Source organism: Platalea leucorodia (assembly GCF_965183815.1).
Source record: "Platalea leucorodia genome assembly, chromosome: 5".
In the NCBI taxonomy this organism is placed as follows: Eukaryota; Metazoa; Chordata; class Aves; order Pelecaniformes; family Threskiornithidae; genus Platalea; species Platalea leucorodia.
Genome location: NC_138827.1, coordinates 19142217 through 19265811, shown reverse-complemented (window position 1 = coordinate 19265811; position 123595 = coordinate 19142217). Strand labels below are relative to the sequence as shown.

Below are 123595 nucleotides of genomic sequence, written 5' to 3'. Positions count from 1 at the left end.
TCCAGACTCTTGACCTCTCTCATAGGCAGTGTTTTCTTCCCCAGATCTTTCCAACTGATTTACATCTTCCTGAAGGTATCATGCCTAGACTTGGATATACTATTCAACTGTGGACTCATTTGTTAGAAGTAGAATGAAATAAGTACTTGCTACCGTTCTCAAATTACATATCGCTTATTATGTGCTGTAATAGTATTTGGCTGGCTGGAGTAACATCTCACTGTTAATTCATTATTTATATTACGGTACACTGCAGCCCTCACATCCTATTTCAATACATTCCTAGTAAGCTATTATTCCCCAGTTTATATTCATGCATTTGCTTTCTCTTTCAAAGTGCAATCCTTTGCGCTTTATGGAATTTCATATTATTTAGACTGTATTTAAAATTTGTCAAAATATTTTTTCTCCTCGTTTTTGTTTCCCAAAATGACCAAAATCCTTCCCAGAACAACGTCACACATCTTGTGTGCGCACTTTCTATTTTGTCATCAAAATTAATCAAAATATTGCATCAGACCAAGATTGAGCCAGGATAGACTCCTGGAATACCACTTGAAATACCATTTCAGTTTAATGGGGAACTATTAATGATTAGAGTCAATGCATTTTCAAAAAGTGTAATCATTCATTCATAAGTCTAGGTGGTATCATTTCGGCCAACTAGCTTCCTTAGTATTCCTTTAAAATTGAACTGTGTCAAAACTCTTACCAAAGTCAAATTATATAGTACCTACTTCTTCCCCATCATCAGCAAGTAAACTCTCTTATCAAAGAAGGAAGTTCATTAATCCATTTATAATGTTTCTCACTTTTTAATCCTCTAGATATTTAAAAAAATACTTTTTAGTAATTTATTCCAGAATCCTTTTGAAGAATGAAGTTAGACTAGTTGGTTTATCATTATTTTGGGCCCTATTTTTCCTACGTTTAAAGATGAGACTGTTTGTCTTTCAAAAGTCGTCTAGGATTCTTCTGCATGGCTTCTCAGAAATAACTTTCAATGTTGCGGAGACTGTTTGGGGTAGTTATTTATGGTTCATTTGGTGGGTTTTTTTGTTGTTTTTGCAAAAAATACTTTAGGGTGAATTCCATCTGGCCCTGTGGAATTTAACGCACCTGTTAAGCGGTTTAACTCTAATTTTGTGTGTGCTACTATCATCTTGTTAAAATGAATCATATTAATTATCTTCATTGTTAAACTATATTGTTCTACTGAAACAAAAAGAGGGTGCTTTATCCTTCAATCCATTACACATCATCTATTATTCGCTCTCTTTCCTGCTCAGTAATGGGCCTCTACTCTCCCTTTTTCCTCAGACTGCTGACAAACGTGTAGATTTTGTTGTTGCCCCCTTTTCTATTTAATTTTAGTTTCTCAGTTTGTTTTCAACTGAGCAAGAGATAAAAATCTCCCCTGTACAAGTTTTCCAGCAGGTCTGGTACCCTAAACTCTGCAAGATGAAGCCATTGGACTCTGCAGCATTGTCTTTATCTCAAAGGATGACACAGCAAAACTTCTCTTCACAACATCAATGAATGCTTTCCATGCTGAAAGGCTTTAATTGATATGATATACTGGTATTTCTTGAAACAGCTTTAGATGCTATTGTGTGCTTTACTACCTTTGTTCGGAAGGCACCACTCTTTGTTTTTCTGTAAAGGAAAATGCTACAGTTTACTTTGTCTGATATTAAGCAGCAGAGCCTAGCAAATTGTCTGTAGTGATGCTGTTGCCTGATTTGTTTGCCTCAGCTCATACGTGGTGAGATACATGTATAGTCTGTATGGCTGATCCACAGCCCAGATAAACAGGGATACAAATGAATCAGAATACGATGTCTGCCTAAGGTAGCCCTACTGGAATAGGAAGTGAGTCTGAACAGAGCCGCCTTGACGCATACAGCTTAATTGAGTAGTCATGTAATGTTATTATGAGTCTGCCCTTCTTCACTCCTTCCTTTTCTTTGTGTTCTCAACTCTCGGCTGTGTAACATTTGAAATAGCTGTAAACTTTACTCTGTGTGATCCATAAATTTTACTAGTTCTGTGATGAGCCTGATATACTTTTTGAGCCTTATAAAAATATGCACGGGCATAAACAAACATAAATCTGACTGTTCAGTCAGCTGTGTGGACCATGATGATACTGTCTAGTTATAGAGCCAAAACTGTGAACAGATGAGAGAAAAATTTTGCCAGATCAAATGGAAAAGAATCTGCCTTTTGGCCAGAAGGATCTGTTTAAATTCACATATGTGAAAACCAGCAGAGCGACAAAGCGTTGAGTAGCCACAAGCACTGTTACAGGATTAATGCCCTATCTAAGCCACACAAAAGCTTTTTGCTACTTGGCAGAGCTTCTCCTGCTTTCCTTACCATAATTCAGCATTGATGTTTTCCCAGAAGTCTTTACTTTCCATGATCCCGGTTTATTTACAAAATTCTAAAAATAATACAACGAATCTTCTGCCTACTCTTTCTTGATAAGAGGATCTTATGCTTTTGCCTACTAAAGTTACAAGTATCTTCCTACTCTGCAAGGTTGTATGGCCTCAACAGCATCACTCAGAATATGTCTTTGTAATTTTCCAAGAACCAAATTCAAGTGCAAATACATTCCTCTGCAGTCCTGGGTGCTAACCTTCTCCTGTCACATCACCTCTAAACTGAGACAGCTTGGGAAAAGCCCACTCTAGTTTTAGGTATGCCCAAACCATTAGTCCTGTCAAAAAAGTAAACCGGTGTTTTACCACTGCAGTTAATTCGTGCTGTAGCATTTTTGCTACACGTGGTGCATGTGTTTGCATTTCACAGTGCAAGCAGTAGCAGCTTGGAAGCCGCGTTAACAGATAATCTCTCTACTACTTTTTGAATGTAAAAACATTAACTTTGGAAGACAAAAAGTGTGCAGCAATCCATATAAAGAGAATTGAAATAGGAGCGTAGTTCTACACAAAATGCAGGGAAAAAATGAAATCAACAGAAGTAAAAGCAGTAGTGTAAACATAATTCACAAAGCAGGTGTAACTGATGTAGCCTTTCACCAATAACAGTAACAGAAGAGAGAACTCTTTGGCGCTTGTAAAATCTAGACAATTAAATTAGGTGTCTAAAATATCTTTCGCTTTCTGTCTCTGACTGTAGAGATCCTATTTTAAGCATAATTTAAATCCCATTTCCACGGTCCCCAAATGTGAATGTGGAGGTAGAATTCCCTTCATACACTGATACACATTTTGAAGCTGCTCAGATGCTTTGCTCCAGCTACTTTTCATCCAAAATGTTTTGAGAACCTCATTTCTGTGTTTGATCAGGAGCATTCATCTACATTAAGTCTAATTTTAATCAATTTATGGAAGATGCGTTCTGTGAATCTTTCTGAACTACATATTTAGTATATGGTGGCTGGTGATTAAGTTGAAGTTTACACAATGACCATAAACCTGTCATTCTGTTTAAAAGTAGCTCTCGCCCTTCGCTTTTCTTCCCAGTGTGTAAAAGCAGTCACGCCTCTTCTCTTTCAGTACCTGTTGCAGCCTTAGTTAATTTCCTGAACACGGTTGCCCAGATTTTTTGAATACACATTATTGCAGAAAAATACAGATGTAAGGAAGAACTCCTTTCCTAGAGCAAATAATGTGTTATCTTGGCTAAGACGGTTTACTGCATTGTTTAGAGAGGTGAACTGCATCTCCCCTACCCTGCCGAGTGAATTGGAATGGCGATTTTTTAAGAATTGCGTGTATCTATCTTTGCTATCCACCTGGTGACAGACATTTAATTACCAAGCAGAGGGAAAACGTAGAAGTAATTTAGTAGATTAGAGTGGATCAACAGAAACATTTTAGAAACGCCGGTGGGATCTTAATGTTCTGCTTCACCGGCAGGCAGCCCGTGGAGGCGGGGCTCTCCCAGCAGGTGGCAATGGCGCGCCGCGGGACGGGGCCGCCGCGGGACGGGGCCGCCGCGGGACGGGGCCGCCGCGGGACGGGGCCGCCGCGGGACGGGGCCGCCGCGGGACGGGGCCGCCGCGGGACGGGGCCGCCGCGGGACGGGGCCGCCGCGGGACGGGGCCGCCGCGGGAGGCAGAGCCTCCGCAGCCAGCGGGCAGTTCCGCAGGGTCTGGAGAAAGCGAGCAGAGCCCGGTGCTGGTAACAAGGTTCGCTGGCGCTCCAGAGGAGGTGAGGTGATGAACCAGGTCCAGGGTCCAGCCAGGGAGCCCAGGAGCAGTGGGGATGCAGGTGGGCCTGGAGACAAAGCTCTACCGCAGGTCCAAGGTCCTTCTAGGAGGTAGGGCTGGAAACAAGGCTACAGCATAGGTCCAGGGTCCATCTAGGAGTCAGGGACAGAGAGAGGACTGGAGACAAGCTACAACATCCGCCCAAGGGGTCCGTCCAAAATACAACCTGCCTAAAGCCAGGTTCCAGAGGCCGTCAGGAAGTGACGCAGAGACAGAACTGAAGACAAATGATGGCACTCAGGCCCAAATGGAGGTTAAATGGAGCTCCCAGGCCCTGGGCAGAGGATGTGGGTGGGAGTCCCAGGTGAGACTGGTCAGGCCAGTTAAGGCCTATTGGTGCACTTTAGGCCATGACACTAAGACAGACTACACACAGCAATTCTCTTTACAGAGACACATATTCCAGCTGTGTTCTCACTTAAGTCTCTGAATCATATGGCTACGGAAAGCCTTTCTGTAACTGACTGTACAGATGCAAAATCACATGTAGCTCTCTGGGTATTAGACCCAGAGAGACAAATTAATTTTTAATACACAGTTTGCAAATGCAAGCAACTGTATTGCAGCAATGGGAAAACTTTGATTATAACAAACGTCAGAAGATCTGAGATAGGCATATTATGAACAAACCCTAGGCTTTTCCTCAGTTCATGTACACAAGTTCCATTCAGATTGGCAGGTGACTTCCATGTCACTGGACTATTTAGCCCCAGAAATATTGCTGAGCTGCCCGCATTTATTTGCTCAGAGCTGGTCCAAGATTTCCCAGACAGGGAAGAATGCATCCTGTCTTCTCCCTCCTACAGAATGCTGATTAAATAACTAACTTCATCCTTATGTCCAGCAGACAAAAAACCCTCAGTCTGGTGGTAGCAGCAGTGCAGATTTTAGGGCATGAAGGTAAGGGAAGGTGACAGAAGGGATCAGTAGTCTTTAAATGGCATACATGAACTTTAACTGTATAAAGAAGAAACTGGTATTAGGAGTCAAAAGGTTGTATTACCTATGTGTTTGGCACTGGTGCACCTCCTACTGCAATATATTGAGCTGTGGGAACCACTGTGCAAGCTATTGAAAACCGTAATCTCATTAAAAAGATGGGGTGACCAGTTCTGCACACTGAAATCAGGTGAGGCATGCTGTTGACTTATGTGAAAGCATTCTTAATTTTTTTCTCTAGTACTGTGAATCTCATTCTGAATACATCTATTGTCTGGTTTTGAATGTAAAAGTATGTTACGGAAAAGTCTCCACATTGATGCCCTGATTCCTTTCTTAAACTAATGCTTTATTTAGACTTGCCTGTGGCTTACAACTTTTTCAGCATTTGGCAGACCATGTTAGAAAAAGATAATACAAAAGACAACTCACTACTTGTGTTTGGACTGTAATGACTGTTGCTTCTGTGCTCTGGCACTGCCTATATTAGGCTTCGCATGAATCAGCTTGGCTCAAAAAGCCATATAGTGTTGGGCCTGCAGTACCACACAAATATAAATATACTACTTCTAGCCAGAGGCAAATACCCCATAATACTGGGCCGTTGTACGTGCACATGATATCTAGAGCTGACGCTGTCACAGCAGTTTCTGTGCTGCACTCCAATATGCACTGAACATAGGAAGCGCATTGATCAAATCAATCTATTCATCAGCCCTAAAATGATAAGATTTGACACTGGGATTTTGGATTTTGTCAGTTAACTTGGCTCCATGAACATCAAGGAAAAAGCAATCCAAGTGCTGTAGTTTTGTGTTGCAACTTAATACTTGGTTTGAACGTTGTTAAAAACAAACAAACGACCCCCCTGTGTGTTCGTTCCCTTTCCTATCACAAAAAGAACATCCCCTCCTCTTTTCTAATTATGATCACCAGCACATAAATATGTATGTCATAAAATATCACGGTTCTTGCGTTAGAACTTATAGATTAGATCTCTGTACTTGATTAGCGCCTCTGTCTTCAGAATTGCTGTGCCTCTAGCAGGAACAGATCTGCAGATTAGATTAAATTACTGAAGATTAAACAGACTATTTTTAATTTTTGGTGTTTTTACTGACTACATGAGTGAACATGTGGATGGCTCTGAAACAGCATACAGTCTGCTGAGGGATGCTGGGAGACTCAAGGGGCTGTGCTTGTCTGGAAGGGCCTATGGTGACAGAGAAAGACTTCTGCAGCGCAGGATTCATGACTCACAGGAGCCCAGCAATACAGGAACGATGGAGTGACAGGCTGTGGAGCTGGAACTGACAGAGTTCACATTGGGCAGTTTGTAAGATGGTGGTGCTCTGAGTATAACCAATATTCTCTGTCCTTTGTTTACACAATGACCAAATTTAACAAAAATAAACTAAACAGAGCAAGCTTGTTTCTCTTGTCTCTGGAATTACTCTCCTCCTGTCTGCTTACTTAACCAGGAAAAGATTTATGCCTTTATTTGGCCACTGACTAATAGCAGTCTCTGGAAAAGAAGATTGCTTTCACAGGCTAGGCTTCTGCACCTTTGAGCAGGAGTTTGCAGATTAATGATCTTAAGCCCTGAAGCTCAGGGCTGCAGGGACTGTTTCAGCATGCCAAACACCACTATTTGACACTTGTGCTTTGCTTTGATGCTTTCGAAGCCACACTGTGAAGACAAGTCATCCTAACTGAGAGGTCATAACAGGCTGAGGGCTGTCTCTTAATGTTTGTGACTTGTTTGCTGCTTTTTCAAAATGAGTTTGTGTCAGTGCTGTGATACCTATACTGTTGAGAAACATGCAGTCTGATCTTCTTACCCCTCTTGAAATGAGCATGCAGGTGACTAAACAGCAGAACATTTGACAGAGATAACAGCTTCTATCACTCATTACTGGGAACACCAATACTTCACCAGAGGTATAGCTATTGGGTGGGCACTAGCAGAACTATACTGGTGCTCACATGCTAGACACCATGGGATGGCTCACCATGTTGGTCCCCCTTGGCTTTATGAGCTGTAAAATATATCTTCACTCAGGAGCCTTCTTAGCCCCTTTTCTGTTGATGGTGGTAGGGGCAGCACTGGCTTAGTGCTTTGGTCTGCAAACTGGGGAGAGCATTTAGTTCTTCCCTCTCCTACTTCCATGAAGTTTTCAAACCAGCTTTCACTAATGATTTGTATAGTCTATGTTTTCTAAGCTGAAGTTCTTTCCAAAGCTCTCAGACACTAACTTCTGAAAAATCAAAGTTTGCATTAATTCCTCTGCTTTATTTACTTCTGAATAATCATACAGTGTTAGTTGTTTTACTTTATTAACTTTAAGAAACAAAACCAGAAAACAAACACACAACTAGAACAAAATCTTTGTCACAGAATATTTTCAACTCCTTAGTGGCTTACAAGCTTTACTTAAATATCTTCTAAAATTGTTTCCTCTGGCAAAACTCAACAGGAAAAAAAAAAAAGGGGAAAATACCGGCCACTTTATTCTGGTTGCAGATGATACACATAGCATGCACTCAGTAGGCCCAGGAACTGAAAGCCTTCAAAAGCTTAACCAGAGCCCACATTATGGCTCCTTACTAGATGGTAGTTCTCTGTCTTCCACTGGAAGGATATATATCACACTTCGAGGCAAAACTCAGTCTTAGAATAGTTCAGAGATTCTGGGAGAAGCTGTGAAAAACCATAGCTTGAACCTAATAGCAGTCCCAAACATGACACAAAAAAACTGAACAACAAAACCCCAAACCAAAACAAAAACACAAAACAAAAGGACAGAAAAATGGGCTTTTCTAGAAAAATTGCTTTTCTAGAAAAATTGTAGGTTTTCATTGGCTGAATAAAAATGAGGCTTTGATTGTTCCAAAGACGTAATTGTAAAGTGGAGGCATTTTATTCTTTTTTTTTCTAGCTGCAACAACTAGCATTTTCTATGGGACCTTTCCTCTTTGCACTTTTCCCATTTTGTAAGTAGCTGCACAGAAGCAGAAGCAGCTCAAAGTTGTTAGAGTTTCACCTGGAGAACTGCTGATGCTGCGATATCATTTCAGCCCTTTAACCATCAGCCTGTCATCATCTCCAGACTCAGTTCTTATAGTCTTCCTCTCCTGGCCTGATGGACACAGGTGGCATCATCTTTGACTTTTCATTTCTCTCAAGTAATTTCCTACTACGCTCACTCTCTCTATTTCCTTTTGCTTCTCTATCTATCTCATTAAGTTTTGTGCTTTTTCCTTCCATAGCCTAACCTGCTGCTCCTTACTCATATCTGAATATAATTGTTCCCATTCTCCTTTTGCTAATATTAGCAGCGCAGAATGCCTTGTTAACTGAACAAGATTTTATGAAACTGCTTCAGTTTCTGTGCAGACATGTTCATAAGCAAGGGCTGTCAAGATCTGAGAGATTTAAGATACAAGTGATCTGATAATTTCAGGAAGCATCTCTCTCATTCTGAAGATTTGAAATTTGGGACACCACATCAAGCCACACTAGGGGGCCTAAAAGTTTGGGATCACCAAAATCCTTCAGGCATGTGATCTTCTTTTACACATTTTCTTCTCCAGAGGAAATTATAGCAACTGTTAATGACAGTAACATCACATTGTTCTCCTGCCATTAGATTGTGCTATCGTATAAAAAGCACCCTTGAATATGGTTTTTACAAGATAAAAAGCACAAAGGACCAGAAAGGGGATATTTTTTCAGATATCAGAAAAGCCCTGTGCTTACAGCACTGAAAGCTGACACGTCCTGTGGCTGTCACACAAGTTGGATGTGAACTCCTCCTTCTATTGCTGCTTTTCTCCCAGATGAAGACTTCCCGCAATAGTTCTCTGGCTTAGCACATGTTTTTGGGAAGGGTGTCTCAGTCTACTTTGTTACTTATAACTGAAATCTTTCTTTGCATTGTCGAAACTAATCAGTGCTAACAGTCATCAGAGAGACAAGGGAAGCAGTCCCAAAGAGGAGGGGATGAATGTCTGTGACTGTATGTATGCATGTGCCGGCTAGTGTAGATGCATGTGTACACATCTCAGTATGCTTGCTAAAACTGTCAAGCCCTTTAAATCTAGGAGGCATAACTAAGTCTCCAGGAATCTGCTTGGTGGGTAATCATTCATATATAGGATTTTCTGTGTCTAGGGCAGAAAGTAAACCTCCACAGATTTGGCTCAGAAAGGCTGCACCTGTTGAGCAGATAGGCAAAGGACTCGTCAATTCTGGAGAAATAATAAAAGCCCTGGAGAGGCAGTGGGCCTGGCCTGTTTTGTGATTTGTGCTATTCTTGCTTTTCACCTTTCTCCATTAGATCCGCCCAGCCACTTAACCTTGGAATAAATTTTTGTTAAAATCAAAGCAGTACATGGGGCTTAGTTACTGCAAAATAAAAAGTTACAGCCATTCAGGATAACAAAGAATAAAGCCCACTGCCTGATTATCTTTAAAGAGTGCAATTATAAATTCTGATGGAATCAGGAACCATTTGAAGTCATCAATTTCATATTAAGAAGCAAAATTTCCCTCTTTAACAAAAATTGTTTATCATGGTTTTATGAGGTCATGTGTCTCCTGAGACAGCAGATGTTGCCTTGCCATGCCTGTAGGGGTAGTATTTGCTAGCCAGAGGAGTTGGTCACAATCTTCTTCTGAAGTACAGAAAATGAGGATCTACCTAAAAATTATATATGTTTGTAATAGTCTGCACAGTCACCATTTAAGCCACTTGGGAAGACAATGTTGGGAGATGAGAGGACAGCACAAAGATCTTTGCAGTCAGTATTCCTCAGGGAAGGTCACTTTGATCATCCTGATGTTTGACAAGACTATTACCGTTGGACAGCTTCAGTGGTTCAGCAGGAATCAAACCTCCTGCGGTATCATTGTCACACAAGGTACAATAGTCACTACTGCTGAAGGACACATTTGCTATCTCCAAAGATTCCTGAAGCATAAGGAAGTCACCCTTTCCATGCTGTGAGTGAGAGGGATAATTCCTTCCCATGCTAGGGCTCTCAAGGTTGGCTTTAATTATTTCAGAGATTTTCAGGCCAACAGTACCATCAGCATGGTTTTGTGCAAACAATAGTCCCAGCCTCGCTTCTGTCTCTTCTGCTCTTACATACCTGCTGGGGACATACTGCTGGCTTGGACCTGAGGCAAATACAAAGTTTTCTTCTGCAGCAACCAGATTTGTGCTCTCCATAGGTTTCAAGGAGATCTGGGAAATCAGTTCTTGGGTGTTTAGATCAGAACTTCCACCTGCAGTCACTTTGCTTGAGTTGCTGGCCTCTTCTCTTCTGAGTTGGCTAAAAACTTCATTAGGTCCAACCCAGTCCTAGTGAAAGGATCAATAAATTCAGGACATTTTGCTTAGAGTTGGAATTTGCAAAATAACTGTTCTTTCAATACGGCTTTGGCACAATAATCCAGAGGTTTAGCGCAAATCTACCGGACAAAGTTAGAGTAATAGGATAGAGAATCTAGCTGCTAATTTCACAAGATTTCACAAGAAATTTTCAAGATTCCACTTCCAGAATATACTGCAAGCTGCTTGTATTGCTTTGGCTTTGCAAAGACAGGGTGCACCTTTTATGTTCAGCATGGATAGGGAGTGAGTGAATGGAGGGGTTTTATTTCTAAGGAGAGAGAAGCTGGACAGAAGCTCTGGTGGTGTAGCTAGTATGTGGAGGGAGGAAACTGAGAAACTATAAACTCCCTGGAAGACCAGAACCATGTGTCGGTAACTCTGCTCAGGAGCTAGAATGATTAATCCCAGGAAAAAAAAATCCTCCCCTCATGAACTGAGGGTCATAAGAAAGAAATGAAACTTATTTCTTACCTTAAAATTCCCATTGTGCATATTATAGAGTGGCTGAAAGAAAGCAGCTGGCGTGGGAATGTTAAAACAGGAGAGGCTTTTTGCCCTGAAGTGAGAAAACAACACTTAAAATAAAAAAACAGACAATTTTTCTGTATTCTGTCTTGATGATATAGCACACTGATTAGATGAAAGCCCCACACTTATGTTAGAAAGATTGCACGAGAAGCCCATTTCACATGGTTTCTGACATCTCATGCAATTGTTTGTCTGCCTCCTGTGCATGAATTTAATGTTTCTAGCCTGAAGCGCAGTCTTAAAAGTTTCTGAGGAATGCTGCAAACTCAATACTAGTCTATTACTCATTATATGCACTGAGCTATTTATGCATTTGTTTAGCAACTGATTTGATCTAAACCACTGTTTCTGGAAGTGTTTGAGAGAGTTCTAGTTTCATTACATTTAGACAAAGAAATTCTGCCAGACATCCTAGTCCCTTTATGAGAGTCTATCCTGTAAAATATTTTATCATATACACATCATGTATTCCGTTTTTCTAAGAGTGACGTATATGAAGCGTAATAATGTATGTCGAGGCAGAAAAGGAAGAGGTAGGAGATTTACCTTTGCTCTGCCAGTGTAAAAATTGCAGAGGGTGGTTGAACCAAGGTTCCAGAGACACTTTTTTCTCTGTACAACTTGGTCCTAGAACCTAAGAAATACTGAATCTGAGCCAGTGTAGTTTGCCTATATTGGTATTTTACATACCGACTACTGCCAGGTATGTCACAAGTAGCTTAACATTGACATCAGTTTAACCACCTTTATGGATTGCTGTGTACTTGCACTTTTAATTTATCTACAGGAAACTTAACAAAAAATTTCCATGGGTTTAAATTTCTCTAAGTCCAAGAGACCCTCAACCTTGAACTTTAGCTGAGTTTGGGGGCACTTTGGTCTCCCTAAGGATTGTGTAATGGGTCATTAACTATCATGAGCCAAGGAACCTGTCATGTCCCAAGACTGTCAAAAGAGCTTTTGAAAATGATTGAGTCTGTGCACCAGAAACAGGAAGCAAAAGGGTTGTAAAGACACTTGATTTACCATCTTCAGGCTATAAAGATCAAGGGGAACTTAATGCAAAACTATAACATACCTTGAAGAAAGCTTGCAGTTCCAAAATAAATAGACTAGGGTGCCAAAACTCAGAGGAATGAACAAGAACTGCATAGTTCTGGTATTTAGGATCTTTTCAGACAGTTTTGGTACACCTAGGAAAAGAATCAGCACAAAAATAATTGATAAAAAGTCTGGAAGTCAAGATAGAACCCCAAATATCCAAGCAATGAAAATGAAACAGGCTGCTAAAGACCTTAAGGAAAGCGATTTGCTATAAAAACTTGAAGGAAGCTAGTTCTGATTTGAAAAGCTTCATTTTACCAGGTATCTTCCTTTTTTTTGCAACATGGATGTGAAAAGACATGAATTAAGGTAAAAACAACATTCTTTGTACCTGCTTTTTGAAACACTGTTGTCTGGCTCCACTCACTCCACTGACTATGGTACGAATCCTCATTTTCAGAAACTTTGCAGCGAACTCGTGCAATGTAAGTAATGCCACTGCGAAGCTCTGTGGCTTCAATTTCTATCTGTGGCAGTGAACTGGGTGGTGTCTTGTTCAATGCGGTCTGCAAAGTAGTACAAAGAATTTCTGTTAACAAGCCTGAGCGAAAGCATGGTCTTTTAAATACTTTTTTTTTTTTTTTCCCTTTTCCAAATCCTCTTTTCTTGGATGCAAGAAGAGGGCCTGCATAATGATGGATGACTTCTGAATGCAGGGTTCAGGAGAAGAAGATTTCTTGATCTTCAGTATTGCTGTTTTATATAAAATCTTTCAGCCTTGATATGGGAAACCAGAAAGGTCAGGTTAAAACAGTCAGCTGCCAGAAGGCCCTGAGCTGAGTGGCAAGGCCATTGCGCCCAAAGAGCAAGGCAGTATCAGTGTGTGCTTCATCCAGTTACCTCCCAGGGCATGCTGTACTCCTTATACTGCAACTCATACTGAAGAATTTCGACGAGGTACCAAGGCACACTCCACCATATCTGACACTTGCTGGCAGTGACGTTGCTCTGGATGTTCAAAGGTGGATCAAGTTTTACTGCAAATAGAGAGGTAGATTTTTTCCACAATATTTGGGACATGAACACCACAGAAGGAGATACATGATACTAGGCTGACTAAAGCCTCGGAAGATAAATCTGGGTCTAAAGAGCGATACTAAGAACAGCAATAGACCAAATTAGCTTACAGGGTAGGTCAGAACAGCTACAGAACTGACATAAATTAACGATAACTCAGATAGCCCCTGGGGATAATCCTGCAAGCAAAGAACCGCTACAGATGTCACATTGTGCTCTTCCAACATACCACTAATATAGACAGACTCTGACATGTCGAATACTGGAACATTTGTTTGAAGTACCAGGCCATGGGACATTGAATTAGATCCATTACTTTGATTCCTCATTACTTCATTTCTTAGGGGAAAAAAAAAAACAACTATAGAGGCAATCCAATTGTACATTATCCATGGCACAAGAAAACATGATGCAGATAAGAAGTACACTTGAAAGGTGCTCCAGAGCCAGCCCTCTCTGACGTCCTGGAAAAGTCAGAATGGAGAGACACTGGGACTGCATCCTTACTGATGAAGTCCAGGTAGTGCACTGTCCAGGAATGGGCACTCTGGCTTGTTTCCATTATTTTCACTTGCTGTCTTTGAGACACCCTTTGTTAGAGAGCATATCAGCATACCCCAAAGCTGCTAGGCAGAGCCTCAGCCCACAGCTGCCCTGGTTCATACTTACTGTGCTTGCAGGGATTGTACTCTGGAAAGGTAATGTACGTGTGATTACGTCCAAAGAAGTTGCCTTGGAGAGAGACTCTATAACCATCTGTTTCCAAGATCTGGCTGGCTAAATGGATTGTGCAGTGGTACTGATTCTGCGTGCTCTCTCTGGCAGTCAGCGTGCAGCTGGCGTTGTGGCCCTTTGACCAGAGGCTAGAAGAATAAAAGGGCTGAAAGTTTCTTTGAAGTCATATGATGAAGTGCTTTTCAGTTTATGGAAAATGGGTGGCAACTTAGCACAGCACCACATTCCGGAAGAACATGGACCTCCTTAGTGCAGACAGCAGAGAAAGCAATGCTAAAGCTAGCTGGACAGCAGGGCTGAAGAGGAAGGAAGCGGACACCTTCATAACCTCACTGCTGAGAGCACCAAACCTCCCAGGAGCTGCCCACAGAGCCCAGTACCTGCCCCCTGCTCCCTCTGAAAGTGAGAGGGCTGCTATCTGTTGCTGCCGGGAAAGCAGCTGGCGTAGGGGGGTAGGAGTGGGTGGACGGTTAGTTGCAAGTGCACAGCACAGAGCTAACAAGTTGTATAATAAAGCCTCTTTTGCTACGAACAAACCAGTACTGACAGCAAAACATGTCAGAGATTGGTTGGTTGGTTGGGTTTTTTTTAAGCATAACAGGATGAATGACAGAAAACCTCATCTTGGGGAAATAGCTCCAAAGAACAGTCTTCTATTATTACATTCTCTAACATAGCCATTTATTAGCAAATTTTTCACGTTGCATGTGACCCCACAATAAACTGGGATACCACAGTTTATCAGCTTGGCATTTTTTCATAGATTTAAAATCCGGTGTCATTAACAGTTAGGCTATTTTTGACTTAACCTTACCAGAATATGAGGCACCTAATGTCAGTGTGGCTTACCCTCATGTAATAGTTCACTAGTTATTGATAGTCAAGACAACGTTACTGCATAATCTAAACACATTCATCTCAAATTAGCATATCACAATGCTTATTATCCTATCACCTAGCGAACTATTCACCTGATTTCTTCTGTTAGAAGAAAAATTATTCACATAATATTCTAAATCTGTTATTAAATCTGTTATTAAATCTAAATCTGCCTGAGGGGTGGGATGCCATCCAGAGGGACCTGGACAAGCTTGAGAAGTGGGCCTGTGTGAACCTCCTGAGGTTCAACAAGGCCAAGTGCAAGGTCCTGCATCTGGGTCGGGGCAACCTCTGGTATCAATACAGGCTGGGGGGGTGAATGGATTGAGTGCAGCCCTGCAGAGAACAACTTGGGGGTACTGGTAGGTGAAAGGCTGGACACGAGCCAGCAATGTGCTCTCACAGCCCAAGAAAGCCAACTGTATCCTGGGCTGCATCACAAGCAGCACGGCCAGCAGGGCGAGGGAGGTGATTCTGCCCCTCTACTCTGCTCTGGTGAGACCCCACCTGGAGCACTGCGTCCAGCTCTGGGGTCCTCAGCACAGAAGGGACACGGACCTGTTGGAGCGGGTCCAGAGGAGGCCACAAAAATGATCAGAGGTACGGAACACCTCTGCTATGAAGAAAAGCTGAGAGCGTTGGGGTTGTTCAGCCTGGAGAAGAGAAGGCTGTGAGGAGACCTTACTGCAGCCTTCCAGTACTTAAAGGGGGCCTACAAGAAAGATTGGGACAGTCTTTTTAGCAAGGCCTGCTATGACAGGACAACGGGTAATGGTTTCAAACTAAAGGAGAGCAGATTTAAACTAAACACAAGGAAAAAAATTTTCCACAATGAGGGTGGTGAAACACTGGAACGGGTTGCCCAGAGAGGTGGTAGATGCCCCATTCTTGGAAACATTCAAGGCCAGGCTGGATGGGACTCTGAGCAACCTGATCTAGTTGGAGATGTCCCTGCCAATTGCAGGGGGATTGGACTAGATGACCTTTAAAAGTCCCTTCCATCCCAAAGCATTCTGTGATTCTATGATTAAAGCTTATAACTCACTGGACTTTCAAAATCCTTTTGCGTGTATATATATATATATATAAATTAATTTAGATTAAACTACTAGGGGCTTAATTTCTAGGCAACAAGACAAGAAGTGATTAGAAATTGATTAGACAGCTTCATGTAGGATGGGCTCTGGAAGTCCCCAGATCATGGGGAGCAGAGGCTGGGATGGGAAGGCTCTCTGCACTGAGAGGCCCCTGCCAGAAGGGGACACCGGACGGACCAGCGGACTGCCCCGAGCCAGCATGAGATCATGCAGCCCTGTGTGCTGGAGCTCTGCTGCACCCCCACCCCCACCCCGAGGCCGTGGGCCCACAAAATGGTGAAAAGGGAGCCGCTTCCAAGGCAGCCCAGGTACGGGGTGATGAGGTGGCAGAGCTAGCTGTGCCACAGGTCTCCTGCTGTGGGGGGAGCAAAGCCTACAGCTGGGCCCCATCTCTGCTCCTCTGCACTGTCCTGCCCATGCCAGGGCTGAGGCTGCCACAGACAGCTCTTGGTGTGCAGCTCTTACTTGGTGAAATGCAGGTGGAAAGGTCCATCACCCACAGGCTCTTCCATTGCCCATATGCAGCTCACCGTAGTCACGTAGTTATTCAGGCAGCTCAGGCTGCCAGGGAACTCTGCAGAGGAAGGAGACCAGAGCTGCATTCACGTAGCACCTGATGAGTCCTTGCACGGTACATCAAATGCATTACTTGCTAGTGCTTCCTTTACTGACACCTCATCTATCCTTCCTCATGATGTTCTTTCTTTCTTGTACCGCACTTCACTGCATGAGATGAGTGCAAGATCTTAGGGCAGGGACCTTGAGCAGTGGCTACATTTTTTCTGCTGCCCAGTTTGTCCTGTATTTGCTCAGTTCCCTAGGCCTGGCATTGCCAGCGAGCTGTACCAGTTCCTGGGACCTGGGAAAGGGCAGTCACAAGATGTTGTGTTACACACTTTAGGGTCTGTGAATGAAAAATGAGCACATGCATGTTCCCATAGTACACCTATTCCAGATCCCCTCTTACCTCTCCCTCTTCCGCCACCAAAGAGCAGCACAGCAGTAATGCACAGCTGGAGGCCCAGCTGCCACACATCTCCTCCCATTCCAGACAGTAGCTAAAATAGAATGATTGTTAGAAGCAGTTTTGTCAGTATTTGTACCAGCAGGTTGAAGCTTTAGCTACATGCTTCTGCCAACCCTGACACAAGCTGACCTTGACTCTGTCAGACAGGGCACCAACTCAGCTATATAATTTCTTCTATAGGAACTGTTCTTCTCATGGCAGTAAGTAGTACTTTGCACAGGAATCTAAAGCACCAGATGCCTGAACTGAAATCTTTAATACCTGCCATTTGAGCAGGGGTGGAGGGGTGTTCCATCTTTCCTTCTTTCTGCATTTTTTGGCATCTGGTTTATGACAATTTAAGAGCAGCAGAGAGCCACAGTGGGTTGGAACAAATGTTCATGTTTCCCTGTATGCTGTTTCTGACAGTAACCAAAACCAGACGCTTAGAGAAAACCGTAGCAATAGAGGAAGCATAGATGTTCTTCTCTGAGAACATTCTCAGCCTCCAGGCATTTGCAGCTCAGGGGCCTCCTCAAGCAGACATAATTTCTGCATATTTGGTAGATTTTTCTCTCATGAGCTTGTCCATCACCAGTAGTCACCTGCTGAAAGCCATCTACACCACAAACACTGCTGCCTGCCTTTAATGAGGGTTCTTTTTTTCCTTCAGGGAGCCGAGTAGCTGGTCTTCTGCCAGTTCTTCTTCAACCTCCCCTTTCTCTTCACTAGAGGAACACTTGCTTGACCTGCTGGTGTCACAAAACTTTTGAGGGAGCCTTTCTTCAAGCCACTGGGAGTTGTCCTGAGCTAATGTGAAAGGGTTGGAGGTCAGGAACAAAAGCTGGGATAGAAATGGGTATTCTAGCCTACAGATTTTTTGTTTTAGAAATTCACCCACTTCATATCTGAACAAAACTAAGACCCATCATAGTTTTCTCTCTCTCAGACACACAAACACACATATACAAGAAGCTACAATTCCAGGCAGATAACCAAGCTGCTCATCTGCAGTGTGGGAATCTTGGGATCATATTTCTTTTCCATAAGTATTTCCTTGCCGTAAAAGAAAACTCCAAAAGACAAACAGAGAGAACAGCGGATATGCTCCTGGTCAAAGCACTCATTGGGGATATAGAATACTTAAGGCCTAGTCATTGCCCTAATTTACTTAAGGGCTGTGTAAGGATACTTGAAGTGTATCTTCTGCAATATGGAACGCTATCTCTCTACAAGGTTATGCTGGATTCCCTCTCTTTCTTTTTAACCAGAAATTCCATTGCATGAATTGTTTCCTGATGAACTTTTAATTTAAAATAATTTTTTTTTCATTAAAAGTTTCTGATTTGATGATTTTCCAGCAAACAAAGTTTAATATGAAGAATCCTGACCTGATCTACTCAGCAATATATGGTGGTTTTTTTTAAGATGCTTCCAGTTTGCAATATTTGCCGTTACTGTAACGCAGCAAACAAGCCCAGCACATCTGCAGGTAGTGTGCTGCTCTAAGGAGCCCATGACTCAGCCTGGAACTCAGAAAACATGAAGTGAATTTGTAGACAAAGACCAATAATAAGTATAGACGAAAACAATTACTTGAAAAATTAAAAAAATATTGGAGGAACACTGTACTGCTTGCCCAGCGTGGACACTGAACTGAGCTCTAGGGCTGGGATAATGAGAGACTGTGAGAATGGTCTGTCTTGAAAGAGCTTGGCTTAGTTATTGCAAAAAAGAAAAAACAACCAAAATTTGCCAGGGGTTATGATCTGTCCTTCAGAAGAAGCTGGGGGAGAGAGAAGTGTCAGGATAGGAGAAACACTAAGTACAGCATTAGCACAAGACCAAATGCGTATGGCCTGGCTATAGAATAGATCATGGTTTCTAACCAACAAAGGATCTGAAGTAGTCTTGAATAGGAATGAGAAAGAGCCTATGCTTAGCAAGGATTGTGATATTTAAATCAAGAGGATTGTTTTACTGAAGGGATTAAATGATCTGATGGCTACAGTAGCTGAACTCTATGACCAAGAGTATCCTTCCAGTCCCAGGTTTCACAAAGGTAGACAGCAGCATCCGTATATCAACCTCTTTCTTGTAATTATGCCTGCTTATGGTGTCCCTTTTCTAAATTAAATATTAAAATAATTACAGTGTTTCAAAAACGGATCAAGAGAAAAGGAATCTTGCTAGCTTCCACTTCACCACCTCTTTATTTATGGGGTTTTCATAAATATCCTGTTTTGCTGCAGACCTTCTTCAGAGTGGGGGTTGTCGAGAGGAAGTGTCACCATTAGCTGATTTTAGCTGAGGGAAGCTGGGAGGCATGAAGTCTCCCCTGCTTATCATTCTAATCAGGGTTGCATATGATCCCTGTGATAAATACAGTAAGACTGACTAAATATGAAATAGAGAGAGCTGCATTAAGTAGAATTATACATGTACTTACAAGAACTTGTTCAGGCGCCCAAACAAACAAACATAGGTCAAGATAACTAAACCAGGACAGAATATTTCCAGGTAATTGCTACTAATTTGATAAACTCCCCCCGCCACAAGAAGTTCTTTGTTCGGTTCTGCAGTGTTTGAAATATGTCAGACATTTCCTGACTCTCTAGCTCACCTGGAAACAAAGACAGCACGTTTAAATGCAAATTTGTGTGTTAGAAGCCATGAATGTTAGTCATAAGTAGGTCATAGAACACTGAATTCTGAAAGGCTTATCAGAAAATGATTTGGGGAAATAGCACATAACCAGCTGAATGAGATTCTGCAGTACATTAATGCAATTAGAGGAGCTAACACACAGACTGTGGATGCATATGAATTACAAGATGTTATTACAGCTACATGTAGCATTTGTAAGACCATTATTAGTTCATTTCTTCTGTTAGGATCTACAGTTGAAACAAAAAGTTGCTGAAAAGATGAAAACAGTTCTGAAAAGGGCTATAAGAATGATTTAATCCTGGATAACTTTCCTCAGAAATTACCAACTAAAGACCAACTAAATCTCTTTAACTTAACCAAAGGAAAGGCTAAGTAGTAATTCCACACCAGCCATAAGTATCTTACATGGGAAGATTTCAGGTAGGAGAAAAGTTGTTGGTTTTTTTTTTGTTTTGTTTTGTTTTGTTTGTTTGTTTGTTTGTTTTTTTAATCTACTAGAGAAAGATGGAAAGAATCCAGTAGCTGGACACTGAAGGTAGGTACAATTAGACAGAAATAAAGTGCAGAATCTGTACAAAGGGGAGCTACCTTTATTGCTGGAACTTCTTGCCTAAACATATGATCCAAGACTTATAGTCTATAAATCTTTGTTAAGTATCTTAAAAAAAAAAAAATCCTTAGCTCAGATGGAAGCTGTGAAATTGATGCAGGACTCAGTTATAGTTGCCTGTCCTAAAGTGATCATGTTAGCGTTCTCTTAACATCAGCAATCCTCAGCCTTACAAAGGTAAACCTCTAGTACATCCTAAAAAGCTGATTCAGAAACAGGCCCTATCACTTCTCAGTAACTGCCAGACACTTCCCACTTATGAGGAAAGGCAATAATTGTACATTTTATAGTGTTCAGGGGAAATACCAATTGCAAGCATAGAGACATATTAATGAGGTCATCTGAGTAATGTTTGCTGATGCTTGCAATGAGTTTGGCCTTGCAAGAAAATAACTGCAAACTCTGCTAGAATCCTAGAGATGCTCTGATGCCTTTTCTCATCTTTCATACTGACTGTGCTTCCTACCTGGCTCAAGTCACTCAGCTGTGGGAAAAGAATTGCCACATTACCCTAAGGCAGGTTGAGCAGACAATAGCCCAGCCTGACCACAGATGAACTGTCTTGGCAAGTCGCAGAAGAAAGTGACTGCTTTGGTGAAATTCTCTTCCCCTTATGTAGGTCAATATGAAGGTTTTGATAGGCTATGTAGCAAAATAGACATGGTCAGTTCAAACCTCAGCTCTTCTTGGTGCTGGACAGCAGCCAGCCACAGAATGGGACAAAAATGAGGCAAGTGCAAAAGCACTTTGCAATTTCAGTGAGAATGGATGGGTGAAGGGATTCTTGGTGACATAGCAGGCATTCATCATTCTTCCCAGTGACCACCATCTCTGAATGCTGCCAGTTCTTTCTGCAGCAGGAGGAAAGCCAGAAGCTGATTATGAAGCCAGGAACCAAGCAGAAACCAATTAAGGTGCCAGCACCATTGCAAGGCAACATCTCATTGGCATGCCCTGTGTCCAGTGCTAGCAGCAAGGGCACTATTACAGCAGCTAGGGGACTGGAAGACAAATCAACTTCCTAGCCAGGCTACTTGATGCTTTTTTTTGTTCTAATGCCCAGTTTCTGCAACATCGCTGAGTTGTGGGTGAAGGCAGAAAAGTCCCATGAAAATTATAGGTGTGGGAGGTGTCGGAGGAAGGGAGAACCACCACCTTCACTCTGCAGGAAAGAGAGACCAAATGTCTGAGAGAAAGCCCTGAAATGATACACCAGGTATGCTGCCATCAATCCAGGTGTTGGTTCAGCACCAGAAGCTGACTGGTGACCTCGAGGTTCCTAGGTGGTCGCAAGCTGGTTGCAATGGTGTTTCCATCCTTTCTGTATGTTTCCAAGGCAGAGTTGTTCTGTCTGTTACCTGCTGAAGGAAATGAGGCCTTGCAGCCATGCCTTTCCTCTCCCCTCCTGGGGTTCCATCAGCTGCCTCCATTTCTCAAAAGTCATTTCAATTTACTTTAACCAGAATTTGTACAACACAGATTTTCCAAATGCTCTCAACTGCTTATCAACAGAAAGACAGGTGATCGATCGACTGTTAACTGCTATATCTGTTTGTATTACCAGAAATCCATACTCAAAGTTCTGGCTAACCCCTACATTCAGGGGTCCACAGAACACACAATAAAAAGATGGCCTTTGCTTTTAAGAGTTTATAGGGTAAATTATTTGATAGATACCAGTGAGAGGGGAAGTAATACAAGAAACAGTAATACAGCACAGTCTCAAGCATGCGGGTAGCCTAGATATTGTCTGGGTTTTAGTAACTCAGCAAAGCAGAGCTTTAAGGAGAGACTTGAAGAATGAGGTTAAGGTAGCTCAAGAGAATTGTAGGCAGCACCTTCAGCGTGTAAGCAGTAGCATGGAGGAAGGTTCGGAGGAGTTGTTTGGATGACCTAGTGGGAAGTGGAAGCAGGCATTGTAGAAAGAGTTGACTTCTTGACATGGAAGTAAGAGATGACAAGAGGACAAGGAGAGGTTGTCAGTGACTTTGAAAGTGGGGACAAGAAGCTTATGTTTGATGTGATAGAGAAAGGGAGATAGAAGAACTGTGTAGAGAAATGTAATGGGTTCAAAGTGACGGACACAAAAAAGGACCTTTGCATCTCCAGCCTTTGGATGACTACAAGTGAGACAAGATCAGCTTTACAAAGGCCTGATAAAACATGAAATTGAAGTGCCATACAAGAGCATGAGCAAGGATTTCATGTGGAGATGTGTGCATAAGATTCTTCAACATGCTTGAGTACCCTTTGATACATACCACATTATATGCCAGCCCACAGCAGACAGCCAGGACTCCTAGATTCTATCCCACCATCAACTGTTATATACAGTAGATTGCACTGACAAAACAATTTTTCTTATTACAGCTCACTCATATGGTCTGCTATGCTCACCTAAATCTTAGAGGAAGTCAGAAGCTTCAGGCTCTGATTTGACAGTGGCTCTGAGCTGTTCCAAAGCATGCTCTCCTCGCTCTCCCTCCCACAGCAAGATAAAATGAGTGGTGCACAGTGGGAGCAGGCACAGCAGACCTGAACCCTTGAATACTCTGTTTCCATTCCTTACACCTTAGCAATTACTCATAAATGACCCGCTCTCCCTTGGACATAATCCCTTCCTTTGCCTCAGTCTCTTCCAGAGGCATCACAAACGGGCGCTAAAGAAAGGCAGGACACTGACTTGCACCTACGAAGTAAAACAGTGACAGGCAATAGTATATCTGTACCAGCATGCACATCCCTCCATCCATTAAGGTTAGCCCCAAGTGCACATCCTCCAGAGCGATCCATTGTGGTAAGTGTGATTGTGTATCATGGGCACTCCTTCAATCATCCCTGCCTACAAGAAAATATTGTGTAGGTCCTTTAAGAAAAATTAATGATAGATTATCTGCCTCCTGAATACCTAGGCCTCTAAGCACGTCTGACACAAGCACGTCAAGTACACATAGTAGACTCACATGATCAGCATGCGAACTGCTAGAGAGCAAGGAAGAAGTAGTAGGATCTCCTCATCTGCACAGATTATCAGAGAGAACCCCATATAACTGGTCTTTTTCTCACTTCATATTTGGAGAGCCGTTTTTCCACAATTTGATGCTCACAGCTATGTACTTTTAGATTTGACAGACTTGTATCCCAGAGGCTGAAAAAAGCTGCTACAAAGGATGACTACTGCAATAAAGCAATATTCATACACACACATATATGCATACACTAAAAAAGCATAATTTTTTTCTGCAAAGTTCCAAACACTTAGGGCTATTTTGGCTGGATTCATTTACATTCATCTGTTTCAGTCAGAGAGGAGTATCTAAAAATCATTTGTTCAGGATGGTGCCTCTTTCTAGCACAACCCATACCAGAATTAACGCAATAGTGTGGTTTTGCGCTCAGCAATCTAGCAGAACAAAAGTGCAAAGACCAATCTGGTGGTTTTATTGTTCTAAGTTCCTAGTACAAGAAACAATATAGCATTCCACATTTAGGTAAAGAAATTATTTTTCAATATCTTAGCTCAGTAGATATATCCTATCATTATTTACTGGCATGCATAGCACAGAAATATGTTAAACTGTCTTACCAGCTCAAAGGAAACTTCACTTTTCGCTCTGCTTCTGTCCCTTGATAATTTAGGCTGTGCGGTTTGATGATCAGGCAGTAGCAGCAGTGGCATAATAAAGCAGAGCTTACCGTGCCCGATTTTAAAGATAATCTCAAGAACCAATGAAAAACTTCTCAGATTATCAGATTGAGTTAAAGTAGCTGCATCTGCAATTACTCATTAGTGACAGAGAAACTGAGGAATTTCTGTTAAAGGGTTAACATTTGAAAGGCCAAGTAGTTCGCTGAATATAAAAGTACCTTCTTGCAACGTTTATATAAAAAAGGCCAACAGAAGAGCTCTCTAAGCGACCTAAAGCCATTTCCTAGCCTCGTCTGAATGTGAGGTGAGACTGCTTCCATCCAAGGCCTCTGCCCAGCTGTGCTCAGACACCTGAGCATCCCTGAGCTGCCCTGTCCTGTACCTCCTCCACAGCCTATCGCTGCACTGTGCTCAAAGGGGCAGCTCTGGAAGCAAAGGCATTGCAGTGCTTCCATGTCCAAATCCTAGAGTCCACACCCAGCTGCAGTGCTGCAGTGGTAGTGTTACAGTCAAGATCCATCAAGTCAGTCATGTACATGGGTCTAGTGCCAGAGAAGGGGAAGAGAGAAGCAGGCAAAGCACAGACTGAATAACAGTCTGCCAGTATTAGCTTTAGGGGCCAAGAGACAGCAAGACAGGGGCCATGCAAAAATGGTGCAAATTGGTGCTACAAATTGAGTTATAGTTCTTCTCCCAATATCTGCTTTTGGGCCTTCCCCATCCAGTAAGACTCCTGCCAACTCCCATGAGGCCCCATGGTTACCCATCTAAATGTATATTACACTTTTTACAGTTACAACAATCCTGAACAGGAGCAGAAACAGAAAGCCCCTAAAATGTAAGCAGCCTTCAGAGTGTCATTTAAGCAAATAACACCTGCTGCCTCAGAGCTGTCCAGATGCCTGTAGTTTGCCTGCTGCAGCAGCAAACCTCTTATGTCCTGTAGTGACAAATTGGATCCCTGCATTTTCCCAGCCTACTGCCGCAGGTCACCATAAAGATGCTACGGCTGTGTAAGACCCACAGCTTTTACCATATTCTGCCTACAGGGCAGACAAAAAAATCAGTACAAGAGTTCATCAGCAGTTTGGCTCAAACGGCAAAGCACAAACTTCTTTTACCAGTTTCCTTTCATATTACTATTCCAAAATACAAAGCAGTATTTCTGACAAGAATATCACAGCTCTCTGCAAGTTGCCTTTTTTCATACTTCCCCCGTGCTCCCAGTGCCACTCAGCCTAAAGACCATTAACTGAACTCCAGTTCTCCAAAGGCCACTCAGACCCTTCTTTCATGTTTTCTAGGGCCCATTTACACCTGTCCTAGTGTCCCACAATTAGCTTCCATCAGGTGAACAGTGTTTCTCACCAGGTGATTTGTTTTAAGTTGCATCTACCTTGAGGTTGGTTTGGTTTTTGGTTTTGTTTGGGTTTTTTTGTTGTTGTTTGGTTGGTTTTTGTTCAAAGTGCTCCATTTGTATAGACATCCACTGTTTGTCTACTGTGAAGCCAGTACCAAATGCATATGTTTTGTTATCTCCTCTGGTTTTGGATCACTATGGAGGCAAACGTAGTAATAGGAGAAACATCACATTACAGTCAAGGCTACTGGGACATGCAGCACTAGCTCTGTCTGTGCTGCATTCCTTGCCTTGTACAATGCACATTTTTTGAGCCTGAGAGCGCCTCAGATAGAGTGGGATTTCTGTGTCTACCTGCTTCTATGCCTGGCTAGTGAACACATTGTTAGTCTTTCAGAGAAGATGGTCAGTACTACAGTCCAGGACCACTTCTGTATCCTGGTCATGCTTTCACTCAAGAATCTGTGAGATTTGACCTCCCCCCTTTCCTCTGCTCATCAAGTCCCCCAGTAAAAGGACACTGTTCCGGTCAGTGCGACATCTTAAGTCCGCTATCGCATTCCTGATTGTTGTGAATACTGTGCAAAGTGCAGCAGACCACAGCCATCTAAGGGCTTTGTCTACATGGGCAGTGCTGCTGGCCACTTCTTACTACCTCATCCCACTGCTCAATGCATGACTAACCTCACCTTTGCAAGGCAGGCTGACGTTAGATCACCTGGTTACCTGAGCATGGCAGGTGTGGCTAAGCAGATTGCCCTGCAGTGAAAGGCTTAGGCAGCCTACTACAAACTCTGTTCTTTTAAGCAGGCCTGCATGGCCAAGCACTTAAACATCAAATGCCTTTACCACAGTATTATCATAACTCTTTCCTGTGCTTCACGCTGCTGTTCAGGAATCTGCCGCTGTGGGTTACTGAGGTCACGGAAGGGTGGAGTAAGACCTTTTACAGACAGCTTGTTTGAGAGCAGAAGGGGCCTCCCAAAAACCAACAAAACATGGGCTTGCAATACTACCAACGGCCCTAGCATTCCTGGGGAAACACAGTTTTTCCAAATTAGATATTGCTAGGTCAGGGACATTTGCAGTTTGCTGTTAGGAGCCACAGGAAAAAACCCACCTCCAACGCCTCCACATCCACAGTGTCAACAACTTTTTGACCAAAAGCTTAATTGTTACAGCTTGCCTCAAAGGGAACAGTCTCCCTTATTTTAATATCCTTATGCCGCATATCTTCTCTGCCTCCTACGGTGACCAGAGGCAACTTGTAGCCCAACATAGCAGCAAACCACCACCTTCTATCAGATGTGCAGCTAGACAGTGTAGCAATGACAGAAACAGCTCTTTCAGCAGTTCTGGGGCCAATGATGCTAACAAGGAGCATGCAGAACTGGGATGTAAAAGGGTCCTAGAAAGATAAGCAAGTTTCCCCTCCTCCCTTAAGCAGCCTGGGGCCAGTTACCACAATGTAGTTTCTGAAGTGCAAATAGCTGCAAGATGAAGCTGCAGAAGACCATGTTACAGACCATCAGTAATACTTCTGCCTGGTCCCCATTTGCACAGACATAAGCACGATGCAAGCAGACCTTTTAGGACAGTGTGGGGCAGGCTCAGCTCATCAACAAGGAAGTGGAGTTGGCCCGATCCTCTGCTGCCTCGTGGAGGACATGCAGGTCCTTGCAGCACAGCAGGGAGGATGCATAAGCACGCTAAGACAATACCTCCTATGACTTATCACAGAAGATGACAAGTAAAATGGAAAATAAGGAGGAAAGGAACAAAAAAACCCCCTGATTTCTTGGAGCAGCACGCAGGAAGCCCCTGAGCTAGGGGTGTATTGAGGGAGTAATAACAACATGGGCAAAGCTAAGCCGTGTAGGTTCAAAATCAACATAGCAGAGACCATGGCTGTTCTGAACAATCAAACCAGGGATGTGGATGCATAGAAAAACTCTCCCAGGACTCACCTGTGAAAGAAACAGCTTCTCTTCATTACAGTGCTCCCTCTTGTTTAGGGAGCTGTGGGGTTGGCTAAAGTCTTGAGTAAGAGATGGGGGAGAGGGTAGAGAGTTTATTGGTATCACAGCAACAACAGATTATTACTGCACTGGAAACACACATCATTCACCACACAGGTTCCCTCAGTATAAGATGTTCGGGAGCCAAGCACCCATGGGTTAGTAGCACTGTGCCTACGTAACAAGTGTCTTCACATTCGTTATTAGTATTACAGTAACTTTTTAAGACAATTATCCTAAACAAAACAGAGATACAGAGATACAGAGATGTCAGAGGGAAACATATTCACAATTACAGTGCAAACAGCAGTTTCATAGTTGGCTTTATTAGCTAGCAGAAATTGCTCAAACTTTGTGCTACTGACCTGTTAACTGCAGCAGACCAGTTCCAAGACAGAAGACGGAGTTGCAGGCACATCCAGGTAGGACAACATTTCTGAAACTTCTGCATAGTTCTAAAAGCTGCTCAATGTTTCAGTTAATGTGCTTGGAAAATGCTGGGAGAGATGCTGATTCAGTAGAAAGCCCTGGTAGCAAGAGTTTGTCTGGAATTATATGTGTTTTGAAGACTTTTCATTTGTAGACTCCGCCTGGAAAGGCAAAGTCTTTCTGAAACCCGAGTTATGTTTGATCTCTTGGACACACAGTTCTGTGATGATTATGTAAGAATTGTTTTTGATCCTACCCCACGGACAGGGCTGGGACCCTCCATAATTAACAAACTATTTTATAGCTGGGTTTAAAGAGACAAAGATATTTGTAGGAAAAATAACACCACCTGTGTTGTTTGGAAAGGGTAGGGGAACTTTAACATAACAAATATGCTTGCTATGGGTTATGCTTCTAAGATTCCATGTACATCCAAACTCTCAAGTCATGTGAGAATACCAGGGAAAATAATTTAAAGTTTTGTACTCTTTATAAGGTTACTGTAAAAAAAATTTGCACATCTACATAAGCTAAAGGGTAATTTTCAAGGTACAGTTGCTTTTTATGACATTATAAGGGGGTTTGACCTAGGATTCAAAAAAAAAAACAAAAAACCAAAACACAATCATGTCAAGTTTGAGACATTAACAGGATAAGTGGCAATAGAAATAGGCATGTATTTCCATGGACCTAACAGTTTTCAGTTGTATGCAACAGAGCTTACACAGAGTAAACCCTGTTTCTCTTCTGAATTTTGCTAACACTTTGCTCCTGGCACAGTATGGAAGAGGCCCTACACTCTGCAAGGCAACAACAAGTCCTTAGTTTGTCTGTGTCCCATTGACAGGGCTGTCAGAGCGACAGGAGACCCACTGCTTGACGTAGCTCCGTGGAAAGTCCTCCCCCTCAGGCTCAAGAGGAATGGACCCACAGTTGGTCTGACTGTTTTGCTCAAATTCACAATCAACTGGACTCCCACAGTCCGAGTCCACAAAGCCACTGTCAATAGTGTCCAAATCTACGCAGATCATAGGGTAACTGTCACCAGGCCTTGCAATGTGAGGGAAGAAGTCATAGGAGCCTTCACTGTAGGAAACGCTTTCACCATCAGGAGAAGGCAGAGAAGCTGGATTTTCCAAATCCCACTGATTAGGCTGCAAGCAAAGGGCTTCTAGGATGCTCCCCATCCCTCCTCCCAAAGCTCTTCCTACTTGCTGGTGGGCTGGGACACTTGTACTCCTCAGGTGGTCTGTGGACACAGAGCCTGAAGCAAGTATTTTGTCCTGCGTGCTCAGGTCAGCCAGATGCAAGTCGCTGGATATCTTTCTGTCTTCATCATCGATGTTAACCTTTGGGTAACCAGTTTCTCCAGCACCACTACCTTCCTCACTGGTATGCTCATGTCCCCTGTACACACGGTTACAGTTGTACTGGCAGTTACAAGGTGTAAATTCATCAGCCACAGTCACAGTATCAATGGACAAATGACCGTATGACCGGTCCTGAGTCCCGCTGCTACCGTTCACACTAGACAGCAGGGACTGGCTATCCTGACCTGGGGCAGTCAGGCAAGACACACAGGGTTTGCAAGGCAGATCTTTTCTCAGCTCACACAGCTCCTCCCGTGAGGTGCTGTTGGAAGTACGCATGGTGTAAACTTCTAGGACTTCTGGAAGGACGATTCCCCATTCAAAGAAATCGAAGGTCATTTTCGTGTGGGATGCACCAACCCACTTCTGCATAAAACGACATACAGGGAGAGAGCGAGACAGAGGTTAGTGTCATCAGGTTTGAGGTTCCACAGAAATGACCGAAGTTCTTATGCTTTTAGAAGTGGAGTCAAACTCTAAAATCACTGACTCCTCCAAAATAGCAGGGTATGAGATGCTGTTATTACCAGACACAGGCAGCTGCAGGAGAACTGGCTCAAGTAATTTAAAATAATTAGCTCGAGATGTTTGCATGGCTTTGCAGTTTTCTTTATGCTACAAAGAATGCCACTGCCCATAGCAGCATTCCTTCGTGCATCAGCCAGAGGTCCCCTCTGAAGCCACCAAGTCTCCCCTGCCCTCTTGTCCTGGACACTACTTCTCTCAGGAAGGATGGTCAGCTTCTCCCCCCAACATGTGCATAGCCCTGCTCTGTCACGTCCCTCACCTCAGTTCCCTGGGGAGGGGGTCAGGGCAAGGCTTCTCCCAATCTTCTGCATGCAACCATGCCCTAGACCAGCCTTTTCTCTCACAGTGACAAGAAGGAAGCAGGGGTAGGCAAGGGATGGGGATCTCAAAGAACTGTAGCCACTGCCTGCTGCAGATAACACTGACTCAGATGATTAGAGAGTGCCACACATTGAATCTTGCCCTTCTGTATCACCATTAGTATTAGATTCTGCCCTTTGCCATGCATTATCTCTGGATCACGAGCCCCTTGCATTCAGTCACATCTGGGAGTAAAGGCACCTCTGGGTTTCTCTGATGTAAGAGCAAAGTAAAAGTTTCTGTTCTTTTTGAAGAAATCACTGAATCAGACACTCGGATCACAGCAAACTTTAGGCATGTGCCACTAATGAATGCCAGTGAGTCCTACTAGAAGATTCTGCAGTCCAAAGGCCAGGCACAGCACAGACTCAAGACTTGGTTCTGCCCCTGTCTCACACTTGCCTAACGGCTGAGCTGTGTCAAGGTTCTTCTAGGTGCACCACTTTCTGCTGTGTGTAAAATAGGTAACAATGCTGAGCTTCATAAACACTGTGAAGGCTTCTGACAGAGTGCTGCATGAGATCTGGGTGTTGCCACAGCTGTCAGACTGCCTTAATTGTGTCAGCCTCCTGTCCCAAACTGCACTCAGCATCACTAGACAGGAAAAAAGTATTTGGAAGAGAACAGCTTGACACAGCTTATTACCCTCTGACATAGAGCATGGAAAAAATGTTCATTATAGCAGGAAGCACCAAGTCTATTTTAATCTATTTTTAACCTAAGCTACTAAGAGCTTATTATTAAAGCTGTAATAGACAGCAAGGCACCTAAGGTGCAAAAGGCTATTTGAAGAAACAGCAGGAAATCTCTTTCTTAGAATTGAGCAGGCAGAATATTTCCTATTCCCTCTTGACAGTTCTTTACAAATTCACGCCCAGCATGAATCTAAGGACTCACGTACACATAAGAGTAAACAATGTTCCTCTGCTTTCCCTTCTCTTTTTATATCTTAACTTTTCCTCTAACATTTTCACTGCTTCCAACCCAATCCAGGACTGTTGTCTGCACAGCATTACTACTGTAATTTGCTGATCATTATTCACAGACATAACCTAACCACTTGCTTTGATGCAGGCAGGATGCAGTGGAATGAGCCCTATATCAGTTGGTTTCTTGCCAGCCGAAAATGACGAGTCTGTTCACATATTAGTGATGTCACCACATCCTCTTGACGGCCCCTGCCTGTGCGTCTTGTGCTGTGGCTGTGTGGGCAACTGCTGCTTTAATCAGCAAATTTATTAAGAAGGAACTCAGCTTTAACAACTGAGGATCATTCCCTTCCCAGCAGCACTGAACAGCCTAACTAGAAACTAGTAAGAACGTAGTTCCCACAGAATGGAGAACCCCATGGCTTCGCTCTGAGAGCAGCATGGCTCTTAGCATGCAGGGTGCTTTCACTTCCAGTATGAGTGCTAGCCTGTGACTCTCAGGAATTCCCACATTGAGTCCACCTGGTCCTAGTTCCTTTCCCTAAGAGCAACCAGGGCCACCTGCCTCACAAGAGGATGCAAGTACCCCTCTGGTGCAGATATGGGAAGCCATAACTGGGCTGAAAGAGGAAGGCAGGAAGGAAGTGAGACAGTCACTGCAGGCTTCAGCCTGAATGGCACCCATCCAAGACTACTTGCTTAACCTAATTGCAAACATCAGCCATGTAACAGTGGGAAAGTACATGAAGATCATTAGGGCCCAGCTGGTGTCCCTCTCCCAGAGGGCCTAAGAAAAAGCAGAAACAAAAAGTTGACACTGAGGTGTCTCTGATCAGTGCTGCTGTAACAACAGGAACTTGTTCAGAAAGAGGCAGTGATGTCTGCACTCACATGACACTACTTTTACAGTTTGATAATGGCATTGTGAGCTGCTTTTCAGCTTAATACAACCATTATTTATGGATGCTCAATGTTCTTTTACTTTTGTATCCTGAGAACTCCAGCAAACTCTGCAGTCTTTGCAAACCGTTTTGTTACATGAGCAAGTTTTGCTGGTGTTAAATGAGAAGAGAATTTGGGAGGGCTAGGCAAAGTTACTCAAAGACACTTCCTTCATAAGGAGGCAGCTGCACTGTACTATCACACAGCAGTTATTTGCCCCCAAAGCTCTAGCCATCTTTCCAGGATGATATGCGTAGCTATTGCCTGTATGAGTGACTCTTAGAGAACTACAGGCTTAACATCGAGCTCATGTCACTGCAGAGGCTGGAGTGGGAGATCTGGCTCTACAATGAAGTCTGCTCCATGGCCTTGATGGCAGCATGAGACTGGAGCTTTGGAAAAATCCCAGTTACTGTCCTGGTATCCCTTTGTTCACTCCCTTCAGGTTCCCAGGCTTCACAGATCACATATGATCTTGGCTGACCCACTGAGACAGCACCTACAGGGAATAAGCAGCACAGACGTGACATAGAGGCCTTCATGGCACAGAATAGACTCTGCAGAGCTCTGGTCCTTACATCTGGAGCCATCTGGCATTCCCTTGAATTAGATTCCCCCTCCCACTGCCCTAATGAGAATCCCTTGCCCAGGATAGCACGATGGGCCGTTTAGTTTAACTTCATCATGTGCTCTACTCGCTTGTGTAGCCCATTTATACCTTGAAATCTCCATTATGCACCAGGTAAAGAGGTTTGAAAAAGGGAGCAGGGTCTGGTATGCAAGCCATCTTCTTCCACAAGCTGGAAGAGAAAAGAAAAAGGCTTTGGGGTTAAGCACACATTACAGATGCAAAGCAAGGCATCTCCAGATCCAATTCAAGCAGCTGAAATCACCTGCCCAGCCTCACTGGCCTCACAAGTTAGCAAGTGGCTGAGGATCCAAGGATGTCTTGTACTGTCAGAGCCATCTAATGGCCTTTCTCGTGAGCCTCACAGGAGGTGGGGCCTCAGCCATCAGGACTTGGCGCGCACAATATTCATGCTAAGGAAAGAGGTTCCAATTTTTTCCTTCCTGGAAAAGCACCAAGTGCTGGAAATGCGTTTTCCCCTCAGGCTAGGCTGGCTCATGGTCTGCACCTGCAGGCCAGAACTCTGCCCTAGGTGCTTTTTCTGTGGCCATGGGCTGTGCCAGCCCTGCTGCTGCACCAGCCCAGCACCCTCCTCTGTGGCAGCGTGCACCCCATCCCTCTGCAAGGGCACGTGATCCTCCAAAAAGGAGAGAGGCCCCCAGCCAGTGTTGAGAGGCCTGTGTCAGCTTTGGAAGGGGAAGGCCAGCCCTGGCTACTGCTTGTTTCTGGCAACTGCAGTGCACAGACAGGACCAGGAGAACAGCCCAGGAGGCTGAGCGGCCCCTGCTCAGTCCCCATGTGCCGTTGTCTCATCCCAACCAGCTGAATGGCAGCAGAGCCCCAGAGAAAAGCAAGGCACTCTCGGCTGCACACCAGCTGGAGACCATGCTTTGCTCACCCTCGTAGGCCCATAGCTCTGTCCGTGCATGGATATATAAGATGCAAAGAAGGCTGCATGTGAACACCCCATCTTTAGCAAGACAGAATAGGAGCATTTACTCCAGCTTCCTGAAGCATTCTTACCTCCGCTGTTTGGCCAGAAAGGTTGTGATTGAGGCAGTGATTGCCACGACAACACCAAACAGCAGCAGCCATCCCATGCCTGCTGTCTGTGTCACTGCTGGAGAAAGAGACAGGGTCATTCAGGCTCACCTTGCATTTCTACCCTGGTCAATAAGCAGGAGATGGTGAGGTGACCCCCTCAATTTCTACCCCAGACTTTCTCTTAGGGACACTGAGGCTGTCACCTGGGGCCCAGCACTCCAGACAAGAGGTCTGAATGAGGATGCTCAGAGAGGACTGCATGAATGAAAGGAGCAGTGTATCAGGTGCCCTGTGGCCTGGCTGCACCACAGACCAACAGCCAACATGCTTGGGGCAGGACAGATCCCTGCTACAAAGACCCCTGGTGTTTCTGACTCCTCCTGCTTTAGTGACACCTCCGCAGATGATCCCTGAAGTGAAAAGAGAGTGCAGCAGGCCAAAGACATGTGAAGAAAAGGTGTTGATTAGAAGAGCGCTTGTTGGCTGCTCTCTGCCTGTGATGGAAAGGAGCACCTTTAAGACCCAGAACTCAGGTAACCCTTAACAAATGGAGCCTGACCCTGCTGCCACAGCACCACGTAATACTTCAGTTTGAGCTGCAGATCAGTGCGAGCAGGGAAGCTCAGCACATGCTGCTGACATTGACCACAGTCATCCTGCCCTGCTCTATTTGAACAAAGACTCCCTATTTTCATAGCCTCTGTTCCACCATGACAAGCACCAGTGTACTTCTGTGCATAAGGTACTGTGCACTCCCTGTGGAGTAGGAGTGGTGGCTACCAAACAAAATGCCTGTGCCCAGCATGACCAAACATCAGAGTCCAGACATGGAACTTAGCCCTGAGAGCAGGCTCCCCTCTCCCCTCAGCCGAAGGAAATACTAAGCACGGGTAGTGGAGGCACCTCTACTAGATGTCCCCCATTTCCAAAAGCTGCAAGCAGGACTCTGGACGTTTGACACTGGAAAGGAAACTCGAGGCTGCACTCCTGCTGTGGCACCCAAACCTACAGCCAGCCCCACCAAACCCTCTTCCCATGGGCCATGCCGAAAGGTGGGCTTTGCAGCACAGTGAGAAGGTCAATACAGACAGCACATATCAGCCCAGGCCTGGGGTTCATGTACTCAGTAAGCAAGCCAAACATGCCTGTCTTTACTAGGCTATTTAGAATTTGTTCTAATTAATTAGATTTGATTAAAGTTCTGGAAGCATTGTCTGACATTGGAGCAACGGGAAGGGCAAGGAGAGCTAGTAGTATGTACCGGCAGGGCTGGTTTTCAATGTCAGCAGAGGACTCCATTCACTCCAAAATCCATGGTAGCCAGTGTCTTCTCGAGGTCTGGCTCTCACTTGGAACTCGTACTCGGTGTTCGCCTGGAGTTCCCATGGCAGGATCACCAGGGTCCGTTTATCTTCATGGACAGCTTTAGTCTTCTGAGTCTGTGAATGATTAAACACCAAAACACTCAGGGCTGGAGTGACTGCTCCCGCCTTACCCTCACTGCTTCACAGTGAGGAGCCCTGCAAATTAATCTCCTCTACTTTCATGTTGTTTCTGCAAGGCCACGCTCTGGCTAGTCAGTAGCTGCATGGGGCCTGGGGGGATCCTTCCGTGCAGGACAGCATGAGAAGCAAGTGAACTATCAGCCTTCCCCACAGGATCTAGTACTTCTCAAACAGCTTCTGCTTCTCGATTCTTTTTTCAGTTTTGCCTGTTGTTAGTCCAGGCAAGCAGAGAGACACCTTTTCTAAACCATGAAAACCCTTCTTCCATGCCAGTGCTCCCATCCTGGTTGTGCTGCCCTCCTCTTTGCTAGTACATCCTACTTGATGGTAAACTGACATCTCACTTACCTCCCAGGTGTCAGTCCTTCTCTTATAACGCAGCTGATATTCCAGCTCCTCATTCAAAAAGTAGAAAGGAGAGTTGTGGTAGATGGTTTCCCAAGAAATATTGTAACCCTCTGAGAACACAGCAGTCAGATTGAACGGAGGCTGTGGTTTGACTGGAAGACAGGATGGTGTTACCCTTCATAACGTTACTGCAGACAAGAGGTGGTCTAGCATGGTATCAGCAATGCAGAGCAAATAGGGAGCAAAACTGCCCTGGCAGGGGTGGGCCCTCCTACACAGGACAACATCCACAACGTTCCTGCCTCTCAGGCTGAGCAGTCCTGAGCCATGCACAGAACCTCACACCTCAGCAGCATAGTGAAGTCAGGCCCACATTTCTCCGAATATGTCTTCTGCCTGTCTTTTAACCTCCTCATCACCCAAGGAGCAAGAGAAGATAGCACAAGGGGCTAGTACCTCCTGGGAGATGTAAAGAGTAGAGCACCTTGTTCTTCTCATGACATAGGAGGACTCCGTGTAGTCATGGTCCCTTGCACAGTTAGGGAAATACCCCTCAATGTAACAGAGACACGAGGAAAAGCTGAGGCTGGTGGACACTGCATGAACCCAGTGCAAATCCCTGTGTCCTAAGTGCCTAAAAGGCAAGCTTTGGTATCCCCTGCAGGGTGTTTTCATATATCAAAAAGCAGTAATGCACAAACTCCAGCACTAGTCTGCAGGGTGCATTGCTGAGCTATGATGCCTCTGAATGGGGACATCTAGGACATGTGCAAAGCACTGCTACCCAATCTATAGTCCGTCAGTGGGAGCAAGGGGCTTTCCTGAACTGTTACGGCATTTGTCAAAAAGATGACACTTCCCATGTAAAGTTTAATTTCAGAAGAATCCAAGTAGAAAAATCCTTTTTCGTATGCCTGCATGGTACCTGTCTGCCTGACTAAACCACCCTTTTCCTTCACAGTTTGCTGCGCAATTCAGAACACACCAGCATTCCACCAAGTCAACTATATGATTGCACCCAATCTTCCTGTCATGCAGGAGAGATGGTTAGGAATTGCCCCAGAAAGGGGAAGTGCCACCTCCGTTGCGTCTGGGACACCTTGTGCCACCCACAATAACATCAGGTTGGTTCAGGTGTCCACTGCAAGAGCCTCTTGGGACTCCTGTGAGGACATTTGTGGCAGTTGCAATTAAAGTAATTCCTCCTGCCCTTTAGATTCTAGCCGAGAACCAACACTTGCATAGTCTAGGTATGAGATTGGTCTAAGGTGGAAATTTATCACCTACTGCTTCATTGGGGAAAGGAATTTCCCCATGAAAAGGCTGGGGCCAAGCCAGATCTAAGCTCAGCCTCAAGCATAAATGTTTCTGTAGTTTACAATAGCAACAATAAGAGCACGGTGCTCTGTGTAGACAAATGCACACCAAACATAGCCCCCCACCACTGGCTGCCCCACTCACTCCTTGCTCACACTATCTTAGCAGACAGACATAAGGTCAGACAGTATTTATCAAATCCACCATTTTTGTACTTACTGTTCTCTGCCATATAAAAGCCTTTGGAAATCATGTGCTGCCTATCGGCCATCTCTGTAACATCCACCTGGACTTTGGTATCTGCCAGGAATTCGGTCATGTCCACAGTACACATGTACTGTGTATGACTGGTGTTCCTGGAGAATTGCAGGAGACTGCAGGCAGCCACAGTATTTTCCGGACCTTGATCAGTAACCCTAAAACCACCAAAACAAACAAACAAGTCCACATCTACCATATGCTGTAGTTGGACTAATCTGCTGCTGAACCACCAGGCATAGAAATTACTAAGAAAAAAAAGAGGCAACATATTCAAATAAAAATTTATCTTTGAACTTTGAGGTTTTTTTCCTTCTATTTACTCAGCTTAGCGTCTTTGAGAGAAGCAGGAAAGTAATGCTGAAGCGTTTGTGGAAAGGAAAGGTGCTCACTAGGCCTGCACAGCCCAGGACTGCACCCACTTCCTTGCTGGGGCAGAACAGCAGCCATACAGGGCTTGGACAAGTGGTGTGAGCCCTGCCAGCACACACGAGCGAAGGTCCATTGTTAACAGCAGCAAAGGGCAAGGTATTCCCCGGGCAGGAGAGAAAACAATGCCAAGGGAGCCAGAGTCAGCGTAGCAGTCAGTGGCAAGCAGCACAGTCAGTGGACACAGGAACCAGGGATCCTGTGTTAGGGGAGGACCCAGCTGATAACTGGAGTGTGAAGTACAAGTGAAAACCAGCACGGCAGCAAGAACAAGAATTCTGCCTAACAGAGGACAGAAGGACACCGCTGTGCTATGGCCATGTTTAAAGTTCCTGCTGACAGCACTTCGCTCATCCTACTGAGACGTACCATGTTGCAGTGAGGTTATACGAACCAGCACCCAAGTCATTTCTTAGGATACAGGACAGAGTCTGTACATAGTCCACAAAACAAGTGAGGTTTTCACAACACGTAGCTGTAGGTTTGGAAAGAGAAAACACAATGTCAACTTCCATGATGAAGCAAGCAGAACTTTATATCAACATACACAGTCCTCAGGGCTCCCACTAAATCTGAAGGGAACAGACCACTCTGTGCCAGCCCCCTCAAAAGTCTCTGGTCTTGGAGTGTAAGACGTGTTCCATCTCTACAGGGAGGGAAGTCATTGACAGCAAGATAAGCATCAAACAAAAAAAATCTATTAAAAATGTTGTGGCAGCAAATGGCATGCCAAAATATCAGGAAATGCCCAAATTGTGACTGAATTTTCAAACTTATCTCTGTCCCCTCTTATACAGTCACTACAGCAGAGTCACATACTATTTCTGCAAGAGTCCTAGCTTAGATAGCACATAAAAGAGGCATGATTACCCAATCAGAAACAGTAGCATATTCAAACTTTGTAATGATACCACTTCCTAAATTGAGTACTGTTCTTTGCTAGTCTAGTTTTTGTTTTATGACATCTACGTGGCGCTTTGCACATTTAAAAAAAGTGGTATTTTAGTAATTCTTTCTTTACCATTCTCTCTGCTTACTATTTTCTACAGCTTGATATCAGCAGCATCAATACTTTTCATGTTTGCAGTTACTATAATTTCCATAAGTCACTCTGATACTAAAGTGATAGGCACAATTTATTAATCACTTAAACTGAAACAGACTTCTAAAGAGAACTTGAGAAGCAATTGTAGAATTTGTGCTGGTCATTAAGAAAATTAGCTAATTTGAAAGTGGTCACAAAGCAGCATCTATGCTCTTCTAATTGTTCCGCAGGAGCTCTGCTCATGTATCAGTATCTGATACATGCTGTACAAAAGCACTGTTGTTCTATACATAACACACTAAGTTATTTCCCTGGATTTCAAGGCAGGGAAGGTGGCAGTACAATTAGAAATACCTGCATTGGCGAGTCCTCTCCTGACAGAATCTTGGCTGACAAGAGCCACCGCTACTACACTAGGAATAACTGAGTGAGGAAAGGCCCGTAGGAGATGCGGCATGCCATGCTGGTGCAAAACATGCCTACTACAGTGACTATTCATCTCTTATGTGTACAGTATGACCCCTTTTTGATGGGAATAAAAGTGTCATCATCTAGGGGAAGATCTCAAGATTGATACATCCATGCTTAAATCAAGCATGGGTCCTCCCCTACCATCAGGGCTGCCCCCAGCCTGATGGGAACATGTTACTTCACAGCCATCAGGCACCCAAATCCTGTGATGCTAACCATGTTGCCAGTTCACCTCCCTTTGTTGTTCTGCTGCTTGCCTGGTTAGAGAAGCTGCACTCCCTGCTTCCTACCTTCCCTTTGCTGAACATGCTTTGTGTTCAGAAGAGCTGTTTGCGTAAGATGAAAGCAGGCCTACATGATATGCTCAACAGCCACAATGCCTGATTTTACAGTTAAAGAGAACGCTGTATGCGGAGAATAATCAACATGGAATGCAGGCAATGTGTGCATTGATGGATCAGAAACATCTGTTCCGCCGTCCAGATCAAACAACAGTCCTCACAAACAAGTTGTCTCTGCATTTACAGCCACAACGCACAGCAGGCATGTCCAGTGGAGGGTGCAGCCTAATTCTAGGCCAGAGTAAGTTCAACAGAAAAGAAAGTCTAACTTTTCCCACTGACTTCACTCATCACAAACGTTGCTTCCTAGTCCTGTTGCAGCAGAGCACACACTGCTCTCCCTGCATGAGCTCTGGGCAGCACTCAGATTTGTGTACAAGACCCCCTCCCTGAAGAGTCAGGATGGCAACAGAAGAAATTTGGGGATGCTTGAGACAGACTGGCCCCAAGGGTGTACATATGCTCTATTAAACTGTAAGCGATTCAAATTATGTGGTTGTCACTTTGTTTCATTTTGACTTTTCCATTTCACCCTGACTTCAGAATTTTGTTCTAAAATTTTCATTAAGTTTTAACTTTTCATTTTGAGCCCTCAATGGGTTCTTCTCAGGGCCCTGGTACAAGCACTGTTTGTGCCAGAGTCCTGAACAACAAACTTTTTCTCCCTTAGCCTAACTTTACTCTCCTACAAAAACAGGGTTATAAAACCCTTGCTTTCCTTTAGAGAGAGCAGCAAGTATTAATAAGCATTGCTAATTAGCATTCTTCTATGCTGTTATGTTAATCAGTCAAATGGACTACTATTCCTAGGTAGCTGGTAAGCTGCAGGTATATCTTTGGGCAAGAATCTATTAACAAAATTAAGAAGAGGACAGCTTTTTACTGAGAAAAGAATAATTAAGTGTCCTAAACCCAGTTAGATCTAGGATGAATTGTCCATCCTTGGTGGCTTCAGAAACAAAAATCAAATACTTTTAACAGTAAGATCTAGTTTGGTCCAAAGTGCAAGTAGTACAGGGTAATTCCCTGGCTTGTGTTACACAAAGTTCAGACCAGGCATCACAATTGTCCTATATGGCAAGAAGATCTAACTCTGAATTAATCTTTTCTGCTAATTTAGGTTTGGAGCAGGCCCAATGGTCTGCCTAGAAGCAGCATGTAAAATGCTAAACTTGCACCTGTTCCCTGCAGACACTGTTGTCGCTGCCTTTTTCTGTCCAGCTGACCTGTTCAGAAAGTCAGATCTGAGTCAGCTGAAGCTTGCACGGTGGGTAAGAACCAGCAAGAAATGGGGAGTGACTGTCTGCAGAGTGCAGGCCTGAGCAAAGGGGCTCAGACCAGGAGAGGTTCACTCCACTGTCCCTGGCTGGCCTGCCAACAGCAGCCATAACCCCTGGGGATATCCTGGTCTTAGCCGCCAGCACCTTTCCTATGGCAAAGATTTTTTTTTTTTGGGGGGGGGGGAGGGGGAGAATCCTACTCTAATGTCAACAGGAGACATTTCAATGCAAGGCAGTACCTCTGTACTCTCCCCACTGGTGCTGCTCCCTGGAGTGTTACATAGTCTGGCTGAGTTCTGCCCTTGTGCCTGTCCACCACTGCCCACAGAGCCTCTTCCGTAACTCATTATCCCATGGAACCCTCTCCCCTGGTACCCTATCTTGTGCTCGCTGTCCCATAGCAACCTTGTGCCATGCACATCTCAGCAGAGCCTGTGTCAACGGCCACCAAGACAAATCATGTGGGTGTACAGCCCAGAAGAGGTATCTGTGAACTTACTGTACTGGAATAAAAGGAAGAAGGAAATACTCTGGAGCCACAGTTTGTTCCTCATGTTGGTTCTGACTGGATGTCCTGGGAAAAAAAACAAACAAAATAATAAACTTAAAACCCCCCCAAACAACCAATTAAAAGTTCAGCTCAGCCATCTACTCATATGTTGAAGGTTAAGGCGGAATTAATCTTGCTTTCATTTAAATGTCTAAAAGTAAAGTGCCTAATTTAGGCAAGTAATCTCAGCTCTCCTGTATGTATCTACTCCATGGGCTAAGGGAGGGACGACCAACAGCCCTGCCAACTGGCCATAAACCAGGTCTGTGAAATCTCTGCTCCTTGCCAGCGGCATGTGCACAGAGAAAGCAGCAAAGTGACTGCAGCCTCAGTTTATCCATGCAACAGGAAGGCACTTGGGCTAAGTGCTAACCCATTTTTTCTTCATTGGTTTCCTGCAACTAGAAATGGCTTGCAACTAGAAATGGCTTGCAACTAGAAATGGCTTGCAACTAGAAATGGCTTGCAACTAGGAGAAGTAACATTGCTGTGGTTTAAACATCAGTACACTGAATTAGTCAAATAGAGCCTGAATGTCACTGTGGGTCTGTATGAGCAAGGCCTGTGAGAACTCATTGATTTGGCCTACCCATGGTAAAATAAGCATGGAATAGCTAGTTAAGGGACTCCAGGAAGGCAGACCAGACAAAAAAAAAAAAAAAACCAGCCTCCCATGTGCCACAGAAGAGAATGATGTACAGCACTCACTTCAGGGGAGGGCTGTCCTGATGCAGTTTGGTGAAGAGAACCTACAGGAAAGTCTTCAGAGAAGAGGACAGCAGGATGTTTACAGCAATATGAGGAAACAGCATCACATACAAATGACTGCTCAGCCCACAGCCCCTGCTCCAAGACCAGGCCCTCAAGCCACATAACAGATTAAGTCTGTGTTTTCACAGTATTTAACAGTTACAGAAACACACAGATGTGCACAGAAAGACTTAAAATGAGCTCCCTGCAGAGTATTGGCTGTTGATACCCAGTACAGATTTCAGCACTGTTTTCTCATGCTATTCTGAAATGGGCTAGGCTGCCTGGGGACAAGACTTTGGACAAGCAACCTGTATTATTTTTGGGACATACTTCCGTTAGCACCAAGTTGCAAGGATGTGCAGACAGCAGGGAGGGCCCACATGCCATGCCACAGAGCAGCAACGTTGTCAGTGACTGGACACACAGGAGTGTCTCTGCAGAGCCCCAGAGCTCCGCAAAACCCCCTGCACTAGATCGCACAGAGGCACCTGTGAAAGTGATATGGATGAAGACTGGACAACAAGCTGCAACCCCCAAGACATACCCAGAGGTCCTGGCAGGGCCTGGTGCAGGTGATAGAATCAAAATTGTTTGAGTTGGAAGGGACCTTTAAAGGTCACCCAGTCCAACCCCCCTGCCATGGGCAGGGACATCTTCAACTAGATCAGGTTGCTCAGAGTCCCATCCAGCCTCCAGGGATGGGGCATCTACCACCTCTCTGGGAAACCTGTTCCAGTGTTTCACCACCCTCATCATGAAAAATGTCTTCCTTACATTAGTCTAGATCTACCCTCTTCTAGTTTAAACCCATTACCCCTTGTCCTATCACAATAGGCCCTGCTAAAAAGTCTGTCCCCATCTTTCTTATAAGCCCCCTTTAAGTATTGAAAGGCCACAATAAGGTCTCCCCACAGCCTTCTCTTCTCCAGGCTGAATATCCCCAACTCTCTCAACCTTTCCTCATAGCAGAGGTGGTCCGTTCCTCTGATCATTTTTGTGGCCTCCTCTGGACCTGCTCCAACAGGCCCATGTCTTTCCTGTGCCAAGGGCCCCAGAGCTGGACACAGTACTCCAGGTACTCCAGCAGAAGGGCAGAACCACCTCCCTCGACCTGCTGGCCACACTACTTTTTATGCAGCCCAAGATACAAATGGCTTTCTGGGCTGTGAGCGCATGTTGTCAGATCACATCCAGCTTTTCATCCACTAGTACTCCAAGTCCTTCTCAGCAGGGCTGCTCTCAATCCCTTCATCCCCCAGCCTGTATTGATACTGGGGGTTGCCCTGCCCCAGGTGCAGGACCCAGGTCCCAGGGTGCCTGTGCCTCCCCCCACCACCAGCAAACACCCAGACAGTCACTCAGCATACAGAATGCCAGTGAGACCTCTCTCACTTGGGGAACATTTGTGGTGTTTAAAAATTCCCCAGGTTTACTCAAATAATGAAAGCAAAATAAATTTAGCAGCCACCAAAAAGCCCCTGCAGCCCCACGTGAGCTCAGGCTTGCTCTCAAGGCCCCACAGTGTCCAGATGAGATCAGCAAGGCTCACTCAAGAGCTGCCACAAACACCTCATGGCTGCATCACCTCAGCCCTGTGGTGCGAGCAGCCATGCTGCTGCTGCCGCCCCTCCTTTCCTGCCAAATAAATCCTGCAGATGAAGCACATGCTCCAGCTCAGCAAGGAGGCCCAGGCACCCTGCTAGTCTCCCTCGCCTGCTGCAAGTGGCAGGACAGAAACTCCCTTTCCCCACGCTCCAGCCCTTCTTTCTGCATCATACATTTCCTTGAGGAAACACCTTTTCTTAAGGGTCTTTTCCAACCTTGACAATTCTATGATTCTATGATTCACCCCTCTGGTCCCAGTTCTCCAAGTTTTCTCTGCATAATAACTATTGTCATTACCACTACTTCTGGTGGTGCAGTCCCTGATTACTAAGACATAGCCCACTGTCTAACCCCACCTTGTGCTCCCACTCATCCTTCCACTGCTCTTCTACAAATTCTCATTCCTTTGAGGAAGGCACCCTGTTATCCTGCCACCTGAAACCTGCTCGCCCAACTTCATGCTAAGACTGGCTGCACCACGAACACAGACGCCCTCAAGATAGGCAGCATGCTCATGCAGCATCTGCTCGTGACTTCCTAGCATCAAGGGCCCTGTTCCTTGCAGCATATTTAATAGAAAAGCTGTGCTGAATGAATTGGCCACTGGAGCCTAGAGGTCACTAACTCTAGAAACATGATAAATGCGATTGTCTACTGCCTTTTTAAATTGTCCTTCTCCCTGCAAAATACCTAGAACCTATTGTTGCTGGGTTCAGAATATTCAGGGCCCCCCCAGCTTAGGATGCCAACAACCTGCCCAAATGGGCCTGTTCCCACCCCGAGAGCGCGCACAGTCCCCAGGGCTGCTGCTGTTCCTCCTCAGGCCTTCGTGCCCTCTGACTGACTGTAACCCAGCACACGCCCTGGACTGCAGGACGGACGAGTGCCACCTGGTACCGCGCCCTGCTGCAGAAGCCCATTTCCATGTTACTTTGCTTTGTGACTGTCACGCTCCACGGTCTCGGCCACCCTGTAAGGCCAAGAAAGGCAACTCACTGCCTCTTCTTCAGCAGAGGAAGGAAGGGTTGGGCGCTCGGAGAGCCCTGCAGACCCACTGCTTGTTTCAGAATCCAATTGGCAGTGCCCCCAGTGTTTCATGTTTATGATATTTCTGTAGCTCCCTCGTTTTACCCCCATTCCTGCCTAAATAGACAGAGCAATGCAAGGGAAGTCTTTGCTGCTTTTAGCTACTGGACTGTGGTTTCTTTAAAGCACCTTCCCTGTTTTTCATCCTCTGCTCAGAGGATAGTACCATCAATCCAATGGGACAGGAAGGACTGACCAGGAAAAAGTCAAAGCAACAAGCCCGAGTAGCTCATCAGGAAGATGTCTTATGGAGATATCAAAGGCTGCCATTACACACTGGAGAGAGAGTAACATACAAGGTTGTAATCTAGAAGGAAGCTCCTGAATAAGAGCACAATAGCAAAAATAAGACAGAAAAGCAGTAAGATCTGCTACCACAGGTGAAGCAAGGAGACAATATTTCCTCACTTGGGACTCCACCGTCCCATCTCTTACCCTTGCCAGTGCCCACAGATTAGTCCCACACTTACCTCCTTCACTTCTTACACAGTTCTCCCACCTCGGTGTGGTGGGGAAGGACTGCTACCTCTGAGAGCACCATAGAGTCAGTGCTCTGTGTGTCTGACCTCCTGGCTGTGCTCCAGGTTGTGATGACAGAACATGGATGTGGGTGCAAAAGAGCTGGGAAAGATGCAGCTCTGCAGCAGTGTCTCTGTGGTCTTTGGTGGCTGTAAGACCTCATGGCTTCACAGGATGGCTTCACAGGATGTATAGGAGCCCCTGTTCTGAAGCCTCCTCGAGTCAGGCCCCCTGCAAGTCTCAGGCTGATTAAGACCCCACCTTTCCTACATCCCTCCATTTGTTACACCCTTCCCATTTGCTTCCATCTGTCGGCATCATGCTCATGTGATCGTTCACTTAGAGGGAAGAATGGCAGTGGGCAATGAGCAGAGGCAGGAACTTATTCCTTGTCTGGCATTAGAAAAGTCCTTTCTACCACCTCATTTCAATTTCTCTGCCTGTGAAATGGGGACTCTGAGGCAGCTTCATGCATCCTTGAAACCCAGTTACTTAATTCTTATAAAATGTCAAGCATTGTACAACTGCTAAGCACCAGTGCTGCAAACTCTGTAGTATCCTAGGGAACAGCGTGAGAGGACAGTCATAAAGTTGATTAGCCATTCATATAGATGTGCACGTGTAAACGGTGCTACAAGGTTTTAATATACCAGAGAATAGGAAATAGGACCAATACAGACACAGATATTTACAAAGATTATTTTTGTTAAGGATCTGGAAATACGGTGCTATAAGCTGCCAAAGATGGATGCAGTTTACACTCACAATTTGAAGTGTCTCTAGGAAAGGTATGCACTTACAAAACTTCCACAAAAAAAAAAAAAAAAGCCTGATTAAGAAAGCGGTTTAAGTAAAATAAAAAAATCTGGTATTTCCAAGCATAAGAAAATAAGCATCATAGCTACACCCAAGCAAAAAAAGAGTGGAAGTCTCTCAATCCATCAGTTATATGCAAAAATAAGCTTTCTTCTTGAAAAAAAGAAATCATTATCAATGCACACTGCCATCTAATCACAAAGCTAAAGCAACAGGGAGATGGGAGGCTTTTCCAGCTGTCCAATAGAGGCCAACAGCAATGACAGCAAGGGCACAAGGGCCACGTCAGCTATAGGAAATATTTGCAGTGAAGTCACAAATATCAAGAAGTAACAAACTGGCAGCAGGGAAAATTGGTGGAAACATGGACATTACCTTGTCCCATCCTTTCAGCTGTCCATTTCAGCCCTCCAACACTTCCATGGCTGGCCCTGGCTAAATCATTACTGCGGCTGTACAAGAGCTGGAAAGCAGGTGGATCTCATCAGCACTGAGTAAGAGTAAAGCCTACTTGTACACGACCAAGAGCTGTAGTGTATTGGAATACACAGTGATAACTGGTGGTTGACGTCATCACTGTATCAGTATTACTGTGCCGATAGAAGGATGTGGTGAGCAGAGGAGGCAATGAATTCGGGTCCAAACACCCACACAACATTTATTACTGTATTGCTCTGCTCTCTTACTCTTATGTGAGAAAAAGGTGGGAGAGCAGATAAAAACTCATAAGCTTCAGATCTAAAAGGTCATAGTGGGGCTGGTGGAGTTAGAGCCTTGCGGTAGGGAGGCATCAGTGTCAAAGCATTAAATGGTTAAGCCTAACTATATATAGTACAGCGTGTACCGCATCAGACAGCCAAGTACTACTGCACTTTGCTTCCACCTGCTCCAAAATGGCCCCTGGGACCAGGGGAACAGCACCAACCCTCAGACCACAGGCAGGGAGATGGTCTGGCTCCAGCACAGGTGGACGGGCTCACCCCTACCCTCATCTCATGCCTGCAGCTTGTGTCTGGGCTGGGGCTCTGCAGGTGGAGGTGAGTTGACCTACCCTCCCTCACTGTCAGCCTTGCAATCTGTAACTACTATATATAGTTAGGCTATAAGGATAATAATACAGAACTCCAGCCTTAGTAGTTATATAGAAAGTAACTAGCGCAACAAGTTATACAGAAAGTATTAGCGCAACAAGTGATTTTTCATTTTTAATGAGTTAAGTTTGACAAAAACAGGCATTTAGGTGCAATATGTTTAAATTTATAAAGCGGTTGGTCTTGAAGTACCACCAGTATTCTTTTTTTAAAAATTAGCTCTGTAACATCAAATGCATATTATTGCACGTTTTAAAAGTAGTGTGGCTTGTGCCTGCCAGACTATCACTCTCTGGACTGATCACACATGCTGCCCTTTCCCTCCTTCCTCTGCACAAATAACGGTGCTAGCACACCTCAGAGAGTCCTGTGTAACCATGGAGCAAAAGCTGCACCACTGTCCTGTCTCTCTGTTATCCTCACAAGAGAAAGATATTACTAACTGCCTGGGAAATGTCTAGCTTAGCTGCTCAGCCTAATTGAACCCATGCTATCCCATGCTGCACCCAACAGTGACAATACCCACAACCCATAGGCAGCATCAGTGGAGACAAGTCTCTTCTAGAAGCTTGGGCCTGACGCCACACCTGTAAGTGATCCACAAAGCATGCAGAAGGAAGAGCTGGTCTCTCTTCCAGAGATTCTGTGCCAAACATGATGGGGAATAGCTGTTAGGCTAAGTAACAGGATCTTCTCCACGCACGTTGTTACAGCACACAACCAGCACACAGGCCAGCCCAGTTACCAGCAACCACCTGGCAAGCATGGTCAGGAGCCACCTGCCCCAGGCTGAATGGTCCAAAACATCATTTTTTCCCAGGGTGAGTCAGGGGCACGGAGATGTTTACTGTATAGAGACAAGGAAAGAGAGGTAGGACTGAAGGCAGGTAATGAGCCCTAGGAGAGGGCAGCAGTGGCAGTTGGAACTTCTTTTTCTAAGATAGTTAATTTTAATTAAGAAAATTTATCCTTTGCTGACCGCCAGAATTCAGATTTGTACAGTTGCCCTTCTGTGATGCTCACTGCTGGTGAAACATAAAGCCAAGAGAAGCATTAAGGGCCTGCCAGAAGGATGGAATAGCTCATCGTGTATGGATGTGTTGAAACTTAGTGATTGATCCTCTTCCGTCATCTAGCACTATGCCTATACATGTGTGCATGTGTGTATGTGCAAATACATGCATGCGCACATGTGAAACTGTGCAAGTGCTGCAACCTGAAGAGCAACAAGTAGCCTTTCTCCTGCAGAGCAAACGTTTAACATATGCCTAACTCTTCAGTCCTGGGAAGCCCAGCTCAGTGTGATCCACCAGATCTCACTCAGTGACTGAGAAGGACTATACCCACCATATCCAGCCTGGGAAGAGCCATGACACAGAGCACACATACAGGATCTCTAGGAGCCCTGGTACCTGTTGCCACCTGGAGCACAGTACACAGATACACCTCCTACACAAAGCAAGTCAGTGGGCTCAGTGTACCGTCACCACCTCCAAGAGCACACAGCTCTAGAGCTACTCTGTGCTGCGTGGGCACTGACTACTCTCCATCTGAGGTTCCATGGCACTTCAGGGCAGCTGAATCCAGCTCCCAAGGTAAAGCAGTTGGAGACCTGAAGCACTTCAATTGCCATGGGTTTACATTGATTTAAGAGGCAACTACTTTCATCCAGCTGCAATCTCAGCCCAGCCTGCAATGGCAATATTCACCAAGAAGCAAGTGTGAAGGGCACACCAGGGAAAGCTTGATAGATTCTGCTAAAGTTATTGATGACCCAAAAGCATTTTACCATGACTGGAAGAAGGGCAACATCTGCATGTATTTATCAGCAAGAATAAATGCACACAGAGGAAATAACAATCAGAGCTGACAGTTCCTTTCTCTAGGAGAGAGAATTAGTGACATTTGCAGTTACCAAGTTCATGATATGGGGAAAAAGCCCCACACAAACAGTACTACCTCTGTATTTTCTTCCTGTCACAATGGAATTAAAACAATATCCTCAGCATCATCAAAGATACAGACCTGGTATAACTCTAGGGTCAAAGGCACTTTTACTGGCTGGTGACATTTAGGAGGAAGATAATCATACATTACGATAAATAATGAGTAAAAAAATGTCAGAAGAACAGCTGAGACATGAGTAACAGTGTTCTACTGGAGGGGAAAGCAATAGAAGAAACCACCTCAAAGCTCAGGAAATCGGGTAAAATATGAATGAGCCAGGCAGAAAGCGGAGGTGTTAGTCAGCAAAGCAGCAGGTTGAAAAACAACAAAGCCCACCAGCTGGCTGCCTGCGAGCTGACACAGGATGCTGCACAGAGGAGGAAGGAGCGCATCGCTTTCGGTCTGGGGAATGCTGAGTGCCGCCTACAGAGACCCCAGCACCCTGCCCTCCTCTTGCCATTTTGCCAGTTGTCTCTTTATAGCCACCAACATTGGGCTCAGCCTCTTATTTTCCCCAATATACTCCAAGTCTGAACCGATTCTGCATGAAATCTGTAGTAGGAGGACATCACTTCAGCTCCTGCCAGAGGAAAAGGGCTTACCTTCACAGAGCTGTGACTATGCACGTCTTGCTCACATGGAGGGGATCGCACAGAGGCTCATATCTTCTCTTAGGAAATCACCAGACACACGCTGGTTAACAGAAACAGGAATGACTGTGCCTGTGAACTCACCCTGACCATCTGGAACAGAAACCTACAGCTCTGCTCAGGCTCAAACCCACCACCCTCATCTGCACCATGTAAAACGTGCCCAGAGCATCTCTACAGACGCCTCACTATGCAGTATACATTCAGCCCACAGGAAAGCATGCTCTCCCCAAGACAGCCTCCACACCACCCTCCTCTGAGAGCCTAGACCCCTTTGGATAGCCCACAGGCAGTACTCTCCCTTCATACCTTTGTCAGAGCCCTGCCCCACAGCTTGGTTCCTGCAGCTTCACAAACTAAGCATCAGCCTTTTCTTGTCTGTTCAGCTGATGTGTCCCATCCTCCCCTATCACAGCCATTCTCAAACTGGCCCCAATTCACACCTTCTGCGTTTGTGCTTCCAAAGAGCACCAACTCTGCAACTCCATCATATGTTCCCACAGCGCTCACCTGAGTCAGCAGTGCTGGCAGAACCCACGGCTCCTTTCACGCAGGTTGGCAGAAACTGACCCATTCGGAACCAACATCCATCAGCTTGGCTCCAGATCTCTGCTCACAGAGATGCACCAAGACCAGAACTCTGCTACTGGCATACAGCTACTTAGAACAAGAGCCTCACCTGAGCCTCTTAGATCTTTGTTTTACCACAGCTGTCAAAAATCAGCATGCCCCACCCATGCTGCCTGGCCACAAGCTTTTACAGCAGGCCTTCCACACCTGGGGCTGGGTACAGCAATTGAGCGTGCCTTGGACAGCTTCTGGCATCTCTAATAGGGTGAAAAACACACTAGCTATTTTCAGCCTCTGGCTGTGGAAGCACTTTCAAAGCAAAAGCTCCTGGCTCACATTGCATGCTGCCTCCACGTGGCAAGCAGTGAGCTGCAGGAGATGATCGCATGGCAGACCACAGACTCCAGCAGCATTGCTGGCTCCATCCCAAACCCACAGAACATGCAGTCCCAACACAGTTAGTGGCTTCTCATGTCACTGGCAGGGATGTACCATCTCTTTAGAAGAAGAGGTGGTATGGGAGTGCAGGAGAGACAAACAGGCAGAGTTATGAGAAGCACCTTGCAATATGCGGGGGCACATTAACAACATTGGAGATAAACAGGATTTTCACGGAAACAGATTGCTCCAAAGTAACCAATGTTTCCAAAATACATTTCTGCATAGAGAAGCCAAAAGGCTTCGTGAGACTTTCTTGGGGCAGTCCAAGTTTTGTGAAGCTGTGGCTTTGCTATGATGCTGGTAGGAGTTCATTGTAAGGTGGCAGAAGGCAGGAGCTTGTTTTGTTTGAGGCTAAAAAGGCCAAAACATGGGGTTATGGGCTCCACTAGAGCACAGGGACTAATGCGATGAAATTGTGTCACATCAGTGTATCTGCATCCAAATCAGCACTGGTAAACATTTATAGTGCTCAGCAAGAAGAGGAGGAGTCTGAAGGTTGTTCCTACAAAATGTAGGGGCCGGGGGATTCCACGCTCCACAGTGGCTTTGGTTGTGGTGTAAGGCTCTTGCTCGAACAAGGAAGCTGCTTGAATCCCCTGGTTGCTGTTCTGTGACCAGCTCTGCACAGCCTGGTTTCCACACTCCTTACCCTGCCACTGTGCATGTGCAGAAGTTGGAAAGTGATGTGCTACGAGCAGCAAGAAGTTAAAACAATGGCAGATAACATGCAAAGTAGAGACAATATGGACAGCAGTTGAATGTGTTGGTCCTTCACACTGGGGAGCACAGCTGGAGGTTTTTAACTACAAGAACAGCAAAGGTGGCCTGACCAGAAGTGGGAAGAATCTCTGATGCTTGTGGACGACAGTGTCTGTTGCAGGGGCCCAGCACAGCTCAGAATGAGGCCATGGAATAGGCAGCACATGCTAAACTATGGGTCCTAATTCCTGCCCTTGGGGAGGAAACAAGGCACTTGATGGCTCTGTTGCCTCCCTCATGTTGTGGAGGAGCATACTATGTGCTTCTGGAGCCCCTCAGCTAGGCAGGGGGGGAGCAGGCCACCTAGCAATGAACTGCCCTGCATAACCTTCAAGCCCGGAGCCTGTCAGACCCAGCTGGTTAGCGAACACAGCACAGCATGAGCCTGCCAGAGCCAGCTCCTCGAGACCTCTGCTGGCTGCTCTACCCGGGGCCAGTGCAGACCTGGTTCTCACAGCAACTCCCCAGAGCATCAAGTCAAGAGCCAGGGACTGGTTACAACCCCAAGCCAGGTGTGGAAATTCTACCCCCAGAAGGCAGTCCAGTGCTTTCTCACCCTGTTACAATTCTTGTTGCTGTGTGGGTGGCTCACTACAAGTGAAACCAGCAGTGGCTGAGCTGGGGAGAAGCAGCCAACCTCAAAGTCTTCAGCTTATGGCAAATTCCCCCATGTCTAAGAGCTGGGGAAACAGCAGCAAGTAGGAAAGTCCCAGTGATATGTTAGTCACCGACTTGGTAACCTTCAGGCAGAGGACAAACACCACACTGCTGTGAATACCCTGCTCTTATACAATGGAGCACAGGCAGGACCGTGGAAGCAGCTGATCTGCCACTGAACTGGGACAGGAGCTCCTTAGGACGCCTGCCACACTCCACGGACTGGGGCAGGTCTAGCGCAGTCGTCCCTCTACCAAAGACAAGCTGTGGGTCAGAGGCTGGTACTATACCGACTCTTGCCATTACAATTGCCTCCCTGCATTCAGAATACAGAATTTTAGGTCTCCTGCACAGATAGTCAGAGTTTTATAGAAAGTATTCTGGCTAAGAGCAAAAAAAGAAAAGAACAGCTGCTCCTTGCCCCTATGCAGCTAATGTGCCACAGCAGTCAGTTCCTTACTCTGTTCGTCTAGGGCTGCAGCCAGTTTTTCTTCTCTTTCATTTTGCAGTCTTGCTGGAGGGGTAGAAGGCGGCTGTGTGGAAATTTCCATGTTGTCGAAAGCCACAGAAGAGACAGGATGGAAGCAGGGCAGCACAAGGGACAAACAGACCAAAGCACCTTTGGGCATAGTACAGCAGAGATGTAAAGTTCCTCTCGACATTGCTTTCTCAGCTTGTCAAAGGAATGAGAATAGTCAGGACTTTGCAGTGCTGCTGATGGCTGTGATTAGGTCCTCTGGGAAAACACACCAAGGTATGGCAATTTAGTAAGCTTAAACTTTGGTTAAATGTCAGTGAGGTACCTGGAAAGTGCCCTCTTCCTCACTCGGCTGTTTTTTTCCTTTGCTTCAGAGCAATCTGCTTTGAGACAATAGTCCCGCAGCTGAAAACCAGACTGGTTCATTGGTCTCATTGCTCCGATTGTCAGCAAATTCATGACGAGCTGTTGTATGGCTTCCGACCTCGTCGCCACAATTTAGTCAGAGGGGCCTTGAGGGCTGTGTGCTGTGGCTGCAACCTCTGATGAAAAGCTGACGGCATAACATAGCTGCCTCAGTCATAGCAGCGTGGTGAAAAAAATTAAAATTCTGGGTAATGTGTAATCATGATACATCACCATGTGGGAACCCAGGGCAGACCTAGTACTCAGCAATCTGCACCGGGGGAGAAATGATCTGTGTGTGTGTGTCCCTGTGCATTCCAGAGGCACAGTTCCCCTGAGAATTAGTCAAAAACACCTATTCTTTGTGAAAGCAACTGAATGCAAAATTATTTGGAAGCAGCTCTGTCAGAGCTAGAATACAAACTGCACAAATCATGCTCCCTAAGTTTTCTACAGAAAAGACATGGCTAGGAGAAAGCACACTGTCCTCTCAGTCTCTATTCACTAAGGAGTTTTGTCACATAATTCCACAGTCAGAGGTAAACGTTAGGGAGCAGGGTTTTGGAAGTCACAACCCCCTCATTCAGTTCTCTCACCCTTTGTTCCTTTGGCCATGTCACTGCTAGAATGCAACACTTAAAAGAACTTGTTTTCTTAGATGAAGTTTGTAGCTCATGATCGATGAGCACTTGGACATCTTTGCACCCTGCCTGAACAATGCAGGGTCCCAAAGCAAGATGCAGGGCCAAGTTATTTAAAAAGCTGACCCCTCCCTCACCCTAAATTAACTTGTCCCTACCCCCAAGAACTTGACCCCACATCCTCAAGCTCCTGCTCCATACTAGTCTCACCCTTGTCTTGTGGTTATTGTCAGTTTTCCACAGGCAATGACAAAACTTGTGATTGATAGGAATTTGCCAACAACTGTTCTGTACATGTGCACATTTCCAAGGAGCTAACACTGTTCAGAAAGAAGAGAAAGAAAAAAAAAAGGCAAGGCTGTGGCATTCGCTGCAAAGGAAAAGCAGCATATCAGAACTACCCTCTCCTGAACTGGGAAGACACTTGCTTTTCTCAGGAACCCATTTCACTCATGGTGAGTCAGGTTGCTCATACTTGGTAGGCAGCCAGGTGAGAAAGATGTGGAGGTGGAGTGATTGTGAACGAGTAATAAATGGCATTAACTAGGCTAAAACTTGGCATAAGCCTCCACTTGCACTGCAGTCTTACAAAACAAACTGAAAAACACTGAAAATATACTTACTACAATCAGTAATTCTCTGTCCTGCTAGGAGCCCTCTGCTAGCTGAAAAGGACATGCTTGGAGGGTGCCAGCCTTCAGGAATGGAGTTCCCCTCTCGAGAGGGTAAGCTGCCTTTGGAAGCCCAGGCTGGTCCCCAGGAGGTGCGGCTCAGGCCAGTACACCTCGCTGGCAGTCCTGGGAGCCAGCCCAAAGTCAGAACTCCCACACACTCCAGGCAGATCATCATCTTAGGCCAGAAACCTGTCATTTGAAACCTACCTGCGTTTTATAGTCCGGCAACAGCTCCAGATGGCAAAAGTGGAGGCAGTGGAGGATGGAACATGATCTTGGCTCCCACTGCACTCGTGCACTGTTCCTATTGCGGGACGGGGTGAGCTGGCCAAGCCGCCCAGCCAGCCCCAGTGTTTATCACCAGTTCTGGGTTACGCAAAGGCATAGGAATAGGGCTCCCCCTTCTCAAAGAGTTACAGCTTGATTTTGCCAAAGAAATACTGAAGGGAGAAAAGGGGAAGAATACCCGCACACAGAAAGCCATCCAATGGAAATGAGCAGACAGGGGGGAATAGCTATGTAGAAGAAAAAAAAAAACAGGGAAAGGCAGAACGAGGCTAGGGCTCAGCAGAGAAGTGCTACAGCAAGCAGCTTTCCAATCCTGGCCTGAGCAGACCTCCCCTGGCTGCTTCAGGCAAGTGCAAGCCTTACAGGAGGATTTTACAACGAGCACAAGGGAGAGTGCAAGAACAGAAGGGGAAAAAAGCACCATTGGTCTCCCTGCACCTCCCTTAACAGCCCTGTGCTACTAGAGTAAACAGTGAGTAACCCATTCTGGGTAGCTGCAATAACTAGCTGTGGGTTCTTGCTTAAACTTGACTTTGCTTGGATTTAGGGAAGTGAGTCGGCTTACTCATGAGGCAGACCACGGCCTCTATGCATCTTCCTGTTCCACCATTTCAGTGCAGGTTTGGCCAATGGGTCCTGGAAAGCCTCTTCATCTGTCTGCCTCACAGCCCTCCCACTTCACAGGATTTGTGCTGATGTTAACCACAGCAGTGACTGTGCTCATGCAAAGAAAGAGTATTTCTGATAGAATTAAACCTCACCTGAGTGAAAATAAAATTCAACCTGATATTTTCAGTAAAACCAAATAACATGTTCATCAGCACCTTAGCTACAAGCAGTAAGATCTTTCACTAACCACTACCTTAGTGAAAGTGAGCTACAAATCAGCGCCTATACAAATAGTAACTATCACATCTAAATACAGACACTTCAGTGCGAGTCTCCTTCCAGGGCTTACATACCCTTTTTTACCACTGCAAAATTGATGCATAGATATCTCTACTACTTGGCCAACCTGAACTTTGAAGAGAGATTTGCAGTACAAAAATCTTACGTACAAAACACATTAAACCAGTTTCTGTGCTTAGCATCACAGTTTCCTTCCTTAAGAATGGCAATGCAAATAGCGTTTTCTAATGATGAGAATACACATATGTATTTTAATAAACATAAAATTACTTAACGGTTCTTAACTATTTTGTGCCTCTGCCAGCATGCTAAGGTGGAATTTACCATACCAAAATATGCAATAATGCCCTAGAAAAGCTTAGAGTCGTGAGTAAAACTTCTGGAACAATTATCCAACAAGAAGTATATGCTGCCTTAAAGCTGCAGGTGTAATTCCCATTCTGACTGGAGAAGAACTAGAAGCCAAAAAAATGCTGCATCAATTTACAGAGTCTGACCATGAACTGGATAAACTTTCTTGGAAAACACTGCTTAGAAATGTCTGATTCCGTTTACAGCTGTAGAAGTATGAAATAACTCTGCTTGCTTCTATAGAATAAGAAACTAATCATCATTAATAGCATTGCTTAAGCCCAAATGACAGTAATCTTTATTTCAGGTCTTGATTGAGAAAGTATAGAAACATACACCCCATGCTGGGGCTAGGCACACAGGATCTCCCTCCTCCCCTCGCCCCCAATAAATAAATTACGGAAGCTGCGTGATGCTGTCAGTGGAAGTCAGTCACTTCCCCCTTGACCTGCACCTACATCTCACTTCCAGGTGTGTCAGCACCTTCCACATCACCTTTGTGCGCTTCCCAAGCAACATACAGAGCCAGGGCAATAAGCACAGGAGCTGTACTAAGAACTCCTACTTTATGCAGCTGCTGCTCACTTTTAGAGAACAATCACGGCCGGAGAAACTTCACCCCCCTGATAGAGTCGTAGCTGCAACTGTTAGCTAACCCCTACTGTTCCCCAGGGGCCTGCATCGCATATTGGTTGCCAGCCCTGCAGCAGGCATGAACGTTACAATCTACTGAATCCGTGTCTGAACTGCAGCAGCCCTCACTTCACGCAAGATTGGAAGAACAAGCAACATTTCAATTTGCCATACAGTTTATTTCCAAAGACTGGTTTGGTTCAGTCTTGGCAAGTGTAGCTAGGCTACCTTCATGTAGCAGTTGTCCTCCTGTGCAAGGACTTGTACAAGTTTAATTTTTTTCTCATTCTTCCTGTTGTTTTCCCTCAGTAGTTCTACTGGTCTTTTTTTAACTGCAGGTGCCAGTCTGGAACCCTCACTGTGAATGGTGTGAGAATCAGGACAGGAATCATCCACAAAAAGAGGAGGTGACAACTTGTCTGAAACCAGTAGCTCCAGTGGCTCTGCAGTTTTTCTTTCTAAGTTTAGCCCAATGCTGTCCAGTGACTCTTCTGGTAAGCTAGCTGCTGAGCCACACCTCTTGCCTACCGCATGCTTTATCACCTCTTTATTTTCCCCTGCATTTCCAAGTTTCCTCAAGTGGTTGGTTGTGTGGCAGTGAAAGTCAGTATTTAGTCTGTTACAGCTGCTCTCTTCCATTCCTTTACCAGTACAGTTAAAGCTGTTAGGTTTTGCCCCCTTCATAGTTCTTTCTCCGCTGTTAAAATCTTGACAGTTCAGCTCTAACAAATGCAACTGCTGTTCGTCTCTGCTGGTATGTTCATCTTTGCTATCACTAGACAGCTCATTAGAGTTGATAATCCAAAGGCTGCCATCACTGGCCTGTGTGATATTCTCACTAGAGGCTAAACCTGGGACGATGCTGCAGTCAAAACCCTGTACAATCCAACATACATGGTCATCTGTCCTCTGGTCAGGTGCACAGATTACGGTATCTGAAGGTGTTTCTCTCAGGTTCTTGTACAAAAGATGAATGAAGGGTTCATGTAGTGACCTAGAGACAACCTCACTGTCACTGTCACAGTATGTACCATTACATTTAACTGCATTATCAAAAGGTTGATAACCAGATGGCTGAGGTCCAATGGGGCAAGAAATTATATTGGCTTTCTTTTGAACATTTTGATATGTTACTTGCTTATATATTTCTTCCTCTGGTAGGAAAGCTGAAGTACTGTCATTGGCATGTGTGGAGAAAGATGGAAAATCGATACATTCTGAACAGGTGTTTTGGAAATCAAGCTCAGTGCAGGGAGATCTGTAGTTGGTATAACATGTCTGATTGCTAGGGGGTCGATAAATTTGATCTCTACAGCTAAGTTCTGCTGTCTCTGAAAAGTGTGTCAAAGGCGGTGAGGAGCACACATTTTCAAAACACAGAGTCAGGCTACTGTTACCCACAGACTGAGAGAGAAGGGTATCGAAGCTCTTATACGCAGAGCTGCTTGGTTCCTTGAAGGCAGACACAAGAACATCAAAGCTCTTGTATGCAGAACCACAGGGCTCCACAGATGGAGACATAAGGGTGTCAAAGCTCTTGTAGGCAGAAACACAGGGCTCCACAGATGAAGACATCAGGGTGTCACAGCTCTTGTAGGCAGAACCACAGGGCTCCACGGATGGAGAGATAAGGGTGTCAAAGCTCTTATATGCAGAGCTACACAGCCCCGTGGATGGAGACACAAGGGTATCAAAACTCTTGTGTGCAGTGTTGCTTATTCTGTCTTTTTTGGTCCCAAAGGATGGTTTATTTGGAGATTCCTGGATCAGGACACACGAGTCATGCTGACTTTCAGAACTGCATGGAAAAAGGCTTTGATGAACCACAGGTTCCAGATCTCTTGAATCCAGAGAAGCAGAATTTATGCTGGAGCTCTGATAGCCAGATTCAAAGGATTCTTCTGATTGTTCTGACTTCTTGCTGGCTGTACTACTGTTGTAGTCATCTGGAGAGGCTTTGGTGAAAAAGGAGTCTGTATGAGAAATATCACACGGCTGCTGACTCTGGGCTGCACTTTCTTTTCGATTTTGCTGTGACGGATTTTCTGACTCAAGTTTCTCAAAGATTTTATTCTCACCGGTGATGATGTCTGAGTCTTTATTTTCTTGCACGTTGTTTTCATCTGCCAGGAGCTCAATAAACATGCTAGCTAGTGCATCATTGTGTTCAGTGTGCTCTCTGAAAGCACTGACACTGCTCTCGCAAGGCTCCACCATGGTGATCTGGTCACTAGTCTCTTCCTCACTCTCAGCCTCAACGTCTGTTAAACATTCGCAGATTTCTATAGACTCTTCAACCAGAATTGTCTCAGGGGTTAATACTGCACTGCTGCCTTTTGGAAACCACTCTCCAGACTTGCTGTGGCAACTGCAAGATTTCTCAATATTTCTGATGTTATCTTTTCCTTTGAAGTTTTGGCTTGACAAACTTTGAGCCAGGCAGTTCTTGCAACTTCTGTTTTTGGAAGTCAAAAGGAAAGGACAGTTAATGTTATGTAATAGGAAACTATTTTATGCTGTAAAACAGAGGTTTTGGTTTGGTTTTTTTTTTCCTTTATCTTACTTACATTTGGTTTTCCATATGACTCTGCTTTAAGTCATGGAAAGGGAACTTAATTTCATCAATGTAGCACAAAACTGAAAACTAATAAAGATACAAATGAGATTTAGGACACATGTGAATTGTATTTAGTATCCCCTGCACTAGCCAGACAATAGCACTTGTTACATATTCTACTTCTGGTTATCAGGAAAAGGTATTTTTTGCAAAAACGTCTTTAAATTACCTTGACATTTTTTACAACCAAATGGCTCTTTGCTGGATTTGGGATTTGATCCCACCATTCTTTCTTCACTCTGCAAGGCAAAAATTAAAATTGTTTGCTTTGACTGTATGTTGGCTTCATCAGTGTACACTTCCCTCTTCTGTTCTTCTCTCCCTCTTAGCCATATGCACTGCGGCACCAGGAAGTGCTTGCTGTATGCATCTTCAAGTGCCGCTTTTCATTAAACTAGCACAAAAGATGTTTATATGTTTGGTGCGTGACTGCTCTGCACAACCACAGTCACATGTTCTTCTAATCATGTTTGAAATGATGTGTGAAACAGATAGGATCCCACTTTCACATTTCCACTAAAAAAATTTAAAAAGAAATACAGATAATTTAACCTTCGTTAAATTAACCTTGCTGGAACTCCAGCAAAGACTGGGGTCCAAAGCTGGCAAACCCCATAACTGCAGCTTGTTTTGGATGCTATAACAGGCCCATTCTAGTAGGAATAGAGAATATTCAGTTATCTATTCAGAAAATGACAGGGTGTGATGGATGCATGTTTCTAAAACGTTTGCTCATAGAGAATGAGATAAAGGTGCTGAGGAAAACCAAAACATTAGATTCCTGTACTACTAGACGTTCAGCTGATCAATAGCAACACTGATATCTGTGCAAACTGCCACTCTATAAAACCTGTGAAGAGTATGATACATACTTGGTAAAACAGAAGTAGCAAATTACAGATACTGCCATGATCAGTATGCAGGATATGGGAACAGCCAGATGCAGAATGTCTTCAACTGTTACTTGGTAATCTGTTAAATAAACATATACATTTACAGGTGTCTGTGCATATAAATACAAGTACTAGCAATACCAAATCCATTGCTCTTCTTTTGCACCTTAAAAAAATGCTCCTTTAGAGGATGTAAAATAAAGCCTCCGGCAGATAAACAACAGAACATACACAGCTACCAGTGGTGATGGTGTGTGGCATGTCTGAAAGCTCAATGCAGGTACTGCAGGCAGTTACTGTGAGTGTTAGGAGCTGGGAGAGCCAACGTGTACTGGGAGGCCATTTGTCAACTCTCGGGGACAAATCCGTCACAGAGTCCCTAAAACGGCACTATCATCTCCACTGTAGTTCAGCTGTGCTTCTTGTCCTCTCTGTTGCTCTTCAGAGATTTTTATAAACCCTCAGCCCTTGATGGTTAAAGTATTACCTAATTCGCAGCCTAAGTATCTCCTGTTCATTTATACCCACTTGCTCTTACGTCAATGTTGCTCTTTAGTTTAAATATCTCTTCCTCTTCCCTGGTGTCTACTTCATGAAATATTTATAGAGAATAAACACATCCCCTTTCAGCTTTTTTTTCTTTTTTTCCACAAGGCTTAACAATCCAACTTCCTTTGGTGGTCTCTTCCTTAGTTTCCCCAGGAGCTGCCTTTTTACGTTTAGTCTCTTTGGAAGCCTTTACAGATGTATCCACGATACATTTAAAAGGACAAAGATGATGATTCCATAACTCTCCTCTGAGAGGACAGCAGCAGGATCTATATGATATGGTTTATAAAACTATACCGTACTTTTTATCAAGCTATTTGTTACAATACTTGCCATAGTGAAATTCAACTTCTTCGCTCCATTCACTCCAGTAGGCTGGGTAGTCTGTATAGTTACACCTTACACTTGCAACGTAATCATAGCCTCTCCTCAAGGAGCTTGCAGTAATTTCAAAGCTTTTTGCCTGGTAGTTAATTGCTTTTACAGAAACCTGAAAAGAAAATGAGAAAGTTCACTTTGATTTCTTTATGAGGTGAACAGTTAGTGACAGCAATTAAATAACAATAGCATTATGTGTTTCAGTGACCTTTCACAAATGAGCAAATGAATGACTGTATACCCAATGTGCTGTATGTGATACTGCATTTTGTTGTCATGAGCGGGTGGTATTTGTGACATGCCACCATGCATGTTCTTCCCCTACCAGAAGAAGTCCAGCCCTAAAGTGCTGGATTGTTCAGGAGGGCGTCTGAAATGCCTCAAGTGCAGCACAGAGTCATGAACAGCCCCCAGCTTCCTCGTGCCTAAGGAGCAAATGAAGTTCAGGGAACAGAAGCATTGTATTTTTAATCTCTGCCCTGTCTACTGTGAGCAGCAGTCCATTTTGGGGTAGCAGTCAGAAGAGTTTCAATCCTTTAAAGCCCAGCTGAACCACCTTGGGGCAACGTGACCTGTGGCAAGTGTGTGATCAGGAACACTGTGGGACTTGCCCTTGCTGGCCCTTACACCATTAATCATGAAACGGTTTCAAGACTTTTCAGAGGACTTTTTAAACCTGAAAGCTCCAGAGAGACAGAAAATGAAGAGACTGGCTGTCTCTTACCTCTGTTGGGTGCTGCTTCCTCCAGTATTTCACTTCATAGATGACCGGGTGTCCAGAGAGCATGGATGGAGGAGAGTAGCTCTCCTCCCAGCTCAGATTGAAATTACCATTTTCAAGTTTCTTAATGGCAAGATTTTTGGGGGCCCTTGGCTTAACTGTATGTTAAAAAATACAATTAAGGAGAATATAGCAATGGGAAAGCACTGATGGAGAGAAGCAGAGAGACAAACATTCACCAGAGACCAGAATCTCATCGCAGTCAATGCCTTGAGCCCTTTTCACTATGCTGTAGCACAAGGATAGAGAGGCCAAAAACAGAGCAACTGCAAGGTATTCCTTAACAAGCACTGAATCTTCAAGCTGGCTGAACAAACTGCAAGTTCAACCTTTTGGTGCCCTGGATGCAGCTTTCAGCCTGGAAAAATGGGAGGAACCTGCGCCCTCACAATAGCATGCTGTGCCACGGGGTAGGCACTGAGCTTCTGACAACTTCACAGCCAGCCTGTCCTGGCTACCTGTCTCTTTGAAACTGATGCACGGTCCTGCTTATTCTGCTGATAAGCAGCAGCAACAATCAAGTATTCTGAAAAAAGCCAGCTCACGGATGCAGATGAATGCCTGCCTAAGGTACGTGAATGACTTCTCTGAGAGCTTGAGGTGACAAGTGTTAGGAACAAGCACACTGTTCTAAACAAACTAGGTGCCTATAGAGAGAAATAAACTGTATCTATGCTCTGTCCTGTGAAAGAGCAGAGTCATTAACTTTTTATCACTGGTTGTTATAATCCAACAGCAATTACTGTAAAAATCTCTGTCCAGGGGGATGATTCAACTAGCCTGAAAAATTAGAGTATGACAGAGACCGGAATGGAAGACATTTCAGTAGGGATAGCCTAGTGTCTTTCTAGGAACTGGAAGTAGCACATTCCTCTTCATCCTTGAATTCTACAGCCACAAGTAAAATGCACTAAAGACACATCTAAGCCCCCAAACTGCCAGCTGGCAGCTGAGAGGGTACAGCTAGAAGAAGAATCACTCTCTGCTTGCCCCATTACTTATACTCTTTCCTTAAGAATCTAGTCCAGAATCCGGGTTTCTATGCCAAATGGATTTTGCATTTAAGCCAGCATGACACTTTTCACCTCTGATAAGCAAAAACTGTTCCAGCGACATGAATGAGGAGTTAGATAGGATTGCAAAGCCTGGAACCAGATGTCCTTCCTGGTGACAAAGTAAACAGTTTCTTACCAACCAGGGCTGGTGTAACACTGTAATTCCACATGTCCGTCCCATTGAACTGTAGAGATAGACTATACGTGAGAGCTGATACAAAATAATCCTGACATATTGTGCAAGTGCACCTTAAACTGTCTTTTCCATTCACAGGAACACACACATGATCTCTGAAAAAACAAGCAGAAAATTACGTGATATTTAGAGAGTGTGGCACACTATTTCTTGAAAAGGTGAAATCAAGCTTCCCAATGTGTAGAGGTAATCAAATCTGAGACAAACGAGCTCAGTTCCTAGAAACGATTACCTCAAACAAATCCAAACCAAAACTGAGCTCCCCCAAACTCCCAAACAACCCACCCTTCCCAAACACCCCTTGGACATCTGTATCGCACAAATGAAAACTTGACAGAAAGCCTAAGGATTCATCCCAAGAGGAAAAATTAACACCTTTCATCACAGTTCAACCTCTGAAGGAGCGGACTGACAGCTTGTTAGTGTAGGAACAGGTTTGCTACAGTGTACAAAGCGAGGTTATTTGGATATCTATGTGGAGAAGTCATATGGAGAGGAACAGGAGAGCCCAGATGCATCTTCCTTTGTAGGAGATGATGACTGGCCCTGCTGCAGAACAGGGACAACAGTTTGTGCTTGAACAAGGAGTTAGACTGTACGCACAGATGATCACCTGGGCTCCAGGGGAAAGTACCTTTCACACAGGCTACAGACTGGTAAATCAGGTAAGATTTCTCGTGAAGGAGGTAAAATTTCTCATGAAATGAACGTTGGGTAAACTTATGAGAGCCCTACCACTCCTACAAGTAGGACTTGATCACTCCTCTGTACTAAGAGTGAAGTGAGGTCTCCAGAAGAGTAGACCACTGAACAGAGCGTGCTGTTAATTGCAGCAACCCATTTTCCTCCTGGCAAGAATAATAATCTGGACTACATTTTGTCCCAGACACCCATGGTAGAGCAAGGGAATCAAAACTAATAATGGCTACAGGATATACGAAGTTCCAACAACGATAATGTAAAATCTTATTAAACACTTACTGCTCACAATGTTCCTCCCCGTAGCGGAGCAGGAATTCTTTGGAGCAATTCGTCTGTGCAGGCACCGTCCAGTGACAAACCAGCTCTTTGTCATAGTCAGTGAAGCATGCAAATTCCTGTACATGCCCTGCAGCCATAACTAGGGAGAAGCAGCACACGAGAAGCAAGAAAATCAAAAGAATAAATTGGACTAAGCAGAAACATTAACTTTTCCGTCTAAACAGAGCTACCAACCCCTTATAAATTAAGTGAAAGCATTGTTATTTTTCGTGTTCTGGGTAAATGGAAAGAGATGCATGTCACCAAATGTCTCCACCTTCCTGGAGACATCTGCGGTCTTGGAGAGGAAGATGATCTGCAGTAGTAATATTGAAATAGAAAGGCACAACTCATCCAACAGTCTTCCAAGCATAGAGCTATCAGAATCAGATTTTCTATCTAAAGCACATCAACATTTAATTATAAACCAGCATCATTCCCTGTGTTAAATACAAATGGTTCAAAAGCCAAAATGCAGATAATTAACAGTCAGACCAAGATTACTGCCTCCAGGCATGTACTTGTGCTTTATCTACAATGGTTCTAAGCTTCCCAAATACATGCTCCCTGCCTCCCCAGAGCAGTTCCCCATTGCCTAGAAGATCTTCCTGTCACAGGCTTTCTTCTAGTATACACCTTTTCTTAATCTCACTCAGCGTTTCCTGTTTTGTCTTCTACTTTTCATTGTTATGATAGCGTTTGGAGACCTGGAGAGATTTAGAGTCACACTGTTCCAGGCATTGAGAGAGTACAGAAAAGTCCAAAGTCTCTGCACTCCCTATGTTCATGTTTACAATCTCTTTCACTGACAGTATTTAAGAAAAAAATAGAAAACATTGGTCAAAATATCTTTGTTAGAACTGGAAAGGGAAATGGAGTACACAATCCTCAGTATCCTTTCCAGCCTCATTTTCCATTATTTCAATGCACTCCACATGAGTGAAACAAGGAACAGAAGAGGAGGAGCTATGTGACAGTAAGGTCATGCTGTTATTAGGGCTAACAGTGTACCAAATGCGGTACTGGAACGTGATCACTTCTAAATGAAGCAGTCGGAAATAGCTAATACTTTTATCATCCCAGACAATTCTTTGCCTTCTTTGAGGTTTGACTTCTCTGTTACTGGTAAATATTAACAATATCTCCCTTTTTTTGCACAAGTTGTATGGACCTAAATCCTTCTTTCCTGCTCTACACCTCAATTCCCCATAAAAATTTAGAATGGCTTTGGCTGGTTTTTAGAATCCTATTCATTGATATTTTTCTGATGGTTTCCTAAGGGATTCTGCTAGAAGGTGTCCTGTGGCAATTATACAAGGGCCATATAAAGACATGACTTCATTTCTCTATAGTACGTAAATAATTTTGTTTACATGGCCCAGCACATTACTAACTCTCCATTCTTGTCATTTACATTGCAAATTCAAGATTAGGTTGCCAACAATTCACATCCTGTAAGGTCCTTGTCCTTCAGCCACTGCTGCTTCACAGGCTCATTCTTTCCAATGGGTACCTAAGTTTCAGATTATTCCTCCCAAGCAAAACCTTTTGTTGTCAAAAATACCCAATTTCATTTCATCCTTCCTACATTTCTACTTTTCTGTAGTCCACTTGTGTTATTTATTCTGATGTACCTTCTGCATACTCTGATACAGTACAGTATCTGCAAACGTAATAAACATGACAGTCAGATGCCTTTTAGTAGACATGCCACATTACATACAACGGGATCTACCACCAAACCCTCTGGTACTTCAATGAAAACCTGACTCAAAGAAACACTTAATTGTTTAGTACTGTCACTGTGTGGTCTTTCACCCTCATTAAAATCCACACATCACTTTCACTTGCCTTTCTAAAAGGCCTCCCACAAAACTTTACTACCAACCAGTCCTGGATCACTTGAGTGAACTCAATAACTTTCGTGAGGCTCACTTACACAAATGAGGATGTAGGGCAATGTCAAGGAACCACTGAAAAATTCTATAAAAGTCAAAATCTAAATTGTCTGATATATTGACTGGTTATAAACCTATAACTGACTGCAGCTCACAGTTTCATTAGCATTCAGATATTTAGAAAATGTTTTGTTTTGTTTTAGTCACTAAGACTGGATATTTATCTTGTAGATAAGAACTATCGCTGTCATATCCCATCTGGATTGCAGCATCACATTTAGTTCCCTTTTTTCTGCATGGTCCCTGATTCTTCAAAAAGACCCCAAGAATCATGAGAAAAGCAGCAAGTTAAAGATTAAAAATCTGCAGTACCGTAACAGTCACACTGCTCGTTTATTTTCAAAGAAAAATTATCTATTTATCCTGTTGCTATTGTTCATATTTGGTTGTATTTTATTGTTAGTTTCTTTTTTTTTTCCCACTTTAAGATGCACTTTTAAAGGAAGTACTAAAATTTTAAAGATGAACGCCATTATTTTTCAATGTGTTAATGATCTTACACTTTCAAGAATACTTCAATTAAATGAAGCTCTTCCTTCTGTGTTAAACTATGATGATTAGCAGCTTTACTTTATCTTCCCTTTCAGTGTCCTCATGTCTTTCCAGAACTCTAAATTATCTTCTGTATTCTTTTCCTGTGACCTTCTCCCTTATCCATCTCTGGTACACCGTATTTTTTTTTTTTTTTTTTTAAACCTCAGATATTTGAGAATTTCCTTTTGAAACCACATACAGTACAGAGTGTGTTTTCAGTTCGTGTAGTTAAAAAAGGGAACTGAAATACTGGATTTCTTTTTTAATCCTCAACCAGAATACCATGCTGAAGAAACTTAAAACACGTAGTTAACTTGGGGGGGGGAATCTGTAAAATTAAACCATGATAATTTACAGAAAACGTGGGATTACCTAGATCAGATGACCCAGCCAATGCGTTCTCGCAAACCTTGATCCTTCTCATTAATTCAAATCCAAATTGTACTATTTCGTAGCACATAAGACAGTAGCTAATAAACCTTCTTTTTTAGAGACAGGCTATTTTTAATTTCCTTTTAACTATTTTCATTTGCTTTAAAAAAAAAAAAGAAAACCAAAAAAACTGTACACTACTGTGGAGCTACTTAAAAACTACAGAAAGCAAAATGCAAGATCTTCCAGAGAACAACAATGCATTGTCAGAAAACGTGATTTTATATATCTAACTTGTCTTTATAATAAAATATCCCAAAAGATACAAGGAAAAAAAAAATTTCATATTCAGCCCCTGCCAGTCGAACTTCAGCAAATAACCATTACCTAACAAGCAGTGTTAAGACTTAATGCAGCCACACGTCCTGCCAGACCAGAAGAATAGCGTAGCAAAGAACACATAGGACATCACATGTCAGTCATCTGCCCCGGTACAGGCACAAGTCAGAGCACATAACATCTCACAGCAAGCACCTGCAAAATTTGTTCAAATCCAGTCAACTAAATTTTCCAACTTAGTAACTTTGCACACTTCGGAGAACACAAATTGACAGATGTCCTTGAACAGTAGATCTACGGGCTCCATTTCATGAGCATAGCTCCCTCAAGGTCCCGCATGGCGAGCAGTGGTAGTTATGAAAATAAGCAAATGAGAGACTAGTGCTTTCTGCTCTTATGGGATTTCTACAGAGATGTCCCTGGGTTATTGCTGAGCACCTTGTTTGCAGCAAGGTGTCCAATACATATTAGATAATGGGGAAGCAGAGAGATCACTTTCCAAACCTCAGTTTCTTCTTCCTGCAAATTCTTATTTTTTCTTGCCCATAAGGAAAAGGTCAATAAAAAGAAAAAAAAAAATTAAGAATTTATTCTAGTATACAGATATTTTTGACATTTGAAGTTACACATTTTATATTAGTTAATTAATGGTAATACTGTTGCCTACTAGCCATGGGAAAATGCTGTCCGTAAAAACTTCAGTATAGTAATTAAAACATTAACAAACATACCTTCATATGTTGTATATGAAAAGAAAAGGATCCACAGAGTATGCAGTGCAGCACTTGGGAGTCTTGTCATCATTGACACTGGCCAGGTTCAGTAGGACAAGCTGTGCTGAAATTCTGCAACAGAAAACATTCTTATAAGCTTACATCAATGTTCCAGTTAAGGTAAGCGTGTAGTTCTTTCTACCACTCTGCTAGATGTTAGGATTCAGATCCCCTGGAGTGCCTGATCCCCCTAAAGTTAGCTCACAGAACAATGAGAAGTGTAGAAGAATAAGGATAATACAAATGAGCTAGAAGACTTTTCTGCAAAGTTTTAATTACAGAGAATACTAGACTAACACTGGCATTGGACCTACTCTTTGCAGCTACTAGAAAAGCAAAGCTGCTAGTATGTGAGATATTAAAAGGAAAGCACTAGACCAAAATCACTGACAATCAACATGTCACCAAAGTCCTAGGATTCCACTCGGGTAACTGAAAGAATTGAAGAATGAAGCGTCTGATCTATCGACTAAAACATTTTCCCCAAGTCCTGTCACCAGTACCCTAGATAGTAAGAACATCATCCTCTTGAAAAAGATTTTGGAAAAGACCTCTGAGACTTGCTTCAACAGAATGCAGATTCATTAAAACACTAAATAATCAGAAAGAAGTTGTAAAACACATACCCAATCATGATATAACAAGCACAACTTCGGAGAAGGAAAATTATGCAGATTTTACATATCAGAATTCCTTAAGCATAGTGAAGCTGCTTAAGTAAAGGGAAAACAGATGAAATAATTAATTTAAGACTTTCAAAAAACTTATTTCCCCAAGATTCTTTTATGTGATGCATTGAAAATTTTGGTAAATTTGTAGGTGAAGTCATGCTAACTAATATGGAATAACCATGACTTTGCATTCAGTATAAAGAGGAATAAAACTTGTTCAGCAGCATATTGTCTGTTAATACACAACCCTTTCGTCCCTTCCTCTCACGCTCTTGGTATCTTCTAATCTCCCGAGTCCGGACGCAGTGTTCTTACTACCTGCGTGCTACAGTTGCTCTGCTTACATCTGCAAAGTTCCCAGGTGGCACGTTATTTTTGATTTCAAAACCTCAAGATTCTCTCTCCTTTTTAGACAATCACACAGAGAACTTCTCAGAAGATCTTTGCAGGCGAGTGGTGTTGGGCTTTCTGCAGAAGTTTTGTTAGATTCTGAAGTAGAAGAGACCACTGAAACGTATTTGTTGATGGCGGTTCAATACCCTCTGCTCCAGCTGCAGTAGTAGAACAACCTTTGCTGCTTCTAACTGATTTGAGTTTCACCAGCACAAAAGGAATTGGCGAGGCATCAGCAACTCTGCTGCAGTATAAACTTGTTAAGTGATTAGCTTAGGAAAAATGTAATGACCTTTTGGAAGTATGCATATGGGCACTGTATACATGTAAGGATGTGCAGCCTCAAAGGCATGCTACCAAAGCCATATACCGTCAAATAACTACTCTCTCAAACTGGGAAGATTCTCAAGCACAGCTGCTAAATATTTGTTGTCAAATATCCAAATAGAATAAACACAAGGTAGGCAACAGCTGGATTCTTTCTCAGTTGAGTAAGGGACAGAAAAATCACTTTTATAAAGAGGACCACACCTTTTATTGACAAATATATCTACATAATCAAACTATTATGAAATGTAGCAATAGAATCTTGATTTTTTTCAATGTATTTAGAAGTACTAGCACTTCACTTATGATCAATCTTTACTTCAGTAGGTCAGATTCAGCTCCAAGGCAATTACCTCATAATCCAAGTTTCTGTGCTTGTCAGAAAAGTCACATTTAATGATACTGTATTTCTTCCATTCTCACATGCATGATTGACCACTCTTTAAAACAAGCTTCTAAAGGTTAAAAATGGAAAACTTCAATCTTAGAGGTTAAGGGATAAGAACATTGTTAGTGAAAACAGAAGATTAGAATGGAAACTCTTTTGTGACCTTCTCTGAGGCAGTTACTGATCATCTGGTAATAAAGGACATACTTGAAAGATGAATTTCTCATAAATGCTCAAGAAAAGCATTACTTAAGAGCTAAGCTTTTCACATTTTGGGAACAGACAAAATGTGACTGAGCATAGTAATAATTTTTTTTAAAAGAACACAAGTGCCTTTGCTGCTGCTCAGAAAAAAAAAAAAAAAAAGAGCAAACTGCACCAGCGTTAAAAAAAAAAAAAAAAAAATCCTTCTTCTTTTCTTCCTTTTTCCTGGAATTCTCAAGAAAGGAAGTGTTTGCTTTCCAGTCCATTGTTAAGTAATACTGTCACATGATTGGAGTTCCAAGAAACTCTTAAAACTTTGGCAGAGAATCCCGTATCACATAAGCATATATGAATCAGTAGATGACAGAGCAAAAGTATCTCTCCCATAGGAGAAAAGATCTGCACATGTTAATGAAAATGGAGTTAACCCATAGCTCTAATGAAACCGCAACTTTTTTTTTTTTTTTTTTTTTTTAAATAAGAGTGGTGGACTATAAATCCAATGCAAAGGGAGAAAATTTTAAAATGGCAATAGCTTTCCTGTCTGATGGCTCTTAAGTTTTTCTTTATATCAGATAATGAAATACCAATCTTAAAAAGAGTATATTAACACATATAGAGAATACTAAAATCACAGCAAACCTAGTAATCCCAATATATCTGAGGAAAATAAGATGTAAAAGACATAAGTGACTTCCCCAAAACTATGGAAGAAACCTCTGTCGGGGCTAGAAGCAGGTCTACATGATTACTGGCACAAGTTACGTGCTTTTATCATCTCTGTTTCTTAAAAAAAAAAAATTACGTGATTGAGAGGACTGCATTTACTATCAAGAAAAACAATAATAACTTCTGGTCTGGGCTTCTAAATAAATTAGGGTAACATTTAATCTACAGGTATAATTTGTAAAATTGTTATGCTCAGAGTAACTCATGCCCAAAACACAAGCGATTGTAATTTCTACATAAACTGCGTAATTTACCTTTGCTGCAATTGTACAGGTAAAGGACCACTTCCTACTTTAAAATTAGCTCTTTTTAAAATTAAAGTACATCTTGTCTTATTCTTTCTGGTTTAAAATATTGGCTGTAACTGCAGACTAAAATGAGACAAGCAGTATATAGCAAAGCAAAAGTTCATCAACTGAATTTGTATCAAAATTTGAAAAGAAAAAAGCGAGGGAGTAATTTCCATCTTTTTTTATTGCTGCTTTTAATTGATTTTTTTTTTCTAAGGGCTGATACAAAATGGCAGACCAGCAGGAACATAAATTCTAATACCTACTCTTTGACATGCAATATGACTGTCTGACACAACCGCACAAAGTATGTGTATGGTGAAAAGTGTAGGCGTCTCAGACAAAGTGGGTTTTCACAAGAATTTGGAAGCTGAGGAGGGAGTCCTGTATACTACGTGAAGGAGCAGGTTTAGACGAAAGGGTAGACTGGAAGATATTTAAAAGTTCCAATAATTAAGCACAGCAACTTTGGTCAATGACGGGCCAAAAGATAAAATTCAATAGTTCCCACTTTGTGTTATCTAAACTGAACAGTAAACCATTCCCATATGCTACTTCGCTATTCGATTAATACACCACTGTGTTAACGTTATCTCTTCTTGCTGAGACCACTGCAGTGGAAAGCACTGGGTAAGCAGAAACTCAAATCCATGACCAGGTCCTTCGATTACAGATTCTTTAGCGGGGAGGCTTTGTCCCATTTTTTTATTCTTAAAGGGTATAATACACATATTATTGCTTATCTAACACAGTATTTCCTGCATCATTGTATGAGCACTAAGAAAGAACTTAACTTCAGAATGGTGGATTTTAAAGGAGCAAGACATGCTTTTTTAATTCTTTTTAAATGAGTAATTTTACTAAGATTTTAACGTCATCCTTGTTCCACAGGTTCCTTCATGTAGTTTGGGAAACTTACCATTAACGTAATTTTACGCAACAACATACACATGATACCTGCACTTCTGGAGCAGGACAGGGCACATCTGGATAAACCTTTCCTCATAAATATGAGGAGAGCCTCTCAAAATGAGCAGATGGGTTCTCTTTAAAAAACTTGAAACTGGTCAATTGTTATTTACGACTTAAGCTGAAGTTTCTGCATTCCAACACGTTTCCATATTGAGATGGCAGAAGTCCGCAAGGGGCATAATAACGGGTCATTCGGGCCTATAAGGAACACGGAACTTTCACATAATTTGACAAAGTGCAAATCATAGTCTGCAAGCAGCAAGATAACTTCAGGTATCTTCTAATTTAGAACTGACAGAAACTATGGAAACTGCTGAATTCGGACATGCTGAAAAAAATGCTAAAGATACAAAACGTCTAGACTAAGATGACCAGAACAGCTCCCTTCTTACCCTACACTTCTGAAGCCCTGGCTCTGCGCGTTTAGCGTAAGCTGGTCCGAAGCTCTCTTCGCACCCATACGCGGCGGGAGCGACGCCTGAAGAGCCGAGCCTGCGGCCCGGGACGAGCCCTGCAGCTCCGAGCAAGGCCCCTGTGGTGGGTGCAACGCAGCTTTTGCCAGAGAGCGCGGCGAGGGCCCTCGCACCGCCTGCCCCCATCAGCCAGGGCTTCCAGCGGGAAGGAAATTTCTGGGAATCGTACCAGTTCCGGCTCACGCTATTTCAAAAGCAGCGCCTGAGTTCAATAACCTCAAGGAAGGAAAAAATACTTATGCCAACCGCAACGCTTTTGCTGACCCGCGGGCTCCGGCCGCCTCCCGAGCCGCTCCGCCCCGGAGGGGCCCCGCGGAGCCGCACCGGCGCCCCGGGGGGCGCGGACGGACCCGCTCCGGGGCGAGGCCTCCCCGCCGCCCGCGCGTTCCGGCGCCTCCCGTTCCCCGCCCGGGACCCCGACGCGACCAAGGGACATCTCGCAGCAGAAACGGGAACTCCGCCCGACCCGCCCCGCCTCACCGCCAGCCGGCCCGGCGGGCCACCGCAAGCCCGGCGCCTTCTCGGGGCCACGCAGGCTGCCCCCCGCCGGCACCGCCGCCGCACCGGGGGCGGGAGTACGGAAAAGCGTCCATCGGTGAGGCGGGCGGCAGGCACCGCGTCCGCCGCGAAGCACAGACCGCGCAAATCCGGCTCCGGCCATAGTTAATGAAAAGAAGGAGACCGAGCGGGGACGGGAAGGAGGAACCGCCGGAGGTACCTTGCCTGTTCCGGCTCCCGCGTTTCGGTCCGGGGCGGTCCGGTCCGGACCGGGGCGGTCCCGGTCCCGCGGTACCTGCGGGTCCGCCCCGACACGGGCGCCGCGCTCCCCAGATCTGCGTCCTCCGCCCCGCCGGCGGCACGGCGGCCCGGCCCGGCGGAAACGGCGGCCTCGGCACGGGGCCGCCCCCCCCCCCCTCAGCCGCCGCGTCACGGGGCGGGGCGCGGGCCCGCGCCCCGCCCCGTGACGCGGCGGCTGAGGGGGGGGGGGGCGGCCCCGCCTGCTGCCGAGCCGATCGATGGCAGGCGGTTGCAGCGATCGCTGAGCTATCGAGCGCGGGCGGGCAGTTTGCCGCCCGTGGCTTTACCGGCGGGCTGCGGCTGGCGGCAGGCCCGAGGCCGAGCGGGCGGTGAAGCGGCGGTGGCCGGGGCAGGCCGGAGCTCGGCCAGAGGCGGTCGGTCGCTCTGTGAGTCTGCCTGGGGTTAAGGGCGCCGATGAGGAAGCTTTTTCGCGTTTTCGCTTCAGGCCGGCGGCGTGCCCGCCTCGGCACCGGGGCCTGGCCGGGCTCTGCGCCCGGGCGGGCGGAGCGGCGAGGGCAGCAGCGTCCCGGGGTCCGTTCCCCCGGAGCGTGTTCGCTGACTCGGCGCCGCCGGCCAGAGAGCACCCGTGCGCCAGGGCGGGCTGGAGGGGCGAGGCTTTAAGACCTCGGCACACACCAGCATTTCTCAGTTTGGCCCGTTATTTGGTCCTTTGGCTTGCAGGAGCCTGGAATTACCTTTTTTGCTTGCCAACTATTAACAGTTATTTGGCTGCAGTGGTCAAGGAATTTCTTGACATGGGTTTATTTAGTTCCGATGTTCTTCACAACTTTTAGAGCAGGGTTTTCTGTCCGAAGTAAGTTACACAAGTTATTAGGATATGTAGTAAGCAGAAGCATCTAACACAAACCTATGCAAGGTCTTCTGTTGATTGTTACGTGTACAACGCTACTATTTTTGGGTTGGGGGTATGATAGCAAGATGCCTATCCTGTTTTACTCTGTAGCTAAAATTACTTTATCTTTTGCATCCTTTTCTTAGAACCTTGGAGTTAGTCACCATCTGTATTCTGAGAACAACCTGGGGGATCTGCTATTTTGCCCTGATTCAATGTTAGAGGTTTTAACTGAAATCTTACGTATGCTTGGACTGTATTTTTAATTTGCGCAAACATATGCATTAATTCCAGCTTACGCCTCTTGCAGCATTTGAAGCCTGGTGGAATATTGCGATGGCAGCTCAGATGACTGATGCTCATCGACGGTTCTTGCAAGTCCTGATGTCTCATGGGATAATGGAAGGATCAGAGGCTAGGAAATTACACAGGCGCTGCTGTGAAATCCATAAAGGTGTGTCTTTCTTTTGGAGAAAAAGTAGGGAGATGGAAGAACTACTTTTTTTCCCAGTGCAGCTTACAAATAATTAGATTTCTGAAACGTATACACCATCTAAAAAAAAGTTAAAAAACTTTAATGATGTGAGCGTTCTCTGTCTTTCCTAAAAGATAAAATAACACAGCAATGAGGAAGCTTAAGTTTTAATCAGGTCAGACTCATACAGAGCACTTTTTATTTTAGCAATGATGTTTTTTATAGGTTATACATTTAAAAAAATCATTTTTGACACTGATAGTGCTGAAATTTCCAGACTATTTTACTTCATACTTATTTGGAACGATTTCCTTTGGAATATAATACGAAGCATATGCTGTTATCCGTCTTGAGTAAATCTATCACATCTGACTGATTACATGGTCAGCTGGTTTTAATATATGCTGTACCAAGCTGAATTTTATGGCACATGTAACAAGAATTTGGTGGTGTACTATCAAATCTGTTTGACGTTCATGTTCAAACTTAAATAGTACAGAAATGCGTAATCAACTCGATAAGGATTTTTTTCAGAGATCTGCTTACAGATCAGAGATCTGTATTTCATCTGCACTGATTTTGAAAATGTGGTGGGCACAAACTGAAATAAAGCTGTAATGAGTAATGTGTTTATCACTAATTAATCAGTAGATATTAGATGTTTCAGTTGCTGGTTCCCAGAAAACAGTGAAAGAATAAAATGCCTCTATTTTCATCTTTTCCTTATTTATGAACAAAATTGAAAAGGACAAGGAATGTGTAAGAGCAAAAAGTGCCATTTAAAAGGGAACACCCAAATGCTGTTCAAATTAGTGATGTTAAACCATTACTATTGAAAGGCAGATGCTCCAGCAAATGTTTAAATTAAACATTCTGAGATCTAATATACACTCAATATATGTCTCAAGTTATTTTCTAGTTCCCTAGTATTTACAGCTTCAAAAATAAAAGCCTTCTTAACAGTTATTTGAGGGGTTTAGTCAGTTCAGGATATCTGTGTGAATCTCTTGGGAGCTGAACCAATAACTGCAGGGGAACTGAACTCTCCAGTTGCGGGTGGCTAGCGGGGATGTTAGCATCACCGTGGCTAACGATTCTTTCTCTCTGTTAAGAGAGAAGGGACTGTAGCCACTGATGCGCGCAACCTGTTGTGAACTCCATCTTGCTTTGTTGCCACAAGTGGAGTCCTTTCCGGGCGATGGCACTGTTTATCTATTTTCCTTAGTTAAAAGCAGTCAGTCTCCATAGGTTTTCAAACTCTCCTGAGCCAAAAGAGCTTATTTCAGCACCTGCCCGAATTTCTGACTGAAAAAATGGACGTGTGGAAAAATAGCATTGGTTTTTACAGGTTTACTCCTGTATTTATGAGAACCAAGCCACTGTGATTTGAAAAGAATTTATCATAAATGCTAGAGATGGCCTAAGCCAATAGCATGGCTATAATGAGTTTATTGTGTGTTAAGAACAAAGAACCTTAAGAAGAAAAACTTTACAGCTAGATCATGTTTTTGGTATGCAGGATCAGTGAGCTGTACTGCAGTAAGAGCTGACAGTAATTATTCATTAGGAAGGTTTATTTAATAAAAGGATTTAGAAAAAAAATGGCTCCATTGCAACTGCTGCCTAGCAAATACTTGATATTTTTTCTGCATGGTGACAGTTGATGTGTAATGGAAAAGTTTGTGAAATTACCCAGATACAGTGTGGGAGTTTTAACTGTTACAGTTGTATTAAATGCTCTACCTAGGAAAGCTTTTTGTCACATTGGGAGGCAAAAGGATGTTGAACTTGACTCACTGAATGGAACACTTTCCCCCACATTTGTTCTATGAACAGAAGAACCAACGATTTGACAAACCCATCCTTGTTAGGGGCAAAGTTAATGGCATCACAATTTACAAGATCATGGTAATAGCGTTTTTATGAGGAAACAGCCTGACTGGGCTGTTTCTAGATGAAGTTCTGATGTTGATGTAGTTTCTTCAAATACATCTTAACACTGCTTAGTGCAATCTGAATGGTAATTTTCAAATCAGATCAAAGCTAATGTTACTAAAACTAGCTTATTTGAATTAATTTCTTTATCCTGCAGGTTGTAAGCATTACATAACAGGCTGTCTCCTACCTATGACATTGGTTTCCTTAAATACAAAAGGATAAAAAGGCTGCGTCAAATGAAGTCAAGTCATATAGTAACCAGCCTGTGAAGCCTCTGAGCAAAGTGATCTGAAAACTTTCCCTCCTGGTGTTTGGCACTTTCTCTTGTTCTGGTTTATTTCAAAATCCTAAGCCTTTTGGCCAGGAGACGCCTTCTTATGTTTTGTGTATCACCTGCATGCTTCCTGTCAGCAGACAAGTGTCTGTGCTAAAATCTGCACGCAGCTCTGAAGGAGAAGCTCCGAACAGCTATCAAAGTGCTGCATAGTGCCACTAGAAAGTGTACAATTCAGTTAGGATGCAAATCGCAGGCTTGTTGAGGAAGGTTGTTATAATTGCTAATACTTTTTTACTGGAATCCCTTAATGCATGCTGTTTCTGTCTGCATAGTGTTACGGCTTCTCCAGTTATGAAACACATGATAGTAAAAACTCCAGTGCAAAGTTAAAGACATCTTGCAGATCTCTAGCATTATATAATAGCTAAGGTACCATGACATTCTCAGCATCCTTTCTGGGGTGGCTTTGTGTGTTGTCTGTGGGTGCAAACTGAGTTTTCCTTTGTCTGTGTAGTCAGGGAAATGGTAGTATCTGAGTTGGCTATTGTTGGATCCCTTTACAAGACGCTGTCTGTGGGAGGAGCATAGGTAGAATATTACTCTGACCCTGACCCCAGCCTGAAATCAGGAAATGGTAAAAATAGGAGAGTTTGTAGTTATTTTTCCTGCTGTCTTCCAAGCCAGCTGAAGTTCTTTAATAACTGAAGCTCTGGGTTCACAGTACTCTCAATAGTACAGCTGGAAAGATGGTGCCTCTGCCTTGGAAAACACGTTTCTTTCTGTAATAGCATGACTTTTTTTTTTTTTTTTTTTAACAGATCATGGAATAAATATTGAGATTCATGGGCTCTCTATCCTTTGATAGATTTCCAAGTTTATCTATTTTTTTCTTGGATTCAGCACATCTTCATTTGACAAGTATTTAAATATAACAATATTAGGCATTTTTGTGACCAGCATTTTATTTTCCAAAGACATGGTCATTCACAAGCATTTTCTTTGCCACATTCTTCACGGCCAGAAGGTTGACAGAAGGCACGGATACATTTTCTTTTACTATATTTTTGATAAACCTAAGGATAATTTAGAGGGACAAAATCTTGTTGCCTTTCAAACCAATGGCCGTATTTAGTGAAGGACAATATTAGGTGATATTTATACAATAAATTATAAAATGTAACTGTATATTAAGTTACAGTGACGTTCATTAGAAAAATGGCTGATACAGTCCATATATGAAAGGATGTTTAGAAAAATGGAAGAGTGAGAGAAAACTGCTTTTTTCTTGCCTGTTTGGATGTACAGGAGTGTGTTGATTAATCATTCATTAAAGTGGATTGTTTCAGACTGGCTTTCGTCTGACTATGTTTTGTATTTTATTTAACTGGCTTGGTAGCTGAACTCAGAAGAACATAACTGTTAGTGTCAACTTTAGTCTACAGTCATACCAGTTTCTTAAGCATAATATATTTCATGCTTGGCTGTTGAAAGACTCACTAAATAAATAATATATGAGAAACAGGGATTCATAGAATAGACAAGCATTTTTGCTTTATGTGTTTTGTATGTCTTTTAGCATTCAGTATTCTAGGAAAAGCCCCAGCAGCTGCTCCTATGCGTGACCCAGTGTGCTTGTTGTGCTTATAGCTTGTCTGCAAAGTTCAGCTAGAGCTTAGGGGAATTTTTGTTATCTGTGGTGGAATTTGCAGATAACCATCTGTTTGAAGTATAAGTAAGTTTTATGTTACCAGAGAAGTGTTTGCATCACAAAACAATAGAAAAATCTACTGTACTGTTGTTGATGTTTTGCTTTATAGTGCATCAAATATGTCAAAACTAGAAAAAGAAAACACGGCTCTTGACTCGTCAAACTAGGCATTTTTGTGTAGACAATGAAGAATATCACAAAGCACCGACAGAAAAGAGACTGGGGAAGATCAGGGGGAGTACAGACAATGAGATCACACAATTCCTCAGCAGTACTTTGCTATAGCGTAGTGAACGCTTTTAAGTAAATGCACTGCAGTTGGATCTCTTACGTGTTGTGGGAGAAGTGAATGTTGAGGAAACATTTTGGTGAAGATGAGATGAGGTTTTCTGGTGGATGGCTGTACTCTCTCCCAGCTCACCTGCATCATATTGCCCATTACTAGTTCTGGAACCCATGCTCCTGCCACGCTTAGTAGTAGTATTGTATCTTGTCACGATGCTACCCACTCTACAGGGACTATTCTGTTTTTACTGTGGATTTGTTATCTACTTATCCACAGAATTTAAGGTCAGAATGAAGCAATCTTTTTTTGTGTCCCATGTAACGCAGGCCATATCTTCTGCTAAATATATTTTGCTGCATATCAGATGCCTTGTAGCTGGGTTGAAACGTGAAATGTAGAGCAGCTTATCAGTTACTCATTTAGATGTTCTGGTAATGAAGACTGACTATATCCCTTGGGTCAAAATTCAGTACTCCCTGTGTTTAGACTGAAAAAAGATTGGATGTGTCAGTCTCAAGTTGTACTGAACCAGCATTGTAGCAGAGTGTAGGTGTTAGTCATCACTCAGGTAGTGGGTTAATGGTTGCACTTTAAAACCGAAGTCTTGGCTATGAGTCCTTGCTGAAGTTCATTAGAACTTTTCAAGTGTATCAGCATGGCAGTGCTGGTGAAAATCCATCTGCGCCGTTTGAATAACTGAGTATTTTCCCTCCCTAAACTCCTTTGCAGTCTGATTGGTTTTGTTCTAGATTGTTGTGTTGCAGTACTCTACTAGAAGCAGCAACTTGTTCTTCTTCCCAGTGATTCTATTTGTCATGGGAAGGCTGAAACACATAGATACGTGTAGAAAGAGGTTTAATGTGAATGGTTTCATATGAGTTTAAAATAATGTAAAGCAGGATACATATAAAAAAAATAAACAGTAAATGACATAGTCTAGTCCATAGTTCAAATGTCATTAAGCTCTCTGAGGCAGGGATTGCCTGGTTTTATGTATTTATGTACAATACCTTGTGCTATTATAAGGAAGTGTTCTGGCTTGGTTTTGATGTTGTTAAACAGAGGGGGGGAAAAAAGGTATTGTACAACATGTTGCTGTGAAGGGTAATTAATAATCTTCTGGTTTTAAAGAACTTTGTAAACAAGCTTCTAGATTCTCTTACCAGTAATGGTCCTGTTGCTTCAGTTTTTTCTAGCTATAATAAAGTTAGATGGCAGCATTTTTTTCCTCAAAGAAATTCACTTTTCTGAATGTTTTATTCTTCTGTGAAATGAAAACTGAGCATCAGTGACTTAAAATCCAAAGTAATTTGTCAATTTATTCTTCATGGTTTGTTCTAGTTTTTTGTTTAATTGTGAAGTTTCCAAACTGATTAACTCTATGCCAAAAGCTGTTATATAGTTAGTAGTTTTTTAAATATGGTTTGATCTTGAAAACCAGCCGTAAATACCAACACTGGTCGTCAGTGACTTATATTACATCTGCTTAGTGTCATCAAAGTAGAAGAAAAACATGACATTTTTGTAATGCTACTTTGCAAGCTAGAATTGTACTTAATCTTCTGGTTAATCTTCTGGTTACAGAGAACAAGGATGCTGAAGTACATAGATATGATAAACGTATGTGTTTAGGTTTTATATGAGTAAAGGTCCTATCTCTATTCTTTTAAAGCATTCACTCAGCTTATTTGTAGTCTTTTGCTGTAAATGTGGGAGCTCTAATTTTTTTAACAGTGCCAGCCTATTTTTAAATTTATCATGAGGCTGTGGCATCTCAGACTAATCTAAGTAATAAAGATTCCTGTTGTTCGCTTGTCTTTAAGGAAGAAAGTTTAAAACAGTGCCTGTTGAAAAGTGATAGTTAACTAAGAGTGTAAGTTTGTTTGTTATGCTACCTGCTGTTTATAGTTTGCATACAGACACATTCAGAAAAGTTTCTGGTTTCACTGAGCACCTCTTTATCTTCAGTGAGGGATCTGTTCAGCTTTTCTGTGGAAAATATTTGAGTTTATTAGTAGGAGTTTGTTTACATTTAGGGGAAAAAAACCCAACAAACCCCAAAACCCCAGAATATTTGTGTTCCACTTATTTACTGTTTGCTGTTTCCTATTTGCTCATCTGCTGTCTGTCATTGAACTGAAATAATTTCTTCTAAAGAAAATGCTCCCATGCAGTATTCTAGGGTAACACATAATGAGTTCTCTTTCTAATGCTGTTGCATGTTATCTTTATTAAGTGCTCAGGGCTGAGAATTGTTTATTGACCGAAAGAATAATACCTGGTTCCTGCATATACTTGGTTTTAAATGCTATGAACAACTTTGTTGTGTTCATAATTGGGTACTGGAACAGCAATTTGCTTTAATTTTATTGGACTGAAAACAGATTACAGTAAGTACATCTGTGATATCATATTAGTTGAGATTGCATTTTATGCCCTAGAGAAGGAAATAATTTATTTCTGTTACAAAAAATAATTTACAGCAATTGTAACTAAGTCTTAATTTTTTTTTTTTTTAAGGCACTACATTTTACAGGGGAGGTTATTGGAAATTAAGACTTTTCAAACAGTTTAATCCAGCATTTTGGAAGTAGGGTAGTCCTGCGTCTAGTATGCATCTAACATACTCATGTTACAACAAGGTCTTCTTAAATACAGTCTTTTGAAGTAGTATTGACATCTCTGAGATATTTTACCAGAAGAAAAAAGGACAAAGAGATTCCTGTACATGCATAGTCAGACTACAAAGATGGTGGATACTTACTGAATGAAGATCACATTAGTTTGTCTGGTTTCGCATCAAATCTGTTGTCAGTAAATAACTTGTTTTCAGTAGTAATGCATTTGAGTAAACAGTTTCTATCCAATCAGTTTCTATGGCTGCCTGTGCAAGAAAAAAAAAGCTTTTGCAAATAGTAAAGGGCATTTATCATTTCTCCTGAGTCTGGAATTGTAAATTGACCTGGAATTGTAAATTGACCAACCTTTTAGATGTTAAAATTTTTAAGTGTAGCTTTTGGTGTGGTCTGTCCCCCATTCATTTTTTATGGAGAGTTTATATCCCTTTTTTCCCTCAGAAGATCTACTAGAGCAGCCATTCATCTCACATTAAAATATTACAGCTGTTGTACAAAAGAATATTCTTCTGTCATCTTTCATCTTACCCTCTTTTAGATCTGTCACTAATGCTCCCTGGCTTTGATGTATGCAGAGTGTTTCCTACTGACAGGTGCCCGGCAGGTGGCATGACAATTTGACAAAATCATACTTAAATATTATACTTACTTTATTATTGTTCTTGCTGTTTGTTGGTTTTCTTCACTTAAGGAGTCTTATATATCAGAATCATGAACTTTCTGGGCAGGAGCATCCTGTGACTGATGTTTTTGCATTGTACTACGCTATAAAGTATAGTGGAGTTTTGAGAGTGGGACTGTTGTCTGATGCTGTTACACAAGTGACTGAGTCTTATAACTGAGAATAGCATTAAGTTAGTGATAACTGGTAGTAGTTTTGAGACATCAGTCATTTTTTTCTAAAGTTATGAGCTGTTACTTAACTGTTTTTTAAACCCTAGCCCGCTGAAGTCAACAGGAGTTTTGCCACTGACATAATTTTGTTTTGGATGGAAACTCTTGAGGGCGTGTGCTGTTGCTGTGCAAGCAAAAGCCATAGCACGTGCTTCTACAGAATGACTCCAGAGTCCATCTTAATTATGTCTATGATAGAGCTTCTGCTAGTATTTAATTTGTTTGTTAGAACATGACACAAGATATTACCTGTATTTCTACAATGCTAGAATTTTAAGTTTTCTGGTATGTAACTTGATCATTTACATGCCAGTAATTTGTGAAACAGAACGCAAAGAAACAAGGAATCCCTTGTGTGTAAATGAAAGAAAGCAAGTGTATTTTTGTATTGTGCATAATAATTTTTGCTGGTCATGTTCTATTTTCAGTTCAGCTTAGTTCAAGTCACTGTAATTAATGGATTAATGCGGTGGGTTCCATACAGCAAGGCAGAATGTCTGGACTCTCTCTCTAAACCTGACTTTCAAGGAGCTGAGCTTCTCTGAAGGCTAGCAGTCAGCAGCACAAGAAAATTATATGTCTGCTGAATATAAAGCTGTTTGAATTCTGCCTCACTTTTAGCTCTTTTACCCAGGAAAAAAATGTTTCAGCAGATAAAACATAAAAAGATCTGCCTGATGTGTAGATGTTTGGGGTTTTTGTGAATATGCTTTTTCTTATTTATTTTCAGTCTACTACGCGCATGATAAACTGGATGACTTCATCAGTACTATTAACAGCCACCTACAGCCTTTGTTTATGCAGATCCGGAAAGGAATGTCAGAAGGTGATGGGAGAGCACATTATGCTTTGGTAAGTATGTGATGTGCTGCCATCGCGTGGTTTGGCTTCTCATGACTACTGCACGGCTGGCAGAGGGAGCCTCCCCTGTCTCCAACTTAAAATTAACCTTTGAATAACGTGCCAATAAAAGGTCTGCACACCTTCCGATTGTAAATGGGCAAAAAAATCTAGCTGTACCTGTGCATAATAAACATAAGGCTGCCCTAAGAGCCATCTTTGGATGTTAGAAAGATTGAGTTACCTAGGGTCCTTTTCCTACAGTGTATCTATAATAGAACTGCTATTTAGAGAAAACAGAGAGAATCTAGAACTGAAGGCTGCATGTGCCAGCAGGCTTCTTACTCTTAGCAGTGTCTTGTGTGGTTTATGCGGGGCTGTTCCACTGTGGTGCTGGCAGCTGCTCTAGAAGCTACTTGTAGAAGAGGGAAGTGGGAGGATGAACTGCCAACAGCCTAGGTGTGTGGAAATGGAACATGGCAGCAAGGACTACAGCAGCGTCTGATTTATTTAGCATAAACATTGCTGAAGTGAGATTTCTTTTTCACAGGAGACTTTTTTTCTCAAGAGGAATTTTTAAGCTAGAAAACATGGAGAGGCCTCCAACTTTAGTTTTCTTTTTCTCTTACTCAAAAATCAACGCAGCATAAAAGGGTTGCTAAGGAATGGCCTGTAAAAAGTTTCCCTAGATGCTCTGAAACGTGCATGTCAGAGAGGGAAGGTTATATAGTAATTTCAAAAGACCATACAGGAGGTATTCTAACATTAGCTGCTGCTTTTAACCTTTCTGGGTCATTTCGCCAATTAAGTTGAGCTAATAGTAAATAGCAATAGCATGTGCAATAAGAATATGAAATATCAGTAACTGTTTTTCACAGTGAAACAATAATGGGTATTATAACATAGTACTACTGTCCAGCACAGTATCCTGGTGTAATGTATTAGTTCTATATAGTAGAATATTCTAACTAATATTCTGTATTAGTTCTATGGGGGGAGGTGGGATTGTTTAAGAGCTTGGACTGGGCAGAGGCAGCTGTGGAGAACATGTGGCTGGAAGATCAGGGGTTGTAAAGAAAGGACTCTAGTGCCATCTTAAAGGAACAGCCTCTTTCATGCCACTTAAAGATATTACATTTCTGTTAATTGTAAGATGATGTATTCTTTACCCCAGAGGATCTTTTACAATTTATGGTGTAGAAATACAAAGGCACTTTGATTTCAGTTTAAATATTCTTTTTTTTTTGTAGGTGAATTTGGCAGAAACTGAAATAACTAAAATGGCATCTGACTATACAGAAAGTGAATTAGAATTGTTCAGAAAAACAGTAAGTATGTCAGTTATTAGTTAGTAAATTCTATTATTTGTGAGGGTACCATCTTAAAATGAATGGAAATGGAAATGAATGGAGATGTGGCTCAGGAACTAGTTGCCATCTTACCTAAGTTTATCCCAAATCGAATGGGGGGGCAGGGATGGGAGTATATGCAAGTAATAATTCCCTGTTGAAAGTCAGTTATCGGTAAACTGAAATCAGCAATAGGGGAGTGCTCCTTGGAGTCGGTGACTTGACATATCTCCTTTTAGTTAAACAAACTACTTTCTTCAGGATTTTCAGTTGTGATTGCTGAATTTTTCACTGGCTTGAGTAGCCTAGTAATATACAGTAGATTTTAATGCTAATAACATACAAGTTGGATTTGCTAATTTGAATAGAAACATTTGTCTGTTGTTCTTGCTTAGCCAGTTAATTCTGTGTTGAATAAACTAGTCAGAATGCTGCTTTTTAAACAAGAAAACATACACTGGAGAATTTTCTTAAAATTCCAAATAGAACTATTGGGCTGAGATTCCAGGACGTTTGATGTCTAATTTCTTATCAACAACCATTAATTTAAGTTGTGATCATAGCTGTGTATCTTGCATGTTTTAGTGAATTGTTCTCATAGTGTCTTGAACTTTGAGGACTTAATTTCTCCAGCCACTAGACTTTTAAATTTTTTTTTGCATAAAGATTTTCTGTATAAACTGGAAAGAGAAGTGTATTGACTATTCTGTGACAGCTGCAAAAGTCTAATCTACATGGATAATACCCAGAGATTTCCCTGCCCTCCCCCACTATTGGCGAAGCACCTATACAGCCATGTCAGCACTGCAGAGATGGCATTGTCATGGCACATGTTACTAACTGGCATAAAAGCTCTGCATGCTGCTCTGTGATAATGAGCAGCCGGAATGTTTCCAATGAGAGGTTCTCTGAAGATTCGTAATACTGCTACAACCTTCAAGTGCCAGGTAGGTTCAGCAGTACTAATGACTCCAGAGTGGACAAACTTACTTTAGTAGTGACATATTTTTCCTCAAAGGAACCTTGACAAAGAACAGATAAAAAGAAACAGATCTGTCACCCCTGAGTATGCTCAAAGGTCCCTGAATGCAGCTTCATTTAGGCAGCACTATACAGTTCCATTTGTGGAAATGTTTCCTTGGCAAAGATTAAAACTGTCAAGTTAACAATGACTGTTTCAGGTTTTGGCCTTTGTTGTACAATTCCGGTTCAAGCCATATACTGTAGTACATCTCATATGTATGGATGCTAAAAAAACTGCACATTACTATAATAAGGTGTGTCTATCTAATTGCATGGGTTTTTTTAATAGTTGAAAATGTTTCTTTCTGTAGATGGACCTAATCATTTTATCAGAAAATGGCTTTGCCTCTTCTACAGATATTTTAAACTTGGCTGACCAACTTAAGACAAAGAAAATGAAGAAAAAGGAAGCGGAACAAGTGCTGAAAGTTTTTGTGGAGGATAAGTGGCTCTCTGAGGTAACTGCTGTATCTTTTTGAGTGTTTGTATTTTAATAGGTCCAGCTATTATTTTCTTATGGATGGGATGGCTGAAACCGGAGCTGTTCTTCAATGAATGATGGCTAAAATGATTTTGTGGGGCCTGTGCTTATTGCTGGTTACATTTACAAAGAAAATTACATTTACAGAGAAAATTACATTTACAAAGAAAAAGTCCTTGGGTAGGTCTATATAGGACAACATGGTTTCAGTTTCTTGTACCTGAGCTAGGTGGGTATGCATGTACAGCCCTGCATTGTGACACACGGACATCCTTTGTACACAACAGCACAGCATACTTAAAACTTGGAACAAGAGCCGGGGAAAACTCTTCAGGGTGATCAGTGGTGTTAGTGACATTTAGAATATCCTGAAAAGCAGTGAGGCCAAACATATTGAAAACTCGTGTACCAGAAATGCATAGGCCACTGTGCACATTTTAAAATCTCCTTTACTTCATGAGGGAGAAATTGAGATTAGCTGACCATGTGGATGCTGCAGTTGCTTGCCAAGACAAGTGAGACCTCAGTCCCTTTTCTCCTGGATTCATTGCATCATATATCTCCAACCTGCTGCTGCACATTTACTTACATTAGAGTGATTTAGCAGAAATTTTCAAAGATACCTCAGGCAGTAAATGCCTAGATTTTGCTGAAAGACAGTAGAATTTCCGCTAATGTGCAAACGGAGGGTCCCAAAACTGCATGTCTTTGTTAAGAAGAGCATGCTTGCTCATCTGTACCTTCCAAGGACTAGATCTGTGAAAGGTGTGAAATCTTTATTCTTATCTTCTAAACAAATTAATTCTGCTACTTCCAAAGTATTTCAGCTTTGCGTTCTATCAGTGTCACCATGTTGGTTTCACGATGGCAGAAAAAAGTGGATGTCAAATGCGTGCTAGCAGGTGGTTAGAGAAGTCAAAAAAGGTAAAAGGAATTAAAAGAAATTCCTTGTCTCTCCACTTGTTTCCTTAGAGAAATGGAGAATATACCCTGCATACTCGCTGCATAATTGAGATGGAACAATACATTCTCAGCAACTACCAAGATGTCGCAAGGAAGTGTAACATCTGTCACAGCCTTGCCATCCAGGTAACATTTGTTTTATTACCGCAGTAGGCATCTGCCGATGTACTTATGTGGTCATAGCTGAAGTGTGATACTTGCCTTTGAGTATTAGGCAGGCACTGAAAAAATTCTGGTCTTGTAATCTGGTAATGGTGCCCATGTATATAAAGAAAATCCCTTTTTTTTTTTTTTTCAGTGTAGGTATTTTATCTTCTGTCTTTGGAAAAAACTTGTCTTGGAGCAGTATCTCCAAATATAAACTTAAGAGAAAGCGAACTCACCCAATGAGGAACATTATTGTGCTGTCTTGCTTTCCAAAGCCAGCAGGCTAGAGATATGAACCCCTTATCCTTAAATAGGCATACCAGTTAAGTCTTAGCTGTCTTATCTTTGGACCTTACAAACAGCAGTCTTCATGTGACACACATTCATCTTTAGTCCTGGGATTTTCGTTCAGGAATTGCTTGTGTCTGGGGCTTCAGAATGAACATGTATGCTTATATATAGCATGCTGGTAAGTTAGCAGTTAAGTCCTGCATAAGTGGTTACAGCCTGAACTCCTCTTCCAAAACTACTGCATTCTCTTGCTCCTTGATCCTGCATCTTCTCATCTTCCCAACTAACACGCTTCCATTGTTATTTTTTCCATCTCAATTGGTCTCCTTTATTGCACCCAAATAGCTCAGTGTTGTCTTTCAAGCTAAATTTTGTCCATATAGGGAAATGGTATTTCCTAGTTTCCAGGAAAATACCTCCTTTTATCATTTACCAGCTTTGACTTTTGAGTATCCAGCAACTGTACTGTATGAACCTTTCTTTGGAATAAAGCATTGTATATCTGCTGCCCTTTCGAACAACTTTATATTAAACTGAAGGACAGGTTAAGAGTTTTTTTTATCAATGCTTCTGATTTCAGAGCCAAGTATGTGAATCCTGTGGAATTGGAATGCATTTACCTTGTGTCAGAAAGTACTTTAGAGCTCAGACTGAACCACGCTGTCCGCAGTGTAATGATTTCTGGTCTTGTGACATTCCAGGTACCAAGCAACCTATTTTTAAAAAAAATGGAGTGTAATAATACTGGAGAATGGACTGTGATTTTCAGTGGCACTGCCTGTATTATTTATAACTGTAGCTGAATATCAGTTATTTCTGACTTCAGTTGTATGTTTCAGACAGTAAATTGTACTTGGGCAACACTGAGCCCTGAAAGTGCTAGGATTATGCCTTATGGTCACTAGCAGATCCTGTGCATATTGTTTCTAACAACGTTAAAGTGTGGAGGGGTGGGGCGGGTAGGGGACAGACACAACACATGGCACTAAAACTTCTGGAAATACTGAGCTTCTACGAAGAGCACAATCTCTTCAGAATTGCTCTATTTAGCCAGGGAAATTGGACATTCTGAACAGGAACACAGGAATATATAAAGCATTTTAAAAATCTGGAGGTTATACAACATCATCCTTTTTTTGTGTGTCATTCATTAACCTTCCTTTTGTTTTCTTTACAGGTATGAGTCAGATAGACTCCCAGTCACCATCAAAAACAGGGAGAGCAGAGAAAAGCTTCATGGCCAGCGCTAGACGATGATAGTAAAACTTCCTTTCAGTGAAATCTTTTTTCCCCACTCCTGCAGAATAGCCAGACTGTATTGTATCCACTAGTAACAGTGCATTGTTCAGTGTCCTTATCTTTTCCTGAAGTTTTAAGAATCGTACAATAAAACTATCATTGACCTTCCTGTTCTCCTTCTTCACAGTTATGCCTGCACAGCTTTCTTGGAGGCTGTTTTGTGTATGTAGTTCTCCATATTCTTGGGTTGGAACTCTTAGTGCATGTCTGGGAATGAAAGATGCAAATGTATTTAGTCGGTCCTGCAAGCTGATCTATGCAGGTGAACTATAAAAAGAAGCCTTTCTCAGCAACAGTGTTCCCTATTTGTACAGTTTCAGTTGCACAACTGAAAATGAAACCTGTTACCAGCACCACAGGGCTTCAAGTAGGTGAAAAATCAATGCAGCACTTGTCTCCTCACTAAGAAGGCCGGCTGAATATCTGATCTAGGGCTAGAGTTTGAACACTTTCAGTTGGCACTGTTGCTTGTTTTTTGTCCCTTCTTTAGACACAGGAGAGTTCATATGACATAAGGCCAGGTAAGAGGGAATATTCCCACAGTCAAAACGATTGGGAAAGAGGACAATTTGGGGCAATGGCAGCTTATGTCTGCAAAGTGTTGAAAAAAATTATCATCTTAAGATTCTTTTAGTTTTTAGTATTAGCAGTTCGCTCTCCAGTTTTATGTAAGGATGCTTCTTCCTTTAAGAATGACTTGAAAAAAAGACAAGGACTAGATACTGCCAGGTACCAGAATGGAATGGCAGCATATCTTTCCTTGGTAGAAATGTGTGACACTGCAGAAGACAAGAGTGTCAGCACTTCAGCTAATGGTTAATCAAAGTATGATTAAGCTTCAGTTTATTTAACTGCAATTAAACTATGAATTAACTACAATTAATTATGTTCCTAGGCCTTAACACTAGTAACTTTTTGCATATAGGAGATTGGTATCTTGCTTCGTGTTAGTTTTTTTTGTTTTGTTTTTTTTTTTAATGTATTGAACCTTTGGGTAGCACCATCCCACATTGTTTGTGTAACTCCGATTTTTACTGTTACTAAATCCAAGTAGAAGATAACACTAACCTGATGTTTCAAATACAGTTTGAAGCAGAGTCCTGGCAGTGCCCATATATAGAGCTGTTTCAGATGTACACACAAATACTAGATGATGACCTAACAGATGCTCTTTATGAGGAGTTCATATTAGAAACATCCACAAAAATAAAGTGGCTGTAGCATCTTCTTTGCCTTTACCCATCCAGATTCTTTCACCGTGCTGAAGCAAGGGTTTGTTGGTTTTTTTAATCCACCTCTAACATCTGGATAGGGAACAACATTCTCATGCTTAAGAAGAATTCTCTTGTGAGAAGATGCCAGATGATACTTTTTCTGATTTTTAATTCCTGTTACAATGCTAATAGACTTTATGCATGCTTCAGAGCTATGACCACCAGAAACTGACAGAGAAGCTGATATCAAGCGATCGTACATAGTGCCAATATTTAACTGGAATAAACAGAACCTGTCCAGGCATCAGAATACAGGACTGAAATGCAGCCTTTCTGAAATTGGGAAACTTAACGAAGTCGGGATCTTCCACATCAACCTGTAAAAAAACCAAAGAATCATCAGTAGAATGTCTTTACTCAAATATGATTTGATAAAGTGACGTGCCTGATACTAGAATTTCAGGCAACTATTTACCTGACTAGTGTTGTGAAGAATTTGGCTTTCATGCGGGTACAGGTTTTCTGAATCTTGTGGTGAACATAGACGGATATACTTTCTTCCAAATACCTGTATATATTACAATAAAGGTTTTCCATCTGTCATTAACGTGCGCATTACTGGAAACCGTGGAAACATCATTATCTTTGTTAGTAATAAACAGGCACTGCTATAATAAAAAGTTAAACCAAATCAGACTATTGGAATTCAAGTACCTGGGCCCTTGGAGCAGGTAAGAATTTGAAATACCAGGAAGTGCCTTTAACCAAATAATTTTCAATTCAAAGTTTAAGGCATCCAATTTATACAATGTTATTTGGGCTCTACATAGCTAGAAAGTAATTAGAAGAAGATGTGAGAATAAGGAGGTTGAGTCTTCAGTGCAGTTCACATCAGCAGGCAGAGGTACCCGCAGAGAGTGACTGCTAAGCTTCCATATACTCCTTTAGCTCTTATTTCTGTGTCACCATTAAATCAGTTCTTTCATTGGAGTGCTTAATGGAAAGACTAGAATTCATAAGGCAAGTGGACTGACTGACCTGAACACTACACTGAATTGCAAGTCATCAGTGCCTAGAACGAAGTGGCAGAATAAACAAGAGTCAAAGCCGATTCCTGCAGTGAAACCAGTGGAACGCCCACGGAAGGCACAGGGTGAATATTCATGCTGCTTGTGCCAGGATTCAAGATTTCTTCAAGGGCCAGGCATGATCATATTTCTTTGGAACTATCACATTAAAGGGTAAGTCAGTACTCTGACTAACCACAGTACCCTGGACTGGCATTATGCTACCAAACTATTCCTAACCAAGCTACTTTTCCTCTCTCTTAACATCCCTTCCCATATAACAGAACAGGATTTCCTGAAATCTTACCGACACCCAAGTTGTAATGCTAGATGTTTAGAGTTTGTTGCTTTGAGGACAGCACATAAACATACTCTAAAGGCTGGACAAGTATCAATGTGTTCCTGCCCTGTCCTACTCTTCACTATCATGGGTTAAACTACAAGAGCATTGATCTGAATAACGATGGCTGCCCCTATGTTTTTAGGATGCTTTCCATACCCCAAAGGGACTACGGATATTAATTAGCTCTCTAAAGAACCAAGTGTTAAGCGATATTTTTGGTGATGTATGGAAGTAAAGAAAATGTTGGTTATTGCTCCAACAGCACATTTTCTGACTCCTTGAATTGTTTTGGGGGGTGGGTATTACCTGGACTGCTGTGAGCCATTAAGGGCTCCTTCCTTCACTTGCCTTGCTGGGTTAAGGCCTTGTATATCGCAAAGCTGAACGCACAAGTTAATGGGCAACAGCCTGCATCTCCAGATACTGGTTTCCTCATTAATGGAAACACTACGATCGCTGCAGCAGCTACCACCCAGCCAGTAGGGATCATTCCACTTTGTTACTTGTACTTGTGCATACTCCACATACTACATACGCCACAGCCACTGTTTAAATGGCATCAAGAGGCAGGGCAGTTTTAATTGAAAATTGAAAACTGCCAGATCACCTGCTGTTCAAATTACAAAGACTCTTTTACAGTACTGGCAGATAATCTCCCATTCTTCAGGCAGAAGAACAGGAGTTCTGAAGTTTGTAAGGGAAGTATCTTTTCCCAGTCCAACTGCTCCTATAACGGACTTCTACCCATAAAAGTTCCCCTCAAGCTTTACATAGTGTGTATAGTAGGATACTTCACTTTCAGAATGCAGTTGTGTGTGCGTGTGTAAGGCGGGTTAGCGGGGCTAACCACACAGCAGTTGTAAAACCCACTTTAGGAAGGCCTGAATTAAGCCTCAGTTCCAAGTGAAAACACAGGTTAGCAAGACTGAACTGTTTGGGACAGAGGAACTAAGGCTCAACCCATAAATAAGCACAAGTAGAAAGCATTCAATGTCATCATCCTGCTGGAAAATGTTTGAAAGTTTAAGCCATATTTTTTTTAAAAGAGTCTGATGGGATGGAGGAAGAAACGGCCATCTCCTTCTAGCAAGCAAAAAAACCACTCAGTGTTTGAGGATGTACACTTGTCAGCTGCATGGACCAGGAATACGTCTTTGGACTTGCGTAGCGCTTACCACAAAGGGCCCCAGTATTTTACTGTGTTACTCTGCACTAAAAGTCGTCATCAAGAAGCCTACCAACAGTAATTCACTTAGCAGCAACGAGGTCACAGTGCAAATATTATTTCATCTGACTCTCAATGCACGCACGCATAGATATTTTACTGGGTAACCTGAAGTGGATTAAAGTATGCACCTAAGTCCACCCCAAAATCTTGCTGTTCCAGAAAAGGAAGTTCCTTGGTACATTATGACAGGATCCAGGTTCTTCCCAACTCTGTTACAAATTCCTTGTGTGACCTTGGAAGAGCTGCTTCTTGTGATTTCCATTTACCATCTGTAAAATGAGGGTAAGTAACAGTCTACCTCAATGAGGAGCACTTATGGCCTACAAGACTACATTGAGTATTGAGTTGCAGCAGTGACAAATGCAACAGAATAGGCAAATACCACCTGCATATTCTCTATTCTTCAATTGTTCATCAAGTTGTCTGCTACCCTTGTTTCTAACACTTACACACCATAAGCACTTTTTCTAGCTATAGCATTAATGGCATGTGTAGAGCAAGTAGAGTACAGACCTGGGCTAAAAAATTTTGCTGGGGATCCTGATGAAGAGGTGAGACAGTGCCTTCTGGACCAAACCAAGCATTAATGGTGATGTCATCTTCTTCCCCTTCCCCCAGGCAGCAGTAGTCAGGGATACTGATATCCTCTTTCAATTCTGGGATCTACTCCCATAAAAAGAAATAAACATTAGAAAGGGTATGTGCTGACTTGCCAAAGGTATGTAATTCATAGAACAGAGGAACAAGGCTTGACACAAAGAAAACAAATGACCTGCTTGTCCAGCAAAGGCAGGAGAGAAGCAGCTGAACTGCTAGGAATCTGCAGGAAATGTCCTCACGCTTTCTGTCCTAGCAAGCAGATTCTGTTGGAAGGAGAGGTGGGAGAAAGAAAGGGGTTTCTCATTCCTCAGAGACCCTGTGCTTTAGTAGAAACCAGAGAAACCCACAAGAATAAGTGGGTTTGCTGATCATGGAAAAGGAGCAGCTGATCTTTTATACACTAAGCTTGCTTCTCCGTGAGACTCCTTTTTTGGTCTCTGGTTAACTGGAATGACATTTCAGAATATGGTGAACATATCACCACTGAAGACTGTTTCCTATCCAAGTCTCTTCCCTGACTGACATATTCTTTGGGGAAACGCCGCTTTCCAGGTGATACCCCTAAAAGTATATGCTACATTATACCGAAACAGCACTAGGACTGAATGTCTTCACCCCTGCAAGGGTTTTGTTTCTGTGCCTTTCAGCTAAATAGAACAAAGCCCTCCCTCTGTTCCTTCAAACTGTGGGAACAGAAACTTAAGAAATACTGTGAATTCCCCATATGCCCTTCCGTCTAGTAGAGCTGACATCCTCAGAGATGACCTGTGCTACTACAAAGGGAACACTTGACTGCAGAAAGATAAAAACATTCACTCAGTTTTACCTGATCAAAAAGCTGGTGCTGGGCAAGGTATCCTACACTGTTCTGAAATTACAGCAGAGAAAGAAAAAAATGCATAGTCACATACAGAGTAAGACTTCTCAGTCAGTTAATTTACTTATAGGCGAGCAGAATTTACTTATAGGTAACATCCATTTCCAATGTCCTATTTCAGAGTACTAGAATTGTTTCAACAGTTGACCAGTACAAGGGGTCTTCCGAAATAGTAACTCACAGCTACACTGAAATTGTAAGAGTGTAGATATATCCCCACAATCAACAAATTATCTAGCTTGAGTTACTGGAAGAAGCCTAGCTATAGTCCTATGGAGTCTCAACAGTTCTCTTGTCAATCCTGTGACAATGCTCCGCGTCTTTATAGCTAGACCCCGCTGGTACGCAGACGAGTTCACCTTCACTCCCTCCAAGTATCGCGATATTCTATTCCAGGCTGCACCACAGACCAATTTGCAATGGCACGTGGTCCTTCCTGCCAGAAGGCTAGGAAACAGAAATGACGGCTTCAGATCCTCAGGTGTGAAAGTAAAAGGACATTTGATTGCTAATCAACTTGTTATTTTTTTAGCTAGCAGTATGTGAATTTGGATTTTAATCCTAGATCTCACTAAGCAGTTTAATAACCAAGAGGAACAAAACTGCTGGCTGAGGATCCCTTATCCTTTGACTCCACCATTCAGGCTTCTGCTGCAGAAGGTATCTATTCATCAAATTCCAGCTGCTGTACATTTGATTATATATAAAAATCAAACCTAGCTATTATTTGTAGCTTCAGCTCTTGAAAATATGTCAAACCTTTTAACTCAGAGTTGTGCTTATAGCATACCCCCTCCCTTGACATCACCTCTAAGCATGTTTGTTCTAAGCAGAAATTCTGTACCAGTTACACGCTGCCATATTTGGAGATGAACCAAAACGAGAGTAACAGACCTCATTCACAATATACTGGTTGATGAAGTCACTGACAGTCATGAGCTTCTGAGACCATTCCTCATCTGTGTATCGGGTACCCAATTCCACGGGGACTGTGCGGCACCCTGCGACTTGACAAAAATAGTCCACACTGAAATAAAGAAAGTTCCATTACCCTTTTATACTGCTCTTCTAACTAATTTTGAATGCAAGGCAATCAATCAAAATAAATCTTTTAGAGTAATAAAACTCTACTACCATGAGTTTCTTCTCTCTAAAACCAACCAACCAACCAACCAACCAGAGATAAAAGGCAGCAGAAAAGGAGGCAAGCAGCAAGGAAACATGCAGTCAAGTTTGTCTGTACATTATGCCACAATTGTCTGTTTTGTTTTAAAACCTTGTTTACCTCAGTTAATTACTGTTTCTTTATAAGCTAAGGAGATTTAAACTGTTAGTCCCTCTTGACTACGGATGGCTGATCTTTTTGCTGCCTGCTGCCACGTTTGCTAAATAAAATGTTGCATCTTTTTATCATTAATGCTAGATCAACTCTCTGTCAGTGCCAAATTCTGTATGCAGGTGCCAATAATATCCATCCTGGCTAAAGTCAGAGGAATTACTTTGATGGGTCATATTCATCTCGCCATTGACAGTGATATTAACTAAATGGAGAAGTCCATCTTTTTAAGTGTCTGAAGTTAAGCAGTGAAGTACCTTCCCTCAAAAAGAATAAAAACCCTATGAAATAACAAGTGCGTTCGGTTAATGTCAATCTTACCCTTGGCTGTGGAACGAAAGCAATTGCTCAAACTGAACGTTTTTTCCCCTTTTCTAAGGAATCATTTCACAAATATTCGATTCTCAGTATTGGAAATGTTGGCTCCATTGCTTACATTACACAAGCAGCACAATGTTATTACTCACTCTTGAAACTCAGCACTCAAACACAACACTGAACAAACATCAATGCTTGTACTTGCAAATGAGAAAGCCAATCATGCTCACTCACACAACTCTGCAATTCACATTCCATCGTACTAATTATCAGCAAGTTCCGAGACGTAAAAATCACCGATCTGTGTCTTACACAGACCCACTTAAGATGTGAGCAGCCCACTGGAACAGTCAGCAATGCGTGCTCGTCACTGGTTTCCAGCTGAGCAACACACAGCATCAGCAATTCGCCAGAGCGCTGCCGGCACAGCCGCGGGAGGCAGGGCTGAGGGCTGCCTTCCAGCACCGTGCCAGCCAGGACTGGGTTTCCCCAGCACACCAGCGCACTCACAGTGCGATAATACCCTGGATGGTTTGATGCGCTTCCCTCATCTACGGAGCAACTTCTACAGAGCAAAGACAGCATCGCAGCAGGAAGGTGCTGCCAACAAAAGTCAATCCCAATGGCACCTGTCTGCTGTGAAGGTCTCTACTGCTCTAACGAGCATCAAGATACCCGACACAGAAAATGATCCTCGCCCTTAGCAGGACAGGGAAGAAACTGTCATTTCTCACCTCCACTTCTTCATACATGGCCAGTGGTCAATAATCCCCTCTAAGACCACGGGCTTCTGTGGAATTAGATAGTTGTCTCTGAAATGCTCCAGCGAAGGGCAGTGAAGGTGTGGAAGCGCATCTTCTGGCTGCACAACAGGGACCGGAGGGGGGTCAATCCGGGCCCTCTGGAACAGAGACGTCCTCCTTCGACAGCTGCCAGCGAAGGCCTCCAAGGCCTCCCCGCCGGCCCGGCCCGGCCCGCCTCGGAGCCCCGCACTGGGCCGCGCGCTGCGGCGGGGCCCCGGGGGAACAGACGACGGCGGGGAGCCCGGGGGAGCCCCGGTGGCGGGGGGGGGGGGGGGGGGGGGCGTCGCGGGGAGCCCACGGGGGCGAAGAGGGAGCCGGGGGGGGCCCGGGGGGGCGCGGGGGCCCGGCCGCCTCAGGGCGGCGGGCCGCGGGCGGGCGGTACCTTGGCGCTCCCCTCGGCGGCGGCGCGCCGCTGCCCGCGGGGCAGGTGCGCCTGCAGGACGCGGACGAGGCGGGCGAGGACGTTGTCCAGGACGGAGGCGCCCATGAGCAGCCCCATGTCGCAGAGGCGGACGGCGGGCGCCAGCGGGCGGCCGGCGGCGACCTCGGCCAGCGCCCCGAAGAGGCAGCCGTAGGTGTAGACCTGCCGCCAGGCCTTGCTGACCTCCCGCCACGGCGCCGCGTTCAGCTTCTCCCAGGAGTAGTCGCGCACGACGTCGGCCAGGCGCCGCAGCGCCGCCACCGCCGCCTCGCCGGGCCGGCCCGCCGCGCCGTAGAGCAGCCCGCGGGCCCGCCGCAGCAGCGGCAGGACGCAGTCCTCCACCTCGCCGCTCAGCGCCAAGGTCAGCCCCTCCTCGGCGCCGGGCAGCAGCGCCCGTACCTCTGCCCAGAGCGCGCCGCCCGCCGCGGGGTCGGCGGCCGGGCCGTCGGCGGCCGGGCCCTCCGCGGCCGGGCCCTCCGCGCCGCCGCCGGGCGCCGCCATGGCAGCGCGCCTCCGCCGGCTGCCGGCTGCCACGGCGCGGCGCTGCCGGGCCTGCGCGGGCCTCGGGGGCGGGCTGCGGCGGGGCCGCGGGGGGCAGGCCCCGGCGGCAGGGCCCGCCCGGCGCGGGTCGGGCTTGCGGGGCCGCTCCCGTGTTGGTGTCGCGTAGCGAGAGCGGGGCTGCCACGGGAATGACGGCCGAGGCGGGCCGCCCCGGGGCCCCGCCGCCCGCACACGCGCGCTCCCCTCGTCCGCCGCGGGTGGGGGCCCTGCGGGGCCGCCGCTGGCTTCGGCCGCTGCCGCGGCGGGGCCTCCGGGGGTCCCGGCCGCCCGGCAGCGGGGCCGGTGGCGGCGGCGGGCCGGTGCCGGGTGTGGTTGCCTCTGTCTCATACTTGCTCCTCCCCGGTTGCTGCCGGCAGCGGATACGGTGGCAGGTGCAGGCTTTACTTCGCACTGCTCTTCGTGGTACTTTTCAGAGCACATTTTCATAACTGAGAGTTCCTTGGCTGCCGTAGGGCGGTGCGCCAGGGTGCCGCTGATGGAGGGAGCCGTCCTGCTCATGCCAGGCCGTGCTTTCTTGCGTTGGTGCCCTTAGGCTGCTACAAGTCTTCATGCAGGCGCATAACGAACTGGAATGGAAACCCTTTCTAGATTAAGAAATAGTCATTTTCTTAGGTTGGTTTTAGCCCAGATCAGTCTCATCACCTGGCTCATCACGTAATTGTGTATTCTTTTGCAGATGTAAAGAAGGGGGCCATAGGGGGCTTAAGTGGGTGAAGAAAGTAGAGCGATTCCTTTTGGTAGCATTGCTGTTTTTTTGCTGGGCTAAAGGCTCTGTGAAACTGTAGCCCAGGTCTCCACGGGCAGTGTAGTATCACCAAAACTCCGTCTAGATATGGTCATTTGGGCCCTTGACCAGCAAGTCTACTGGAATTTAGTAACTGTATGATTGATGCAGCTGTTTGCATTGAAGGGAAACGTATAAATCCAAACTACTTTTCTTTCTACTGTAGCTTTACATGTTAACCATACAGTGATGGTATGAGGAAGATAGCTTAGATTTCACTCCAGAAATCTCTCTGTTCCAAAAGTGGGACAGCTATTAACAAGCAGATGACTCCTGGAAGACTGGGAGATACTCTAATCAATGCTGATCTTAAGTATTAGAAAGAAAGCCTATCTGGGACCTTGCATGCTGATCTGGGTAACGTGAGAGGAGCCTAGAAGCATCAGGGATGAACGCTGCTGTGAGGCAATGTCCTTTTGGTGGTTTATGCTGTGTGTTTTTAGTCTGTGTTTAAGGCGTGCTTCCTGTATGGAATATGTCCCTCAATCTTCTAATATGCTTTGCATGGCATCTTTCAGCCCCAGCTTGCTTTGATAATGTGCCCCAAGCATGTTCTCAGTACTTAATACTTGATTGCAAAGAAAATATTATTTTACTTAAAATTCTGCAACTCTGAGGAATGCCTTAACATCACAAACCAAAACCTAAAGCAACATAACAAGAAATGAGGAATTTGTAACTCATGAAAAATTTTAAAAGTGTTGCTTGTCTGGGGTTGAAATCTTCAGACTTGATGCAAAATCTTATGTTTACAGAAAAAGTTAAAATCATCACCTTTCATACTAAGAGAACACTCATTCTTCTTTGCCCCATGCTCGGTCACTAGTGCTTTTGGAAAAAAAGAGTTGATTTGAGTCCCCCTGTCGCTGCTGCTGCTTGTGACTCTCCTCTACCCCATTCCCCAGCTGTCTTGTTTGAATGACTTCCTCTTCTTCTGTCACACTTTAGACTTGCTGCATTCGCTTATCACGCTGGCCCATCTATTCTCTGTCTTCTAACTGCCTTTCTCTTGGCACGTTAAATTCGTCCTGTGACTGTGTGATTTTAGCACCTTCATCTAGAATTTTCTCCTCCTTGATTGCTAAATGTTAATATATGCTGCTATAGGAGAAAGTGTTTAACTGGCAAGGAAAGCTTCTTGTTAGACCTTGTGTTCAGTAGTTGTAATTTATGATGCTAGCAAGTGTTGCTAGTCTTGTGCTTATGGACTGTCCAATTATTATTGCCATTTATATTAACTTTTATTCCTCTTTTAGTTGGTTAATACAATTCTCGTTAGATCATAGCTTTCCTAGTTTAAATGTTAGGAATATTTTCACAAATTACATTTTGAAGATTTGGATTTTCTTTCTGGTATTTTAAATAACACCAAGTTCTCAACACGTAATCTCTAGCGCATTGGTGGGGCATTAAGGCTGTGATAAGCTTTATCAGTTATACTGTAGGTGAAGAACCAATTGGGAGTAGATTTTAGTTTTTGGGTATTCAGGGAGGTTCAGTGTTTCTCTTTGAGCATACACTGGAAGACAATTATTTCTAGTCAGTCATCTTTTGGTACAATGGTTTGAATGCTGATATAGCATCAATAGTCTTGAAGGGGCTGAGCTGTATATCTGCTAAGCTAATGAAGATAGGTTTTCAGGTGTGTATTATGTCTTGTAGTGCGTTTGGCCTTTAGTCTAGGGGGAAAACCCACTAAAATCCATAATATACTGCGTCTTAGCAATTTGGTTGAAATTGTCTTTATTGGAAAAAAAACCAACAGATTTGCAAAAGCTGAATTGGGAAGTTTCGCTATCAGAGTAACTAACCTTGCAGTACATGCATACTAGTTTTGAAATGTCTGTAAGCTAATGCAGATATTTTTTGTTGTGAGCTGTCTGACCAAGGAAGTGGGTGACTTCAGTGCTAGACATTTCCATTCTAAGTCAACAAGAGGTAATTTAATTCCTGCTGCCAACGAACAATTATTGTCATCTGTGTAACCTGCAGAAATTGATGTGAAAGAGAGTCCCATTTCCCTGTGGATTATACCACCACCACTGAAACTTGTGCTGCTTTCATCAGAAGTAAATTTTTTAAAGATTTTGGCAGCCAAACTGCCTAACCTTGCAGAAACATGTCCCTTTTAAAACATGGAAGAGAAGTTGGTACCAAGACTTTTTCCCTGCTGCTTCCTGTAGTATAGTCTGCAAAGCACTTTTTGTTCTCTTTTATATTCTGTGTGTTTTTTAAATATGCTCCAGGCAGCTCACTTTCTCTTAGCACTGACATTCAGAAAGAAATTACCTATTTAAAAAAACCCAAATAAACAGACACGCAATTAAGAGAGATAATAAAGTCTGATAAACCATATGTATTTCTCTCTTCTGTTTACAGTCATAGATTTCCAGGACCCACCATTACTTGATGTTACCTTGTCTGCCACTGGTGGAAAAGTGATTAGTTACACCAAAATAAAAAAAAATGCTCAGTATCTTATCTTGCCTTTGTCTGCATTGGAATGAGCAGGTGTTTGGCCTGTTCAGAATTTAATTATTTATTTGTAGTAATATTCTCTTTTATAACACTCTTTCCTGATTTACTAATTTGAATTAATGTACAAAGTCCCGCGATTGTTTTTGGATTTTATTAAAATGACATCAAGACACATGCTCAGTGATTCACCACTTGAGTCCTAAGTAGGACATTTTTACTAGGTGGATCAATTTTTAAAATGACAGCATCTGCTTGCTTGTACACATTTATTTATGATTCTTCCCCAGGCGAGTATAGCAGGAGTCTGGTGAGTAATAACCAGCTGTTGGAATTAGTGAATAGGGAAAGCAGTTATTTGATCTGTGAAGGAGTGTGGGAGCCAAGGCCAGAAGTAATAAAAACTAAACAGATGCCCCAAATATATAAACCCAAGTAGTGACTTGTAAATTAGTTGCACTGCTGATGGGCAAAATAGTGTCAGATGGGTTGACTTTGTCTGAAGTTTTTATTAAAGATGAAACCCCCTCCACCACCGTGTCACATACAGCCATGCAAGGGAGTTTATGGAGAGCATCCTGGGTCTCATTCTCACACTTTCGCAGTGCTCGGCCAGCATGAGCAATGGCATGCAAAGCATGGCAGCTCTCTCTGGTGGCTTCCATCATTTGTCTCTCATATATATTAGCAGAATGGGCAAAAAGGGATCTGAGTGTGAGGAAACTTGGCTGTTGGACCACCTTGTCTCAAATCCCAGGTGCGCTGTGACTCCAGTCCTTTCTGGTGCTCTTTGGAGGTATGTTCTTATACTGAATAATTTCTTGGATGATCACGGCAGGAGCACAACAGCAGCACCAAAGGTTTTCCATCTCCTGAGGACTTCAGGCTGCCGCTCAGCTCCTCAGGAACTCCGTGCCCCTTTTGGCAGTGTAGCACTCTGGAATTACCAAGGGCGGTGGTCTGTTTCGTCATTACCTGTGCTTTGCGAAAGAGTCATCAGAAGACGCTTTCTGTGGGACTTCTTGCCCTTATCCTAAGAGTTGATGAGCCCAGCCCTGAAGTGACCATTGCAGCCTGATGGGGAAAGCCTGTCCTGAGAATTGGTGTTTCCTTCCACTGTGACTTTTGGTGGTGATGGTTTCCTAAGCTGGAATTTACACTGTGCTTATCAGAGTTACTGCAGTTGCTCTTAAATAAAAACAAATTTATGACAACAAATGAAAAATTTACCTTCTTGATATATCTCCTTCTCATTTTGTAACGCAAAAGGTAAACCAAGGTGAAACTGTGGAAGGTACATTAAAACTTTCATAACATTTCCTAACATTTTGATGGCTGTCACAATATTTTATAAATCCTGTATCTTCAGAAATATTAATTCTATATACATCTTATTGAGCTTCCACTCTAGCTTGCCATTAGGCTGGCATAAATTATGTTGCTATGGTATGTAAAGGTGGGACCCTAAAACACATTAGTCTATAAATGGTATTATTTGTCCAATTATTTGTACAAAGGAAAGAGGGTCTAGCAGTAACTGTAGTGGGCTATTAAAGAAAAGGACTCTGTGGTCACATCACGCGAGCATAGATCCAGAATTTCTTGATGGCTTTGCAAGTGGAAAGCATAAAAGTTCTAAAACAATCTGCAAGATGAAGCCTATCCAGTTCAGGGGATGGGAGGTGAGGTGGGCCTTGCAGAGATCCAAGGTTTGCAGCCACATTTTTAACAACCATGTATTTTTATGATGAATAATAATTGCGGTTGTGAATTGGAGTTAGGGGCTGTCAAGCTTCTGGTATAAATTAACTTCACTTCTCAAACCATCACAGGACTAATTCCCTTAATGTATTAGGACAGGCAGTTGCATTTAAGATTCGTGTTGCTGCCTTCCATGGGAAGTGCTGAGTTCCGAGTGCTGCAGGAGTGCGATAGGGCAGCTGAATAATATCTTCTGGTAATTTATACCTCATAACCATCTTCGGGGGTTCCATCTCTTGTCAACTCTGCTCTCTTTATTCGGCTTGTATACTGTTACATAAAATGAACTAGTTAGATGCCAGTTTTAATTATTTGTTTGCTAAACTAACTGAAATTTTTGATATTGTATCAGGATATAATGTAGGCTTGCACATATGACACAAGATTTAAGTGTATTAGTATAGCCAATCTTATATAAGAATTGCAAGTAGGATATATTAACAGGTTATTATCAGGCTTACTGTCTTTTGTTCTAGTAGAAGCAAAATGAGTGACAGATATGAGCACTGTTTTCCTAGGAAAGCAGCTCTTTCTCTGACCACACAAAGGTTTAAAACCTGCTAATCTTTATTCCTAACTATTTCAGTTATATATGCATTTAGCTCTATCTATTGGTTGTGTGTCAGCCATGTTATATTTTATCATGTTAATTACCAGTACATTAGTCTTGCATTGCATATCATTAATTATTGTGTTGTTAGAGATTAATTTTGTTTATCTTGGAAAATACAAGTGGTCTCCACTAACGTCTTGTGAGAACATATATAGTGCTAAAAACGCTCTTATTGTTTATTTTACAGGCATTTGAAAACTAGCACACATGTCCTGCAAGGTTAATTAATCTGATTACTTAATAAGCAAGGATGGAATCAACATTTAAAAAGTATCATGGTTGGAGGTCATATTTTAAAGTAAATATTATATATGCATTTTATGTTCTTGCCCCAGGTCTAGATTCTCTGTTACAAAAGCTAACAGATTTTCAGCTGGAACTTAGAATTCTCATTGATTTTATTAGTAGTTTGCTCATTTAAAAAGAAAGCCTTACTATAACCAAGTGTCTTAATGGAGTTAACAGTCTATGAATGTTATTTAGCATCCTTGTGCTCTGAATCAGTATTTCCAGTGGTTGATCTAAGCTGAACTGGCATCTGTAGATTCTTTGTTCTGCAAAGTGAGAGAAAGCTGTTGAGGTTGATGTTGGTGCTCTGACGGTCTCCGTGCAGGACTGCTGTCCAGCCGCTACGCTGCGGAGGGCACCTGAAGCTCTGCCACGTCAGGGTTACTGGCTCCATGCTGGTAGTGACTGCTGCTTACGATTGTGGTGCTTCTATGAGATAAGGGCAATCAATTCCCCTCCAGCCGTCTGCATCAGGAAGATGCTCTCGTGTTGGCGTGGGCGGTGTATGCCTTTACTGGCCATCGCAGCAGAGAAGTGCCTGTCAGTGTTAGCAATGGCCCTCTCTGCCTGGGGCAGGGATGAAGGGGAGGAAGGGCTGGTACTGCTGCTGCCCTGCCGTGTGTGCCTTGGACTGGATGATCTTAAGGGTCTTTTCCAACCTTAATGATTCTATGATTCTATGTTTCTGCTTCCAGGAGTGGCTGGCGGTACCTTATGTGAGCATTATACTCATTTAATGCCTGCCCCCACCCCCCCCCCCCCAAAAAAAAAAGGAAAAAAAAAACCAAGTGAAAATGGGAGGTAACATGCCCTCTGTCCTTAGATGGGAGTAAATTGATGATTGCCATGAAAGTGTTTGTTGTCATGGCTGACTCTGATTTTCCATTACAGGGGATGAATGGTTGTCTCTCCCTCTCCAAGAAGAAAAATATGAACACATAAGACTTTAAAGACTTTGGATGTCTTTCCTGGCTGCTTTTTCTGCTCCTGTGGACAGGAGATGAATGATTCTGATTAATAATATGTACAGAATTAATTGTTATACAAGAGTTATTTTCCTCAGATAAGCAAGGTCTTCCTGCTCGAGAGTGACACAGCCATGCATTTCTATTGTATCTTGGAGTTGAGCGTAATTGTACAGCGAAAGTGTAATGACGGATATGTCTTTATCAACCTGTTCCCTGTATTGTGTTTTTATCACTGCCATCTGCTCTGCCGAGAGTGGCAGCTGCCAGGTCTCACAAATAGCGCTGTCATGTACTTTCATGTAGAACAACATATTGTCATAATTTCTCTGATATTACTAGATGGAATAACTTTAAGCGAGATAAGGTGACATTTTGCATGGCACTTTGGAATGTATTTCATTGCAGTGTGTGTAGGACACACAATGTTCTTTCTGGAGCAGGCTATAACAGCACACCCAGTTCTACTTTCAGAAATCACTGGAAAATGCTTATTTTTCCAAAAACATTATGTAACATCCATCTGGTACATATGTGTCAGTGCTGAGATACAACTGAGACATAGTCAGTATTAGTATTGCTTACATATGTAGCCTTAGTTACCTTTGCTGGATGGAAATTATGTAAGTTAGACTATTTTTAAAATTTAGTTATTTCTTTTTTTTGCTTGTATCAACTTGAATCTCCTTCATATTTGCAAACATGTTCAGACAGCTCCTTCAACATTAAAAGAAACAAAAAATCTTTACAACAAATCTTTAAAAAAATCTTTACAGCAGTCAGTACTCTTTCTGTTGGACCCTAGGTAGGAGATTTAATTTTAGACTAGGCCAGATTCCACTAGGTGTCCAGACTAAGCTGATCCTCTGGGCTCTCTGGAGTTGTTTGAGAGAGAGGGATCCATCCCAGCCTGAGATGGGATACTTATGGTAGGCAAGCAAGTGGAATAAATTGCTCTCTGTGGGTGTCTGTTTCTCTCCTCAGGCTACAGAAGGAAGCTAAAAGACTAGCTTAGATGACCTTCTTGCCTTTTCGGCGGATAAATGTAGATGAGGTGAACCACATATTAAATATATGCCAACATGTCCTCTTGTTCTGAGTGCCTGCCAAAATCTTGCTTGTGCACTAAGTCTAGGAAAATATTTGGTGTAATCCACCTTCACAGAGATGCCTCTCCTTAAAAGTAATGAGGTACATCCTCTTTTACGTATTCATCTCATTCTTCTGGATGTGTGCTTAGTGCAGTTCGTACTACACAGGTAGTCCTAGTGACTTCTAGAGCAAGCGGCTGGCTAATCTCTTCTTTCTATCATAGTCCCTATTGCTGTTGGCAAGGGATGGACACCAAGGAAGGAAGGAAAATGGTGTGTAACTCAGAGAATATACCTGTCTGTTGCAATATACCTGTCTCATATATGTGTGTTGTAAAACTGTGACACCAAATCTGTCTGCCTGCTGGAAAGATTTACAAGGAAAACTGATTTGGGGTATTTCTTCTTGCTAATGAGTACTGATGAGAAACAGCCTTTCTGAAATGGCAAATAACTCAGTTGTGATAAAGAAGGTGGAATATTTATTCTTGATTCTTGCATCATTTTCTTATTCAAGTGTGATAGTATGTAAAATGCTGAAGAGCCAATCAACAGTATAAAGGATGGAGGCAAAGAGACATCTTGCTTGCTAGTCGACCTGTTTGGAATGGTGTGGTAGGTGGAAAACGTTTCTGGCAGAAGTGCGGAAGAAAGCCAGGGCATGGCTCCTTTACGTTTCTCTGCCTCATCTGAATGGATGTGTAGCTTCCGCACGCTTCATTGCTAGCCAAGCAGAGGCCATTTGAATTGTGAATAGTGTTTTCGCAGTGGCAAACAGAAGATCAGGCCATTGAAAAGTCTCTTGGCATTTAAATGAAGTTGTACACTCTAGAGATGTAAGTCTTGCCTGTCATTCCAGTAGTGCATTTCAAGAGCTGATAAAGGCTCCTGGCATTGTACTGATCTTGAGTGCACACCAGATCACCTTTTTATCCTAAGGGTAGGGAAGTGTTATTTTCATTAACCACACTTATATATATATATATATATGTACATTAAGAGGAAGAATATATATATAAACATTTTTTTAATTCCTCCCAAGATTTACAAATCTCATTTGAAACTTCTGTTTGATATACCCTCCAGACTAGGGCTATAAATGCTGCATGAATTTGTTTTTGTGCTCTCTTTTAAGTATATTTAGAAGTATACACAGTTATTTGTGTTCATACATCACGTTCTTATTAATGAGCACAGTATAATTGTTGGTTGTATTGACTTTTTATTCTGTGGATGTTTTTAAAAGATATTTTAAAGGCTTTGCTGGTGTTTGCATGTGCTTCAGAAATTAAATTTAGTCTGTGATTTTATTACCCTTTTTATTTAATTTATCTTAACTGTTGCTTTCAAGCTGTGAACCAGCTGTTGACTTTGAAAAAACATTGTTCAATTTGAAAGGAGCATTTTAAAGCTTAATGTAATGGCTGTAAGTAATCACTACAGCAATTATATTCTCTGGTGTTGTGCGTCACTGAAATAATATTGGAGGTTGTGAGAAAATGCAGGAGAGAAGCACATCAAGCTCAGACTTCTCAGTTTTGTCTGTGATGCCCAGCATCTCTCTGTTTTGTATGTAGCTTGGTGTCACTGCTTGAATTGTGGCAGAAAAACTGAAGCTCCACTGCTGTGGCTCTGTCTGTGCCCAGCAGGAATCAGGGGCTGCTTCTGAGCATTGTTCTCTGTCGTTCTTCTCAGACTGGACAGGTTTTTTTCTTTCTCCATACGGGCAGATTGTAGATGGAGGCTTGCTGCAGTGGCAGAAGTCCCTGCTGCTCTGCTGCCTCCTCCTGACTCGTTCCAAGATGTTGCCCTTGGTATAGAGTGGAATTTTGGTTTTGACTCTTCTTGAGCAGCTGCGGACCCACCTTGTATGGTGCCAGTGGTAGCAAAGCTCCTCACAGAGCATTCAGAGAGGCTGGCCAGGGCAGAAGTGCTTGGCATCCTGCAAAGTCAGGTCATGCTCCTGTTGTGCTCTGGAAATGAGCAGCTACTTGCCATGGTGAGGAGAATTAATAGAAAAATTAAGACTGTTTTCATCCACATTCCGAGAAGGAACATCCTTCATTTATTTGTGAGCAACTCTCTAGTTCAAGCAGGCTGGAGCTCTTGCGGAAGAGAACTTTCTGGGTCACTGCAGTGAAGATAGGAGAAGCAGCGTTCACTCTGGATCCCTTCATGTCGTAACAAACCATGAAAATGCTGTGCAGCTTCCTCTGCCCTGGAAATTCTCTCCATAATGATTTTAAAAGGAATGTAATATGCATCATCGTGGGAGTGGGCTGCATTTCACAATGAGTCACCGAGCTATGCTTTACGCACAGCTTGTGTTTGGAAACTGTGGACTATAGTGGTGCTCTAAAAAGGTAGGCCACCACATCGCCCAACTGTGCAGGACCTAGCCCCTTCTCTGCTTTTGCCAGCATGTGTTGCACAGCAGGTTCAAACCACCTGCCAGGCTAAACCATCAGTTCCCGTTAACAGCTTTGTGAAGCGATAATGCTGCTGGGGAAGACCCAGTAGGAAGCTTAGATTCAGCAATATACTAAGCTTTCTCCAAATTTACTTTGTAGCAAGGTCCTTCAGAATAAGGATCTAATGACAGCAGGACCTGAGCTGATACAATATAGTGACAATAACGGGAAGGGCAAGCGTGCAGGGAGCTAGAGACATTGAGAGCTTGGGACAAATGGGAGACCAGGCTTACTACTGAGGCAAAATTGCTGGTGTTTTGTTGCCGTGGTTTTAAAGGAAGGACAGATGATGCATTTGGAAGTGGGTTTTGTGATGGTACTTGTAATGGATGGTAGTCATGGTGATACAATTGGGATGATCCTCTACTAAGACGTAGTCCTGCTTTGGCGTGGTTACACTCAGCTAGAATGACCTGTACTTTACCTTAAAAGAAAAAACGTAAGATTAACATGGAAGTGAAAGCATACCGACGTGTATCTGTGTGTGCAGTATGCATCTGTATGACATCTGCAGCAAAATGAACTTTGATGTAGTGTCCGGTTTCTCCACCTGTGTGTAGTGCACAGGAAAGCAAAAGCACACTTGCACAGATCTAAGTGTGCTTCAGAGATCAGGGGTATCCCTTCCAGACAAGTGTGCTAGAAGCTGGGCTGCTGACCATGGATTTGTCACAACAGGATAGAGACAGAATCCTCGTTGTGAAAAGGCAATATGACATGTGAATTACATTATATACATGTATGTATGTATAAATTAGACATTCAAAGAAGGTAACTGCTGGGATGGAGACAGACATGGAACAGCGTGTTCTGGGAAGTTAAAAGCTTAGCCAGCGTCCCAAGGTATTTTTTAATGTAGCAGAATGAAATTCCTTTGGGTGCAGCAAATGAGACACATAAAGTGTAATGCCCTGTGAAATCACAAAGAGCCACTTTCAACAGATGGAAAAAACAACTTTAATACAAAAGCAAAAATTGATAGACTCTGCCTTTGATAATCCAAATACCAGGTTACACTTTAACAGTATCCATTACTGTCTATAAAGTATATTTTGGTTGTTAAATGCACTTGCTGGTTTGTCACTATATAGAATTTAAAGTGATTAATCCTATATTCTTCTGTCTTCTTCACTCTAAGAAATTAAACAAAGTCTGTGACAAATGGCTCCCAAGTTACACGTGCTCTTTCAGTCTGCTGTCTGCTGCACCTGTGCCGCTATTCTGAGCATGGAACCGAACCGCTTGTTTTGAAGCTGGTTTTAGGAGTCCCTGTGGCAGGACATGTTAAGAGCTGTGAGTGGACACAGATGAGCAGCCCATTGCCAATGGCAGAGCTGCAGATGGGCACCCTAGAGCCAGGGAGCTTTCCTGTGCCCCTGGAAAAGGAGCACCATCATGCAAATGGGATGAGAGTGCTCACCTTCCCCTCATTGCACCACCTCTGACCTTTCTGATACACACCTCCGCAGTGGGGGCACCTCTCCCAGCTGTCCCGTGCTGCTCAGTGCAGCTTCAGGCAGGATTTCATGGGAACGTTTGGCTGAATATTCCCAGGGTATGTCAATTCCCACTTGGGAAAACTCCCTGTGCACCAGTCTTTGTAACCTAATCAGGGAAAACCTGGAGACAGCATGGGGTGCGGGAGGAATTAGTGTCTTGTTCTTTTAGGAATGCCTAAGTCAGTAGCACCTGAGTAAATGTGGCACACTGAAGACTTAGGACTCCTGTAGAGAAAGGCATGTTTCACAGATCTCTTGGAGTTCTCTGGAGGAGGCAGCAAACATGTGGGACTGAAGAACTGGATTTATATATTTTGTTTGGATTTCTGAAAAGAATTCAGCAAGGTCCCTTGTGAAAGACTTCTAAATAAAGCAAGCAGCTATGGGATGAGAGGACAGGTCCCCAGATGGACATATAACTTAAAAAGCATATAGGAGTAAATGGCCAGTTTTCACAGTGAAGGGAGGTCACCAGAGGGATGGATCCATGCTTCAGGTGTTCGACATACTCATACATGGTCTGGAGAAAAGGACGAACACTGACTATGTTTGCTGACAATTCTCAGCTATTCAAGATAGTAAAAATAGGAGTTCACTGCAGAGCGCTGTGGAAACTCTTCTATATAGTGGATGACTGACCTGATGTAATTTAGTGTAGAGAAACAGAAAGTGATGAGCAGAAGGAGAAACAATCCTAATTTTGTGTGTACAGTGATGAGTACAGAGGTGATTGTTAAGTCATGAATGAGACCTGGGATTGTAATAAATACTTGTATGGAAATGTTGGCGTAGCACTCAGTCATGAAAGTAAATAACATGTTAGGAGTTCTTGGAGAAGGAACAAAACAGGTAACAGGATTATGTCCTTGCATAAATTCCTGATGTTGCACACCTTGAATACTCTATGCAGTGCTGTTCCCCCATTTCAGAAAGCAAAGAATTGCACTAGAAAATGGTAGACAAGAGAGACAAAGATGATCAGAGATCTGGAGTGGCTTCTTTATAAGGAGAGCTTTGCCTTGGAAAAGAGATTATTAAATGGAATATATGTGTATAAAATCATGTGGAATAGGAAGGATAAGGAAGGAACGATTGTTCGCTGCCTCTCTTTATGAAGGAGCTGGACATGGAGGGAAGGGCATGACAACACGTGTTAAAGCAAAAAAAAAAAAGGGAGATACTTATTCACACTGTGCATACTGGAGCTGTGGAACTCCTTGCACCAGGATGTTGTAGGTGCTAAAAGTTTAAAAAAATGAAAGCATAAAATTGTGGAAGAAAAATCCGTCTGTGAATATTAAATACCAAAGACCCACTCCACTCTGACTCAGAAAGTTTCCAAACTGTATGCACATCACCAGAGGCTGGGGACGTGCTGCTACATGCTTTCCTAATTCTTACATTCTTCTCTAGACATTCTTCTCCTGTCTGTTGCCAAAAGCAGGATCTTGGGCTGAATGGACTTTAGGTTTGAACTCATGTGGCCGCTCTTACATGTCTATGTTATCTTAAATTTGACACATTTTAGGTAAGGAATTGCATATGATGTAGGTTTACACCTAGGGCCAATATTTTTTACTGTTGTTTTATTTACCTCTAAAATTTCCCTCTGGCTCGTCAGAGATAACTGCAACCTTCAGCTGCGATGTGTTTGGTCCTTGCAGTGGAAGTTGTATTGCCAGCAGCGGAAGTCAGATCTAAAGGCAGGAGACAAGTGCCTTGTTGCGTGGATGTCAGATTCCACTGGAGATCGGTAGGCCAGCCCCTGATCTGGTGATGTTTTGCTGATTGATTGGGGTGGAGGAAGAAAGGGGGCGAAGAGGTTCGGTCAGCATCTAAGATCCATTCTGAGTTCTCTGTGAGACAGTCAGTGAGGCCCTGGGAATGTTTATGGAGGCTTCAGTGCCGTGGATGGTGATCTAAGTCTATGCACTTTTTGGTGAGTGATCTTAATGCCAGTGCAAGGGGATGGCAGCCTGCTGGCACAAAGGAACCCAGATGGTTAGGAGATTGTGGCCTTTCTAGATGGAAATTTTGAATGGGTTAAGCAGACACTGACTCTAGTCTCCACCATTCCCATTCCTTTGCACACTTTGTTGCTCACTGTGTAGCACAAGAGTCATGGGGGTAAGTTCAGGGCTTCCTCTCACTCCATGGCTGTGTTGCTGTCAGGATGGAGCCAGCTCCCCAGCTTTTCCTCTGCAGGAATCTTCCCATTTACATGCCTCAGAAATAATTCCTGTGAATTTAATTAATCACAGTTTACATGGTAATAACCCTTGGAATATTTTTTATGGGTAAATAATGTGTATCCCCTGCTGGGGGAGGGGGGTCTGCTGGTTCCAACATTCAATTATTGCATAATCTAGTTCCCATTAAATGATCAGAGAGTGAGACCAAAGGAAACTAACAGCAATGGGAATAATTAGCAGCTACTTTGTATCTGGGGCATGGATGTACCTTCTTAATGCTTGTTCAGAAGCCCCTACAGTTAAGGGGAATGCAGTTTTTTGGTGCTGCCAAGCAAGTGCCGCAGAGGGAGTGTCTGGTTGGCAGTGTGGTGCTGTGCACAGGGACCTGGCTAGTTCTCCGCACAAGGAGCTATATTTCCAGAGAAGTTGCATGTGAATGAGGCTGCTCAGCCCCTGGTACCTGACCGAGTCCAGTCCCTTTCCTTGCTGCATGTCTGGCTGTGAGCTGTATTGCGAGAGGGCCTGGGAATGCCTGGCTGCAAGATTTTGTTCAGTCCTTCTTCTCCTGTTAGGCTGGCTCAAAGCAGCTGCAGATGGTCACAAGTGTATCACTTTCTTGTGAGACAGTGAGAAGGGGAGTGTCACTGTCACCCAGCACCTTTGACAGAAGAGAAGGTGAAGAGGCTTGCCCAGGGCTGCACAGTATGTCTGCAACAGAGGAATTCACGTGTCTCTTGCTGGGAGTTACCAGCCCCATGCTCCGCTGCAGCCAGACAAGCCCTTCTGCTGAATGGTGGTCCAGGAGCCATCCCGTCAGTACAGGCCTGGCTGATAGCCTCTGGAAAGGTGACATGCCAGCCCAGCTAGCAGCCACATACACGATCACAACATGCATGGGGAGAGCTACTCTGAAGTGAGGTGATGTCTGGCTGGGACGTGCTTGCTCAGGAGCACACTTCAGACCCTGCACTGTGATTATCCTAAGCACCAGTGTATTTTTCCCAATTTATGTTTCCTTTTCCTCCCTTGTCTTTGCTATTTTTGCTTTTATTTAATGTTGTATTCTCTGTTGTAATTACTTCTTTAATCTGTAACATTGCCGCCTGCCCGACTCCCCTAGCTCCTGGCTGCCTTCAGGACCAGCACTGTAAACAAGTCATGGTGTCTCTCAATAGCAAGGTTCCTGCTGAAATAGCTCCCTAAATAAATAAAAGGCAAATTGGATATTGGAAAAGAACTTTAAATAACATCTGAATTCCTAGGGAACTACATCTTACATCTCTGTTAGGGACAAATGGGTTCAACATAAGTAATAATCCTCTGGAATGAAAAATAAAGAAACACTGTTCACTAGCCTCTGTGGGCTGGAATGAGAATAGACTTTGGTGATAAATAAAAGACAAATGCAAAAATGTCCCTGGGTGGCAGATGGGAGCAAAAGATTTAAACATCATTGGACTATAAACACAGGATCTCTGAAATGTGCCATAGCTTGCCTCCAGATAGCTGCTTTGGATGTGGGTCTAGCTTTTTCCTCTTGTGTAATGGGAAGAAGCTAAAAGCCCTTTACTGAGACGGCATTACTGGCAGGCCTTTGCAGCACATGCAGTGTGCTTCCTTGACCTTCCCAGATGGAGTTGCACCTTTCAAGCATAGCCTCATTGTGCTGAATTCTAGCTCTTTAATGAAACACAACTAGTTGAAATTCTCTCAAGGACTTTCTTTCTGGTCTTTCCCCATACTGATGTAATGCTAAAATCCTCCTTTGTTTCTACTTCATGTGATCTATTAATGTTTGCATTTTGATTGCTATGTCCCTGTTGTTTGATACTCACCCCTTCTCTACTTCAGGAGTTTATGACTGGACAAGCCCCAGAGCCGTGTGCACATCGGCTCCTGGCATTCTTGCTCTCCTGTGCATGACATGCCCATCCTTTTGGTTCCTGGGCAACATATTCCTGTCACTGCGTGGACCAACTGCTTTGTCACTGGGTGCTTTGCTTCCTGAGCTATAAAGTCCTCTGTTGAACTAGGATGGCGCCCGTGTTTCAAGTCTGTGACTGTGGTCAAGCAGCTGAGCTCACTGTGGTGTCAGTGTGATGGCATGTGCCATCAGGGAACCCCCATGCGTGTCCTGTCCACTGCATCACAACGTGAAGCAGGGAGTATGGGTTTTGCTACCCTTCATCTCCTTCCATCTGTTCGCACCCCCAGTTACAGGCAGTGCGTATAGCTACTGCTACTACTGCCCTACTCTTCATCTTCCTTTGCATCTCCTGGGTGCATGTTCTTCCTGAAGAAAAGCTGATTCTTGGTCCTATGAGCCTGAGCCGAAGATGAGCACGTTTAGTGCCGTAGAAAAAGCCCTTCCTTTTGAGAAGCACTTTATCTTTGCTAAAATGCAGTTCTTGATATGCCTGTTTATGAAAACGCATCCAAATTATTTCCTCTCCAGCAAGGTTGTGCTCCACCCTGGTAATGATTTAATAGCAGCTCCTGAAGAGGGCAGCATGGGTTAGCTGATGCTCCTTCACGTGGAATTATACTTTATATTCCAGCCATGTCTAAGGCAGAGCTAGTGAAATGTAAAAGAGCATTGAAGGAATTGGTAGTAAAACTCTTGGCTCTTTGATAAGATGCCTGGGCTGAGCAGACAGAGTTATCCCCATTCCTGTTACTACGGGAGAATATGCCTCTCACCAGCAGTTGTGCTACCTGCCACAGGCTGACATGAAATGCCTGGTGCCCGTGGGACCTGCCTGCAGGCAGGTCCCACTCCACTGTCCAGGGGGGAGCACAGACACAAAATAGCACATGTAGGAAACCCCAACTGCTCCCCTGTCTTTAAAAGACTGACCCTACATACTGGATGGATTTTGAGACTCCAGAGTTGTGGACAGGTTATTGTTAATTGTTGAGCACTGACGTTGCACTCAGGTCTGTGGAATGTACACAAAATAACAAAATGCAAACACAAATCCCCTACACCAAGGAGCTTGCACAATGGCAGGGTATGAATTACTTTTTTCACTAAGAGGAAGACCCTGGGAGACCTAAGGAAAGGGATCAGCTTAGTTAATGAATACTGGGACTTTGGTGCCTGGCTGTCTTACAGGTGATGAACAAACAGCTTTCTCCTCAAAGCAGAAACCAGGATGGTCTTAAGCACACAACAAGCCTGGAAAATCACATGGAAGAACTTGTGACATCCACATTAATACCAGATGAACTAATCAGGATTAATGTTAGTGGGAGTAATACCAGTGGATATCAGAATGATTAGACTATTATAATAATGAATTTTCCAGGGAGGATGATGACAGGTGATTTATATACTGTACAGGTATTTCTTCTGTGTATCCAGATGATAAGCAACTCTGGCACTTTGCTGCAAGAAGTTGGGACTTTTCCTTATTCCTGAAGTTGCCCAGAATGTGGCTTTCTTCTAACTAGTTAGTTGGCCAAAAAGATTGTGGACAGGAAGGGAGGAAGGGCTGAGTAGAGTAAAAGGATGCTGGCATTTCATTCCTTAACTGCTTGGAGAGAGCTGTTGTGAACCTAGCCCTGAGATGTTTTCTGGCCTCACTGGGAAAAATTAGGAGAACTCTGTCTGGAGATGTGATGCAGGGACAGTTTTACAAGCACCAAAAGTACTCATAGGCAGTAAAGTGATGAAGGTCTGACTGCTGTTTTATCACCAAGCTCTACCTTTCTGCTATACTGGCATCAGCTGCTCTTTTTTGTTCTGGTATTCAGAAGAAATCTATCCAATGAAATATAAACCTCAGTGGTAAAGATAGTTCCACATGGTCTATATGTGTACAGTGTTTGGCCATAGAAGGCCACGATCTAACTGTGCTGACAGCTCGGTGTGGCCTTGGACAGCCCTTCAAAACGGCTCCTACCTGCCTGGCTCCCGGGAACAGGCGTGCGGACAAAGTCCAGCACTCCAAAGGCTGCTAGGGAAGGGAGAGGAGAGGTGAGGAGCTGGGATTTCAGCAGGAGATGCGGCACTGTGCAAAAGCTGCTGCAGCAATGAGACAGAAGGACAATACATGTCCAGAATGCTCCCAGCACAGACAGCCCCCATCCCCATACCTGTCCCCTGCCAGCTCCACATGCCTCAGCTAAGACGGGTGCCTGAAATCCACTTTTCCAGCCCTGTCCTTCCCTAAATGCAAACCTTGCTGAGGCTGTATGTCGTGTAATAGTGATTGTGCAGAGAAAATGAGGAACCTAAGGTAGTAAGAAAAGGTAGTTGCAATTTTCCATGCATGGCATTTCATCCTTCACCATTTTTTCTGTGTCTTTGCTAAGCACTGACTGTAATTGTTGCCATCTAGGATGCACAATCACTTCTCCATAGACTTTCCACCATCTCTGTCGGCTGGCAGGAGATAAGGAGTTATGGTATTCTTGTGCAAAGCCTATTCTGCCAATGTGTTGTCAAAGTGTTCAGAAGAAATTTCTTCTTCTCTGGAACTGAAATCAGAGGACAGGGAAGCTACCCAGTAGCTTGTTGAGGATGCAGAAATGATGCAGAATTTGAAGCTCTCATGGTAGATATTGAAGCTCTTTTATTGATTTGTTGACAGAGTGACCAGGGCAGCAACAGCTGAAATTCTTTTTTCTCCTCTCTCCTCTTGAGTTGAGGGATACCTGGATCCTTTCCAGAGTCCCATTGTGGACTTTAGAAGCTATGTGGGTACTAGCGTCCCATCTGCAGCCTCATTAGTTAAATACACAACTTCCTACCTTTGATGCCTGCCTTGGGGAAGGTAACACAATATCACCATTATTCTCAGTTTTATAATCACTTTTAAAAATCAAATCAAATGGTTGGTAATAATAATAATAATAATAATAATAATAATAATAATAATAATGATTTTCAAAGTAAATCTGAAAAGATGAAAATAAGTTCAGAACATTTTCAACATTGAATTTTCATTATGGGTATTATTTCAGCTGCTTCCCTCTCAGCGAGGACTGTTGATTTGTTCCTACTGCTGTGCTTTGCACACTAAGACCTGGGCAGCTAATAAGTGGGAGGGTGCCACAGATGCTGAGTAAGCCTTGTTTGTTCTGATTCCTGCAGCAGGTTAAGGTTGAATAGTGAGTTAAAGAGCCAAGGCTGACACCACTGCCTAAAAATGAAGTGTGGTATGTTTCAACTGTACTTGTTTTGGGGTAGAATGAGATACGAGGCAGCATCTTTCAGGTGATAAAGTCCTGTGTGTCCTTTTGTTTTCACATTGAGAAATGACTTTGGGACACATCTCCAGATAAAAGCAGCCAAAAAAATCCTGAGATTTTTCCATTGTTTTGTGATTCCTAAGCAGAGACAGCACCTTCTGCCACAGGAAAGATCTCAGTGCTCTGCAGCAGGTTAATAGGCTCCTTTTTTCTTTGGAAATGCTGTAATTCCTTTCCTGTCACCATACTCCTCAACTCTCAAGTGACAATGTGGGGTTGTTAGAGTCCTGTTCAGAAGAGATGCTGTGTTCAGATTGTAGTCTGGCAGAAAGGTAGTGTCCTGAGCCAGAGCTGCTTGCCCACCCACCCCTCCATCCAGGAACCGATGATACGTGCACGAGGACTGAGCATGAGGGGATGGAAGGGGTATGACCTTGTGCTGGTTGTGCTTCTTATTTCAGTGAATTCAAAGCAATCTATGTGAAGTGTTGTTTTGGAAGCATTAGTTTGGAAATGTATGTAACCCTAGGCACATGCACCTAGGGTTAATGTGTTATCAGTGTTTGTTATATCAGAGAACTTTATTACATGCCGTTTAGATACACAAACATATTTTTATGAAAAGTGCCTTCCATCCATCGGTACTTCTGTTTTATTTTAAACAACCCAGCTCATGAAGGGCAGCTGGTAATGTACATTAAAGCAAGACTGTGCTGTGCTACGTTGACGCTTGAATGCTTAAGTACCCCAGAGGTTCTTTTGCAGATTCGCTCAGGTGACTGTGTCATCTTTACGTGCAGCTCTGAGGGTCTCTTGGCCAGGTCCAGAATGGGAGGGAACGCAGGCCAGACTTGATTACTAATTACCTGCATTCTGAACTTACTCTATCTGATGCTTGAATTCATCTATTTTTAAAACTGTCATTAGACTTTGCAGATATCTCACTGATGCAAATGTCAGGCTGGGAAGTAGCCTCACACCCAAGGAGAGCTTCTGTGAGCTGGTGGTTCCCAGCAGAAGCAGGCCTGCTGTGACCGCAGGGTGTTCTGAACAGGCAACACTCGGTCTTGACAGGCTTGGGGCTTGATATTGCCCTTTCAGAGAGATTCCGTCTTTGCTTAACCTCCTTCCTAGTGCTTTCTGATCTGTATTGCTGTATTGCAGAATGAAATGCCTGATTTTGTTCTAGATTAACTTGGTCTCTTCTTCACAATGTAGATTTACCAGTGATTTCTGCTGGGAAAATCAAATGGAGTGCCCTGGCGGGTAATAAAGACATCTGGGAACATTTTGTGTCATCCTGCTGAAGCATGTTAGGTCTCTTGTCACCAGCTAAAGATCAAGATGCTGCATTCAGCTTATTTGTTTCAGAAGTAAAATAGGAATACATAAACACTGCCAAGGCCTTTTCATGGTGCTGGGCTAGCTCCACAGTGAGCAACCCTGCAGACAAGAGTGGAGTTAGTATGATTTACACCAGCTGTGAATCTAGTTCCCCACACTCACTTTTTTTGTGCTCTGCACACTGGTAAGATGAGCAGTTGAGCTTTTGCTAGGGAATATGTCAAACTTGCTAATTTTGCTCAGTCTTGGATCAAGAGAGCAGCAGTACTGCCTAGAAGCTGGAACTGGAGAGTTCAATAATTTTACCACCAGAACCCCATTAACTAGAAAGGGGCTAAAGTGATCTGTAAAGCTAGCTCTTTTTATGTCTGTCTTCTGTGCTGTTAGTTTGTCAGGCATGGACATTAGACAGTCTTCATACAGGAATAAGTTAGAGTTGTCTCTCCCTGGTTTGTGCCCCTGGGATGAAATGACAGTTCAGCACAGCTGGACCAACTGTGACACTGACAATCTTTCTAGTTTGGTAGATTAAAGAAGAGGAAAGGAAGGGCATGTACAGTGATCATCTTAAAAGCAGTTGAGAAGGAGGTGATAGATACTAGGAGCACCAAGGTGTTCCCTGGGGTCTCCAGGAGCTATGCAGAGCTCTGCCTTTGGAGGCCAACAAAGGAATTTCTGCCTGCCAGGGAAGAGTTTTGCCTTGGTCAGGACCCGCATAGAGTTCTGGTTCCACTTCTCTGCGTGGATTCACATTTTCTTCCAGATAGTTGACTACATCCAGTGTCTTTGGGAGCAATTTTTGTAGCCTGTTTGCATAGCAGGGCTCAGCTCCTGAATTACCGGCAGCTGCCTAAGTCACCAGTGGCCCAGGCAGGAGAGGTTCCGCAGCCAGCAGAGCAGGTCAGGACCACATGAGCAGGGCAACCACATGCACCTCCTAAGAGGCAGGGGTAGTAAAGGCCATGGCTCTGATTATAATGGCTGAGTAAGGCCAGGAGGCAAGATGAGGCCATCCAGCCATGAACAGTGAATGTCTTTACTAAGTGTAATTGGCTTGCGGCTCCAAAGAGCCTCTTCTCTTCCCTAACTGCTGATGCTCTCGTCTGCCCTCAACTCCTGATCCTTGCATCTTGCCCCTGCTGGCCTTCTGCTTTTGTTCTCTTTTTCGGCTAATCACTCTCTGTCTTCTGTCTCTTGATCCTGCTATGTAAAACACTGGCTGTACATAATAAAATCAATGAAATTTCTACTCAGACATGACATGTCAGACCAACCAGTGGAGCCTGAGCAAGGCAAAGGCAGCCTATAATTAACACCTCTTATGGAAGTGCAGAAAGGTTGACTCAATGCACAGAGGCACAAGGACATGCCCTGTCCAGACAGGCTGTCTCCCTGGCACTTGGCTTGGCTAGCAGGAGCCAGAGTTTTGGTGGTTGCATGTCTGTCTTTGTGAGGAGATGCAGGATAACAACTTTAGCTTGGTGTCAGCTGGCTGTTTTAAACCAGACTACACTGGAGGCTGCTTCCAGGTATCCTCGGGAAGAGGCTGAGCTTAGCAGCTTAAGCCATCCACTTTTCAGAATCAAACTAATCTTGTCCTGTATGCTCCAAGCAGACTCTTCCCAGTGCATTCAGACCCATGCAACTTTTTAGGCTGAAGACCTTGGTCTATTTTCTGTCTGTTGTTATCTTCTCGTAACTTTTTCTGTAGATACAGCATTATGCTAAGATAATTAAATCAAATACTGGTTCTTGATACAAAAATGAGTCTTTGCACACCAAAATTATTCTGATACAGAAGCTTTGAGAATTTATTAACCATTAACATTCATGTGCAATCAAAACATAACTTTTTTCCTGCTAGTTAGATGTTCAGATTTATTAAATTTGACTTTCCAGAAATGGTTGCCAGTAGCATAATTGAACAGTTAACTAAATATATTAGTGCAGTTTGCTTTGGTGTAATTAGAGACCTATAAAGTACATTTTAGCAAGTTAAAAGTGATAATACAGGCCCACACATTTGCACATTTTCAGCCTTGTAACATTACCTAGGCTGCTGGGGTGTGGAGACCAGGGCTAAACCCCCCGCTGCTCTTAAACCAAGGAATCACACCTGTTTTGCAGGGGAGTGGTACCAAATGATTTAAGCTGTGCAGGTTGCAACCACTTTGTAATCCATGTTGGAGAACTGTTGGTTGGTTTAGAAGATGAACCCCCCCTGGGCCGAACTCGTGGTTGGCGCAAGCACTGCGTGCTCCCAGAGCGCAGAGTTGGCTGAGGCTGTGCCTGGCTGTGGCAGTCATGCGTGGCCAGTTTTGCTTTGGAAGTAATTAGGCAGCAAGTTGCATGGCTGCCTCGCATGTGTGCCCCCAGCAAGGACTCACCTTCCCCAGTTTGGGGTAGTGCCACGTGAGCTGTGGTGTTTTTCTGCAGCCTGTTAAATGTGTTTGCTTTACATGGTGTTTCCTCTGCAAGAACAGAAGAGCTCTAGATATATTCTAATGATAAACATATGTTCAGGCTACTGCAGCAAATAAGACCACAGGAACAGTGAGCATTGTCAGTTTTCCTTATCTTGTAATTCAGCTGAAACTTGAAAAAAGTGTTAGCGTTCGTTATGGGGCTGGGCCTGCCTGCACGGTCAGCGCTCTGTGGAACCTCAGACGTGGCACATCCACTCAGTGTCTCTGCATGTGGGATGCAAGGGCCAGTTAGTTAGCGGGCCAGTTAGTTAGCTGCTTGGCCCTGGCTGGTTGTTACCATCTCAGGGGTAAGAAATACTCCTAGACTTGTGAGCAGACCAGCACTTCTACTGTGAGATTGTGTAGGAGAGACAGAGGATATCAGAGCTCAGGCTGAGATGACTGGACTTCTGCTTTTCAGACTCAGCCTGCTAAAACTGGCCAGCTTTTACATGAGATGCTTGTACAGCAGCAGGGGCTCTCCCAGAGACACCAGGCTGAGGAATGTGGTGTGGTTTGGCACCGAGTGTCTGCCTGGCGGGGCTGGAGGTCCCTCTCCAGAAGATGTTTCAGCACAGCCAGGTGCTCTAGGCTACGCACAGGAGTCTGGTGGGGGAGGCTCTCTGTTTTTTCCTCTGCGGGTGTGTCACAGTAACTGCTTCCCAAAGTGCAGTTTTATCTTCATCTCCATCAAAAACATCCAGTCCTGTCACAACTTGTGTGGAAGAGCAAACTGTCCCCAGGGGATCTGTGGGAGATTGGCCACGCAGCCGCAACTGCACAGTAGGTGTCCAGGCTGCCAGCGTACCCTACCTGTGCCGATTGGGGTAGCAGCACACGTCTCTCTGTAGGCCATAATTCTGCACAGTCTAATCAAGGTACTGGAGAAGGCATTCATTAAAGCGTTCCTTTCTCAGTGACTTCTACAATGCGAATCTATCAGATGGCTCCCTGCCTAGAGACATTCATGCTTGGAAACAGCTTTCTGCACTGTGTGGTACTGGCCTGACAAAGTGTCCTGAACTCTTCTGCTACTGGTGCATCACAGTCTTTTAGGACTCCAACTTTCTCCCTCTGCCTTCTGCACCAGAAACATTCTCCAGGGTCTGTTTCCTCTGTCGTAATCCAGTGGCTGCTTCTTTCTCTCCTCTGGTCCTCAGGTCATCACAGGCTCCTGCCGATGGCCATCTTGGCTTTTGTTGTTGCAAAGATGGTCCCCAGAAAGCTGAAGAAGCAGACAAAGAGTAAGAAGAGTTTCTAGGAGAACAGAAGTGAACTTTTTGATGAAATTAATGAGAAACCTTGACTCCACTGCAGCATATCAAAGCCAGGTCAAGACCTCTTTTAAACTTTACAAACATGGCATTTCTTCCTCCAAGGCTAAAGCCACACCCAAAATTTATGCACAAGTAGCAAACTTCTCTGGGGATTTTCACTTTCTCCCCATGCCCATGTTCCTGTGCATCTGTGCAGGACAGGCAGTTCTGGTTAAAAGTCAATATGTGAAAGCAACTAGACCAAGAGAGATGTTGTTTGACTCACGCTGCTTTGCAGCCCTCATGAAAAAGCCTCATGACAATGCCCCAATTAACAATCTATCCAGCCCCAGGTTTCATGACAGGGCAGTCGAGAGCTCTGGGGAACTTCCAGCTGTTCTGCTTAGCCAGGTCTGAAAACCATGGTTTGAAGGAACACTAGGCTCCTGAATGCCAGTGACACGCTGCACAGATAAAATTATTCAGAGCCCTAGGTATAGGAGTTGCCTGAAACATGCCATATGGCTGAGTTCAGGGTCAAACATCAAGAGCAGATTGTCAGAATGTGGCATCTGGAGACCCCAGGGCTCAATTTCCTAGAGCTGTTCGTGCACAGAGACCAGAGCACACATTGCATCACCTTCCTGCTCTCTGAGCCCTTGCATTCATCATAGTCAGTGCCTCACTGAAGGCTATAGGATGTCGTCTTACACTGTTTCAGAGGTTTACTCTTTACCAACAGGAAATTTCCAGCCTTGGCGTGGACCGGTTGCTCTTCTGTTAGCTGTAGACTTAAAAAGAGACGTTCATATTTTAAATATGGTGCAATGACATCAATAGTAATAATTATTGCATGCATCAAAGCTTTGGAGATTAGCCACGGATCATGCATCTAAATGGCAAATGGTTATAATAGCTCTATACGTGAAACATCAAAGTCTGAGGAAACGTTGCTCTGTTATAAAAAATACATCAGAATGATCATTCCACTCCAAGCAAAGTGCAGAACTGTAGACGTGCATGGAACAAATGCAACACATTTCATACTCATTTGGGTGTTTCAAGTATGGGAAAAATTGATTCCACAGCTCCAATTACCAATCCACATCAAGTGAAGACTGTATTGGAATTATGAGATTTCACACAATATTAGGCTTAAGTTGACTCCTCCTTGTGAAAATGTATTTATAATTAGGGCCTAGAAAAGCAAGAAGCAGTATTTGCAGTTTTAATTTTTTATATCCTCCCTGGCAGAGAGAGAAGTGGCTGAGATTGAATAAAATTCTTAAACCCATGATGTTTCAAGTATCCTTTTGCTGAATTGCAATGGCTTTCTCGTAGATTAAAGGAACTGCTTTGTTGTTTTCTTCATTAGGAGAAAAGTATTCCAAACGAAGAAAAGCACAGGCGCTCTCTACTGAGCCTGGGGACAGCTGCTGGAATAAGAAAATGCAAAACAGTCACTAGAACAACAGAACCTCTGAACTCAGCAACTGAAATTCCCAATTACAGACGTGCTGCTGTTGCTCCTCCCTCATCACAGCTGTTTCGCTTGATCAATCCCCCAGCCCCAGTGGGACGAACAGTGTGAAGGATCCGGTGCCATGCATGCTCCAACAGCCAAATCAAAGGCTCAGCCAAGTCTGTGCCTCAGCTATAAGTCGGGAGGAAATCAGAGACCCTCATTAAAGTTTCAGAAAAACCTAACTGGTATGAGGAGAGCATTCAAAAACGTATTTGGGGAAAACAAATATTGTTTTAACTCAATTAATAATTGATGTGTTGCCAGCAGAGATCCTCATAGCATTAAGGGAATTGAAAATTAAAGGCACAAAGACACTACTTTAAGAAAACATCTTGATCAATAATTAATATGGCATAGGTCTACTGGAACCTGAAGAGTGTAGGTTTTAGCTTGTCTTGTCAAACTTGTGCTTTCTAATACCAGAGTTTCTT

The 123595-nt window shown here is 43.5% G+C and overlaps 5 protein-coding genes across 13 annotated transcripts; 1 reads left to right on the top strand and 4 right to left on the bottom strand.

Moving 5' to 3' along the window:
• Window positions 1–9915: 9915 nt before the first annotated feature.
• On the bottom strand, window positions 9916–23906 carry LOC309591750 (interleukin-9 receptor-like; the record flags this gene model as incomplete). The annotated part of the gene is made up of 9 exons (XM_082314505.1): window positions 9916–10548; window positions 11053–11137; window positions 12188–12302; window positions 12545–12719; window positions 13054–13190; window positions 13900–14093; window positions 16407–16515; window positions 16909–16999; window positions 23814–23906. 9 exons carry the CDS (start codon window positions 23904–23906, stop codon window positions 9997–9999), a joined length of 1551 nt encoding a protein of 516 aa, XP_082170631.1. The 3' UTR covers window positions 9916–9996.
• Window positions 23907–28504: 4598 nt separating this feature from the next.
• On the bottom strand, window positions 28505–49522 carry IL21R (interleukin 21 receptor; the record flags this gene model as incomplete). The annotated part of the gene is made up of 9 exons (XM_082312538.1): window positions 49448–49522; window positions 40978–41052; window positions 37711–37816; window positions 36874–37070; window positions 35338–35489; window positions 34746–34923; window positions 33464–33557; window positions 32531–32612; window positions 28505–29419 (listed from the first exon to the last, which is right to left on the bottom strand). The coding sequence occupies exons 2-9, from the start codon at window positions 41030–41032 to the stop codon at window positions 28505–28507; spliced, it is 1779 nt and encodes a 592-aa protein (XP_082168664.1). The 5' UTR covers window positions 41033–41052; window positions 49448–49522.
• Window positions 49523–55960: 6438 nt separating this feature from the next.
• IL4R (interleukin 4 receptor) lies at window positions 55961–73101 on the bottom strand. 4 transcript variants are annotated; one of them, XM_082313679.1, is made up of 11 exons: window positions 72932–73101; window positions 72133–72429; window positions 67725–67838; window positions 63752–63890; window positions 62711–62865; window positions 61463–61617; window positions 60694–60850; window positions 59791–59890; window positions 59088–59157; window positions 58869–58945; window positions 55962–58756 (listed from the first exon to the last, which is right to left on the bottom strand). In XM_082313679.1, the coding sequence occupies exons 3-11, from the start codon at window positions 67795–67797 to the stop codon at window positions 56521–56523; spliced, it is 3162 nt and encodes a 1053-aa protein (XP_082169805.1). In that variant the 5' UTR covers window positions 67798–67838; window positions 72133–72429; window positions 72932–73101; the 3' UTR covers window positions 55962–56520. The 4 variants fall into 4 exon arrangements, with proteins under 4 accessions (XP_082169807.1, XP_082169805.1, XP_082169804.1 ...); XM_082313678.1 differs by lacking the exon at window positions 72133–72429; XM_082313680.1 differs by lacking the exons at window positions 72133–72429; window positions 72932–73101 and adding an exon at window positions 71726–72072.
• NSMCE1 (NSE1 homolog, SMC5-SMC6 complex component) lies at window positions 72590–89696 on the top strand. Of its 3 annotated transcripts, none has more exons than XM_082313685.1 (8): window positions 72590–72927; window positions 74175–74318; window positions 82809–82930; window positions 84169–84246; window positions 85602–85748; window positions 86744–86860; window positions 87753–87873; window positions 88350–89696. In XM_082313685.1, the coding sequence occupies exons 2-8, from the start codon at window positions 74201–74203 to the stop codon at window positions 88427–88429; spliced, it is 783 nt and encodes a 260-aa protein (XP_082169811.1). In that variant the 5' UTR covers window positions 72590–72927; window positions 74175–74200; the 3' UTR covers window positions 88430–89696. The 3 variants fall into 3 exon arrangements, with proteins under 3 accessions (XP_082169811.1, XP_082169810.1, XP_082169812.1); XM_082313684.1 differs by lacking the exon at window positions 72590–72927 and adding an exon at window positions 73278–73397; XM_082313686.1 differs by lacking the exon at window positions 72590–72927 and adding an exon at window positions 73278–73397 and having other exon boundaries at window positions 74159–74318.
• On the bottom strand, window positions 75271–97189 carry KDM8 (lysine demethylase 8). 4 transcript variants are annotated; one of them, XR_014228343.1, is made up of 10 exons: window positions 96640–97189; window positions 96189–96355; window positions 94695–94827; window positions 93750–93791; window positions 92837–92986; window positions 90161–90253; window positions 89946–90062; window positions 81313–81432; window positions 80444–80537; window positions 75271–79812 (listed from the first exon to the last, which is right to left on the bottom strand). XR_014228343.1 is itself a non-coding variant. In XM_082313682.1 (9 exons), the coding sequence occupies exons 1-8, from the start codon at window positions 97177–97179 to the stop codon at window positions 81328–81330; spliced, it is 1347 nt and encodes a 448-aa protein (XP_082169808.1). In that variant the 5' UTR covers window positions 97180–97189; the 3' UTR covers window positions 79890–80537; window positions 81313–81327. The 4 variants fall into 4 exon arrangements, 2 of the variants coding, with proteins under 2 accessions (XP_082169808.1, XP_082169809.1); XM_082313682.1 differs by lacking the exon at window positions 75271–79812 and having other exon boundaries at window positions 79890–80537; XM_082313683.1 differs by lacking the exons at window positions 75271–79812; window positions 80444–80537; window positions 81313–81432 and having other exon boundaries at window positions 89838–90062.
• Between the last annotated feature and the right edge of the window lie 26406 nt (window positions 97190–123595).

Coding starts and splice junctions, on each gene's coding strand:
- IL4R (XM_082313679.1), bottom strand. CDS start 67,797: ATGATGACAAGACTCCCAAGTGCTGCACTGCATACTCTGTGGATCCTT. Junction 62,866..63,751: donor GGGGAGGAACATTGTGAGCA/GTAAGTGTTTAA, acceptor TTGTTTTTTCAG/AGATCATGTGTGTGTTCCTG. Junction 61,618..62,710: donor TGTTACACCAGCCCTGGTTG/GTAAGAAACTGT, acceptor TTTAACATACAG/TTAAGCCAAGGGCCCCCAAA.
- NSMCE1 (XM_082313685.1), top strand. CDS start 74,201: ATGGCAGCTCAGATGACTGATGCTCATCGACGGTTCTTGCAAGTCCTG. Junction 82,931..84,168: donor GGAGAGCACATTATGCTTTG/GTAAGTATGTGA, acceptor TTTTTTTTGTAG/GTGAATTTGGCAGAAACTGA. Junction 86,861..87,752: donor GTCACAGCCTTGCCATCCAG/GTAACATTTGTT, acceptor TTCTGATTTCAG/AGCCAAGTATGTGAATCCTG.
- KDM8 (XM_082313682.1), bottom strand. CDS start 97,179: ATGGCGGCGCCCGGCGGCGGCGCGGAGGGCCCGGCCGCGGAGGGCCCG. Junction 90,063..90,160: donor TTCTTCACAACACTAGTCAG/GTAAATAGTTGC, acceptor GTTTTTTTACAG/GTTGATGTGGAAGATCCCGA. Junction 81,433..89,945: donor CAGTTAAATATTGGCACTAT/GTACGATCGCTT, acceptor TTTCTTGCACAG/GCAGCCATAGAAACTGATTG.